General features: G+C 41.3%; 3 protein-coding genes across 3 annotated transcripts; 1 reads left to right on the top strand and 2 right to left on the bottom strand.

Moving 5' to 3' along the window:
- Positions 1-644: 644 nt before the first annotated feature.
- On the bottom strand, positions 645-24,815 carry TBPL2 (TATA-box binding protein like 2). The gene is made up of 7 exons (XM_063294018.1): positions 24,765-24,815; positions 22,356-22,753; positions 13,408-13,495; positions 10,701-10,792; positions 6,688-6,855; positions 4,388-4,482; positions 645-724 (listed from the first exon to the last, which is right to left on the bottom strand). The coding sequence occupies exons 1-7, from the start codon at positions 24,813-24,815 to the stop codon at positions 645-647; spliced, it is 972 nt and encodes a 323-aa protein (XP_063150088.1).
- A 2,252-nt stretch (positions 24,816-27,067) lies between these two features.
- Positions 27,068-46,381, bottom strand: ACTR10 (actin related protein 10). Its single transcript, XM_063290502.1, has 13 exons — positions 46,197-46,381; positions 44,208-44,280; positions 39,915-39,997; positions 38,510-38,618; positions 36,601-36,708; positions 35,512-35,579; positions 34,584-34,663; positions 34,002-34,037; positions 33,470-33,549; positions 33,301-33,374; positions 32,494-32,575; positions 31,027-31,228; positions 27,068-28,574 (listed from the first exon to the last, which is right to left on the bottom strand). Exons 1-13 carry the CDS (start codon positions 46,271-46,273, stop codon positions 28,393-28,395), a joined length of 1,254 nt encoding a protein of 417 aa, XP_063146572.1. The 5' UTR covers positions 46,274-46,381; the 3' UTR covers positions 27,068-28,392.
- Positions 46,382-57,423: 11,042 nt separating this feature from the next.
- ARMH4 (armadillo like helical domain containing 4) lies at positions 57,424-112,098 on the top strand. The gene is made up of 8 exons (XM_063290504.1): positions 57,424-57,537; positions 64,589-65,945; positions 76,733-76,966; positions 78,645-78,863; positions 83,327-83,596; positions 104,001-104,032; positions 109,374-109,508; positions 110,693-112,098. The coding sequence occupies exons 1-8, from the start codon at positions 57,523-57,525 to the stop codon at positions 110,759-110,761; spliced, it is 2,331 nt and encodes a 776-aa protein (XP_063146574.1). The 5' UTR covers positions 57,424-57,522; the 3' UTR covers positions 110,762-112,098.
- Positions 112,099-122,063: the final 9,965 nt, after the last annotated feature.

Raw genomic sequence — 122,063 nt, 5'->3', positions numbered from 1 at the left:
TCACCCTCCTTTAACCTGCAGGGGTCTCCAAATAAACGACTCCCTCGTTCAGTGTGATTTTTGGCTTACGCACACCGAGCACACAAACCAGACCCTGATTCCAGGGACAATAACATGGCTAGTGTTAAACAAAATTAAATGGCCTGATTTACACATTGCGATCTCATTAATCAAGGTTTGTTGAAGTCAAAAGCCAAATAAACCACATAATGACTTAATGTATTGTGTGAACTCCAAAATTGCCTCCATGAGAGAAAGCAATATGCTTAGCCAATTATATATTTATTTAGCACTAAATAATCATCACAGTATAGTTTATTTTATGCAAAATAAATTATTAAATGGAGGACACGCAACACTGAATTCCAATTTAAATAATCTCTTCAGTATGCTAATGAAACCCTAGAAGTATTTTATGTAACTTTTTGTTTCCTTATAAATTTTATGTATTTGAATGATTATGTTCAAATGTGTTCTGGGCTATATTCACAAATATCTGATAAACATAGTAAATGAGACAAAACTGAAAGTCAAGAACTATGTTCCGTCAATTATTATTATTTATAGGTTTGAAATACAAGAATGTCTGCTAGAAAATATACAAACTTTTTTATTCTTTATAATTTGTCACAACAATAAATAACTTAAGTTACTTTCTTGAAACCTTTCAGAATTGGATATATGTTTTCAAATGCTTCATATATTTCAGAACGGTCTTTGGCACCTAAAAAATAATTTTAGAATTAGTTTTAACTACATTTAATTTCATTCCACTATGAAAAAGTGTTCTTAACCTGCAGTTCTGTACCACTTAACTTGGGGAATAATTGAATTCATTTGGATTTCTATATAAAAATATATAGGTGTGCATGGTCAGTTACATGAAAATGCTTTTAATAAAATTAAAGTTCCTAATATTCAATGGGAAACTGCTTTCCTAAATTGAAAACTATTGTTCTGTATCCTGCTATCAATAGAGTGTGCACTATTCATGGTGGGTGTGCCGATTCCCTATATAAATGGGGTAAGATACCATCCCCACGGTGTGACTGCGGGGCTGACAGGCAAACTGTTAAACACATAATACAAGAATGTAAGACTAGAGCCTACAAGAGAAATTTTGCTGATTTCCTGATGGCAACTGATGCTGCAAAAGACTATTTGTAATCTTAATGTTTGTTTTTAGCTATAATTGCCTTATGACCAATGTATACTTTTTATATACCTTTTTATATTCCCAATTCTTTAATATAATGTATTAGTAATATGTATGATGTGCTGCCATATGATAAATAAATGTATCCTGCATTCTGGGACTACAGACAGAAGACTGTGACTTGTTTATTTGTTAGGATTTTATTTATTTTATTAAGTTTAGAGGCTGCCTGCCTGATTCCAGACAACTCTGGGTAGTCTACATTATAAAATAAAAGACAAAAACAGAAAGAAAAAATCATGAAAACTCCTGAACTTCCAGAAGGACAAACACAATGCCCCCAAAAACACCTGGAAAAAAAACAAAACGGGCTCAGCAGCCGTCCTACCCCCAGGCCTGGGAGCAAAGCCATATTTTAAATGATTTTCAAAACTTTGGGATGGGAGCTGTACAGATCTTCAGGGGGATGCTATTGCAGAGGGCAGGCACCACGACACAGAAGTCACACTTCCTACTTCCCAATAGATGACATTGTTTAATTGAAGGGACCTGGAGCGCACCCACTCTGCCCCATCTTAGTGGGTAGGTAGATGCTATTGGAGATAGGCAGTTCCTCAGATAATCAGGCCTTACGCCAATGCTTTGAATTGTTCTTTGATGTGTTCAGATGATAGAGACTGTCTTCCATCTTCAGGTGTCTTTTTTTCAAACTAAATATATGGAGTTTCCTCAATCTTCTTTTGTACGACTTAAAAGTCATCTAACCATCCCCATTACTCTTCTGTGCACTTGTTCCAGTGCAGTGTCCAGAACTGATGAAGCACTTGGTGGAGATGGATTAATGCAGAATAGAATAGAAATACTACTTCCTTGATTTGGAAATTATACTTATACTGATGCAACCTAAAATTATGTTTTCCTGTTCAACTGACACATTGTACTGCTGACTCATATTCAGCTTCTGATCAACTACAATTACAAGGTTCTTTTTGCATATACTCTAAACAACCTGTTTATTTACCATCTTATTATTGCTTTCTTTTTCCTACATGAAGAACTTTATATTCATCTCTATTACATTTCATTATGAATTCATTATGAAGTAGGAAGTTGTCAGGATGGAGGCTGAGTCTGAGGAGGAGGAGGATCAGCCGATCGCGGAAAAAGTGAGAGAGGGGCTTGAGCAGCAAGATCCAGAGCCTCCGATTGAAGACAGGAGGCAGATTCACCGCCACCTATTGGTGTGCGAGAAAGGAGGCTGGAAAGGCGGGCTGGGCAGTGAGAGAAGTGATTGGCTCCCACGTGTAAAAGGCGGGAAAGCGGAAGATATAAAAAGCGCCAGAAGCCAGAGCTGGTTGTTGGAGACAACCATTCACAATACCCAACACGAACGCCGTCCGCCGGAGTGGATCAAGACTCAAAGCCTGGCCTTGCTGCCGCCCCAAATCTTGCCTCAGAGCCTGGCCTTGCCACCATGCATTCATGAGTTATCAACCACTTAACCTTTCTTGTATCTTTATTGTTAAATAATGTTACCATCACTTCATGTGTCAAGTCTTAGTCTGAACAGAAGTACATCCGTCCTAGGCCTTTTAGACCTCTCAGTGGCCTTTGAAACCAACTATGGTATCCTTGTAGACCACCTGCATGGGTTGGGGATTGGGGGCACTGTGTTACAGTGTTTCTTGGTGGATGGTTCCAGTTGGGGTGGGGCAGGAGAGATCAGCACAATGGCTACTCCCCTGTGGGGTGCCACAAGGATCAGTTCTCTCCCCCTCCAATTTAACATTCATATGAAGCCATTGGGAGAGATCATCCAAAGGTTTGGAGTTCAGTATCATCAGGATAGTGATGATAGCCAACTTTACATTGCTACCCCAGGCTAAACTGGTGAGTGTCTGGATGGGAAAGAATAGGCTTAAACTGAATCCTAGCAAGATTGAGTTACTATTTTCCATCAGGATTTACTGGCTGCTCCAGTGGTGTCTCTTGATGAGATGCCTCTACCCTGAAGGAGGTAGTGTGACTTGGGGGTTCTTTTGGACTCACAGCTCCTGCTAGAACTGAAGGGGGAGGCTGTGGCCAGGATGGGCTTTTCCCAGCTTTGGCTGGTGCGCCAGTTGTCAACACACTGGAGTGGGAGGATCTTCCTACAGTGACTCATGCCCTCATCACCACCTTCTTAGACTACTGCAATGTGCTCCACATGGGCTACCTTTCAAGATCACTTATAAGCTGCAGTTGATTCAGAGTGCAGCAGCTTATGTGCTGTGTTTGTCAATGGGAGCACATTGCACCAATACTGTAGGACCTGTACTGGTTGCCAACAATCTTAAAGTGGTAATTTAAAGTGCTGATAGTAACCTATAAAACCCTGTATGACTTGGTTCCTTGTTCTCTACAGGACTGCATCCTTTGATTGGAATTGGCCTAGCCAGTTCAAGTACCCAGGGGAAACAATTAGTGGTGCCCCACATTAGGGAGGTGAAGGGCTGAGGCTCAGCAATGTCGCCTTTCAGTGGCTACACCACTTCTTTAGAATGGCTTCCCAGTTGACATCTGGTTAGCTGCTACCCTGACTACCTTCCAGAGGCAGAGCTCTTTGGAAGGACACAGGGGTTTTGATTCTATCTTGATTTGGTTTGCTTAATTTAATTTTATTCTATGTTTTCACTAGCTGATAGACCTTATTTACATAGTTTTTGTTTATTTTATATTGTTTCATATGCATTTTATCTGCAAATGTAGGATTTGGTGGGTTATAAATGTAATTAATAATATTTATTTATGCATGCATGCATGCATGCCTTTGGGTCAGTGTCGACTCCTGGTGACTGCCTCGATTAGTCCTTGCGGTTTCCTTGGCAAGATTTTGGAAGTGGTTTGCCATTGCCTGCTTCCCAGGGCTGAGAGAGTGATTGGCCCAAGGCCACCCTGCTGAATTTGTGCCTAAGGTGGGACTGGAACTTGTGGTCTCCTTGTTTCCAGCCTGGTGCCTTAAGCACTACACCACACTGGATGATGATAATGATAATGATAATGATAATAGTAGCAGCAACAACAACTTGAAGTGCTCACATCTTAAAAGTTGCTGAGGTTGAAAAAAGTTGATCTACAAGAATAGCTCCATCCGGCTCCGACTGATGTAAGCAAGATGGATATGCCCTACAATGTGTATGTATATGTCAGTGATGCAGAAGCACACTGCTTTTATAAAACGTAATAACTTACCAGTTAACACAACTTTTCCAGACACAAAGATAAGCAGTACAATTCTTGGTTTGACCATTCTGTATATAAGCCCAGGAAACAGCTCTGGTTCATAACTACAATAAAAAAAGTCATTTCAGAAAAAAATTAAAATAGGCAAAATTTACTGGCTATCAACCACAATGTCTTTCAGAGATTTCTTCATTTTTTAAAATACTGTAGCTTTTGGATTTCCAGTGCTTAAAAAAATGCAGTCTGTTCTTCCCTGCTATTAGCTTCTTTTTGTTTAACTCTTTATCCCACCCCACCCCTTTTATCTAAAATATTCTAATTCCTTAGTCCGCTCTTTGGTAAGCAAAACTTACATTTAAAAATATTTTGTATCTCAAATTTTACAGTTACAATCAAGTAAGGCACCTCAGTAGTATAATCACAATAGGAGGGCTGCATTTTTAATTAACTGTATGTCTCAATCTCAAAAACACATGATTAAAAAAATTGCCAGCTGACAGCCACTTTTCTTATATTCTAAAATATGGTCCAGAGTCACTTCAGTACATGGCACATAAACTGTAGTAAATACATTTTTAAAATACAGGAGAATATTTTATCTTAGCTTGACTTCATCTGAACACCAAAAGTCCTATTTTTTCCCTGCAGAACAGCCTCTCTATATGACAAATTCCTTACATACTGGGATAGCTGCAGGTTTACATTCTATACCACAGCCTACTCTGGTCATGCTGGCTCACATTCCTTGGTGCCACCCATATTTCCTGCCCTATCTGATTTTAATATGGTTTGAAAACTGGTAACTGGACACTGAAAACAAAGTAACAGCCTCAGATATAATTTATATTTCAAGTAATTTTTTTTAGATTTTTTTTTATCCTGCCTTTATTATTTTTATAAATAACTCAAGGCGGCAAACATACCTAATACTCCTTCCACCTCCTGTTTTCCCCACAACAACCACCCTGTGAGGTGAGTTGGGCTGAGAGAGACTGGCCCAAAGTCACCCAGCCGGCTTTCATGCCTAAGGTGGGATTTGAACTCACAGTGTCCTAGTTTCTAGCCTGGTGCCTTAACCACTAGACCAAACTGGAGGAGGAGGAGGAGGAGGAGGAGGAGAGCAAGAACAACTTGAAGTGTACACATCTTAAGGTGAGATGCTTTAGAATGCACAGGAGTGCAAATGCAGCCCCTGTCTGTAACTCATTAAAGCGACTGCATCCGTTTCCAGGATTGGAGACACAACCCTAGAAAAAGATGTGGCTGCTTTAATAAGTTACAGTCAGGGGCTACACTTGCACTTCTGAATGTTCTGAAGCACCTCTTCCAATACAATCCAAAGCATTGCAAAACCCTAGTAACAGTATGTCCACTTGCCCATTAAATAAAAAGACAAAGGTAAGCAGAGGTTGTTAAAAATGTCTTGGAAAGCTAGAGGGATGATCAGGAACTCCCTCACTAGTTGCCTTCTGGTAATAGATGTTTTGTGACTGCAAATTGGGCTTGGCCAATCTTGTTTTAGAATGCTGATAGCCCACATCCCAGTTTCCAGATGTGCCCCCTGCCCAAAATGTGGACACCTTTCCAGTGTGCAGCCTTGAGTGTTCAAACTGAATAGAAAAGAGGGATATAAATCAAAATAAGTGTCCAAGTAACTAATGCAAGTTGGTTAAATCCTATCTGGTTTTACATGGTTGTCTTGGAACAAACCTAAATGGGGTGGAGAGAAAAGTGCAAAATGTAACAAGAGGATTACAGAATCTTTCAGAAAAGCACCATCCAACATGAGCATTTGCACTTAGATTGGTAAGACAACCCAGGATTCTTAGGCACCAAGTCCTGATTTTTGTAAGAGACAACAAACAAGAGCTGCTCCCACAAATAATCTAGTGAGATCTTTCAGATCCTGAAAAATAATTCAGGAGTTTCCAAACTGATTGTTAAAGGGGAAACTGGGCAACAGTTTTGCATGGATAACTATAACTGCTTTCTCTTAGAAGGCAGCCATAAGCATTTTCATTATATGCAGCACAGAACAGCAGAAGATTCAAATGCCAGTATTTAGCTCTGAAGCAAAAGGCAGAGTGTTCCAGAATTCAGCAGCCTCCCAAGACTATTTAGCCAACCTATCCAAACCATCAGTAGAAATACTACTTTGATATTCATCTCCCTTTCCCAGCCTTAGGTCCCAAGCGCTGTTGGACTACAATTCCCACCAACCTCAACCAGCGAGTGAATGATCAGGCGTGATGAAAGCCGTAGTCTTCCTGGTACCTTTTCCCCTTGTACACATATGGGGAGAGACATACCTGCTGAATTGTTGGTGAGTTAGAACTAATCCTTCTAAGCGGATGGGAAATCTCACATCACAACTGCCCACCATGTTCTGTATTTTGAAATCCAGGAATTTTGCAGGAAACCCAAGCTTCTGTACCACACGAGCATACTTTCTGGCTGCCAGTCGTGACTGTTCTTCACTGCAAATTTACATCAAGCAAAAAAAAAAAAAGCCAGTAAAGCTTTAAGTCAAGCTTTAGAGTGAGAGTAACTACTCACTGTCACTCATGCCATCTTGACCTCCTGTTTGGACTACTGCAATGCGTTCTACATGGGGCTGCCCTTCAGGAGCATTTGAAAGCTTCAGCTGGTGCAAAATGTGGCTGCCCAGGTTGTGAATGGCATCGGCTACTCGGCATACGTAACATCTCTGCTTTGGGAGCTGCTTTGGTTGCTGGTGTGTTTCCGGGTGCAATTCAAGGTGCTGGTTGTCACCTTTAAAGCCCTTCATGGCTTGGGACCGGGTTACCTGAGGGACTGTCTTTTCCCAGTTCTGCCTGTCCAATCCGGTCCAGCAGGATGGCATGCTCTGGGTCCCATCCGCCAAGGAATGTCGGCTGGCAGGGACCAGGAAGTGTGCCTTTTCTGCTGTGGCGCCGGCCCTCTGGAACATCCTCCCTCCTGATACTAGGATGGCCCTGACCCTGTTGGCTTTTTGGAAGGCCTTGAAGACCTGGCTTTGTGCCCGGGCTTGGGGCCCTGAGTGTGGGAAGGGCCCCCTTTCATGGTTATGTTAACACCATGGCTTTTAAGATTGCTCAGCTGTATTTATATTTATATTTAATTTCTGTTATTGTTTTTGTTTTATATTATGACTGTTTTTATTGTTGTTAGCCACCCAGAGTCACTAGTTTGAGATGGGCAGCAATATAAATTGAATGAATGAATGAATAAATAAATAAATAAAACTTCAATTCTCTTAGTCACCTTCATTCCCCAACTCACTAATGTGGCTTCTGAAGCCCTCTCCTACCACAGTTGCTTGAAATCTGTGTCATAGTTCCCTGCAACTGAACTGGGAAACATGCAAAAATTGGGGGAGATGGGCAGTGACAGAAATTTGAAATATAAATAAATAAATACATACATACATACATAACATAAATATCAAAGTAAAGCCAGCAAAAGCTTGACTGCCATGCTATGGGACAGTCCTGCCCATATTGCATCCCCCTTCCGCCAATGAAAAGGGTAGCCATCTTAGACTATGCTCAATATTTATGTGTTCCTATCCTACTTATCTTGGTACTTCTTGGTACTTCTCTCCCATAGATCACGGTTGTCACTGTGTTGTTTGTTCTTTAGGGTTTCTGTCACTTAAGAATTAGGTAAAGGTGAGACTTCCAGGGAAGGTATGGCAAACTGAAGACAGCTCAGTGAAAGCGGAGCCGACGACCATGGCAAAGACCAAGGAACCAGGGATAGACTGCTTCCTTGGAACCTCTCCAGATAAGGAGATGACAGGAGATTGTCCACATGTGCTCATGAGTGTTGGAGATGTTAACAAATCAGCATGCCTCATTTTTGCATATGTATGAGTTGCTCTGGGATGCAGACTCTATGTGTGAGGAAGCTGTTTGTTGTCATTCCCACTTCCTCTCTCTCTCTTCCTCCTTCCTGGATTGGAGTAGGCAGCATGGTTTCTGCTGCTCTCCCTCCATTTTGGGCCTAAAGCCATGTGCTTTCCCATTTTCTGCATGCAGCTCTTAGCAGCTATGAGGGCTAAGAGTTCATTAAGTTTAGTAAAGGTAAAGGTTTCCCTTGACATCAAGTCCAGTTGTGTCCGACAAGGGGGTGCTGCTCATCTCCGTTTCAAAGCAGAAGAGCCGGCATTTGTCCGTAGACACTTCTGTGGTCATGTGGCCGGCATGACTAAATGGAACGCTGTTACCTGCCCACCGAAGCGGTACCTATTAATCTACTCACATTTGCGTGCTTTCGAACTGCTAGGTTGGCAGGAGCTGGGACTAGCAATGGGAGCTCACCCCGTCACGCAGATTCGAACCGCTGACCTTCCGATTGGCAAGCTCAGCAGCTCAGCAGTTTAACCCGCAGCGCCACCACATCCCTCTCATTAAGTTTAGGGAACAGAAAAAACAAAGAATCTTCATTTTTCCACTGAAGATGGATGTAACTGAACCAAGAATAAAATCAGGAAGACTTTTTTTACTTTTCATCCTACTTTGTCTAAGCATGTGATTCTTTATGTTTGGGAGGGCTGAGTGTGTAAGATCAATAACCTGTATTTCTCTGATGTGCTCATTAAAGCTATTTAATATTCTTTTTCTGTGCACAGCTTCTCTGCTGTGTTAAGCTCTGCTCCATTCAGTGGTCCTAGCTGTCCACTAATGGCTTCAATGAGGAGACTGCAGGACAGTGGTTTTCTGTGAGTTTGAGCACTGGGACAATTTGTTGTCTGGTCTACAACCTTGATCTTTCCTGGTGGTCTCCTATCCAAATAGTAAACAAACATGATGCTGTTTAACTTTTTTCAAGTTCAACCAAGTGTACACTTTCTCTAGGGGAAGTATATCTTCTGCTAAGGCAATAATGCAGAATTTGCCAGCCTTCTACAACCTGGTGCTCTCTGGATGTGTTGGAATTCACTGAGGTCCCAAATCAAGTGACTGGAAGTGCTAGCAGAGAGACTTCCCCTGGCACTTACCAAGCTCCCTGCCTCATTTAGCTTTATACTTTTTTTTACAAAAAGAATTTAATTAACAGATGAGAAGATGATGCACTGTGGAACAATGTTTACATCATCTTCCTTTCCAAGAGAGGCCTTTGGACTTCGACTAAACTGAAATCTTTCTTCAACAATGAAAATGATAGTAGGCAGCCCAATGTTTTCTTTGGAAGCTTGTCCACTGTCCACCTGCTTACAAAAGGTAAGTGCAAAGCGGTAGTATGCAGCTGGAGGGCGGGGGAAGCTACCCCTTCCACAAAATCAGTTAGAAAGTACCAGTTTAGCAGGTAGTTTCTAACAGAAGTTGTCAAAGGGCTCATTCTGTCACCACTGCATTCATTTTGTGAGAGAGCTCAACAGGTCTTCAAAACTTGTAATGTGCTCATCAGCCAAAACCCCTGGGAAGAACAGGTGGTCCTCATTTAGCAGCTGACTCATTAAGCGACCATTCGCAAATAGGATGGTAATAATCTTTAATAGTAAGCGGTAGTAAATACGATCGTGGTAATATTTAATAGTAAGCAGTAGTAAAAAAATCATCTTCTGAACAACGTGCTCACTTACACTCGCATTTCTGCACCTGACAACAACACACACTAAGTGAGGGTAATGCTGGCATTGCTGTATGAGAGGACTTTATCTGAATGAGACAGCAGCAACCATGATCTTTGCAGTCTCTCTCTCTCTCACATGGTTTGCTTAGCGACCATGTTGCTTAGCAACCATTTCTCCAGAACCAATTGCAGTGGCTAAATGAGGACTACCTTTACAAGTCCGTTCATACTCAGTCAGCCATGTCCCTGGCCCAGCTAGCTGGTGGTCCATGGGAACTGTTGTTCAACACACCTGGTAAGTGTTTTGGAAAGATTTGGAAAGATTAACGTTGGTAGTATGCAATAGAGTGGTGGAATGTTACAAGAATAAGGAATTCCCAAGGGGCCTACATTTTACAATGCATTAGTTTGTCTTGTGGCAGTAAATAAGTAAATACATAAATAAATAAAATGCATTAGTATTCTCGAACTAGCAAATGTCCATGTATTCACTTTTGGAAAAAAAAAATCTATTTCAAAGACTTTGGCTGCTCCTTGGGAGGGGCACAGTGTTGTCTGATGCCCGAACTGAACTGGCTGGAGTGTTAATAGTCTGAATCAATCACCTTAGCCTTATATCACAGAAATCCCACCAGTCTCCAACTGTCCCCTTCCAAGAAAATGGATTTTGAGTATGTAAATGCAAGCAGCCCCTGAGAACTCTCATCCCTTAGATGAGGAATCTTGTAAAGCTCAGCAGTCCTACCTTTTTGCTCCTGTGCACACCATTTTACCAGAACTAAATATAAGGGCGGTTGTTCTTGGTTCTCTAATTCTCATAATCACAGCAGCAAATCTCTAAAATTCAGAAAAATCCAGATTTAAAATCACTTTTAAACTACATCAGTCACTGTGTGAGTATACTCTCCACTTATTTATTGACAACCCATTCTATCCTTACTCGGAGCTAACTTCAATAGGTTCCAAGTGACTTTCCAGCATGGGAAAATATAAACCCTTATATAAATAGGTCTCTCCTTGTGAAAGAGAGCTTATAAACATTTTAAGATGGAACTTATTTTTCAAGAACAAAGTATGTTATTCTGTTGTAAATAAGGATGACATCAATTTTTACACTAGATGTGAGGAAATTGTAGGCTGTTATGATGAGAATTTCCCCAGATTATCTAATTAAATTGATCTATGGAGGGTGTTCTAGCTACAGTACCTAAATGGAACCAAAAGGTTGAGAGGCAGTTCTCTGAATACAGTGAAAGCCCTACCTGTGAGACTCACGAAGATCAATTGCGTATCTGCTGAAGGAAACAGAATGAACATCTAGCAATGGTATACCAGATGTCTGTCTGAAGATCCCTGCGATATATGTTGGTGTATTATTATTCTTAAGGAGTAAGTGACCAAGGCACCAGATAATTAGCACTGGCGGAGTCAAAAGGTCAGGCATCAATTGCTCTCAGGTTAAAATGTAACAAAGGTCAAAAAGGTTAAGTATCAAGTGACCTAGATAAAAATATATATCTATAAAGGAAGTTGTCTTTGTTTTGCCCCTGCTCTTCTTCCTCGCTTACTCTGCTTGCTTTTTGAAACTATGCTGTTTGTAAATAGAAGATTTTTGAGCACTTCCAGGGGTCTGGAAGAGAAAACTGTTTATATTCTCTGTTTGCATGAATACAACTTTATGTTGCTGTAATGCCTAGTGTCATTACTGATCTCGTGCCAAACGCTTTCCAGCACTCTGCACACGCACCACCAATATATCGCTAAAGGACAGCCATGGTGAGAGAGGAATCCAGGAATTTCAGACACGTTTTTTCTGGTATAATCAGTTTCCTCAGTTCCATATGTGTTGCAGTACAGCACATCTGGGATACAGCAGGGAGGTTTACACAGAGAGGTGAGGTGGTTATGGGCAGAGACCATTCATACATCTGTGGTGCTATTGTAGGTAGCTGCAGCAAGGACTGATGGCTAGTAGCATGGAGATACCAAACAAGAGTATTGGTTTGCTGGACCGTCTGTAACAACATTTGCATAGGTCTATGTGCAAGACATTCAACACTGTGAATGAAGTCCATAGTAAAAAATGTTGTGAACGTACCCTCTTTTTTATTTATCTGTTCAAATGATTTATATGGCCTGATATGTTTGGACTTACCAGGCCTGTGGGGAATGTCTAGCTAATTGAGACTGAGGGATTATCTGTTTTCAAGAGAAGTCTAGTTCTAAATAGGTATCAAGTCTAGCCAAAAATCTACATTGGGATTGATTTCTTTCTCTTTTGTCTGACATCCTATTTAGACAAAAATCTGACATTATTCTTCTCTATGCAAAATTAGGAAATTAAATGCATAACCTCAAGCTTGCTTGTTATTCTTCAGACGGGCAGGAAATTACTTTTATTTATAATCTTCTGGTAATCTGTTAACTTAATCTGCAACATCTCCTGTGAGAGAGCATTCATTTGTAGCAGACCATCACCATCTTGTGGTCTGCCTGGAACACTGTATTTTCTTTTGTAATTTTCAGGGCTTTTATTATTATTTTTTTTCAAAAAATAAAGTTTGACTTTGTTAATCTCTGGTGTGCTTGAAACCTCTAGTCAGACACCTCTGTACTACCTGGCCAAAGGGTAGTATTATTTACTTTTTGACTTTCAATTACCAGAAAACAATTAAAAAATCTCTCAAAGTCTGAGGTTAAAGGGATGATGCCAGGTGTGGTGTTTCCTGGAAGGTAGGTAGTTCCAGCAAGAACTTCCAAGCTACTACCCCAAAGCAGGAGGCAGGACCAATGTGGGAAGAAAGGGCTTCTGGGAGAGGAGGTTGGAGACCCACAGCTCAGTCAGGTCCACTAAAATATGGAAATTGTATAGGCTACATAAGGCAGACTTGGAACATGCAGGGCAGGAATTGATTTTCCAACAGAAGCAGGGAACAACATGTCAGATAACAGAGGGAGTGGGATAATATAGACTAGCATAACAGTTGCTGTTTGGTTATAAAATATAAGTGGAATTGGCGTTGACTTTCCAGACTCTCAGATATACTGTTTTGGGGAACTATATCTTTTGAGCTCAGTGAGGTACGCCAGCCGAGGCTTGGAGATGACATTATAGGGTTGTCAGGTGTATTTATTTATTTATCAAATTTTATCATTGCCCATCTCCCCCAACGGATGTATGTCCTGCGTTCAACATGCAGCCTTCTATAACAGAAGAATAGCACAGTGTGAATATGCAGAAGAAGTGAGCAAAGCATGGCAATTCAACAGTAAAACTTCCCTGGCCAGGGTATTACTATGAAGCCAGTTCGGAAAAAGCAAACGTAAACAGAGTCAATTTGGGCCAAGCAGCAGCCTGGAGCATCTTTACAGAAGTCAGGTCTTGAAGAGAACCAGGCTGGGAGGTGGAAAAAAATTCCTAGAGGAGAGAGAGATATTAAACTAGTGCTTACCTTTGGATTATATTCTGCATTTCTGGCGTGAAGGGCTATATTCTTTAAGTCCAATTTGCAAGCCAAATTTACAGTGGCTACTATGTTCCTGGGAGAACAAGAGGGGGAAAAAAAGCCTTTAGGAACTTTACATAAAAGGGGTGTAATAATATAAGTAAAAAACAGCTTCTTTTTCATGCTGAACTTTGTTCCAGGAGTCACTGCAGGCTACTGGATTCTTTTTTTTTTAATTATTATTTTATTGTATTATTATAAAACACAAGTAGTACATTATATTATTTGGGTACAGTAGTATTTGTACAGTGTTGACTAGAGATTATTAACACTCTGATGATTTAGGGCTATTTAGGCTTTCCCTACTTGTGCCTAAACATAGTACAAACATGGCCTGGAAACATCTTTTTTTTTTTTTGCCATGTACTAATGACGATGTCTTCAGCTCATCTCCAGCCCTTGGCCTTGATCATCCTTAGCTGTACAATCGGGTTTTCCACCTTATCCTCACTCTGTCAAAGAACAGCCTAAAATCTGTTCAAGATGTATCACCCATTACCTTGAGGGATGTCAATGACTACTAGGTAGTCCCCAGTTTAAGAACGAGTTCCATTCCCAAGGTCTGTCCTAAAGTTGAATTTTTATGTAAGCCAGAACAATATTATTGTATAATACTGTGTAAGTAGTATTGTGTAATTAACTCAAACCATGGTGTATTTAACTCAAATTGTTGTGTATTTAACTTGAATTTTGCTACAATAGGCTCCATTCTTAACTATGGGTCATCCGTAAACTGAGCATTCTTAACTCGGGGGCTACCATAGGGATCTGCAATTAAGACAAAACAGGGACCAGCAACAGGAAGAGCAAATTTCTTGCTGGTATGTTTTTCTGCCAGCTCCAAGATTGGTAGCTAGCAATGGGGCAAGACCCTGAAGATATTCTAGTATCTATAGCATATACCATGCAATATGAGACTCTTATTAGTAGTTTTGCTAAGATGTTATCAAAGTAAAAAACTCTGTATATTGCTGATGTCACCAGGTCATGACCACTAACAGAAAAGATGAGGCCAAACTTAATCTTTTAAAGAAGTCTGTTTGCTAATCCTAAAGTTATGATAACAGTGTCTGGTGCCCAGCAGAATTATTGTTGGTAGCTGTAACCCCAAATTTGACTCTACTGGACTGCCTTTTTGCCTTTTGATAACCTATATTTCTTGTGGTGGTATTAAAAGATAATCCTTAAATGAATATAGAAAGCAACCCCTATTTTGAGTATTTCTGAAGTAAATAAAGCCCTAGTGAAGATTTTGTAAAAAGTCTTTTGCTAGTGAGTGTAGAAAAAAAGAACATTTAAAGCGAAAGTATGCTTTTTTACCTTTTACAAACCCCCCCACATATTTTAAAAAGACACAGATTTTAAAAAACCCTAGATCTATTGTATAGAAGATTTATGAAAATTTAACTAGAGAAAAACCCAGGCCTATTTAATAACAGTAACAATCTAGTCAAAGGGGTGAGGTACAGGAAGAAAAAGAGAGAACTTTTTAAAGTACATTGTGCCTTTTAAAAATTAAAGACCTCTGTTTTTGCAAGATTTAACTGCTGACCCTGTAAGCCAACACGGATGCAGTGCGGTTAGTTTATGCAAACAGCAAGAACAAAAAGTAACAGGTGCAAAAGTGTAATTGAACAGACTGGGTTGTGGTCATAGAGTAAGAATTCACACAGTACAGAACATATTCTGCAGGATAACTGTTTGTTATACAGTGATAGAGTGCTGGTTACATGTCTGGACATGTCCAACCTTACTACTCCAAGAAAACACAGAGCATATTATGTGTGATTTAATTGTCATCTATGCTTGTCCCATGGCAAAAGGGCCTGGTTATATGTCTGGGCACATCTATGCAAAAACAGAGGGCTTATTTTCAAGGAGAGAGATGAAGGAAAAAGAGAATTTTTTAATAGTCCTGTATGCTTTTTTTTTTTTTTTTGAAAATGAAATACCTGTAGTATTAAGATAGCAACTTTAAATATCACGGATTTTTTAATATCAGGGAATTTTTAAAGATTTTACAAACTGTTTCATGTCACTGGAAATGGCCTTCTGCACACGGCCTTCTGCACACTGGGCAATTCAATGCCGTGTTTACCTATGCATAGGTTTGCTGATAGTCCTTTTCAAATATATGGAAATTCATTAAGCAGAACTTAATGAGAGAGAGCAGTATTCACTGATCAGGAAGGCAATCTCAGAGCCAAAATTAGATTTGTATAACCCCCCACCCTGACAGTCAAAATGCTACATCTCCTTCACTTTTTCTCTGGCAATACCAAATTTATAAGAGTCTATCCCTTTGGCCTGTCACCCAAGAAGAAATCTCTAAAAGAATCTTTGGTTTAATTGTAAACACCCACCCTCAAACTACGTCTGGTGAACACTCTACTTCCCTCCATGCTGAACGTGGAGAACCTTTGGATCTTACAGAAGATTCCTGGACAGCACTTTTCTAAAGCCCCAATGAAGTTTTTAGAAGAGTAGATAGATAGGAGAATGCGCACTTCACCAGCACCAGTTGCAATACCCCCATCGCAGTGACCTGCGGCCAGAATTGTGTGCTTTTTCTACATTCATAACATTTTCCTATTTCCTATTTTCCTACAAGCAGATTTAAAGTTGTGTTCTGAGGATGATATTACACCTGGCCAAATGGTAAGACAGTTTGTAAAAATTGTAAAGGACACATGGGGATACGTATCCCCACTGGAGTTGGATGGCCAATCAATTTGAATGAATGAATGAATGAATGAATGAATGAATGAATGAATGTATATATATCAGTTTAGGCAGGGCTGCATGTCTTACTGCAAAATAAAGAGAAGGGTTTGGTCTCATTTCACTGTTCTTTTTTATTTCTTTTTACAAGCTCAACCATTCACCAAACTGGAACAACCTTCTGGAATTTGATGTCTGGTGACTGCATGGGTGTCATTAAATGGGTCAGAGTGCCATAGATAGTTTTCATTTTTCCAGCTAGTCTTTAACTGATGCCAAACCCACTACAGTTGTTGGAACATTCACCTCAACCATAGTACTCATAAATTCATTCCAACTTTTAGATTTCTTGTTCTTAGCAAGTGTGCTGTTTTCATAGAATATTTGGCTTGAAAGGAACCTTGGAGATCTTCTGGTCCAACTCCCTGCCCAGGGCAGGAATCCTCAGATTGTCCCAGACAAATGGCTGTCCAATTTTTGAAAACCTCCGGTGACAGAGCCCCCATAACCCCAGGCTGTTCCATTGTTTAATAGCTTTCACAGTGAAGAAATTCCTCCTTATCTGAGGTTTGGATCTCTGTTAAACTTCCACCCACTGGTTCTTATTCTACCCTCGTACACCATGGAGAAGAAACTGATACGCAATTCTCTGTAACAACCCTCAGGTATTGGAAGACTGCTGGGATGTCTCCCCTTAGCCTTCTCTGCTTTAGGCTAAATTTACCCAGTTCTTTTAGTCATTCTTCAAAGGATTTAGTCTCTAAACCCTTCACCATCTTTACTGCTCTTCTCTAAACCTTTTCCAGTTCCTCAGCATCCTTCCTGTATTGTGGTAACCAAAACTGGATACAGTATTCCAGCTGAGCTCTGGCCAATGCAGTGTAGGACAGAAGTGTCACTTTTGTTGATCTGAACATTACACCTCTGTGGATGCATCCCAAGAAATGTTGGTTCTTTTGTCAGCTGCAGCACACTGTTGGCTCATACTTCTTGTACTGCCCCTTTCACCAAGTCCAGAATAAAATGATGCTGGATATAGGCACACTCTCTTATTGCAATCACCACCAGTTCAGATGCTTTGTTGTTGCTTCAGAGTTTCTCCTGCAACAAATGTCTATGCTACTTAGGACCTCTTGGATTGCCATGTCTTGTGTCAGTGGTGGTGATGGAGGGCTGGTTGAGGAGGCTGTGGCTCCTTTGAGTGGCAACAGCAACTCAGTTTGCTTTTTTGAGACTCATTTCGTCTGGTGAATCATAGGAATTTCGGCAGCACAGAATTATAGAATCTTGCCATCCTCAGACAGATCTGATCCTTGAAGAATGGAACACATCTATCCAAATCAACTTGTAATTCTAGTAGGTGTTCCACTTTATTACATTATATCTGATAACATAGCACAAGATACGTTTTCTCATTATAGTCCATTTTTTCTCAGCAGTGGAACCACAGCACCTAATAAGGGTCCAATAAAGCCTTCTGACTGCTTGATTGGCTGCTTCTTTTTGAGATCTTTCTCTTGCTCAACTTTTTAACACCACTTGGCTTTTCTCTTATGAAATTATGAAGCTTTGGGAGGAAGACTTCATTTTGATATGTTAGGGCTATTTCTGCTATTGCTTCTACCAGGTCATTCTTAGCACTGTGTAAGATAGCTTTCCTCTGTTTACACTTGGCCTTTATGAGCACCTTTAATACCCACCACCAACCAGCTTCTCTTCAAAATTCTGGTGGAACTAGTGTTAGGTGGCCAAGCAACTGCTTTTTGTTCATGATTCTTATAGTGTAAACCAGTGTTTCTCAATCTTGGCAACTTGAAGATGTGTGGACTTCAACTCTTAGAATTCCCCAGCATGCTGGCTGGGGAGTTTCGGGAATTTTGTTATTTTTATAAATAACTCAAGGCAGAGAACATACCTAATACTCCTTCCTCCTATTTTCCCCACAACCACCACCCTGTGAGGTGGGTTGGACTGTGTGTGTGTGACTGGCCCAAGGTCACCCAGCCAGCTTTCATGCCTAAGGCAGGACTAGAACTCACAGCCTCCTGGTTTCTAGCCCAGCACCTTAACCACTAGACATCTTCAAGCTGCCAAGGTTGAGAAACACTGGTGTAAACAACAATCTGGAAGAAAGATCCCAGTTTTCAATCTATAGACTCTGAAGGAGAGGGTGGGGGGCTGCCAAATTGGAAAACTTCTAAAAAGTATAAGTAGGACACATCCATTAAGCCAATATGACAATCTGCATCTACTTACAGAGGCAACAAAATAAAACTACGAACTTGGAATTGAGAACAATTGTTCTCATTTCTTGCTTTGGGAAAACCCATTTTGAAGAATGAAAATAACATTCAGATTTTTGTGATACACATATTGGGTAAAAGTTCTATTTGATTACTGTCATTGGCTGTGGGCATCAAATTATCTATTGCTGCTAAATTCTCTGAATCTGATGGAAACCAATCATTTTCAAAAGACAACAGGGGACTTTCTATAAGTTAAGATATGGAAATTTATTAAGCAGCTTCGTATACAAAAATTGCCAACAACTGTAAAACCATACAATATTTTGAGGCATTTGAAATAACACAGCATCACCATGTCCAATGTTTGATAAAAAACCAATTTTCCAGAACTGGATGGCCAATTCTCATAATACAAGGTAACAGACATACAGTACATAAAACAAAAGTGTCTTTTATATTAAACTACCTTTTGAGTTTTTCAAAGAAGCCATGTTTCTAGTGCCCACTGTCTCTTACTCCTAACAATCCTGGGCTGTTCCACCACTGTTTCTTCCCCTCTTCTTCAAGCAGTCAGCAAATGTCTACCAAATCTTTCAGCCTCTTAATGTTATTTTTTTCATAGCATGGTTCAGTGTTACACCCTTCATCTTTAAGTCTGTTTCTCCATTTGATAAAGCATAGCCATGTTTATAGGCCTTCTGACACACACTTGGTAATTGTGGTATCGAGAGGGGGGGAATCTTGCTCAACAGCTGGCCTAAACAATCACCTAGTGTCCACACTCCTTCCCTGCTGATAAAGATGACTGAGTCAGTATCATGATACAAGCACCTTTCAGTTTAGCCCTCCAGGACACCGTATAATTCCTTTTAAAAATATTTTAATTAGAATTTTTAAATACAATCAAAGTAAAAAGAACCAAAGATAAGAAAAATAGAATTATGACTTCTGCCCTTCTATCAAGTAGTTACCATCTTACTCTCCCCCCCCCCACTTTGTAATTCTCTTCCCCTTCCCTTTTAACCCTTTTTAGTCCCCAAATCCGTAAATCATCAGTTCAGTTTTTTCTTCTTTCAACAAAAAGTCTATATAAGGTTTTCAGTCTTTCAAAAAGGTCTTTATCGTTCCCTGACCAAACTGGCCAGCTTTGCCATTTCCGCAAGCTCCATCAATCTTATAATTCAATCTTCCACTGTGGGTATTTCATTATTCTTCCATCTTTGTGCATACAATAATCATGCCTCAGTTACCATATACAGTATTAATTTTCTATGTTTCTTTTCTAGTTCAATGTCCATAAAACCCAATAGAAACAATTCTGGTTTTATTGTAATGTTAATCTGTAATATCTTTTTCATCCTTATATGGATTTGCACCCAAAATTTCTTTGCTTTTTCACAGGTCCACCATGCATGATAGAAGGTCCCCTCTGCCTTCTCACAGGACCCTGTATAATTCCAAACATGCATAAGCCATAGTAAAATAGGCAATGAACACATTAGTACATGTAACAATTTTTCATCTCACGGCTATCTCTATGTCAATAAACTCACACGAAGAAACTACATAGTAGGGCACAGACATCTGAACAATTCCACAGGTTTTGTCACTACAGATGTGGTGAGGTTGTGAGGTTGGTGCTCTGCCCAAATGTTTCCAACTGAGAGTTTAAAAAGAGCTTAGCAACCTGCCTTTTGGCACGGTTGACTTTGATATATTCATATCTTCTTTTTGTAACCCTGAATGTATCGTTCATTATCCTATTCCATCTTGTACCAGTCAAGGTATATTTGCCAGGTCTCTAAGAAGATCTGGCTTAGAGACCAGGCTTTGAAAGACAAATCAAAACTAAGCACAGATGGGAGGGTAGAGGGACTGCATAGTGCAGCAGAAGGTAGACTCCTTCACAGTCCATGGCTGCCAGCCCATCAGGTGTCAAGCAAGACATTTTAGAGAAATGTTAAACCTGCATTTAAGATTATCCTACCTGACTGGTGACAGGCATGGGGAAGGGCTGCACAGCACAACAGGAGGGACATTCCCACTTCTTAGTGCAGTCTCACCATCCTGTACCTGTGCAACCCACTCCCCATGCCTATGAGCTGGTCCAGTGGGTTGTGCTGGAAGTCTTCCTTCAGCCACAGTGCACAACTTCCCCTACCCTGTGTCCCTTTCAGCTACACTGTACATCTTGAATCTCAAACCCAGGGAAGTGGGGATCCTAATTGTGTATCTAAATCAAAGTATCTCCAATAGAAGAGAATGAATGTAGCTTAGGATTGAACCATGGAATTCTTGGTGCTCTCTGAACTTGGTTATTTGCTTGCAAACCTTTCATTACCCAACTAGGTAACATCATCAGTGCAAGTCAATGTGGGGTTTGCTGCCTGTTTGTATATTGCAGCTTGCCCTGTCAGTTTTGGTGGGGGTGTGGTTTCCTCCTTGGTGGTACCTTCATTGTTTTCTTCATTGTCTGGTATTGATCCCTGCTCATCTGAGTGTTGGCTGATGAAGGGGATGTTTTCCCCTGGGAAACAAAAAGAGTAGACAGCCTCTCCAGTGGCCAACATTATGTAGTTGAGTAATGAAACATCTGCAAGTAAACAACCAAGCACGGCCAGCACCAAGAACTCCACAGTATCACCTCCTTCTGTTCTCACTACTGGATGTATTGCTGAACTCCATCTCTTCACGTTTGCAAATTCATTTGCTTCTGGCCCATTTTGCTACCTTAATAAGAGGGAGAGGCCATGTTCCTGCCTGCTATGAGATGGCTCAGAAGTTTATTTTTTTGATTGCTAAAAACATTTTACAACTTCTTTAACTCTCAGAACGTAGTATGAAGATCCATCATATGCTAAACTCCAGTTGGTAGGTCACCAAAATATGCTCAGCCAATAAAATGCCTGACTGAGCCCTCACAATTGTGGCACACCTGTGGCATGGATACCACCTGACAACTTGCTACCTTTGGAAGAGTCTTTTGGATTCTGATGTTTCCTTCCTTTTAGTAAAACCTGCCTCTTCGAGACCATGTTGTCTTCCAGAATCTTTTTTTCCACTTCCCAGCCTAGTTTACAGCACAAGGTTGACAAGATGCTGCCACTGAGCTGATAGATAGCAGGCCATGGTCTACTACTTTCAGTTGAAAGTCAGCGAGGCAAAAAAACAGAAGAGTTTCCTAAGCATGTGTCAGCAAGTCTGGTTTCACACATTACTCTAAAGCATAATGTGGTTTGTTTAACTTAGCTTAGATACCATTTTAAACCAGCCAAGAGTGGTTTATTCTATACAGTATATTATAGTTAAACAAAAACATTGCTTACTCATGATATGTGAACACAATCTAGAAGTGACTTGTACTGGAAATGAAATGCAAACACATGGAAGTGGGATGATGGGAAATTCAGGTCTCTCTCTGAGTTACATTAGGTTTTAAATTCAACCCCCATCTACTCATTCAGGTATTAATATGGCTGCAACCCTGCTTTATACATGGATTTTCTTATCACTTACGCTTGATTACTTGCTGAAAAAATATTACTCTTAAGCTCTAAGTCTGTTTCCAGTAATATGATAGAAAATGTATTGCACTTAAATAGAGAGGGTATATTTGTATTTGGACAGGAGACCGCCAGGGAATATCAGAGCCATAAGCTAGACTGGGAAGTCAAAAAACATTCGTGGAAAAATGGTAATGGTAAGTCACTTCTGTACTGTTACCTAGGAAACTTACGATTGCATCTTTGCCTTTTTCTAAATATCATATGCTTAACTTAACCATAGCTTACTCAATGATTCAATTTTCTGGGCTTGAATATCCCACTGAGTCATTAACTATTCCCACTAATTGGGTTTTCACAACATGCTTGAATAAATGTGGCAACTGCCAATGTGCCATATCAACCAGCTTTTGAGTCAACTTACTGTAACTGTGGGACAATGCCAGAAGCTTCTGAAGTAGGGGTCATAGGGGTCATAGGAGTCATTGGAGTCATGGAGGGACACGTCCCAGATAAATCAGACAATGGCTGAATTGCATTTTCATCCCGCTGTTGGGACACCCCGCTGTCATCCAAGAAGATTCCACGGCCTTGTATTCCTAGCTGGGGGCCTTGATATTCTTCCAGCATGTTGTTGTTATTGCCATCTTTGCTATCTTGTCCAAAATCATCTGGCAGGAAGCTGAGATCTACTGAAGAGAAGTCTTTGCCTTGGTCAGGCTGAGGACTAAACAGTGTGCCGGGAATAACAGAAATAGGCAAGTCTGATCCAAAGGGACTCATGGGAGAATACATTTGAGGGCTACTTGATGGAAGATCATCCTTCAAAGGTAGAGGAGCAGAAAACATTTCAGACACTTTGATTTTACGGATCCCAAAAGTACTACGCAAAGTCCTCCAGACCTACAGTGTACACAATCTTAGTAACACAATTTCCTTATAGGACTACATTTATTGTACAGTATCAACCACTCTTCTACAGTGTTATATAATGGCTTGGCTTTGATTGTTGCACTAGAAAAGGAGGTAGATGAAAGAACTAGTTTAAAAAATGTGCTGTAGTAAAACTCATAAAGTAAGGCTCACAAACCACAAGCAGAAGCTCAGCGGACAACCTCAGGTCTTGGATATGTGGAGAAATTTTACAATAGCAAATTATTTTCAATTTTTATTTATAAGACTTATAAACAGCTTTATGCCCTCTCAGGATGGAAAAGGCATTATTTTTAAAATGACTTGAACCAGGATACTCCTGGACTCTGCTGACTTTTAGAAGATACTGTTTTTTCCCCTTGAATAATCTCTCTACAATATTAGTTATAATTCTAAGCACATTTATTAGGAAGCAAATTCCATTAATCTCACTGATCTTTACTTCTAAGCCAAAGGGCTGAGGAAATCAAGCTGATTATTGTCCCCATGAACTCAGAAGCTATCAATGTGGAGTGTCCCCCCAGAGATATTTCTCCTTGTTTATCTTACTGAATGTTTGACATCCATACATTGTGATTAAAAAAAATCGGAATTCTGGTACACTTCTTCTGATTAACACTACTTAAAAGGCATGAGATTTTTTGAGTTGTTACTTACTTCATCAGTTGTAGAGTATGGTTATACATCTGATAGAATGATAGAACTAGCCATTCAGAAAAATCACTACCAGACTCCTTCTGATTCCTCACCACCATAAAGACAACTCTCTTCCTACACTGTGATCTGGAAACCATGATTTATGGTTTAGCAAGTTATGTGTTCCAAATCAATTCTGTATTATTTAGCAGTCCTGAGCGAAGCAATTCATAACCTAGCATGCTGTGTAAATTTAAAAACTGGTTCTAATTAAACAAAGCTTGTTTACTTTTGAGGAAGAGAATTTCCTCAAAATCTATTGTTCAGGAAAGAGGTCAGCTAGGAAGTTCCTTTGGTGGTTTGAGATCAGTCACCATCTTTTTTGTCTGGTTATAACTCATGACCTCAGATAAATACGGTGCCAACTGGAACAATGGGGAGTGTTAATGACTCAGCAAATCCCCAATTTAAATCTATCTGGAGGTTAATTTTAATAGTGAATCCACCATTCCTCAATGTGCAGTCTGTCATTTGAAAACATGCAGAATTATCTTATCTTCAGAACACAAGTATATCATTTTATAAATAATACAAGCAGAATCTAGTAGATAAGATAAAACAGGCACATTGTCCTTCTCACAGGCTGCCTGCCAGTACAATAGGCTGAGAATGTCACATAAATAAGATACTTGCTAAACTTATTCAAGGAGAATATTTGTACCTTCAGTGAATTTCACAGCAAGAGACAAATAAGCATTAACAATCAAAAGATAAAGATTTCTTTCAGCCAAGCTGAACTCTTGGTTACTTCAAGGATATATCCTTGCAGATCTTGCCAATAATACCAAAATGGTTTATTACTGTCACCTTCCAGATTGGTATTTCAGCTTCCCAGTCCAGCCTACAACCCTAGTATTCCACAATAGTCTCTTATCCTAACCAGGTCCAACTCTGCTTAGTTTCTCAATGTAACTCTAGGATTTCCTAGCTATAGAAAAATATGCAATTATTTGCCAACAATGACTGACTATATTAGGGAAAGGTTATATACATACAACACACTTATACAGGGTTAATATAACTTTGTTTCTTCAATTATGATTTTTACAGCTTCTCAAAATATACTAAACAATAAACTAGTAATACAGTTTAGAGTAGCACAACAAAATACATTAAAATGTAATCAATAAGTTCACAGTTCACATGAAAACAAAAACCTCAGAATCACTCTTACACTAAGCTAAACCAACATCCTTGACTTTACCTGGCTTGCACACTCATCTAGGTAGCTTTCCAATGAGAACTCCCCATCCATGGCTTCTAATAGTACTGAGTAAATTAACAAAAACCCAAACCTACTCTGCTTCTTGTTCAGTTACTGAGCTAAAATCCCTTTCAGAGCAGAGAGAAGTTGAAAATTGCTGTTCCAGAAGAAAATCAACCTCAACCATCATCTTTCTATCTTCAAGCCTGAATAACTACATGCAGCTGAGTGAAGTAGGATCACCTTATCAGAGAAGAGAATCAAGTGTTCTTTCATAAAAATTGGGGCATTAGAATCACCTGCATGCTACTTCAGTAAGTCTTGTGGATCCCTTAAGCAGGTAGGCAATATTTTGAAGGCTGAGAGCTGCATTTAATATGTTGTAAATGTCTAAGGTATACAATAGATAGAACCACAAGTTTAGTGGCTGTTTCTTTGCTTTATAGATGATTAAGCCTACTGTAAGGGTATATAGCACTTTTTTCTCTTTTCCCCACCTCAAAAATCTTAACACCAATTTCTGGCAACTGTGGTCAATAGTGGCTTGTGGGCTACAAGAAAGGAGTTCTAGGCCTCCATACAGCCCTGAGGGCTCAAGTTGTTGACTCCTGCCTTGAATGAACAAAAAGATAAAATTAATTCCATAGGATTTTCCCAGAAACGCCTAGATATATCTATCCAACAGGCTGACTATAATTAACTTAATCAGGATTTTGGGTATGTATGACACAATGTTTCTTAGACTAACTACACAACGCAGTAAGGTAAATTACAGTTGGGAGCTTGGAGGTTGGTACCTGTGAAAACACAAGGTCTGCACAGTGATCCATGTCCAAAGGACACAGTGTGATTTGTATCATGTAGAACACCTGTCAGGAACACCTTAAACCAGGGCATCCCAAACTCTGAGGTGAACCTCCCTTGCGGAGGTGCAGACAGAATCCAGGAGAGGTGTGAAGAATGTTTTAGTTACTGTGTTACAATATGTCCACCTTTCCCAAAGTTTCATTGTATTTTCATTGTTAATTTGGCTGTTTGGATTTTTAGGGGAGGTGTGTATATACACTAAAGGGAGGTATGATGGCCAAAAGCTTAGGAACCCCTGCCTTACACCAAATGCACCTTTTACAGGGATTATGCATCTTAGTATTATGTATGAAACTAGACAATTGTGGTTAAGTCATAGCTTAACACTATATTTAAGTCTGCTCTGCCTTCAGATCCAGTCACTCTATGATACTGAATGGCTTTGAACTGAGAGGATTCTGTGGTTACCGAGTCTTGCTGAAACAAGGCCTTCCAGAGAGAGGGCAGTATGTACAACGTACAATGTTGGTAACTCAAGTGGGGTGTGAGGCTGTACCTTCACCTGCGCTGAGATTACTGGGAAAGGGAGCAGCATTGTAAATGGGCATGCCCGGGTGTGCCTGCAGGCTACCACAAATGAATATCTACATGAGGGTTTGGTTTTCAACTTCCTTCCACATGTAGCAGCCCTAAAAGTTGTCCATTCCTATTATAGAAAACAGTTTGACTGTTGTATATCAATAAAGGGAGCTTAACATTTGGTAAAGTGAATCCTTATGTACCCAGTAGTGGACCTTGCAGATTTTCTAATGCTGTGAGGAGCCCAAAAATTTTCTGAGGGTACCTACCCACATCAACAGCCATCTCTCTGTCCTCTAAGCTGTAATCCCTCTTGAAATCACAACAGCTCGGAAAGGCCATCTCATAGGATGCTATTGTTCCCCATCTCTCTCAAAGCTTTTCCAGAAGAGAAGATCGATAGGAGAGCCATCTCTGTAGCAGCACAGACTCCTTATGCCCTAGCAACCTGCTTAGGTCTCACGCTGTTTTGATGCCATCTAAAGTTTTGTATTTTGGAAGCTGTAGCATCTGCCTGATTTGTACAGCCCATTTGTATAATTATTTTATCATGGAAAAATGTGAAAAGGAAACTTTTTGTGAAGGTGCTTCAGTGTGAACACTTCCTAGTTTTGTTGAATATTTTAATATTTCCATCTCAAGAAGAAATGGTGGCATAAAACTCCATCTTCCAAGTTTACTCCAACAACGAGGGGTAGAACCTGGTATATCTAAGGTTGATTAAGAAAACCACAATAAATTCTAGAGGATGTTGCTTGGACCAGGAGAATGAAACATTTTATTGAGCTTGACTCCCCCCAAAAGACCCTTTATAGAAGAACCAGAGTAAAGTAATAAGAAAAATGTTTCTGTAGGCTTAACTCTACAGTGAAAGCAGAGATATAAATGTATTTTGAACATATCACATTTTGCACACATTGATTTGGGAGATTTTAATTTTTTAAATTTGACAGGCCATATCATTTCTACATGAGAGTACCATAATGAAATGTGTTGGATGACTTGATCTTTCGTAGAAAAATCAGCATAACCAAAGCCATTGATGGCTCTACTTCCAAGTAGGATAAAATGGAGGTGGAAATTTCTGAAAATGTGGGATTTTCCTAAATGTTTAATTATGTATGCAAGATGCTGTGGGAATATTTATTTATTATCCCACCGTTGTTATTTATATATGTATGCATTTTGTTTATATCCTACCTTTATTATTTTTATAAATAACACAAGGTGGCAAACATGCCTAATACTCCTTCCTCCTCCTGTTTTCCCCACAACAACAACCCTGTGAGGTGGGCTGAGAGAGAGGGACTGGCTCAAGATCACCCAGCTGGCTTTCACACCTAGAACTCACAGCCTCCTGGTTTCTAGCCCAGCACCTTAACCACTAGCCCAAAGGGAGAGAATGTTTCAAGTAAATTACATAATTAAAGCAGCTGAAATTGAAAAAAAACAAGAAATAGAGTAGACAATTTGTATTGATTGGGTATGTAACTGTTTAATATGTGTATCAGTTTTTACCCACTCTGACTCCACTACAAGTAAAAGATGATATTGTGGTTGGCTCTTCACAAGGGGCAGCTTCCTTCCTTTCCCTTCAGGAACAGGGAACATGCCAGCCCCCAGATGTCACTAAGCTGCTATTCCCAGGAGCCCCGGCCAATGGTGAGGGATGCTGGGAATTGTGGCTCTCCTAATGTTTCTGAACTACAAGTTCTGATTTTAAGTGTATAATAACTATCAGGGGGTGGGAGGTTTGTCAGTCACCCAAGACAACACTTGGTATTGATAACCATCAAGAAGGCACCTACTTCCGTTCCTTACTCTTAACATAAGCAGGGGCCAGGATTGTTTGCTAAAGTTCCAAGAAAACCCTCAAATGGTTAAGGAGAGTTCAAAAACATTTTAACAGCCTACAAATTTCATATTAAACACAGCACTGAATTTGGCAGAGGAACTTGTATGTTCAGCTTCCAAGCAAGTGAGTTTTAAAAAACGTTATCTATATACTTTAAATACCAGTAAAGGCTTGAGCATTTATGTTGATATTACTTGTGCATATAAACAAACATCGTTGGGGCATCTTCTTAAGCCAATGTAACTGACAGAAAGGAATCAGCCAAAATTGTGGCCAGTGCCCCAGATTTAACTTGCAGATTCATCCAACATATTCCACTGAGTTCCGTAACAGTCTATCTTCAGGTAGAGGAGGAAAGAAGGCAGTGCCGCAGTGTGAACAGAACTCCTATTTTTCTGTGGAAAATGCCCTTTTCATCAACGGTGGAGGCGTTTTTCCTACATCAAACATCATTTCCAAAGGAGGGTTATTGAGGCAGCACCAATCAGGGATGCGTCCCGTTTGGTTGTAATATTCCTTTGATACTGAACGGCTGCCAAGGATGTCCTGAAGGGCTCCAAAAATGGCTCCTGTAATACAGAGTAAGACACAGGGTTTAAAACTTGGGACAGCAAATAGGATGGTGGGAAGAGGGAAAAGTGCAATCAAAATTTTATTTTCATGTGTTTACTATTAGGTACAACCGAAGTAAGATTTTACTGTTTCCCTAGTCAACCTCGTCTGAGAATCTTTCATTACGTTCCAAAGTTATAATAATTCCTCCAATAGTGATTCTGAGAAAGCTGAGTACCAAGCAGAAATTAAACAGGGCTACACGGCCACATAATGAGAAGACAGGACACCCTGGAGAAGATGCTGATGCTAGGGAGAGTGGAGGGCAAAAGGAAGAGGGGCCGACCAAGGGCAAGGTGGATGGATGACATTCTAGAGGTGACGGACTCGTCCCTGGGGGAGCTGGGGGTGTTGACGACCGACAGGAAGCTCTGGAGTGGGCTGGTCCATGAAGTCACGAAGAGTTGGAAGCGACTGAACGAATAAACAACAACAAAAATCTGTCTCAAGGATACATGTAAACGAAACATTCAAGAAAAACTCAGTCCTGAAAAAGCCGACTGATCTTCCAGAACAGATGGAATTGTGCAAATGTCAGGGAAGACAAGGAACTGGGAGGTGCTGGCAGGAAGTAGTAATGCTCACTCAGATTTTAAACATCTTATAAGAAGGAGATGAAAGTTAAGGAGACATGTACCATATTTTTTTTAAAATATCCTATGCAGAACTATTTCAAAGTGGAAAGGAAACAAGATGCCTTTTCTTATTGCCCATAATGTCAGATCCTCCTCCCACACGCTCCTATTCTTATGGTTGCAGTAGAGGAAGATAACGAAACAAACACCCATTAAAACCTGTTTTCATTCAGTTCCTCCTCAAAATGTGGATATTGACTCCCATAGATCCCTGTACTACAATATAAAGTTAAGGACAGGTGACCAAATGTCCTTGTCCTTTTATGCAGACATCCTCACTATTTTTGTTTCTGCCTTGCTCCCTTTTACCTTACTGATTCTATCTAAGTCACTCTGGAAATTACTTCAGTTGGAGAATGGGATAAATACACTTTAAATATGTAGCTATAAAATGCTGTATTTGGGGCTGGTAATCTACCCGTTCCTAAGCTTACTACTATACAGCACAACAGGGGAAAACTGCGGGGAAAAAAAGAAAAAAATCAGTTTCAAAACCAAGATGGAATGAAGGAGAAAAATCAAGATTCAGAAGACTGAAATATAAAAAACTATAGGCACTATGGAGATTAGATAATGCCATACTAGGAATTGTTGGGCAGTTTCACTACAGACCAATCCAAAATTAAATGGAAGCTTGGTGCTTACAATTCAGTCTTCAAAGGAATGGACTGAACAGGCTGACGTTCCTTCCTGGACTTTGATGTTCCTAGGCCACTAGGCAGCTTCCCAGCATAATCTCTAGCACCTCAAAGGAGAAAAAGGTAGCAGTGATGTTCAGTCTAGGCATTCAGATTTCATAGGGTCTGGGACCATCTTTAACTTGCCTCAGTTTTTCCTTTATAGGAATCCAATAATAAATATTGATGCTGTGATTAAAGCAGTGGATGTAGGCTAAAGAGACTTGGGTTTAAAACTCTCCACCTATTATACAGAGTATTGAATGGCCATCACCATCTCTCAACATAACTGTCTCATATGTGGACCAAGCTCAATGTTAGCATCCTCTAGTGTTCGCAAGACTGCACAATAACCAATTACTGATTTTTCACAATGTGATTATTCGTTTAAGCAGCAGTTTTCAAACATTCCTTTATTCAGATCACTATGTAAACAACCTTTGTGGACCACCATATATGCCTTGAATTAGCAGTTTGATGCTTGCAGACCCTATGGCATATATATTACCAACCCTAATTCCTCTACCCACCCTGGTTATGATAGCAAGATCCCCAAATTTCATTTAAAATGTTTGGGTGATGGCCACATTTTCTCAAAATTTTTGAGAACGCTACATCTTGTAAGATTTTGGCCATTTAAATATATATACACATTTCTTTTGGTACCTGCACCAAGAACTATCTGCGGTACCCCTAACAGTCGTATGTTTGGAAACTACGGTAGGGTAAGGTTCAAAGAGGCGCATTAAGTCTTCGCGTATTACATCAGCCTCTGCAAAATAAAAATAAAGGCACAAATGCAGCTCCTCCTCCTCCTCTGGAAATGTCATTGTATCAAGGCCAGGTATCCTGACAGTCTCAGGAATCTGTCCCTTCACTCACTTGCAGAGTTGTTGCTGGTCACAGTTCTATATCTCTTCAAGCCCTTTGGTGAAAGAGTGAGGAAAAGATTCTATCAAAATGAATTAATAAGTTCTGCATCAGAGCCTCTGTGCCCAAGCTTTCCAGTCACTCCCAGGAATGGTATTGCGAGAGTTGTATACTATGCACAGGCTCCACATAATCTCTGCATCAGTTCACAGCTCTTTCAGACTAACCTCCTAACCATGCCACACAGTTGGGCTTGGCTGGTGGCATGTGCACTCGGAAGGTCTTTGAAGCCAGGATCTCCTTGTACTTGGGCTTCTCCACCAGGGACCTTATTTCAGCCATTAACCTGTGCAGGAATCCTGGTAACATAGCGGTACCCCCAATTACTACCAAGTTCTCAGTCAGTTGCTTCCTGGTATCTATTGGGCACTAAAAAGAGAAAACATTTCGATTAGGCTATTGATTAAGCATGATCCAGTGTACAGCAAATTAGGAAGGCAGGTAGTTTTACAAAAATAATCTATACTTGGCTTCCTACTTTAACTGCCCACTTTCCCATGAGATTGCCCTTGCCTACCAAGGCTTCTGACACTTCCTTTTAATTAGCCTGTGGCATATGGTTTTTAGTGGCCTGGTATGACTGCTGTGGTGGTGGTGTGGGTCAGCAGAAGGAGAGAAGAAAAGATGGGGAGAGGAAGCTCAAGTCTAGCCTTGAAGGGCAGGTGTACTGTCACGAGGACAGATGAGCTGCCCTGGCTGCTAGCCAGGACTTGTGGGGCAGAGGGAGGCAGCATTCCCATTGGTCCAGCCTTGTACATAGGCGTTGAGGACTAGAGCCCTGGGGGAAGACACCCACCTCCTCAGTTTCTGGGGACTTCCTGCCATTCTAACCCAAAATTGGAGAGAGAGGGGGGGAGGAGAGAAAATTACAAAGACTATTGTATGGGGAGTGGCTGGAGAGAAAAGTTGGAGGGTAAAGTTGGTGTGAGGGAGCAGAGCAGTTGTTAGTTCCTGAAGTCAGAGAGGGAGAAGAAAAGTCAAGGCCCAAGATGGGAAGGAGAGAGGCAGCTGTCTCTGGCAAAGCCCTGGTTGCTGGAGAAGGACTGGGCAGAAGACTCCTGAGAGAGGTTCTTCCCCCAACGGTGAGGTGATCTGCCGAGGGCCGTGTTTCTCAACCTTAGCAACTTTAAGGTGTGTGGACTTCAACTCCCAGAATTCCCTAGCCAGCAGGAAGTTGCTGGGGGTTGCTAAGGTTGAGAAACACTGGCTGAGGGGATCCAAAAAAGGAGACGAGGTGCTGAGCACACTCATTTGTAAATGCAGCACATTCCTTCTTTTTACTCTCTCTTGATAATCCCAGAAACAAGGGAGGGAGACAGAGTAAAGGGGGAAGAAGTTAAGCATTTAGGAACAGAATTAGAGGGGAACAGTATCTAGGAGAGAGACTTAAGAGGAAACCCGACACCAAGTAGAAGCTGGGATCTTGTTATAAATAACTATTGTAAATAGTTTTACTGTATATAGTGAAGAAGCATAAAAGCCTCCACTGCCTTGGTTTCTCTGTGTCAATTGCCATTGTTTTGTATCCCTGTGTTACCCATGTCAGGGTGTCTGGGTATGAGAATGTGTTGCTAACAGAGCTTGATGTGCACCAAAAAAACAACAACCCCACAATATTAACCAAATTGTGCTACCTCCATAAGAGAGTCCAGTATTAAAGTAGCCACAGATTTCTCTTCATTGTCTTGCACAAAGAGTAATTCAACAACAGAATCTCTGTGAGAAAAAAAATAGGAGGCACTGAGTCATATATGCAGAGAATGAGGCTTGTTTCTGTTCAGGAATCCAAAGGATATCACTCGTTCCATCCTAGCCATCCAACTGATTTGAAAAGGATTAAATTGACTTTAGGCAGAAGTACACACTCCTTGCTTCAGGCTGTATGCGGCCCACCATGGGTTCAGACTTAGCCCACAACAAGCCTCCAGATTTTGCTATCAAATTTGGCGGCCCAAATCCAGTTTGCCCTCATCATTTCTCACTTCCCCACCCCACTCTGACTCAATGCTGTCTCTCCTACCCCTAACAACTGCTGCCGCATCATTGCATATTCCTACTCAAGCTCCTTGATCTTTCTCTCTACTTGCCTTCCATCCCAAGCAGCAACACTCTCTGGATAATATTTACTTAATTTTTATACTATCACTACTTTTTAAACTTTTTGATGTGGTCCCACTCTTTTGCAGTGTGGTTTCCAAATGCCATTCAAAGGTTGGTATGGCTTGATGAAATATGTCTCAGCATTACTGTAGGTTTAGAGCCAGGTATTTAATTCTTCCACCAACCTTTTTCTCTAGTACAACACTGTACACATTCTGGATAAGAGTAGCTTAATCCTCTGCATATCCTGCTCTTGCCTAGCAAGTCAAATCCTGTGAGAAGGACTAAGGAATACAATTGTCACTGCAAAAGTAATGCCAAAAAGTGATGGTACTGCTAACCTGATTGCTCCATTGATATGCAAAATCTTCTCTCCGTCCAGTGGATAGTCTACATCCGGTGGTGGAGTTGGACGCTACAAGGAATGAACACTCTCAGAAAGCGAAGCGTTAAATTTAAATAATTAAATTTGTTCTACTGAATGGGAATTTCTGTTTATTCCCAACTTACCTCAGCACTACCATCCATATCAAACTTCGCTGCCTGAATTTTCAGCCCCCGCTGGAGGTCACTCACAAAACAAGTGCGAACTTCAGAGAGATATATAAATAGCCTTTAGATTATTCTCCTTCAATATGTATAAATCTCTTGTGAGATTTCTCCAAAAGAAACATTTTTTCTACTGATGTCATCCACCTTTTTGAATCATTCCCTTTCTCAAAAACTGGTAAGCCTACTAGTGAAATGCATATCATGTTAGCGAGATTTGGAGCAAAACTTTGGTGAAATGGATACAGCTGGCAGATTGTACATTATGTCCTCTAAATAAGGATCTGGCATGAAGCAGCTGGTTTGCAAGATGGCAAGGAAAATTACACCTCAAAATGTCTCAGACTGCATCATTAGCTGTTGCTGTTCAGATATATTTATGGAAGAGGGGGACTGAAAGATATCCCACCATTTTGTGAAAGTGTACTTCCATGCATTCAAAGAATTCTGAACAAAAACTAAACAAAGGTGTGTAAAAAGAAATGTATTTTACCCTTTATGTCTTCTACAATATCTTCTGGAACGGAACCTAAAATACAAGAAATGCAATACATCTGTAATTAGCACCAACAGATGACACAGAATTCACATACAGACCATGCTGAGAATTTAGTGCAAATAAGCTAGAAAACCCTGCTTCAACATGAATTAAACTCACATACTGTTAAGTCTAACAGATCAACGATAAGGTTAGGGGTTGCAAAAGAGATCTTTGAGGGTTCAGAATGGAATACATTGAGATCAAGCATAATGAAAATTTTCCAACCTTTCCTGAATTAACAATTATTATTAGAAATAAGGGGATTCAGTATTGAAATCAATGCTTCTTACAACCAGACTTTAATATTTTACATATACACTCTGAAGATGGGGGGGTACAATTACAGTTTTTTGTAATTTTACCTCTTAGAAGGTACTTCTAATTGTCTAAACTGACAAATTAGGTAAAATTTATAATTTTGAAGAGATTTTCTAAGAGGCAGATTGAAAAGACAGAGGGAGAAAAGATTTTACCCATCCTCCCCCAGAACCCCTGAGATAAAAAGAAGTCTCCCTCTCCCAGCAGAGACATTACCCATCACCGAGGGAAGGCTTTGTCCTTTGATGGCTCCTGTATCTACCGTACTTTGCTCCAGCAACTGGTACTCCAGTTCTCTAAAGAGTATTAAGGAGAATAGGAGTATTTAGGAAATATCTGTCATTGATTCTCCGGCATCCATCCCACATGATGCATCTATACAAGAGGCTATTTTCAGCTTTGTGCCCTCATCAGATATGCAATGCTTAACATACATTATGGTAGTGAAAGCACTACCACTTGCCCATTCATATTCTCTAGCAACTGGTAAATAGAATAGATGAATAAAGAACTATGGTGATTAGTAGCCATTAATAGCTTTATCCTCCTTATATTAGCTAGATCATGTACATGCTGTCTACATTTACGCCATCTTTACAACTTCTGAAAATAAATCCCATAGTTAAACTATCTGCTGCATGAAAAAGCACTTTTGTTGATTTGTTCTAAGCCTCTCCAATGTCACTGGATGATCCCAGGTTCTAGTATTATTCAGGAGAGATTTTCCTTATATAATATCTAACTGGTATGCCTGGCTGTAAACAAAGGTAGGCTACCAAGTGTCCTCCCAATGTCATGGACTACAACTACCACAATTCCTTGCCACTGTCCATGTAGCCAGGGCTGATCAGAGCTGAAACCCCAAAAGTCTGGAAGCATGAGGTAGTCTGCTTCTCCTCCAAACACTGGCTTGTAGGATTGACAAAAACTCAGTCTATCCTGATTCCCACCTATAGCTAAATCATATTACTCTAAAGCAGTGTTTCTCAACCTCAGCCACTTTAAGATGTGTGGACTTCAGTTCCCTGAATTCTGGGAGCTGAAGTCTTCCTATCTTAAAGTGGCTGAGGTTGAGAAACACTGCTCTAAACCAAAGTAGTTGGTCTCTGCTCCATGAGTGCTTTGACATTTGCTATCAGCTTACTTGTGAATGGCTTTTCCTCCCAAAGGAAGAGCACCCCAGCAGTTCAGAACAGGAATTCCTTCATAAATCTTCAAACAGCTAAGGATGTTTTATTTTAAAGTATTTCTTATTTAAAGGATGAGATACAAGCACCAAATACAAATACACAATTGCAGATGACGTTACCAGAAAAGAAAAACAATTTTTATTTCAATCTTTTTCAATGAATTTATATGGCTGTCCGTCTCGCAATAGCGACTCTAGGAAGCTAAGATAGGAATAAAAGCACAGTAATAAAACACAATTTTGGAACAATGGTTATATTTTTATTCTCAATATTCTTTTTTTAAAAAACATTTTACTTCTTTTAATTTCATAATTTTAAATGCTTTTGGAGATATGTATGCTTTTTCTGCATTAAGAATTACTCTAAGACTTACATGAAGAAACTTTGCATGTATTTTATTTATAAATAGGTAAAATTAGCTTCAAATGCCTCCAATCCCCAGAGCCTTCATAATTTTCGCTGAACTGAAATAAAGCTGATTTTTATCTCATGCTTCATTAACGAAATCTTAGGCATGGTTTGAAGATACATCAAACAACCAATTTGTGGAAGCTAAGCTAGCCTGGATCTGGTCATTACTTTGACAGGAGACCATGGAGGAATAATGGGACCTCTGAATGCAGTAATAAAGCTTGTTTTGCTTTTTCTGCTCTGAACACCTTGTAACAGGCAGCTTATGGAATACCATGTAAGACAGCTGGAGAAACACCTACATGGTTCTCTTTTCAGTACCAGCCGAAGAGCTCTTTGTTCTTCTGGCATCCAATCTTCCCACCAGTTATTTGTGCTTGGTTTATTTTGTTGCCTTTACTGTTGTTTTATTACCATTGTATTTCGTTTTCCTTTTGTACTGTAGAATGCCCTGGGAATATTTTAATTTTAAAGTGTAAATTGGCTCAATAGGCTTAAGCTGAAGTAGGATATGCGACAAGAAAAATCTTTTGCCCAGAATTCAACTTAGTAAATTCCGGGGAGTCAGTTTTGTCTTGATTAATCTATTTGCTTCCCGAATGATAGGATTAAAAGGTTTTTTAAAAAGATACAGGTAACACCAGGCTTTCTGTATAACCACAATCCAAAACCATTGCAGAATTAATTCCAAGTGTCAGAAGAGACATCAGATGACCTGGTGCAAACAACACTGAAGGAACCTAGAAGGAATACAGAAGTACAAACTTTAATATTCTGCAACAGTGTCTGTGATAATTTGGAAACTCTGCCATTATAATCTTCATGCAAGAAATCCCACATTCAATATGCTCTGAACTCCTGCCTGTAGAAATTCTGTTCCTTTGAACTGGACCAGTTGAACCTTTGACCCACGATGTTAAGACCTTTAGGCCGTGCTCTGACAATGCTTCTGTTGGCTACTGGAAACTCCTTCCAGGCAAGCTTCCAAGAGATTTGGGACTACTCAAAACTCCACATGTGACTGCATACACACCTTGCCTGCTACTGCTTGTAACTGTACAAACCAGAGTAAAGCCTTTTGCAGCTGAACTCCTCTGTGTGTATGTGTGTGTGGGACAGGAAAAAATCTAAATTAAAGCATCCCTGATAGAAGGCTATGCATTTTGTAACTGAATGCTTCCACTGAAGGAAAGTGCACCATAGTACATGTCAATTGGGACCGGAATTTCCATCATTAAGCGATGCAGTCATACAACGCGGCTGCATCACTTAGCGATGGCAATCCCTGCGGTCCTGGCTGCCGTCATTAACTGAATCGCAGAGTTGTTAAGCAAGGCAACTTCTTGCTGGCTTCCCACAACCAAGTCAGCGGGGAAGCCAGCAGGAAGCTGCAAGTCCCAGGCAGCCTGCAAGCAGGCTGGCAGGCAAGTAAATGGCTGCTGCTGGGTGGGGGAAGTTGTGAGGGGATGCATGAGGATGGCGCAGCAAGGCTTGGGGAGGGTGCGTGAGGGTGGCATGGTGAGGCTTGGGGAGGGTACATGAGGGTGAGAGGGAGGTGTGAGGGTGCACGAGGAAGGCATGGCGAGGGTCAGGGGGGTCGCATGTGGGTGCATGGCTCATGGAGGGTGCACAGGGGTGCATGAGGGAGTTGTGGCAAGACTTGGGGAGGGTGCATGGGGGTGCACGAGTGGTGAAGAATGCACAAACGCAGAGGGGCTGGGGAAGAGTGTGCGAGTGGGGGAGACTTACCCCAGTGACTTGCGACCTTCCCTGCCAGCTTCCCCACTGACTTTCTGGGAAAGCCAGCAGGGAAGGTTGCAAATGGTGATCATGTGATCACAGGGTGCTGCAACCGGTCATAAGTGCGAGCCACTTGCCAAGCACCCAGATCGAGATCACGTGACCCCTGGGGTGCTGGGACGGCCAGAACTCCAAGGAGTGGTCGTACCCGCTGTTTGTTCAGCGCTGTCATAACTTTGAATGGTCACTGAACAAATTGTCGTAAGTGGAGGACTAACTGCATTTAGATACAGATACAGACTTTATTTTATTTTATTTATCTAATTTGTCCCTGCCCATCTCCTCCCGTCAGGGGACTCTGGGCGGTTTACAACAATAGATTAAAAACAATAACCATAAAATACACAGAATAAAATACAATAATAAATAATATAAATAAAGGTAAAAATAAAGAATCCAAGTGGTGAAGAATCTAAAACAGTCCAAGTGTGGGAGGAGTGGTCTATAGCAGCCATCCCCATGTAGATCTATTCCCCTCTCCACCCCAAGCGAGGCGGCAGAACCAGGTCTTCAGACTCCTCCGAAAGGCCAGGAGCGATGGGGCCAATCTCACCTCCGGGGGCAGCATGTTCCACAGGGCGGGAGCTACTGCAGAGAAGGCCCAAAAGACTTTAATGACTCCTTAGTGACTGGAAAGTTATTAAAAAACTGGGGTCATGGTTGCTTTAATCACAGGTGAGTGAAGAAAATCTGACAACTGTTAAAACTGTCAGCTACAGCAAGCATTTTGGCATACGTTACCTCAAAATACTTGAATAGAACCTTTGTGAGCGTCTCTCTGAAATGAGAAGGGCAGAGTACAGATTCCACAATCACAACACGACGGTCTCGGGGGTTTACCAGCAAATGCCTGAAAAATTCATGAATGTGGTCAGAAAGATCAAATAAAATTACTTGATCTTCCATGCCTTTGTGAACAAATGTATTACTCAATTTTCAAGCAGACTGCAATCCTAGGCAGAATTGCTTAGTTTAGGCTGGATTGTTGTCTATGCTTTTTATTAATGATTATAACTGTAAATTGCCTCAAGGCCTTGTGATATGAGCAGTCTATAAATCATTGAATGAATAAAATAAATTACATGGGAATAACTTCACCTAAGTACAAGGAGGCTTAACTTTTGAGTAGATATACAAACAGATGGGAACCAAAAGAAGTGAGCAATGCCACATATTTGGAATATTGCCTCCTGGCACACAAAGAGATCTAGTGTCCCCTCATTTTGACTGGCGTTTAGACTCTTAGGTATTCTATACTGAGGAAATTAACACATGTCTGGGCTTCAGAGAAGCAAGTGTATTGAGGTTAATGCTTCATTCCAGTTATATTTGTCTATATTCATTTTTACAGAACTAAGTAGAAATCCAGATTCAAAGGAAAAAAGATTCAGAGCAAGCATGTGTCAACAATTCCTTAAAAAAGCATTACCTTGGCTAGAAAGCAGCTGTACAATCCTAGGAAAATATGTTTTTGATGCCTATATAAATGTATGAATTTATATTACAAAATGATATTTATATTCACATTTTTACTTTTAGTTATATTGCAAACTGCATCTTGCCTCTTTTTATTCTTACAAATATTTTAAAAGAGAAAGGCATTCTCTCTTCTTTAAGTCAGGTTGATCAACTGATAGATGATAATCTAAAAAAGAAGTCTTGAAAAAATAATGTTATGACTGTGACCTATAAGCCATAACGGTGGAGTGAGCAGTTGGGGTCACTAATCATACTTAGCCATAGTTTGTTAAATAAGTTACAAGAGCTAGACTTGCACATCATGCTAGCTTATATGCAAATAAAGTATATTACAGCTTGAACCTAACAGTGATGCCTGGGTTTCAGGATATGTCAGATCTGAGTACTGCAAATCAAGATGCTTTATACACTCAAAATACTGATTTGGGTTGGTCTTTAAGAAGGTGAGCAAGCTTCGGCCTACTAGCCATCAAAAAGTCTGATACAATTCTAAGAGCAAACACTATGAATTCTGGATAGTGGCTATAATTTCAAATCCCAGGATAGAAAATGGAAGCTTTGTAATGCGTAACGCAACCATAACGATATCTTACATAAGCCAATATCTAAGCAATCTCTTTCCAATGTAATCTCCCATCACAGAAACATTTACTGCAGTATCTCCTACCTGAAATAAAGCATGTGAATGAATTCCTTCAGGTATGAATACAATTCTTCTGTATTGATGTTATACTGAACAACTTTGATAGGCTGTGAATTAAAAACAAATCCACTGAAGTGTTTTTAAATTTGTTTAGTATTTGTTAATTATACACACAGAGCAAGAACCAATTTGGTGTAGTGGTGAAGGCACCAGGCTAGGAACCAGGACACTGTGAGTTCTAGTCCCACCTTAGGCACAAAGCCAGCTGGGTGACCTTGGGCCAGTCACTCTGTCTCAGCCTAGGAAGGAGGCAATGGCAAACCACTTCTGAAAAACCTTGCCAAGAAAACTGCAGGGACTTGTCCAGGCAGTCTCTGAGAATCAGACATGATTGAACAGAAAAAAACCCACATATAATTCATTTAAATAGTGATAGATTTATGAATTTTGTGATCTTTTCTTTGTGTAAGTCTCACATATTCACGTATTAATAATCCAATACTATCATATAGCCAACAAGGATTCTTTACCAATCGAAGTGAATATTTGTAGCTCAGGGTTGAACTGTGGAGTCCCTGGTGCTCTCTGAGCCTTGTTGTTTTCTTGCAGATGTTTCATTGCCAGACTAGGCAACATCTTCAGTGCAAACAGGGAGAGGGCCTTGCTCTCTGTTTATATATAGTGGCTTCCAGGCTAATTCCTGGAAGCCTGCCACTCAGACAAAGCAACCATCAACAGTCACATAGAGGTAAACAACATTTACATACCATTCAAAAGAGACAATAGAAAAGCCAAAAGACCAGTACACTCCCTTGCCAGCAATCAACACTCAGATATGCAAAAATCAACACTAGGATTAACACCAGATGAACCATCAAACAGCACAATACACCCTAAGCAAGGAACTATTAACTCAGGCAATCAACCAAGTAGCAAACAACAGCCCAATCAAAGAACTCCCAAGGAGAGAACAACACCCCCACAACACAAGCAGGGCAAGCCAAGAACTCCCAAGGAGAGAACAACACCCCTACCAACACAAGCAGGGCAAGCCACTATATATAAACAAAGAGCAAGGCCCACTCCCTCTTTGTACTGAAGATGTTGCCTAGTCTGGCAATGAAATGTCTGCAAGAAAACAACAAGGCTCAGAGAGCACCAAGGACTCCAAAGGATTCTTTATCTCAGCTTCTACCTATGCACACTAGTTGTTATATTATCTCTATCCCTGTCTAGTTTTGGATAGGATGCTGTGTAATATTATGATTGCCACTGCACAACCTGGAAGGTTGCTTGTAAGGCCGACGTGCTTTAAATGTTTCCTGAATTTTATTAAATTGTTGGTAACAGTGTTAGAAATTGCAAACGGATAATATTTTAAAGAGAATTTCAATAACTTACAGAATATCACTTTTTCCAATACTTCTATACTGTAGCAATTTGTTAATCAACTGATAATTTTGGTTATCCATGGTATTCTCAGGAGCCATTTCCAATACCAAAGTTCAAAAGTGTCAATACTCTTTCCAACCTCCTTCTTCAAAGTCCAACTTTCTCTTCCATAGAATGTTACAGGGAAAACTATTGCCTGCATTGTTCTGATCTTTGTAGATATACAGTAGACACATCACGGCATTTGAATATATTTTCCAAGACCTTCATAGCTACTCTGCCAAGTGCTAGTTTATAGCATATTTCTTCATACTGGTTCTTTTACTGTTGATAGCTGATCCTACAAGGCAGAATTTATCCACAACTTCAGTATCTTCATTGTCAGTTCTAAGGCTGGTTGCTGTACCTGTTGTCATTAGTTTGGTCGTCTTTATATTTAACCTTAGTCCCATTTTTTCACTACGCTTCTTGACTTTCATTACTAGACCTTGCAGATCATTTGCATTTTCAGCTATCAGAGTAGTGTCAATGGCATAGCACAGGATATTGATGTTTCTTCTTCCAATTTTAAAACGATGCCCTTTCACTCTAGCTACCCTCAATATATATTCAACGTACAAGGGAAGAATATACAGCCTTAAATAATCAGCGCTGGATCCTTTGCTCATATGGCGCCAGTCTGTTTTGTCATGTTCTGTCCAGACTATGGCTTCCTGACCTGTATATATTTTTCACATAAGAACAATGAGATGTTCTGGGATTCCTATTTTCTTTAGTACATTCCATAGCTTAACATGGTCAAAACAATCAAAACAAATGACTTACTTATTGACTTATTATTACTTTGGTATCTTTGTTTTTTTTCAATGTGAAAGAAATTTCTAATGTTTAAAAAAGTTCCACTTGCAGTAAAATGTAACCTGAGAGAAAACCTTTGAACATAATGAAAACTTGCTTTCTTAGGACGTTTTAGTTTCAAAGCAACCATAAATAGAGTACTATAAGTAGTGGTAAAGAGGGCAAGGATGCCCCTTCTGATCTAGGAGGAAATACCAGGTTACAAATGAGTCCTGATACTTCAAGGACAAGTAAGACTCCTAGCACACTACTAGCACAGTTCCTACCATAACAAAGAAGTCAGATGATTACTTTTTGTTGTAATGTCTAGTCTCCCTAATTTGCCTTTCTTGCAAAATAACTACCTATACAAATGTCTTCTGAACTATACTGCACATGTATCAAAATTGTTTCTAACCCATATATGCTCCTGAAACCTTTACTGTGGTCTCTTGGCCCCCAAGGCTTAGGGTCCAGTGACTCACTGTATTAACAACTATTACACTTACACAATTGTTTGGATCCTATCCCGTTGTTCTGGTAAGTTCATTTGGTGCTGTTGCTACCACATCAATTATCCAGTGTGCATCATGTCTCATGTTCCTCAGCCTTTTCTAAAGCCATTTTGAAAATCTGGGATCTCCCTCTCCATAATCGGCTCTAATCTGCATTGGATGATCCTAAGCATTATTTTGCTAGCAGGTGAAATTAAGGATAGTGTATGATAATTTGCATACATTGTTAAAATTTGGTCTAGTGGTTAAGGCAACGGGCTAGAAACCAGGAGACCGAGAGTTCTAGTCCCACCTTAGGCATGAAAGCTGGCTGGGTGACCTTGGGCCAGTCACTCTCTCTCAGCCCAACTCACCTCACAGGGTTGTTGTTGTGGAAAAAAAAGGAGGAGGAAGGAGTATAAGGTATGTTCGCTACCTTGAGTTATTTATAAAATAATAAAGGCGGGAAATTAAAAAAAAATCTCTTTTCTGTGGTTTTGGTAGAGAGAACTCTTCCAATCTGTTGGCATAGTTTAGTTAGAATATTTACTGATTCTTCTTCTCTTGCTTGTATATTTTTGTATATATTCCATCAATTCCTGTGGCCTTCCATCTTGGTGATGACTGGGGTCCTGATCTTCACCTTCATCAGGTACTATAGATGAAATATATTATCCTTTAGCATACCAATTGGAGGTTGGAACCTCCTTCTGAAATTTTTTGGAAGACTTCCCTTTTTTCCATGTCTGTTTCCATCTTCAATGTCTTTACAGATGTCATTGGAGTACTGCTTCTTGTCTCTTCTAACAGCTCTCTAAAATTCTTTGTTAGGTTCCTTCCCAAAACCTTTGCCTTTCATGGCTTTGGCAATTTCCACCTTATATCCAGCTTGCTTTCTTCTGTTTCTTGGTCTTTGCCAGTCCCTTTTCACATTCATCCTTAACAACTTATTTAATTTCATTCCGCAGTTCCTGTCCTTCAATATTCTGTGAAGTATTAATGCCAGCACTGTCCTCTAGGAGCAACTTGCGCCCTCATCAGCACTATTTCCACCCTGATGATCAAGCATCTTGTCCAATTGTGCCAATTGTGCTACATTTAATGACCCTGCTGTCCAGAAGTGCTTACTTTGTAATTTCAGCGACACTGTAAATTAACAATGAAACCACTAATGAATTTCTGTCAATGTTGTTACAGATTGGGGAACTACAATGGCAAATATCTTTAATGGATTAGAACCAACTGCTAATTTAGCTCCTGTCAACAGCACTGCCTACAAGCTAAGCATGTAAGAGGATAAATCAGGACAGCACCACTATGCAGGGAATGTAATACAAGTGATACTACTAGGTAGTGATATAATAGGGATTCAGGAAGAGAGGTATCGTCCCCAGTGGGCTTTGCTGCCATGCTTGGGCCAAAAGTGTTGCCTCAGTATTATGGGTGCTAATGCTAGAACTATATAAAGCACCATGAAAAATACAGATACATTGTTAGAAGAATTAGCATATAAAACAATCTTTTAGCCTTCAGATAAGCACTTCTTATTAAAATGTGAACCACACAACTATATTATATTTTCTTAAAAGATTACCTTTGAAATGCCAGGTTTCTTTATTTCACTAGGTATAACACATCTGGGTCCTGTTTCTCCTGCAAAGCCACATCTGAAAAATTAAAAAATATTAAAATACATACATATTCAAAACAACAAAATGGCAGCACAGAACTGTTAGTCCTACTAAGAACCAATTTCAAATACTTCATGCCAGAAGCAAACTAAAACTAAAATTTTCTGAATCCGAAGTACTATTAGAAACAGCCTAAAGACTTGTACTACCCAGGAGCATTTGGGGCATTTTTCCCTTTCTATTTTGCACTGCAGCACATATTCTACAATTACACATTTAAGGGAAGAGCATAACATCTTAAATTTAAAATATCATCACAGGCATGGTTTAAAAAAAACACTCTGTGCTAATTCCTGGCATTAAAAATAGGTAATACTAGTTAAAGAATTGATGGGGTTAACTCAATGAGCACACTTAACACAACAAATTAAGCTACTCTGGTAAGTTAATAGGACTCTATGCCTCATGTCATTATCAATTTTGCTCCTGATTCATGGCTCTTCTAAGGCTAAACCTAAGCATCCATCCTTTGCAGCTAGCAATAACTAGCTGGAATCTTAAAGCAACAATTAACCATAATTTCAAATTCTGAACAGTGATAATCAGAAACACTGCTTATAATGGTGTGATGCATTATAAAAGCTAGGGCTTAGTGTTCTGTTAACATGGTAAGTGGCTGGGTTTACATATCATACTAACCAAAACCAAACAATCACATTAGAGTTGGTGTGATGTATGACTCCAGTCAGTTTTTATGCCAAGATTTATAGCTTGAAATTGTGTGAATCTGCAATTCTGTATTTTTCCACAAACCATACCTTCTGTGATTCAGTCACAATAAGACTGCTTTACATGACAAATTATAAATAGCATTTTAAACTATGATTCTTTACAAGCAACTTGCTCAGATAACAGGAACTCAATTCTTTTTTCTCTCTCCCTTCGCTTTTATAACAGAGTGTGTGCATTTTATAGTGGACTACTAAATAAGTAGCGAGAGCCAGTTTGGTGTAGTGGTTAAGGCATCAGGCTAGAAACTGGGAGACTGTGAGTTCTAGTCCTGTCTTAGGCACAAAGCCAGCTGGGTGACCTTGAGCCAGTCGCGCGCGCTCAGCCCTAGGAAGGAGGCAATGACGAACCATTTCTGAAAAAGCTTGCCAAGAAAACTGCAGGGACTTGTCCAGGCAGTCTCCAAGAATTGGACATGACTGAACAGATTTTTTTTAAAAGGTAGCATAAGCAATGTTTCTCGATCTGGAACATTTCTTTTCTGAGCAAAGTCAGGCTGGAGTCCTCCCTGACCATTCAATAGGTACAACTAGCTTCAACAACATTAGGACTCTGTTGCTGGGTTTGACTGCAGACTATATGTAGTTAGGTAGCTAGCTAGCTAGCAACTCAGTGCACTGTAGCTTAAAGTACCCAACCATTATGATTATTTATAGCTATGCTTTATGGAAATTCGGCAATTAAATTAATTCAGTAAGCTATGATTCAGTTAACTATAAACACATTGTACAAAGACAGCCCCAGCCAGTCTTAGACTTGAGCTCTCAAGCTGGGTTCTTGCACTGCAGTTAGCAGTAACGTGATTCATTAGGTTTTGGGTTAACATATGCAAAAACAGCCATTATGGATTGAAAGGAGTGGTTCATGGTCAACGATTGTGGCAATCCAGCCAGCGCTTATTTAGTCAATGAAGAACGGTTAAGAAACCAGATCATCATCACGAAACCTATCCTTTCATTCAATGGCTTGGGATAAAGTGAGGTGATGGTAGCGGCGGAATTAAATTGCAACGCGCAATAGGAGCAAAAAGCAGTGCGTAGCAATATGGTATAAAAGCAATTGAAAACGGACAAAATACGAGGGCGAGAGAGGAAACAGGTCCACAGTCACAAAAAGCAGGATTAAGGCGATTCGGCAGAAAAACAGGAAGGGACCTTTCTTACTTGGTGAAGGCCGCACCCAGATCGATCACCACGGCGGTTTTTTCCCCGCCGCTCCCGAGACCCTCGTAAAGTGGCATTGCACGACTCCCCCGCCGAGAGGGAAAAGGATGAGCAAACAAAGAGCCAAAAGCTGTGGGATAGGAAAAATAAGAACGGCGAGGGCTTTCTTTCACGGCCGGCGCACGACGCTGAATGGCCGAGAGGAACAGACGGGGACCTTCTGTCACAAGCGGCGCGCAAATCTCTCCTCATATAGGCTGTCTCTTTTCGCGCCTGGCCCCAGAAATTATTTGGTCGCTCTTTGGAGTGCTCGCGCAGCTGTTTTTGCTTTCATTGCTACTCTGTCTCGACCCCAGCGCTCCTCGCCTGCCTCCCCTTCCGAGGGCGTAAGATGGCTAAAGATGGAGGACAAGCAATTGGTACCCCAGGTCGCTTTCGGCTTGCACCCCGTGATTCCCTCCCATACCTTAGGGGTTGATTCTTTTGGCGTTATAAAATAGTGTTTTCTTCATTATTGAAATTTATTTATTTATCCAATTTATATAGCCGCCCACCTCACTTTTACAAGCGACTCTGGGTGGCTTACAACAAAGTTGAAACAGTAATGAATACCAAAAAAATCACTAAAATTATTAACAATTAAAAGCATCAAAAACTAATCTGTAGCCCACACTGAACTTTCCATTAGAGATGGAAAGGAAAGGAGCTGTAAGTGTATTGTGAGACAGGTTTGGGAAAAGGGAGGAATGGAACATGATGGAGAACTTTGCTGAAAATAAAAGATGTGAGCTTCACAGACAAAATGTTTTTCTTACACAAGAGCTCATGAGAGTTTTCTTTCACATCTCAAATTTTCTTAGGATTGGCATGCTTGTTGGGGAATTCTGGGAGTTGAAGTCCACACATTTTAAATTTGCCGAGTTGGAAAAACACTGGCCTAGATAGACAGGACACCCTGGAGAAGATGCTGATGCTAGGGAGAGTAGAAGGCAAAAGGAAGAGGGGCCGACCAAGGGCAAGATGGGTGGATGATATTCTAGAGGTGACGGATTCGTCCCTGGGGGAGCTGGGGGTGTTGACGACCGACAGGAAGCTCTGGCGTGGGCTGGTCCATGAAGTCACGAAGAGTCGGAAGCGACTAAATGAATAAACAACAACGGATAGACTAAGCATCCCATTATAGCAGTCTGTAACAAGAATGTATATTCAGTACCTACAGCAGTTCAAGAAAGGTGACATGAAGTTTATAAGCTATAAGGTGGTTTCTTTATGATGTAGTGTATTGTGTGCACTTAGCCATTGTAGTTTGTAAACCATTATGGCTTAGTGCATTGTGCAAATCTATTCATTTATTTGTACAATCAATGACTTCTGTCTACATTTTGGGGCCTGAATTACCTGTAGAATAGCCTTTCTCAACCTTTTGACCCTGGAGGAACCCTTGAAATATTTCTCAGGCCTCAGGGAACCTCTGCACATTCAGGCTCAAATATAGGCCAGAAGTTACAAAAGTATTATATTTGTTTCATGTGTAGGCCTGTATATACGCATTAACAGTGTTCGTAAACTAAAAATAAAGAATGGAACTTACCTCTTTAATGTGAAGTTGCCCAAATTTGAAATAATTTTTTAAATAAATTGTGATCTCCCAGGGAACCCCTAGAGACCTCTCATGGAACCTTAGGGTTCCATGGAACCCTGGTTGAGAAACCCTGCTGTATTCAGAGCAGAAATTAATGTCTGCAACTGACTTGGGAACTACAGTTGGAAGATTGGAGCCAAATATTCATGAGAAAAAAATGAAATATAGATTTAATGAAAGCAGTTGAAAACAACCAATTGCCAATTCCAGTTGCTACCCATCTAAGAGTTATTTTTTAAGATGCAAAATAGCTAATCTTCTATACAAAGAATCAGCATTCATATCATGTCCAATTTTTAAAAATAGACTTAGAGGAAATCTAGGGAAATTATGATCCAGAATAATTCAGCAACAGTTGTTCATGACATTAAATTATAATGTCAAAAACAAAAAGGGATTTTGAAGAACTTTTAAAATGACTTTACAAACCTGGTTTGCAATAAAATGACAAATGTGCTTTGCTCTAAGTATGCTCAATTAAAATACTGTCACAGTACCAATTACAAGAGCAAATTTCATGCTTGGGATCATTAGAAAAGGGATAACAACCTATGAATATATTCATTAGTGGCTATGTTTGGATAGCACATTTGACTGAGTCCTTGGTGGATCTAGGGTGTCATGTGAACACAAATCCCTCCAGCTTTCTGGAGTCCTCAGGGTTAGATGTTGTGTAATTCACTTTGCTAGGGCTCCTCATGTTATTCAATTTCCTGTTCTGGCCTCTGGATACAGAGAGGCATAAGGAAGAGAGGATGTTCCAGCTGTGCCTGTCATTTTTCTTTACATCCCCTCTGCAAGTTTCAGTGGGAATAAAATAGAGACAGAAGGTAGTAGGGGAGGCTAAGTCTCATCTCACTTGTCTTCAGTGGTTCCAATACTGATTGGATCACATTTTTTTTTAAAAAGCAAACCAAGGGGTAGGGGAGGGGAACAAGATGCCAATCCCAGTAAAGGTAAAGGTAAAGGTTTCCCTCGACGTAAAGTCCAGTCGTGTCCGACTCTAGGGGGCGGTGCTCATCTCCGTTTCAAAGCCTTGGAGCCGGCGTTGTCATAGACACTTCCGGGTCATGTGGCCAGCATGACGACACGGAACGCCGTTACCTTCCCGCCGAAGCGGTACCTATTGATCTACTCACATTTGCATGTTTTCGAACTGCTAGGTGAGCAGGAGCTGGGACGAGCAACGGGAGCTCACCCCGCCGCGCGGTTTCAAACCGCCGACCTTCCGATCGGCAGCTCAGCGGTTTAACCCGCAGCGCCACCGCGTCCCAATCCCAAAGTGGCAGGATATTAAACAATAATACTGTTTCCAGACCTCATTTAACTGTGCCACATGAGCAGGGCCGGTGAATAGCTTCATTTGAAAGACAGAAGCTATTTACAGAGAACAAATGAGTGAGAGTTATCTATATACTACTAAAACTGTTGTGTCTGTTTGATACTCTGTAACCTTTAACTGGGGAACTGGTGCATTGTAGGGCAACAATGTTTGAACCAAGGTACCTCAAATGGCTGTATGGTATCTTCATATTCAGGGTCAGCATGACTTTGAATACCAGTTGCTGGGGAATAATAGCCCCTATTTTGGTGCTCAGCTAGATGGCCGGATCTAACTGATAATGGATGATGTTGGAAATCTAGGCAGGGATGGACCTGGCTAATATTTGGGTTGGAGACCACCAGAAATATCTGGGCTGTAGGTTAGATTGGGATGTTGAAAACAGCAATAGCAAAGCACTTGTTTTGTAATGAATCTACATGGACATGTCCATGAACCCACCAGAGTTGAACTCCTTGTTTGAATATAGCCTATTGCCTATGAGTGATAGCATTCACGCAGTACATAAAGCTGTGCTTCTTTTAACCTTGTTTTACAGAATTAACCACAAGTGATTCTGTTCACACAATATCTTAAATTAGAATGGGGAACCAATGGGACATATGTGATCTCCAGAATACCCTGAGTGCGTGGGGGCTCAAAATGCTCAGCTCATTTTTGATGTGGATTATGGAGTGAAATTAGTATCTTAAACTTTTAAGGTTAAGTGTGAGCAAATGGGAACAGGGAAGTTTTGTGAGGGAGCTGATGTGTTTGTAGGACTGATTTGCTGCATTTAAGAAGTCTTGTTTGGTAATTGGGTGAGGCTGTGTGGTTTTCATGTGGTTGAGTGAAGGATGCCTTTGCTTGCTTTGTGAGCTCATGGCCTGACAGGGAGAGGCTGATGGCAGCAGTTGACTGATTGATCAGGTGATTAGCTGTGGCTAGTGTTCCATTCCTTAGTCAACAGCTTGATCCCAGCCAGTATTCTCTGAAAAGAGAAGTAATCTGGAACTCATGACCAGAGTGAAGAGCAGGAGAGAAGCTGCTAACTTCCTACCCAGAGAGGCTAAGTGACAAGGTATGTTTTGCAACTGTGTGAGGGAGTCAGGACACCAAACTTTGTAGAAGAGTTACATAGGAGCTATCTTTTAGGCCCAACAGTTCTGAAAGCAAAGAAAACTAATTATGAAAGCCAGCTGAGGAGACAGTGTTTTCCTGTTTATTACACAGAGCGCCAATGTACAATTGGCTATTGTTCTCCTGTTCCAAATCCAGGTCAATTAGTGAGACATTAGTCAGGGAATCTTAATGCATGGATAAAATGGTGGTGCCAGGTAGAAGAGTTTAGATTTATTAGGTTTTGGAAAATGTTTTGCAGCAACCTGATTCTCTGTGTGAGAGAGGAGCTTCATTTGAACTGAAATCGAATTAGGCTTTTAAAAGGGCAGAGCAGCTTTGCTGGACCACATGCAGTTCAGAAGGGCGTAAATATTTCAGAGAATAGTGTAAGTTATCTGGTGGAGATAATAAATGTAGCAAATAAAATGGAGGCTGCACCCCTTTCCTCCCCTTTTTTTTAGACGTGACCAGGGTCAGACCCAGCTCCTCTCTTTGCCTAATCCCATCAGACCCAAATTGACCCTCCCTGCCCCAGACAAAGCACCCCCCCCGCCATCCCACCTAAACCAAAGAAGAGAAGCCTCGTCACCAGCTCACAGCCCAGCCCAAGGGCAGCCCTGCTAAGGGAACTGCAACCCAGAGAAACCCCAACTTTCCATCCTCAATCAGCTGAAGACCTCAGCACTCCACCTCCTTTCACAAGGGCTTCCCCAGCTCTGCTGCCCTCCTAAAGGGCCTGTTTTGCCTAACAACAGAAATAACCCACACACACTGACAAGAACTTGCCAGGCTTCCCCAAAAGTTGCCAGCAAGTCAGATCCCTCGGATTGCCTGTCTTGTAGTCCCCAACCTCTACAAAAATCTTTGCTTTTCCATTGTTCATTGTTTCTTGTAAAGCAGGCACCCAATGATCATTGCAATAACCATGGTTCCTTCTCCTCTGTGTTATGCTTTGTACTTCTGAATTTTCCATGACAAGGTATATTGTAATGTTGGAAGTGGATCATTGAGTGGGCACGATAATCAGGAGACAAAGAGCCTCACACCAGCAACATTTAGAAAATAATGTATAGTAGTTTCTAGGACAATGTTAGCAGTTGGAGGAATTAGACTACTTAGTTGCAAACAAATGCATTGGTAAATATATGGCCCTGTATGGCCCCAGCACTATTGCCCTTTAGGAGGACTTAAACATTTGATTGTTCTTGCAGGCACTGGGCCAGGAATATGCACAAACCTGCTAGAATGTTGTTGTGATATCAAGAAGATATCTTAGAGCCACTTGGATTTTATATTTATTTACATTGTATTTTATATTGGTAATTTGTTTATTTTTATCGGACTTTAATGTTTATTGTTGTATGAATGTTATTGTAAACCGCCCAGAGTCCCTCTTGGGGGAGATGGGTGGTAACCAAATTTGAATAATAAATAAAGAATAATAAATAAGAGTCAGAGGTCTTCCTATACACAAAAACATTCTCTCTCCCTCTCCCTCTCTCCCTCTTTTACTTACATACTATTTTGGTGTTTTAATGTAAGTTGCCCAGAGTCACTTGTCAAGTGGGGAAGGCTTAGAAGTTCAATTAATATATGGAGTGAATGAATAAATAGTGATATAATAGAAATCTGGTAGAATGGAGAGAATTGGGATGCTGTCAGTGCTGGATACAAATTTTATAGAAAAGGTAGGGAAGGATGCATTGGTGAAGTCTGGCTTTTTATATCAAGAAGAGTATAAAAGCTAACATACTAGTATGCAAATATGTGTTAATCTAATTCTGCAGTCCAATATTTAGGACACATCATGGAGGAAAGAACCAAGTGTTACATGGAGCTGACAACCCTAAGCCAAGATATTCATTCTGTCTTCAATTTCCTGGAAGTTTATTTCTGGAACTGTTCTTTTTATCAAGTCACTTATGTATTCCACTGATTTTATAAGCCTATTAAAAGAGATGCTAATTAGCAGCATTTGGCCCTGGAAGTCAGAACTCTTACTTTAGGTTTCTCTCCCAGAATTGCAACTGATTTGTGTGACCTTGGGCAGTGAAATGTCTGTGTATTTCTACTCAGCAGTTCTGCTTCCTAGATCACAACTGCTGACTTGATTTAGAAAATATTTTCTTCTCCCATCGTCAGCAGTTTAGGATCCACTGTAAGCAAAGGATCAAACTGAGAGTTTGTTCTCTTGTGCTCAGCCACAAACAACAAAAAGGAAATGTTAAGAACATCAGCTGTTGGGTCACAGATAGTTAACAGAGGTGGAAGCAAGATATAATTTTGTCTTGCAGGTTATGCTTTGCCTATCAGGATGACCCTGTGGAAATAAATCCAGGGAACCAAAGAAAAAAAAGATGATGTTGCTTTTTATAGATGGAGGGAAGAGGATGACATAACATGAAAGTCAAGGGAAGAAGCAAAAATTCGTTCTAGAACTCCAGCATAGTGTAGTGGTCAGTGCTGCAATAAGACTGGGATGGCCCAGGTTCAAATCCATGTGTATTCATAAAGCTCACAGAGTGACTTTGCCAGTATCTCTCAGCCTAATCTACTTCACAGAGATGTTGTGGAAATAACAACATAGAGGGTAGGCAGCAAAGCATTCTATGTTGAACAAAAATGGAATATAACTGTAATAAATTAATAGGAACTGTGACATTTGAGCTGTGGGCAATCTCTGGTTCATACCTCAGCTACAAAATCAGTGTGCTAAGCCACAACAAACCAACCTAATTTATAGTTTACAGCAATGTATGAACCAGCCAATGCCTAATTTTTGCACCACATGCTAATTGTAACACTAGGTTTACAAGCATCATATCACCTACTCCTCCTGTCATGCAGAGCTTTTTAGGTAAGTTTTCAATTTGCTTAATCATACTGTAGTTCTCTGGAAACTACACCTTGTAACATAAACTTGTAGATTATAAAGTCCAGCTTCTGAAGACTCAGGATGGCAGTCATTTCAGGTTTGCACAGTCAACGTGAAGTCAAGACCCAGTGCAACAGGAATAATACAGCAGGGTGAATATGTTAAGGAACTGAGCTTTATACTTAGCATGTTATAGACAATAAGTGGTGTTTGGCAAATCCTGACCATTCTTCTGCCCTGCAGAGTAGAGATAACAATATTGGTTTAAGAATTACTGCAGAAATACAGAGGGTTTAGTGCCTATTAAGGCTCTATATCAGAACAGGGAATGTATAAATACTCTTCCAGCATAATATTTGATGCCCAACTGCACTCTTAAAATCTGCAGATCTTTATGAATAAAAGCCGGGGCAAATAAAGAATAGTAGCAGAGCCCTGACTCAGCCTGCAGAGCTCCTGCTTCGCTGTTAGACTAATTAAGTCCAGTTGTGCCTACACAGAAGATCTGAGGTTGCACTGAAGGCCTGCTGGGACAAAGAAGCAATGCCTGCTTTCCTTTGAAAATACAAAAGGTGACAGTTATATCTGAAGCTGGCCCTGGTGTAGATTTGAACATCTTAGTCCCTCTTGGACAAAATAAAGAACAGAACTAAATGAAAAACCTTGAGTGTTCTTGAATTTATAACCTGTTAGTTAAAATTAATACATTTAAATCAGGCTAGCCTAATGGTCATAGTAATCTTCTCCCCACTCCACCCCTGCCAACACAGTGAATTGTCCCATTTTTCTTCAGGTACATTCTTGAGAAACTCAAATAAATTTGAGGATCATGAAGAAGAGGAATTTTTGATAAACTCAGCTTATCATGCAGGAGTTAGAAAAACGGCTAAAATATAGAGATGGTTTTTATACAGGGTAGTCTCACTGAATCCTCCCAAGTCCTGCTGTCTTTGTGTTCCTGGGAGGGATGAATGAAGAATGGCAGGAGTGTGTTCCAAGAGCATACACTTGTCACCCAAGGCTTGATGGTCATCCCAGCTGCCCAGCTAAAGCAAGGAGATGCTTCTATTGGGTCACAACAATATAGAAAGAGCCAGTGTGGAGTAGTGGTTAAGGCACTGGGCTAGAAACTGGGAGACCAGGAGTTCTAGTCCTGCCTTAGGCATAAAGCCATCTGGGTGACCTTGGGCCAGTCACTCTGTCTCAGCCCTAGGAAGGAGGCAATGGCAAACCAATTCCAAAAATCTTGCCAAGAAAACTGCAGGAAGTTGTCCAGGCAGTGTCTGAGAATTGGACACAATTGAACGTACATACATACATACATACATACATATTCTAGAAGTGGATGGTCACTTTAGTGCAGTGTTTCTCAACCTTGGCAACTGGAAGATGTGAGCTGAAGTCTTCCAGTTGTCAAGGTTGAGAAACATTGCTTTAGTCAGAACAGCAAAGGCATCAATTCATACTGCAGGGGAGAAGGCAACAGTAAACCACTCCTGTATTTTACCAAGGAAACCACAGGGACAGACAATATAAAATGATTGATAATATAGTGCTAGATAGTGGCTTCTCAGTTTGGGTGGCATTCAACATGCTACTGAGGAAGAGCTGAAGATTTTTCTGAGTGCTCGTGTTTATGATGTGGCTAGATTAGAGCCTTTAGGACATCTAGTTGCTGATGGCATGCAGGAAAGGAAAATTAAAAGCGGCAAACCCAGAATTATAGTGGAAACATGGAATGTAAGAAGCATCAACATAGGAAAACTCAAGACAGTGGAAGATGGAGTGAATTGATCATGCATTGAAATCTTAGGCATCAGTGAGTTGAGATAAACTGGAATTTAAAACTTTCAGCCAGAAGATTACACTCCTTACTACACAGGACATGAGAAACAAAGAAGGAATGGTGTTGCTTTTATAGGTAGGAAGGGTATAGCAAGAGTAGTACTTGGCTACAATGCAATCAGTGCCCGAATAATATCAGTTAGACATCATGCACAGTCCTTTAATATGACGACTATCACGGCTTATGCTCCAACCACTGATGCAGGAGAAGAGGAGGTTGATGAGTTTTATATTCAAGTTCAGAATGAAATCAGGAGAATATACCAGTAAAATTTGCTGTTTGTGGTTGGAGACTGGAATGAGAATCACCCATCAATTTCTGCCAATCCAATGATTTTTTTCATTGCTAACAGCTCTTCAAACAAACCAAAGAAGGCTATATACATAGACATCACCAGATGGAGTACCCCAAAATCAAATTATTGTTATTTATTTAAATTTATTATAGCTGCCAACTCCAATGGACTCTGGGTGGCATACAAAACAAAACAAAAAGTTACCTAAACCTAAACCTAAACCACCCAGGGCCCTGGAAATACAAAAATACATTATCCCCAGTCTGGAACCAAAGGCAGGTTTTAAGAGTTTTCTGGAAAGAGTGCTGTCCTTATCGCAGGGGGGTGCTGTTCCAGAGGGTGGGGGCCACAACAGAGAAGGCACACTTCCTTGTCCCCTCAAGATGACAACATTTAATAGAGGGACCTGGAGCGCACCGACCCTTAAATTGACTATATAATTGGTAGAAGGAGGTGGAAGAGCTCAGTTACAACAGTAAAGAAGCTAGGGGCTCATCGTGAGAAAGATCACAAACCACTCATGTGCAGGTTCCAAGTTAAGCTAAAGTGGAAGAAGAAAGCTAACTAATTTCTATGATATGATCTTCAGCATATATCCACCATTTTCAAGGAGAACATCTGGAATTGCTTTGAAGTTCTGATCCTCATTGATAGAGAACCGGAAGAACTGTGGAATGAGCTTAAGTCATTAAGGATGACTGTGAAAAGAGACTGCCAAAGATCAGGAAAGAGAAGAAAGCAAACTGGATGTCAGAACAAACCGTGGAAAGAAGAGAAGCCAAAGCCAAGACAGGCCAAGATCTCAGGAAAGAACCTAACGAAGAATTTCAGAGAGCTGTTAGAAGAAACAAGAAGCACTATTACAACATTTGTAAAGACACTGAAGAGAGAAGCAGACATGGAAAACAAGAAAAGTCTTCCAAAGACCTCTGAATTCTGAAAAAAACTTCTAATCTCATAATTGGAATGCTAAAAGATGCCAGTGGACAAATAGTAACTGATTTTGAGAAGATCAAAGATGGAAGGACTATATTGACATTCTGCACAACAGAGAAGTCAGCAACCAAGATATCTTAGAAGATATTCTCTATTTACAAGAAACTTTAGTATGAGAAAATGAAGTTAGATCAGCACTTTGGTCATTACCAAGTTGGAAGACTACAGGAATTGATGGAATACCTACAGAAATATGTAGAATGTATACTGAGGAAAGCTGGATTGGAGGAAGATGATTGTGGTTTAAAAATTGGAGGAAGAAATACCAATAACCTGCACTATGCTGATAACATTACCCTGATAGCTGAAAGTGCGACTCATCTGCAAATTCTAGTAATGAAAGACAGGGAGCACAGTGAAAAATGGGACTAAGAAACCATGGCTAAAATGTGATGTGAAGAACAGGTCAATGTGTTCATATTACTAGTAGCATTTTATACTCGTACTGCCTTCTAAACTTTGCTAAATCAGTAATTCCTGATGTGAGTTATGGAACCATAGTCTTGATTTGGCCTTGCTCTTCTAAAAGGACACTAGTTTAGGAATTTAGGAAGATGCCCTACAAAAGCCAGATAATTTGTTATCTAGCCCAGAAATTATATATTACCAGCAGCAATTCTCAGTCTCTAGCAGAGGTTTTTACTGGAGATGCTGGGGATTAAACCTGGATCTGTTTTATTAAGTTACTTATTTAGATTTTGTTTCTCCATCCTCCATCTCAATGGAAACCGGACAGCATATCTGGAATCCCCAGGGGTCCTCTGGTCCAATTGTTGGCAGGCTGCAAAGTGGCTATACCATCTGTGCTCAGGCCCTGTTCAGCTTGTCTGGAAGGCATGTGCTCTACTCAGAAATATGGTCTCTGCATATTGCAAGTCGAGTGCTTTGTATCCTTGAAATGCTCTACTGTACCAATTATTGCTCCTCCTATTATCTCCCACTGTTTTCTTCCTACCAGCTCCAGTGGGCATAAGGTAGAGCTAGAAATGGGCGGCTTTAAAGAGGACTTCTGGGAGGCAGGGTGTATCTTGCTATTGTCTCTGCCCAATCCCTGAGCCAGGGAAGAGGAGGGTCTCATGAATATGAAAAGCATCTGCGCTCCCTCCCCTTTCTTCTCTCCTCCTAGTCTCCTGGCCATGAAGGCAGCAGCAGAGCAGCTGAGAGCAGGATGCTGAAAACCCACAGGAAGCTCTTCCTGAGGACCTTAAAGATGCTGCCCAGTTAAAGGGATGGCAGGCATTCAGGTAAGGCAGAATTTGAGATAACTTGGCTATTTGTGGCTCACGGGGAAGAGGAGCCAGGGAGAACTTGCCATCGTTGGAGGGACTGGTCAGAAATCGCTTTGCCCCAGGCTCAGTTAGGATCCTAGACAATGGATGTACGCTGTGCTTGGCTTGTCTGGAGGAGGGAGGGTTAGGGAAGCAAGTGGGCCTTGCTGGGGGATGCAGGAATCTTTTCCTCTCTACCTTTCCACATCGGATGCATTAAGGACTGGATTTGGGAAGAAAGGGCAGCTGCAGCCGAGCCGCCTTCTTTGTAGCCGAGCCTTCTTCTTTGTATTGCTACTGGAGGAAATGGATGTTGCCGCTAGCTAGCTGCTGCCACCGCTGCTTCAGTCTGCCTTTTGTTTGGGGATTTGTCTCTCTTCTCCCTCCACAGCAACTCGCCCCCCTTTCCCTCTTGTGCAAAGATCAAATTTCCCTCAATTCATGGCTTTGATTTCATTCATTTCTCTTTCCTCTTGGCTCTGGGTCAACAGCCTTGTGGAATTTGGAGGCTAAACAGGGTCGCATGGCTCTGAAACAGCAGCATACAGATTGAAACTGATGGTTGAATTTTTAAAAAGCACAACTTTTTGTTTGCTGCAAAAGTCAAATAGGAGGAGTGCTGCCCTCCTATGCTGTTAGATATGCATAGTTCCCTTTTGCTGGGATGGGGGTAGTAGAATGAAGAGAGCTATTCTTTTTCTCGTTTATCAGTGTCCTAGGAATGGTTGAGCCAGAGATCTGGATGAAGCAGGGGAGGGAGCCAACTTTGTGCCATTTGTTGTGCAGAGCTTGCCTGGGTTGCTGCTACCCTCCCAATGAGATGCAACACAAGATGCACAATCATTTGTGCTGCGAGACACACGTTGTGTTCTCTGGAGATGTGATGCCTTGGAACAAAAAGTTACCCTTTGTTTTGTTTTTGATCTGTATATGAGAGATTAAAAGTGCATTTCATTGCACTTTTCCACTTAAAATGGGTTTCCAGCTTTTGGGAAAGAAAAGAGAGTGGGAAAACATAACCATCAACCTCCATAGCCTTTCTCACAGGCTGCGTTTAGCTTGGTGGGGCCAAAGTTATGCAAAACTGCTCTATAGTCTTTTCTCTTTCTACCCTCCACTCGAAACCATGTGCTACAATTCATAACTGTGTATTTGTTGATCTCATTGGGATCCCACCTTTTGTCTTATTCAACAAACCATGATTAGGCAAACCATGACTTAATATGATATGTGAATCCACTCACTTTCTCTTTTGAAAGAAATGCTGCTTCTTGAAGAGCACACATTAAATTCGTGTAAGATTCTTCGTGCTCATTCGTTAGCGTCATCAGGTAGGACTGAGAATGGTTCTAGGCTGAATCCCCAGAAAGTTATTGTTTGTCCATGTAGAGAAAACATCTAATACCTTCTCCACATATGCTAGTCTACAGCTAATGCTGTCGGAGGGTGATGGGAGTTTTAATGAGCACATGTGGAAGACATCAAGTTGGAGAAGGTACTGCAGCTAATACTAAGTGGACCAGGGATCTGATCTGATCTAAGGCAGCTTATTGTTTTGATATGAACACAGTATACTTCCTTATATCAAGAAAAGGAAGCATAAAATAATTTAATATGATTCTCCTCATCTCCATTCTAGCCCAGAGTTGATGGCTGATTCACTGGAGGCATCTTTCATTCAATGCTCTATCACTGATCCCCTCACTCAGCTATTCAGAAGAATTTAACAGATAACCCATGTAACGTGCTTCTCTAGAATCTGGGTATTATAGAATAAACATTGTGTTTGGAACTGAATTGAGTCTGGTGATTCATTTATTAATATGCATTGCCTCCTCTACCACCTCATTGCAGTTTTGCTCTAAACATCATTAAAACATTAAATAGGGCAGGTGAGCATGGAAATAATCTGTTCTCTGTGAGGAAAGATAGATACAGTATGCATCTTTGAATATTATTGGTCTAATTTATACAATATTTAAATATATAATATACTTATCTTTGTCAAATTAGAAATTGCTAAGAGAGTCAGTTTGGTGTAGTGGTGAAGGCATCAGGCTAGAAACTGGGAGACTAGTCCCGCCTTAGACACAAAGCCAGTTGGGTGATCTTTGGCCAGTCACTCTCTCTCAGCCCTAGGAAGCAGGCAATGGCAAACTACTCCTGAAATCTTGCCAAGAAAACTGCAGGGACTTGACCAGGAGCCAACACTGACTCAAGGGCACCAAAAAAAAAAAAGAAAGGAAGAAATTTGCTCTATAAGCTAATAGTTAAGAACTTCTATTTATTAGTGACCTGAAGTTTTAAAAATTTCATGTGGGGAATCCAACCTTCTTTTAATTTTTCTGCATTTTTCCCAAAATAAAGTTTGTCCCATTCCATTTATGATCCTTGCTTAAGGATTGTGTCATGTTATTCACATTCAATCTCCTCTCCCATTTCTCATGTACAGTACATGGTCTTTACTGCATCTTTGCAAGGTACCATCTTCCCTGGAGCTTCATACAAATTCTGCATCTCCCTTCCATTAACTGAATCTACTTTTCACTTCCTTCAGACTTTAATAGACAATATTGCAATCCTGATCTATGACCTGAGCAGTTAAAATAGATATGAATACTCTGTGATATCACAGCACTTTAGCTAGTGTCGTAGGAGATGCCTACTGGATCTTGGTTTATCACAGAAATCAGGGTTGGATCTAGTGGTTAGTGCTTGGATGGGAAACCACCACTGAAGGCCAGACTTTATGATATAATGGGAAATAAACACACACACATACACATACAAAAGAGTAAATTGCAAGCCAATTTTGTATTGTTGCCATGGACACATCCATATAAAGACACCAGGAATTGAACTCAACTCGCAAACCTGACTTTTGGCAACTGATTTGTTATGATTAGAATCACATAGTATAGCTCTCTTCACTCTGTGCTAATTCACAATGCAAGAGGACTGAAACCTTCTACCAGCAGAAAACAATTAGGTTGGCTAGCTATTTCTTGGTGCAGTCTTCTCTTTCAAATGCCCTTGCTTGCTCAATGTCCTTTTTTAGAGATGTTTTAGTCCTTTTTTAGAGATGTTTAAGTTCATTTAAAGTTTATTTTTTCTATTTGTTCCCCCCATTATCCACTTTCCTTAGACTGATTCCTCCAACATTAACAGTTGAAAGTGCCCTCTCAAGACACTGTATTGGATGTATTTGGTTACCTGCATTGATTGGGCTTTCTGACTAAACCTGGCTGCAAGCGGGAACATATTGAAAAATGGCAACTGGCAGCTGCAAGCAGTTCTCTGTATTAGGTGACGCCAACAGGGTGCCATCTTTCTCAAGCTGCTAGGACTGAGTTATCTGCACTGAATGTATCTAGTGGCTTTGTTGCTTTGGAACAATTTGGGTGCCACTCACGGTTGCCCTCTCTAAACCAGTCCGAGCCTTATTCAAACTTCTACCTTCAGTTCCATAGTTGACTTGTATGCAACTCCGTGTGCTGATGTATTTCTTCCTGGTCCAGCCATGCTGGGACCTTTCATGATGCCAAAAAGCCAATTTCCCTCCCTCTCTCCCTTAAGGTAACCGAGTTTCCATAGCTCAATCATTCCTTGCTGTTTTAGGTTTCTAGAAGAAGGTCGTTGCCCTTTAAGGATGAGATTGCTGCATTTGATTTTTTTTGTTTGATATATGGAGGATAAGGACTAACAGCTTCTTTCTGTCTATCAAATGCCCTTACTTGCTCTATGTCCTTTTTTAGAGATGTCTCCTCTATGTTCATTTAAAGTTTATTTATTTATTTTATTTGTTCCCCCCGTTATCCACTTTCCTTAGATTGACAAACCTAAGTCATGGTAGCTAAATGAAGGCTCCGTGTCCGGAGATATTATATCTCTGATTATTCATTATTTATTCTTGGGTATTAACCATCAGTGGAAATCTAGCATCTTCCTGTCTTGTTCAGGAAATTCCAGGCAGCTGCTTTGGAAATGGAATATTGGGCTAGATCTCATCCTACAAGATGCCCTAGCAGAAATGTTTTAAACCTTGGAGCCTAATTTCTGGTTCTGTTAGAATATATACATATTTCAGGGTTGAATTTCAATTGTTTGCTTGTTTCTACTCTATAGGAATGAAAGATTTATGGGAATCAGAAGGGGGTAGAAGTTAGGTGCTAATATCACAACAGAGAAAGATTTGTGAGGAGGCAAGATACATTGTCCAAAAAAGCATTTTTGAAATGCTCCAACCTGCCTTCTTGAGTTTATTTTATTGATTTCAAATACTTGTAAACCACTTTACCTTTTGCAACTTTAGAGGACTCTGGAGAAAGCAGATTATTTAGCCCCCTTTCAGTGTGGTTCAGACCTGGGCACAGGACCAAATGGATGGGTGTAGTATACCCATCCTTGGTTCTCTTGATCTCTCAGCGGCCTTTAACACCATCAATCATGGTACCCTTCTGGACTGGCTTTGGGGGTTGGGAGTGGGGTGTACAGCGTTACTCTGGTTCTCCTCCTTCCTCCAGAGTCAGTTTCAGTCAGTGTTGATGGGGCAGGGCTTTGCAGGGTGCCTCAGAGCTTGGTGCTTTCCCCATTCCTATTTAACATCTACCTGAAGCTGCTGTCTGTGAAGGTTTTATCTCAGTGTCTGGAGGTTATAGGGGTCTGGAAAGGGAAAAACAGGCTTCAACTCAACCCTAGTAAGACTAAGTGGCTTTGCGTTTTAGGGGCCCCTGCATCCAAGCATTTGCTATCTCTTCTTCTGGATGGGGTTGCACTGCCTCAAGCAGAACTGATGTGCAACCTGGGGGTCCTTCTGGACTTGGAGCTCCTATTCAAGGAACAGGCGGCAGCCAGGGCCAGGAGGGTTTTTGTACAACTTCATCTTACACTTCGGTTGTTCCCTTTCCTGGACCAGGAGGCTCTGCTCACAGTCACTCACACCTTAGTCACTTCCTGGGTGGATAACTGCAATGAGCTGTACATGGGGCTTCCTTTGAAGAGCATCTGGAAGCTGTGGCTGGTGCAGAATGCAGTGGTGCAGGCAGTTATGAATACATATTGGTGTGTGCATGTTACACTTCTGTCAATGAGTTGCATTGATTGGAAATGTGCTTCCAGGTGCAACTCAGGATGTTGGTTGTCAACTAGAAAGTTGTTCATGGCATAGGGCCAGGTTATTTGTGGGACCTCTTCTCCCCAGTTCTTTCTAGCTATCGTATTAGATCCAGCAGGAGAGGCATGCTACAGGTCCCATCAAGCAAAGTAAGTCATCTTGCAGGTCTCAAAAAGTGGGCCTTTTTGGTTGCTGCCACTGCTCTGTGGAACGCAGTTCCCTCTGAGTGTAGATTGGCCCAACCCTGCTGGCCCTTGGAAGGCTCTTAAGGCATGGTTATGTTCTGGTCATGGTTATGACAGCCTCATGTGGCTCAGAGTGGTAGGTGGCAGTATTGCAACCTAAACTCTCCCCACAACCCAAGTTCGATCCCAGCAGAAGCTGGATTCTCAGGTAGCCGACTCAGGTCGACTCAGCCTTCCATCCTTCCAAGGTCGGTAAAATGAGTACCCAGCTTGCTGTGGAAGGCAATGTCTGGGGAAGGCAATGGCAAACCACCCCACTCTATAGTCTGCCAAGAAAACATCACAAAAGCGGCGCCCCCCCAAAGGGTCAGACATGAGTCGGTGCTTGCACAGGGGACCTTTCATCTTTTTTTCATGTTCTGGGCATGGGGGTCAGAGCGTAAGTGAGAGTTTGTGATGTGTTGTTATTTGGATTAGTTTGGTTTTTCAGCTGCTGTGTGTGTTGCTGCATTTTATACTATGTTTTATATTGTTTTTACCCACTGTATGCCACCCAGAGTCACTATATGAAATGGGTGGCTCTATCAATAGAATAAATTGATAAATCAATAAATTCAAAAGCAGTATGTGCAAAATATATTTTGTACATTTTATGTTTTATAAAAAACCCATAAAAGCACAAGTAGAAGATAGTTGGAACCGTATTATTAGAACTATACGGTTTAGCAAGTGTTAAAAGCTTTCAACCAGCAGATTTCAATTTGTCTCCCAAGAAATAGAAAGCATAAGAGGCTTCCTTGTACTATGTTAGGTCATGGTTCATCTCCCTCACTTACTTCAGCCTGGAGTTTTCTTAATCCTGCCTGGAGGTGCTGCAGATTGAATTTAGGACCTCTTGCATGTAAAGTATGGCTTTGTTCAGGAGCTTTCTTTGTTATTAGTCAAAGATGAGTGATCCATCAGTTGGGTTCTATCACAAGGAAGTGTGAGAGCCAGTTTGGTCTAGTGGCTAAGGTTCTGGGCTAGAAACCAGGAGTCTGTGAGTTCTAGTCCTGCCTTAGGCATGAAAGCCGGCTGGGTGACCTTGGGCCAGTCACTCTCTCTCAGCCCAGCTCGGTGCAATGTAGACTAGCCTCCTCGTGGTGCGCCCCAGCAACGTGACTTGTCATGGCTAAATAGTCTACACATCTGGCTGCTAGACCTCACAAGGATTTCCCAGCAAGAAAAGCAGCATGAACACTGATCTGCTATGCCATACAACTAAAATAAAAACCAAGAAAGTGTCTCTATTTGCTGACACTCAGAAAAATTTCTAATGTATGGCTTACACATTGGAGACGCTCGTATAAGCAGACAAACTTTAAGTACCCTGGTGTCAAGATGTTTAGGATTAAGACGATCATAATCATTGGGTTCATACATTACACCAAGCAATGGTTTTCTTAGCCATGGTTTATTGAATAAATCACAATTGGCTTGGTTCAAAAAGTCTTGAGGTTCAGCTTCTGTAAAATGCATCTTGTTTATCCAATGAGGAAATGCTTTGGATGAGTCTGAAAAAGCAAAAATAGTTTCTTTATAAATTGCACAAATAAATAAAATAATGTGCCTATATGATAGTAAGGTAACTGTAAATACAAGGGTTTTATATGACATTTCAATTTAATTTAAAAATACTAATTGAAAGGAATGGAAATCTATTTTGCTCTATTTTGCTTCACTCTCACAGGACTTGATTACTGAAATAATTTGTTCTGCTCACTTCCACGTAAACTTTTCCTTGAACATGAGCAGTTTGAGGGGGTTTCACATGTTCGTCGCCTTCTGTCTTATTCTGCTCGACTTCAGCAGCCTGCAATGTCTTGCTTTAAGACAAGTGGAGAAAAGGCATGTAAGAGAACTGCATCTGGCATTACCAGCAGGGAACAGTTTAGCAAATACAAATGTATCAAATCCAGAAGGTAACTTAAGCTCATCCATGGATACAGCCAGCACTTCTGCATCTGAAAGCCTTTATGGAGCCTCAGTAGAGCCATCCGGGAGGTCATTAAACAGAGCCACAACTGTAAAAACAACCCTACCAACCATTCTGCATGTTCACAATCCCTTGGAACGCTCAGATATGGATGTTTTTGCCAGCACAGGTCTGGAGATTGCTGTGGAAAGTGAAAGGCAAATCGGTCTCAAGGGGCCCAATGAAAAACTGGATAAATATGGGACACAGGAAGCTTTGCTTGCCACTGTTGTGACAATTCCAGATCCTGTTGTTGAAGATGGTATGCTTAGTAGCTCTGCAAAAGAGACAGTGGATGGAGGTTGGGGAGAAGGAAATCTGGATGGGGATCTGTTTACACCAGGCAGTCTAGAAGGAGGAGCCCATGTTGACCCTTCAGACAACCCCAAGTCAACTATCCAAAAAACGATAAATAGTTTTGCTGCTACAATATCACCAAGCAACCTCCTCAAAAATCCGTTTCTTCCAACGGGCCAACCAGTTGACTTGGCAAAAGGATCAGATGGAAATAGCTTCCCAACAATTGGGATGGGCACAGATACTGCTACAGAGCCCAGATTGCTGCTGGCAGATGCCCCCTTAAGTTTGGAAGGGGAAATCCCAGAGAACCAAGGGCACTTGAAAGATATCCTAAGCACTACCATGATGGCTGCTGCAGGCTTGCTGCTAAGTGATGAATGGGATGATACAAAATTAGAGCCTTCCAGCCAGATGAAAGCTATGCACCTTGTGAAGATGAATCAACCTCAAACAGTGCAACCAACAGGACAGGAGGAGGAGGATGTGAAAAAGGTCCTGTCACCAAGTTTATTGGCAACCACAGCAAAAGGAAGCAAAGATAATCAGAGTGGATCAGGCCAGATACCTGGTCAGGTGGAGGAGTCAACCAATACAAGCCTGAATCTCGCCCATACCACTGATCTATCTGAGAAGGTTGGAGCCCAATCTGGAAGTCCAGTGGAAAACATAGATCCAACAGTGATCAGCCAGTCTAGACTGTTTCCTGAGACCATAACTACAACAGATGTGACCAAATCAGATGTCTTCCAAACCTTAAGAAGCCAATTAAGAGGTAATTCTTTTTTTTCTACTTTCACTCATCAGTGCTTCTTGTTTTAAAATAATTTAAGAGGATGAATCACTATTTGATTTATGGTGCATAATGTGATGGTGCTTTATATAATCCTTCCTTTTTCCAGGTCCCTGATCTACCCAAAATATTCAGCAGGGATTTAATCTACAAAAGTCAAATCTTCTGTAATATAGTTTTCCTGGCTTTGTTTCAGATGGGTAGCAGAGGCTTGGCCCTGGCAGTTGAGACATTGCTTAGAGTTACCTTCTTTCTGCCCATAATAAGCTCTTCCCCCAGGCTTCCAAATGCGGGCACAGCAGAGTCTTGGAGTGGCTGAGTGGGTGAGCATGGCTTCACCCTGAACCAGTTGCCCTTTTGATTTTTACTCTTCCTTTGGCCACCCATATGATCCACTCTTGATTGGTTTTGCCTGATAGGTTATATTCAAGAAGGCCTCTCTTCCCCTTCAGCATACTTCTCTTTTCTACTTTATAGCGAAAGCGAAACCACTACTTTAGTTTTCCTTAACCTACTGCCCTCCAGATGACATGAGACTGCAACCCCCAGAATTCTCAGCCAGCAGCCCCAAAACTGGGGAAGATAACTTTGGTGACCTTTGGAATCCTTTTCCCACCAGGAGAAGGCATGCGATGTGTATAGATATTGAGCTATGACAGAATAAACACACAAGACAGAAGGAGAGAAGAGACTTCCTTTGTTTATACTTCTTAAAGCTGGGGGCTGAGAAATAGAGTGTTATTTTATGTATATGTTGAGCTTGGCAAGTCCCAGGGTTCTATCTGACTGAATGCTTAATTTGCCTTGTTGATCATAACTCCTTAAAATGCAAGTTAAAAGTATTCATTTATTATTGCCTTTGACTTCATCTTTGTTTACCTAAGGACTCTCTGCTGTTCCCTTGCAAGAAGAGTCCTGTGCTTTGATTCAATGCTGCACTTTTAATCATAAGTTGGAACTAAATTAGGTCCAACTAATTCAGATCCTGCCTAGATAGGAAACTGTTTTATTTTTCTCTGGATAGGGTTTCTGTTAGACAGGACAGCCTGGAGAAGATGCTGATGCTAGGGAGAGTGGAAGGCAAAAGGAAGAGGGGCCGACCAAGGGCAAGATGGATGGATGATATTCTAGAGGTGACGGACTCGTCCCTGGGGGAGCTGGGGGTGTTGACGACCGACAGGAAGCTCTGGCGTGGGCTGGTCCATGAAGTCACGAAGAGTCGGAAGCGACTAAACGAATAAACAACAAAGGGTTTCTGTTGTTTTATTCCTTTTTTTTTCTGTGGGAGGGTAGAATCCCTGGGCTGCTTGTGGTTCCAACTATTTTTTTCCTCATCTTGGACAACACCACCAAATTAAGTTTTATGGCTTTCTTCAAAGCTGCCCTTTCTGAAATGATACCTCCTAATGCATGGAAGTCTAACTTCCATCATTCCCAACCAGTTCAGTAGTCCAGTATTTCTGGAAGGCACCAGAATACGAGTACTATGCTAGAGGAGTATCAAAGTTCTTAGCATGTTCTCAAAAGAGCTTAAAAGAAGCTTCAGCAGCTGCAGAGGATTCCACTAACTGAATAACCATTGCAGGCTGCTTTGCAGTGCAATCTTGTGCATGCCTATTCAGAAGAAATCTCCATGAAGTATTTGCTTATGTCTGAGATAAATTGCATCTGTCCTCCCATTCAATTTTGTTCATTGTAGCATAGCTTTTTCCAAATTAGCCTTCTCCAACCCTGTTAGGATTGCAGTTCCTTGAGTTCCCAGCTAGCATGCTGAAGGAACTCCTGAATTCTGAGCTGTAGTTCTAACCCACTGGAGGATGTCAGAATGGAATGGCTGATCTTATGATGCTGCCTGGAAAGCAGTCACAAATCACAGCAATAATATCTGAACATTCTAAAACGCAAAGAAAAAGACAAAGCTTGTAATGCTGCAGTTACAGTACTTCAGTTAAGAGAAAGCTTCAGTTCTCCCTTTCAAAAAGGCAGTGATGCCATTAGAACATTATGCTAAAGCTTAAATACCTGAAATATCATATATTGAAGAGGTGGACAATTTCTGAAGGGTCAGGGACAATGACCCAGCCAGGATTTCCCCCCAGGTTTTTAAGAATGGGAATGGGAGCAGATCTCTATGAGGCAAACTGCTGCTATTCCCATCCTTGACTGCCTCTCTACGCCAAAAATATAGCCTAGATTTGCTATTTTTGCTCTTCAGTTTTGGCAGCATGTTCTTGGAATGCTGAGGGACTCTCTATGGAGGATGGATCACATGCTGGTTGCAGTGATTAACTTTTGATTTACTGAAAAACCCACAACTGGCTCGTTTTACACAACACTAACCCAAACCAAACAAACCACATTATGTCTTAGTGTGATGTATAAACCTAGCCAGTGAGGGTATATGAGGTTAGGGTTGGGGGAACTGAATCTATTTTCCTATTATTTGAAATGTTTGTTTTCAAAATGTTTTTTCAAATTATTTTCAAAAATTTGGAAATGTTTTAGATCTGCGTTGTAAAAATAATAGCTTGGCAAGGATGGGGAGCAGACATTGACCTTCACTCTCTACGTTCTGGAGCAGTTCCTGTTGCTGCTCTGCTGCTACCTGGGAATTTTGGCAGTATCATCTGCAGCCTAGCTTCAGTGTTTTGATTCACTTGGATTTTTTGGCTGTTTCTGTGCTGCTGCAGTGAGCTGTGGATATTCCAAGCTGGAACCACTTGAACAAAAATAATCCTAAATGAATGAACCATTGGGGCAGGATGATTGCCTGAGCCATTTAGGGCCCTGATGGGACATAACGATAGATATCCTGTGAATGTCCCTTTGTGCTCAATACTAGAGAAAAGAGAGTGTCATCATTTGGATCATAAGCTATGTAGGCCTACAAAGGGAATGACCTTGTGCGCTCTAATTCGACTTTTTCAGCAATCCGATACAGAGGTAAGAATCTTGTTTAGCTACATTTTTTGCAAAAGTGCAGAAGAACTTGAGAAAAGTCCTCCTAAGTCTTTGAGAAGTAAAGCAAAATTTTCTTATGCACTTTTTCTTTAAAAGATATTTATGGTGATGAGACGGCCTCATTTATTTTATCAGAAGCAATAAGGAGTCTTGGGCCACTTTAAAAATTAACACGTTTATTACAACATTAGCTTTTCTGAACCGCATGCATTCCATCAGATGTATGAAGTTTTATCCTGTGATAGAATTGTTCAACGAGAGGAAAAGTTATCTAAAACAGTGAGGTTATGATAAAATGATAAAATTAAACGCAGAACGATATTTAGAGCTATGGAGTCAGGCCCAGTCCATGGTGACTGTCTGGACAAACGTCTGCCATCCAAATCCATTCCCAGTGAAAATCCGTAACTCAGAAGGACCCCTGATCCCATCCATTTGCCTCATCTGTTGTCTCTTCCTTCTTCTACTTCCCTAAACCTTGGCCAACAAAGCCATTTTTTCTAGTACATCTTCTCTTGCATCACATACCCAAGATATGTGAGTTCCTGCTTGCTTCCGGGAGAGTTGGTTTTTACTTTTTCTAGGCTTGATTGCTTTTTTCTTAGGGTCCATGGTGCTCTTGATAATCATCTCCAAAATCAGAAGATGCCAGTCTTCTTTCTCTTGCTCCTTCCATAATGCAGCTTCCATAGTGATGTTTTAGCACTGGAAAAAACACTGCTTTAACTACTCACGTAAAGATGTCTTCATCCTTCAGGATCTTGTCTGTCATCTCTTTCCTTTATAGGATTAATATCTTCCCTTCTCAAGCACACAGTCCATTTTTATTCTTCTTCTCCATGAGCTGTCCTTTTTCTAAGTAAGGTTGATATTCTTTATATTTTAATGTTTAACATTAATCCCAGTTTTTCGCTTTCTGTTTTCACTTTTCCAGTGAACTCCCCTAAATCTTCTTTTACTTTCAGCTAACAAAGTGATGTGGTCTGAATATCTTAAACTGTTAGTGTTTCAACATCCAATTTTTGTTTCTTCTTTTTCCATGTAACGACATTAAGCTTCATTCAGGATAAAGCAATTTAATCCAATCTCAAATCTATACTTTGAAGTACAGTTTCTAAATTTGTAGAATGTCTATTTATATCATTTTTTCTCAATCTCTTATCCTTTTTACTAAATATGAGACTTTTAATAACATTAGTATTCAAGTACTATCCTTCAATGCTAGATTTTCTTTTAAAAAATGCTAATGTAATTGGAATATGATCAGAAGTTACAACTGAACCCATATTGCAATTTTTCATCTGATCAACAGAAAATTGAGAAAACTAAAAAGTAATCCAATCAGGGGCAATTCTTATAAGGAACAAAAAAAGAAGTATATTCTCTGAAGTAGATTCAGAAGTTGCCATATTTATCAAATTAAATTCCAGCAAATAGACTTGTAGCACTTTCACAAGTAAGAACTCAATTCTTGCCTTTCCATTCCATTTGAAAGAACCAACTGGACTGGACAGAAGTAAAACAGTATGGACCTTAGAAAATAATTTGCCACTGAGCTGGGACTTTAGTCTAGATCAGTGTTTCTCAACTGTGACAACTTGAAGAGGTGTGGACTTCAACTCCCAAAATTCCCCAGCCAGCACTGGTCTAGTGGAAGGCAGCTTGTATCTCTAGCCGGTATTGAGACTGTAATAGGGAAAAAATCTTATGCAGGAGTTTTTATAGAGAGAGCACCAAAGACTGGCTTACCGTATAAAGAATATTCACAATATAAAAATAGAGGTTATTTCACTGTACCAAATCCTGTAAAGAAGTAATTTCATCTTGAACTTCTTTATTTCCTTTCAACAGGAAATCTTTAACACTTTATCAATGCATTCAGGTTGATTTCTGCCTTCTTTTGAGAGGCAATAGCTATCTCACATTCTTTCCAAGAGACTCAAGCCCCAGAGTTATTCTTTCAACTGATGTTTTTAGAGCTTCTGCAGTACTTTTGAATTGCCAAAACTCTGTAGCTCTATAATTGTATAAGTCACAAGAAAGTGTTTTTAAAGTTATAAGCAATTCAAGATTAAACACCTTCTCTGGAATCTCAGAAGAGTTAGGAGTTAATATAACTTTTTGGAGCTCCTCAGAGTTAGGAAGGGCTGCGCCAACATCTCTATTTATATCCTGTTTTCCTTCATTAAACAAGGGTAATGTTTGGAAAGTGGGAGGTGATTTCTTTTTCAGACAATGCACTTTACAACTCATAATTCACTCACAAACACCTGAAAGAAAGAGAAAAACAAAATTATTTGCCTACCAGTTCAATTATAGAGCTGTCCAAAATTAAGAGATAATCTTCAAAGTCAATAGGAAAACTGAGATTGTAGAACACACCGTTGCCATTGAAAACCCACAGTCTCCATGGTAGCTTGTTCTGAAATCTACTGTGATCTTTGACATTTTGAGAATATTTTTTCTGCTTTAGCCAACGTCTCTTATCTCTTTCCATAGCTTCTCAGATTCTGTTTCACATAAATTAAACATACATTTGCTCCTTATACGGAATGCACACATTTCCTATAGGATTTACACATTTCCAAGAACACCTAATAATATTTTTTGCAATAATTCATGTATGATAAAACCAAAATTTTAATAAATAGTTGAATTCAATTTTAGGAATATAGTTTAACAACACATTAACATCTTTAATTCTTATCTCCATTATTAAAAACTTGTTAACAGTATTAAGAACATTCATCCAATACAGAGCAACAAGAAAACATGAGTAAATCATATGTGTTAACAACAACATCATCATCATCATCATCATCATCATCATGTTCATATCCCATCAAGATGGCATACATAATGCTCTTGCCTTCTATTTTCTCCACAACAATAACCCTGTAAAGCGAATTGGGCTGAGAGAGGGTGATTGGCCCAAAGTCCCCCAGCTGGATTTCATGCCTAAGGGAGGACATGCCTTCAGATTTATTGTATCTGTGAATAGAAGACAGTAACCCCTTTTTAAACATCCACTGAACAGTCCAATAAACCTGAAAAAGATGTTTTTGATGAACTAGCCTCATCATAATAAGAAATACATTTAATGTTTTTGAAAATTTGAAACCATTGACTCCATTCCTCTCTACTAAATTATCATTATTTATGTTTGTAAGATTTCTCAGTTGTTGATAAAACTGGATTGTTTGTTTTGCTTCTAAATAAAATTTTATTTAATCTACAGTACTCAAAATCCTAGATATTTATGAGGCTGATAATACATCAGGTTCAAACTGAGAATTTAACAGATGTTTTAATTGAATGCATTGCCATTCAAATACATATTGCCATTCAACAAATTAAATATAAGAGTAGATAAAGGACGCGGTGGCGCTGCGGGTTAAACCGCTGAGCTGCTGAGCTTGCCGATCGGAAGGTCGGTGGTTCGAATCCGCATGACGGGGTGAGCTCCCGTTGCTAGTCCCAGCTCCTGCCCACCTAGCAGTTCGAAAACATGCAAATGTGAGTAGATCAATAGGTACCGCTTCGGCGGGAAGGTAACGGCGTTCCGAGTCGTCATGCTGGCCACATGACCCGGAAGTGTCTATGACAACGCCGGCTCCAAGGCTTAGAAACGGAGATGAGCACCGCCCCCTAGAGTCGGACACGACTGGACTTTACGTCAAGGGAAACCTTTACCTTTACCTAGATAAAGGATGACCTCATATATTTCTAACAATATTGGTGCCAAACTTTCTGTTTTTTAGTACATTCTGTTGGAAATCCATCTGGCCCAGGATTCTTCCTGGATTTCATAAAATAAATTATAGCTTGGATCTGGGATCTGCAGTTTGGCTGAATGGCAATTCTTTTTCCCCTGTTAACACAGCTCTAATATGTAGGCAACTTATTTATTTATTTAACATTGTCTTCAACAGCAAATAAATTAACCAGAAAATACAAATACAAGCAACATTACAAATATTCTGTAATACCTAACACTTTTGTTCTCAGTTTTTAAACCCTAACCATCTCACTTCCATGTAATGTTATAATAGACACATATTCTTATAAACAGCTGTTTTTACTTCTTTCAACAATCACTCTTTAACAAAGACTGCATGCTTCCTATTACATTTCTACCAGCATTTGTACTTCTTAAATGTTTCTTATCTTTAATAAACATTTTACCACAAAATACAGAATATAGAACAGATAGAATGTTAGTATTTTGTGTTTTAATCATATCTTGAAAATTAATAAAGCTTTACAAAAAAAGAAAGTAAACATTTTGCAAAGGTAGGCAAATTTGTGTACATGCTCTAGTTTTTCCCATTTATGTATACTTTGTGATAATTTCTCCATTTTCCCTTCCAAACATTATTAATATGTCTGTGATACATTACATTTAAGATTTATTTATTTATTTATTTATTAAATTTCTCTGCTGCCCATCTTGCACACAATGACTCTGGGTGGCTTACAAATACTGAAAATAGTCACTAAAACAATTCAATATAAATATATAAAAAATACAAATACAAAGTCTAAAATATATAATATAGCATATAAAATATAAAATATACAATTCAAGATGGGAAGCTCTTAATCTTGGCACCCTTATGGGGCCAACCACCCCCATGAATGTCTGTCCTCTGTCCTATCCCAGGCCAGGTGGCATAACCAAGTTTTTACTCTCTTCTGAAAGGCTGGGAGAGTAGGGGCCTGTCTTAGCCCTGGGGGTAGCTTGTTCCAAAGGGCGGGTGCTATGGCAGAGAAGGCCCACCTCCTGGACACTGCCAATTGGCAATCCCTCATGGACAGAGTCCATAACATGCCCTCTCTGCCTGACCGGGTGGGACAGGTTGATGTAATGGAGGTGAGGTGGTCCCTCAGGTAACCTGGACCCATGCCATGTAGGGCTTTAAAGGTGATAACCAACACCTTGATTTGGACCCGGAAGCAAACTGGTACCCAATGCAGCTCGCGCAGCAACAGTGTTATATGTGCCCTTCTAAGGCCTCCCAAAACTGCTCGCGTGGCTGCATTTTGCACCAGCCGTAGCTTCCGGATACTCTTCAAGGGTAGCCCCATGTAGAGCGCATTGCAGTAGTCTATGCAGGAGATGACCAGGGCATGAGTGACTGTTTGGAGGGACTCCCAATCCAGGAAGGGGCATAGCTGGTCCACAACATGAAGTTGTGCAAAGGCTCCCCTGGCCACAACTGCCACCTGTTCTTCAAGCAGGAGTCGTGAGTCCAGGAGAACCCCCAGGTTCCACACTGGGTCTCTCTGGGGCAGTGCAACCCCATCCAGAGTCAAAGATGGAAAATTCCCAGATACCTGGGAGCCCCCAACCTGCAGCCACTCCATGTTGCCAGGGTTCAGCTGAAGCCTGTTGTTCCCCATCCAAACCCTTACAGCCTCCAGGCACTGCAAAAGGGTGGCAACAGCATCACAGCGTCACAAAGATTCATACTCTTTGTTGTTGATCTAACATTTGCTGCAAAGGATTTGGATTCCATGGATTTTTTTATTTATACATCAGATTTATAAGGCCATCCAACTCATAATGGCTCTGGGTGACAGTCAAGTTAAAAACATATCCAGTACTGTACAATAAAAGCAACAAGAACCTGGTTAGCACACAGTACAATATTTTCCTAACCCAGCAGCTGGGGAAAGAACCAGGTCTTCAAGGCCCACTTAAAGGATGGCAGGGTTCGGGCATCTTGAACCTCTGGGGGGATACTATTCCAGAGGATGGGCGCTGCGGCGGAGGTGGTGTGCATTTAGTTCTATCACGTTCTGCTCTTACTGTATTCAGCAACCAACTTTCAGCTCCATACTCTGAGAGCAGCATCTGCCAAAATGATGACATACAGTACATGTAGTGATGTCATCACATAAATGTTGCAGTCAAGTACTTGATCTGAATGTCTTTCATCATTTGTCTCCCTTGCTGTGTATTTATGCAAAATATTCCAATTCAGGCCCATTTTTTAAATCTCATGCTGTTTTGAAATCAACAAATAAGCAATAAACTTTCTCCCATTCAGATGTTTTTCAGTAACCCGTTGAAGGCCCTTGCAGCATTCCTTCACTTCAGTTTCACCCCAAATCTTTCAGCACTTTTAGTGTTAATTCCATTTGTTCTGCTGGAAGCTCCTTGTTTAGCTCTCTCACTTCCAGAAAAAACATTTGTTTCCATCACAGTCCAGCTCTGCATTTTTTCTGCCTCTTTTAATTTTTACTATTCTTCACTTTCTTTGACTACATTCTTTGTCTTTTTTACTTCAGTCACATTATACAATATCTTTCTCTTATCCTCACTTTTTGCAGCACTCATTCTGTCATATGTATTTTTTCTCATCCACAACTTCTTTCACTTTGACATTTCACCAACATCTTTTTTATGTTCCCCATTAATGTTAACTCCATCCACTTCTATGGCATTCTGTAATGTAGTAATTCTTTTTGCTCTTCTCCAAGCAGCTTCTGCAACCTCTTTTCTTTCACCCACTTTCCATTAATTCTGTTGGGAGATGAAGTTGTTTCAATCCTTTTTCACACAGGATGCATATGTTCTCTTTCAGTTGCCATTCTTTCTTTCTAGTTTTTTTCACACCTTTCCTTTCCCCAAGGTTCACTCCTGATGTTACCAAAAACTAGTCTATCCCACAGTGAAAAGATTTCCTTGTGCCTTTGCTTTGGTTCTGTCATCACCATCAGATGTACCCTTGAACATCTGATGTTTTCCCCTATTAGCTAAAGAAATGCCTTCTGACCTGGGCATCTCATATTCTGGCACCCAAGCTTGTCTACATGTTTGAGCCATATCCATACAGTTTTCTTGGGCATAATACAGATGTGGCTTGCCACTACCTACCTTCTTCTAGGTTTGGTTTTGGCATTCTTTCTCCAGTAACAATTTCCAGGGGGAATTATATAGCAGAGATATTAACACATTAAAAAGGATAGATTTCTTGGAGATGAGCTCAACTCCTGGTGGCTGTGTGGACAACCCATGGAGTTTTCTTGGCAGCAGTTATAGATATGGCCTGCCATTGCCTTCTTCAGAGTTATTTGTAACTCTGTAATCCCAGAGCTTACAGTCCTGGGATTTCTTGGGCTCTCTCATAGTACTAATTAGGTCTGACCTGACTTCACTTTGAGGGGATAAGTCCAGAGTTGCTGCCACCTGCTGTTCATGATTAACAAAGTGTGGTAAAACCCTTTATTTCTATTTGTTGTTGTTACTATTATTGTTATTATTGTTGTTGTTGTTATTATAGCTGACTACTCCAAAATACTCCTTTTATTATTATTGTTCAGAGATAACATGAAGTCATATGCAGTGGTGAGAACCTTCAACTCTCACTGTTGAGCTACAACTCATATCAGCTCCAATCAACATAGCTAATATGAAGGATGCCCAGAGTTGGTTCAGTGACATCTGGAGGGCCACAGGTTCTCTATATCTGAGTTGTGAGAACAAGCTTAGGTGACCTACAGGGTTATGCATCCCCTTTTCCTTGTGCAAAGTAGGAACTTCAAAGCTTTGGCTTCTGTTTTTTTCACATTTTAAATGCTGCTCTCTTAAATGTCATATATTCCATATTTTAAATTTCTTTTGTGATTATTAACTGTGATGATGATATATGTGCATTTATATGGTTCAATTATAATGTAAGGTACGTTGGGAAGACCATTTCCTTTGAAAAACCGAATGTAAACAAATGAAATAAATAAGATAGTAATGCTCTTTGAAAAACCATAGTTTTCATTCTCTTCGTATCCCCTTATTATTGAAGGAACAGCCACAGCCTTGCATGATTCTGGCACCATGCCACCACCTGTGATCTCAGGAGGCCTACCTACCCAGAAGATTACAGGGTCGCAAAATGTGATGGAGGAAGAAATAGAATTGGCAACTCAAATACCAACAGTTTCCAGCGTGTCTCAATTGTTGAGGCTATTAGACAATGTTGCTGCTACGGTGTCTCCTCATTCTACTCATCTCCCAGTGAAAATGGTTGAAGCTGAAGGTTGGTTGGATTTTTCCCCCTTAATTTAATTCTGAGACAAAGCTTTGCATATAGAAGACCTCAAATCAATCTCTGACCTCTCAGTTGAATGGTTGATGGGACAGATCCTACTTTGTGAGACTTTGGAAAGTTGCTCCTAGTTCTGATAGACAGTGACGGACTCAGTCTGGCACTTCATACATAGCTGAATTACTGCTCATGGTATCCCTCACCATTGGCCAAGCTGGCTGGAGCGTCTGGGAGTTTTAATTTTAGTTCAGTCACAATCCAAGGGCCATAGGTTGCCCAGCCTGGGCTATGCCATGCATGGACATCCTATAGTCCTAAGCTTCATATAGCTCTTAGTCAAATTTCATTTCAGTCCTCTTGTAAGAGCTATATTTATTTATTTATCAAATTTGTATGGCCACCCATCTCACAAAAAAGTGACTCTGGGTGGCATACAACACTTAATTAAAAAAACCAATAAATATATAAAAAACATTCATTATTAAAAACTATAAAAAGCACATGAACAAGAGGGGATGATGTTAGCCGCAGTAAGGGAGTCATTGGAAGATCTCCCCAGTCCTCTGGGACCCCTAGGCCTGATGGCCTAGCCAGGTCTTGGGACCTGCGGAATGTTAAGAGGGATGGAGCTAACCTCACTTCTGGGGGGAGAGGACTCCATAAGGCAGGCGCCATGGCAGGCCTGCCTCCTGGGACCTGCCAAGTATAATTCCCTGGCAGACGGGACCCGCAGCATGCCTTCTCTGTCAGACCTGATGGGACGGGTGGATATAATCAGGGAGAGGCGGTCCCTCAGATAACCCGGCCCCATGCCATGAAGGGCTTTGAGGTGAAAACCAGCACCTTGAATTGCACCCAGAAGCAACCTGGCAGCCAATGCAACTCACAGAGCAGAGATGTAACATGGGCCATTCTAGGGGCACACAACTGCCCGTGCTGCTGCATTTTGCACTAGCTGAAGCTTCTGGATACTGTTCAAGGGCAGTCCCATGTAGAGTGCATTTATTTATTTTTATTTCTCACATTTCTTCGCTGCCCATCTCGCCAAGTGACTCTGGGCAGTTTACAATTCAGTTAAAATAACAAGAGATTAAAATTGTAAAAACAAGTTCATCATAAAAATATAAATATAAAATATAGCATTACGGAAGTCCAGATGGGAGGTGATTGTGGATGAGTGACAGTGAGCAGAGCCCCCTGATCCAGGAACTGTCGCACAACACAAGGCTGTACAAAGGCCCTTCATGCCACGGCTGCCACCTGCTCTTTGAGCAGGAGTCGTGAGTCTAGGAGAACCCCCAAGTTGCACACCAGGTCCATCTGGGGCAGTGCCATCCCATCCAGCACCAAAGATGGCAGGGGGCTCCTGTCCCATTCACACCCCACCAGGTCCACCTCTGGCTCTTGCCCAGAGGAAGGAGAAAGCGGAAGGAGTCAATACTCAGTTCACAGTGGGAAACCCACATCCAGCTCTCAAGCGTTTCACCATTAGATGGAAGCCGCAGCATTTCTTCCTCCTCGGGGCTACAGGAGGGAAGGCAAGAAGGCCTCTGTGGGGGAGGGGGATCCACAGTGGTGATTGCAGTATGAGACATCTTTCTTAGTCACAGTGTACAATCTTATAGGTCTCACTTGTGATCACAATCTGTGTTTCTTGTTTGGCTTCCAGGACCTGTCACCGTCCTAGAGAATAAAGAGATCATTTCTGTCACCTACATTCCTGCAACTCTGGCTGATCTGAGAGTGCCAACCAAAATGACTGATGGCACAACTGACACTATGACAGCTCTGCCTTCTTTGGCATCTTCTACAAGGCAAACCACAGTTCCGGCTGCCCACCGAATTACCACAGCTTCAACTTATGGTCTGGAGAGGTTGGAATCAGAAGGTACTTAAGTAAGATGATTTGGACAGGGCTCTTTTGTCCCATCCTCCATTAGGGATTGAATGTGAGAGTGTAATGGTCCAAGTATTCTTTTATATATTTTACAGTGAAGCTTAGAGTATAGAATTGCCCACCAGAACCACCAAATTTTTATTGCTCACCAGAACTACCAAATTTACCAAATTTGACCTCAAGGTTTCCTAGGAATACCACTACCAAGCTATCACAAGAACGTGTCATATTCAAAATATTCAGATATTCTCTGTCCAGCATAACCATGCCACAAACAGAACAAATCCTATTATGTTATTTGAGTAAACTGAAGACATGGATTAAGAATTAGACCGGATTTCACATTACATTGTTTCTTTACCCAGGGCTAGTAGATGGTTACAAGATTCAGCATCCTAAGCTCAAGAAGAAGGAAAAAAGGGAAGCAGTGGAAGAAAAGAGGGGAGCCGGGCATGGGGAAATGCCTCTCAAGATGTTTCTACAGTAGAGTAGCTTCATTTCTGTACTCTGAGGTTAAACTCTCACCATCTCTTGCAAAGTCTTTTCAGAATCAAGGGACTCTGCACTTTGCCATTCTCTCTCAAGCAAGGTCAGGCAGAGCGGGGCTGCTGGGAGAAAACAGGACACTTCAGCTGAGTCTATCCTAGGAGGTGATAAGCCTCACGCACAGTTTTAGAATATAAAAAAGAGGGGTGGTGGTAGCCTAGTGAGGACTTTAAAAATGTTTCTGCCAGCCTAAAATAAAAGTAAACTGTAGTAGTAGAAGAAATTAGGGAAGGGGACTGATGGGAAGAGCAGAGAGCAGCCATATCAGTTAACCTTCCAGTAAATGGAAGTCCCCTGTTGGGGGAGATGGGTGGTGATATACATTTAATAAATAAATAAATAAATAAAATGGGTCTCAGCAACTTTTATTAAAAAAGCAGCTTGTATTAATTACAAATTTTCTTAGTCCACCTAGTGCCTGGGTTTGAACATCTATCTATCTACCTACCTACCTATGCCTAGTATGGCATTCCTGAGCATAGTAAGAGTTTAAACTGTAGGAGCAAATATTGAGCAAGCACTAGAAGCAAACAGGTAGGTAAGAATAGTTTCTATATTTTATTTATTTTCTATCCTGCCTTTATTATTTTTATAAATAACTCAAGGCGGCTAACATACCTATTACTCCTCCCTCCTCCTATTTTCCCCACAACAACAACAACCCTGTGAGGTGGGTTGGGCTGAGAGAGAGGGACTGGCCCAAGGTGACCCAGCTGGCTTTCTTGCCTAGGGCAGAACTAGAACTCTCAGTCTCCTGGTTTCTAGCCCGGTGCCTTAACCACTAGACCAAACTGGCTCCTATATTGTAGATATATTCTATATTGTGGTTAAGCTTCAAGAAGAAGTTGATCAGGGCAGCTAGAGCTAGCAGAAGTGTGGTTTGACATTTAGCAGGTACAGCATAGTGACTCAGGTCAATTTTAAGCTTTGTCTTTTTATAATTCATTTGTAACCAATCACATTTGTAACCCTGTACTTTCTTGCTGCTTAACTGTTAATGCTCCTTATTTCTTTGTATCAGGGTCTTACCCATGGAATGCTACTGAATGTGTCCGTGTGTGCTTGACTTGGCTTTGCAAACTCATAATAAATTTTGGAGACTCTTACAGATACTTCTCCAGCAGTACAGGGATATATCCATTGAAGTTGTTGTTTTGTCAAGGCTCTAGAAGTGACCAGCTGATGTAAAGAATTCTTTTGGTTAGAGCAGTGTTTCTCAGCCTTGGCAACTTGGAGATGTGTGGACTTCAACTCCCAGAATTCCCCAGCCAGTGCTGGCTAGGGAATTCTGGGAGTTGCAGTCCACACATCTTCAAGTTGCCAAGTTTGAGAAACAGTGGGTTAGAGATTCTGGGAGCTGTAATCCCAACACATTTGGAAGGCACCTTGTGCAGATGAGGGTACCAGAATGTTTTGTATTAAAAGGAAAAATAAAGGAATACTGTAGGGCATCAGGGATCTGTGAGATCCCACAGGAGCAAACTTCTTGAGGTGGGGTTACACTTGCCAGCTGCCATCCAGATACAATTGGACATCTGTACCATAAACAGTCACAATTTTCTGTTCTTTCATTAAATTGGTGTAATTGTCAGACATAGTTGATTTTTTTTTAATCAGCTCTTTTAAAATGAATATCCTTCATCTGTGGGGAGTGGGTGGAGTGGTTCTATTTTGCAACAACTGTGCCTTTTTTTCTCTTTCTCTCTCTCTCTGGCTGGAGGTCAGAAGGGGATGTTCAGCCTGTGATTTGGTTAATTAATCATGGGAGAAACCACTTAACACCTTATCCAGGTCTGGACTTCAGGTACTGTACTGTGAATCAGGTCAGAGAAGGTGCAGATGAGTAGAAGTTACAGGGCTGAACACACTTTTGAATCTACTGCCCTACAGGCTTAATTTTTCTCCCCACCCCCACCCCCATCTGTGTCCTTAAGTTTGTTTTTCTGCCATTAATTATACTCCATGCTTCTCAATGATGCATTTCTACTGTGAGAGACGAAGCAGACTTTTTCTATTTTGGAAATATTTGTAGCGCCTTTGCAAAATTGTTCATCAAACCAAATACTTTTGTTATAGAGCAATAACTTTTTCATTAGTGGAGGGGGCTGGATGGGGTGCATGGCTGGGTTCATACATTGTTCTTCACTGTGCCATGTTTTTTTTAACTAGTTGGTTGAATAAAGCCAGGTCGGCTGGGGTCCTACACTGCCCTTAGCCAAAACCTAAGATGCCTTTGGTTTATTGATGGGATCCACATTTTTTTTTTTGAGCCAGTAGGAACATTTTATTTGAGAGGATATCCTGGGCCCTCAAAGAAAATAGCTGTTTGTAGTGCTTGCCCACTCACAAAATGGCTGCCACAGGGGGCATGACCAATCATAGAACAGCAGTTCAGCAGAAGGCAAACTATGAGTTTCTTTGCAGCCATCCAGAGCAACCCCCTATCTGCCCCCAGTTTATCTCTTGTGTTCTCTTCTTGGCAGGTGAGCATACTTTTACAACAAAGTGTTAAGGGGCAGCCACTCACCATTTTTAGTTTACAAAGATATTTCTGAAAGCTGGTGGTTTCCTTTGCACCATGCCACCTTTTTTCTTAGTTTTATTCAAAGTTAAAATAATGTTTTTGTGCAGAGAGTTGGAAGGTACCAACACAAGCGTCTGTGTACACATTGGTGCTCATGGATGTCATGTGGAGATCCTAAGCATAGATCAGTGTGGGAATCCAGCTTGTGTTTGTCTGCATTCTCAAGACAAAGGTATCACAATAGGCATTATTCTTAATTTGTCTGCCATCCGTTTTTATTCTATTTATCTGAGTGACAGAGATCTATAGTCAACTCCAACCTTAATCCCATCAAATTTAACTCTGTAACTTTATTATTTTTAGTTTATGTATCTATTTTAATAGACACTTAAAAGCACTATCAAGAGGAAACACACAAAAAATGGAAGTTCTGTAATTTTATTTGCTGATTGATTGCTGGCATTTTCTCTTACGAAGTCCTCCCTCTTCTTCGCTAGATTTTCTTTTTGTTCTGAACTTTCTTGAAGGTTGCAGTGCCTCCTTATGACCAACTGATGGCAATGTTTCGTTTTGTTCCTAATCCTGAGGAATGTACTATAACTGGTAATGCAGTGTTAGAGAAAAATATTTTAGAAATAGGCAAGAACCTTCAACTTGTTCCCATTGCATCTAGAAGTGTGAAAATTGATCAGCCAATTATCTACTGAGTTGACTTGGGATATTTAATTATTTTCTGTTGAAATAAAGTGGACGGGAAAGTACTAAAATTCATTGGATGGCATTCCTATTTCATTTTTTAAAAAAAAAATATGGATTCCAATACAGCCTGATTTTATGCATGAAAAGGCTTACTTTTCTTGAAAGAAGAATGAAATGTACATAATAATGATAAATAAATACTAATATTGGGCAAGAATCCAATTAGGGGTAAAATGAAATGGAGAAAAAAATCATCTCAATGAAGTTAAATGCTTTCACTTCTAGTGGTCTGAGTAACAACCATTGGTCCAATCAACATTAGGATTGTAATGTATCCCTACTGAAAGGCCCTCCTCTTAAGATATTCTTCATTCCACGAACAGGTGGAAGTTTTCATCAGGATTGTGAGACAAGAGGAAAAGAAGGATCTAGCTTGTACTTGATGAGTGTCTGTATCTTTGGAACTTTCCAAATACTGGCATTAGGTGCCCAGAGAGGAACTGACTTTAATTATAAAAAAAAATAAAACCCAGACAACAGCTTCTACTTCAAGCATCTTCCAACATTATTGTAGTTCATAAAAAAAGGGTACAAATCAATTCATGCCCTGGATGTCATCCATGAACATCATATTAGGTTTTTCTCAATATCACCTTTCTTTTAATTCCTATTTCTCTAGAGGAAGAGGAGGAGGAGGAGGAGGAGGAGGAGGAAGAAGAGGAAGAGGAAGAGGAAGAGGAAGAAGAAATGGATGAGGATGAAGAAGAGAATGATGATGACAGAGAGCCCAACTCAATAGATGAAAGCTTAGATGCTGATCTCTCCAGTTTTACTGTTCCAGGGGAAACCTCACAGGAACCCTTGGAAAGGCTGGAAGGCCCTGCAGGAGAGCTCTCCGGAATATCCTATCATGTGCCAAATGCAATTGAATGGGAACAGCAGAACCAAGGGCTCGGTAAGTGAAATGTGTTCTCTGCAACATGGGGAAGGTTTGGACAGCAATGCCTGCATGCTTGCAAGGGAAGTTCTTATTTTCCTTGTGGTATCAGTTCTTTAGTGGCCTCGCTGGTGATCAAGAGCCTCTCCCATATCAGTGATATAGTGGTGTAGTGTGGGTAGCGATTAAGCTATTGGGCTGGAGTCGAAGAAACGTGGGTTCTCCTTTCCGTCCTTGATGTATTAGCCCTATTTATTTATTTGCATTTTTATCCCATCTTCCATTGAAGAGTTCAACAACCCCTCATCCTGTTTTCCCCACACCAATAACCTGGGCCTTTGCACAGGATCGTCTTGTGTATAGTTGTGCCCATTTCCGGACTGAGACGCCTTGTTCAAGGTAATTCATGCCTTAGCCATCTCCTTTCTGGGTTACTGTAACACACTCTACATGAGGCTGCCCTTGAAAAGCATTCGTAAGCTGGTCTGGAATGCAGTGATGCGGTCAGTTTTGGGCATTTCTCACTACACTCATATCATATTGGCTCCCAGTAGGCTTCTGGGTGCAATTCAACATGCCGATTGTCACCTTTTGTCCCTACAAGGCATAGGGCCAGGCTACTTGCACTTCTCTCATTGCTTCTGCTTCCTCCCACCAGATCTAGTAGGGAGGGCATGCCTCCTCCTGTATTAAACAATGTCATCTTGTTGGATCAGGAGTTCTGCCTTCTCTGTGACATCGCTGCCTTGTGGAACAGCATCCCCCTGGAGATCCAGATGGGCCCAGCCCTGTTACCCTTTCCTAAGGCTTTGAAGGCCTGGCTGTTTCCCCAGGCATTTGGGCTTGGGGATTAGGCAAGCTCTGTTGTTGATGTGATTTTATGATTGGGAGGCATTGTTTACCTTGGGTATCGTAAGTTATTGTTTGTAACTGTTGGTCCCACTCCTAGTCCAACACACCTTTACTACTACTCTACACTGGCTGTTGTTGATGTGAGAAAACAGAATAATCACATGATCCCCAAGTTTGCCACCTTAACATCTCAAGGTTAAAATAGGAAATAAATGTAATAAATAAATGTAAATAAATATGTATCCTACCAGTTTGGGGAAGTGGAATTTCAATGTTTTACGGCTGTTAAGGGTATTTGAGGGAAGGCAGTATGTATGTGCTCCAGAATTCTCCTTACCTAGTTGAATGTTCATTGTCTGAGTAAAAGGCTGCTGGATTCACCATGAGGTGGAGCAAGGCCTGGTCAATGCTTACAAGAGTTTAGAGCAGTGTTTCTCAAGAAGTCTGGACTTCAACTCCCAGAATTCCCCAGCTAGCTATGCTGGCTGGGGAATTCTGGGAGCTGAAGTTCAGTCTTCTTAAAGTTGCTAAGGTTGAGAAACACTGGTTTAGAGAGTGAAAACCTTGTCAAAGGAGAAATCTTGAGATTTTATCATGGTCCAGGCAGGATAGTTTTGTACTCGCTTATGTCTTTTCTCCACTGTTTTTGTTTTCCACTACAAACAGCACTTGGGCCTGCAAATTTAAACAAAGTTATTGTAGTTGGAAAAGTGGGCTGGGAGACTCATCCATTTGTATTTTTTTTGTTTTGACTATTTTTGTAGCAGGTGTGGAGAAGGACAGATGAATTTTGAATGGAAAAGATAACAGAAAGGGAAAGGATAGGCAGAAATACTGCCCCCTTCCTGAATCTTCTTTAAACTTGTAATCTGCTAGGAGTTTGGAGTTTAAGCAGATTTTTAGGAAGGCAAAAACAAACAGTGGATTCCATGTTCATACCAATTTGAGATGAATATTCATCGACTGATCTGGGAACTTACTTTGCATATGCCTCTGTGTGATGCGTTTGATAAATTACATTGGCTAGCCCAGAAGCAGCAGATGGCAGCACCTAGCTGACCTTGGCTGATCTTGAAAAAACAGCTAAGCAGGGTTGAAACTGGTTAGTATTTAGATAGGAGGTCATCCAAATATACAGGGCTTTAGGGTAGATTAAGAGGTTAAAAGCAAACAAACAAAAACAGAAAAAGGCAATGTCAAACCATGTATGTATTGTTGCCAAGAAAACTATACTGAATCTGTATCCCTCTAGAACAGTGTTTCTCAACCTTGGCAACTTTAAGATGGGTGGACTTCAACTCCCAGAATGTCCCAGCCAGCCATGCTGGCTGGGGAATTCTGGGAGTTGAAGTCCATCCATCTTAAAGTTGCTAAGGTTGAGAAACACTGTTCTAGATATTGCTTCAAATGCCAGAGATCCTTGTCTAGATAGTAAGTAATGAAGGATACTGGGAGTTCAATGATCCCTCATCCTGTTTTCTCCAAACAATGGGAAGCTTGGGGAGGGGAAAGGCTCCATGAGGACAAAGCAACTACTGGGAGTTGTAGTTCAGTAATATCTGGGGGCCACATGAGACCTACACTCCTATAAGACATGCATCCTCCAAGCTTCATTTTATATTATTTATAACATGAAACTCCAATTAGATTCTCAGGGTTTCCACTTTCAATTCTATTCTTACGAGTCTTTGCAAAAAGAACCAAAATATTTTTTAAAATGCAGAAAGAATGCTTGGTGAGGGAGCAAAGCTTACTGCACTTTCTTCTGATCTTCCTCTTCATGGAGTTGCCTTTGTTGAGCATCTCCCGGATTTCGCTGATGATGTTGTTGGAGGAGGAAGAGGCAGGACAGTGCTCAGTTCAGTAGGAATGAAAGCACAGTTATAGGACTCAGGGTGATGAGGGCAGGAGAATGACATTGCTCTGGGAAGGGAGGAGGATAATGGCTACACCAACACTCAATTAATCAATAGGCACTTTGCTCCTTTCAGCTGAAAAGCCAGAAAGGATGGAATGGAGTGTCTGATTTCATTGGATAACTGTGGAGTCTCAATTTTAATTAAAAAGGAAAAAAAGAAAGTGCTCATAGCCATTGAGAAGAGTTGGAACCTGTGCAGATGGAGTGATCTGAGTAGAGAACTGATTAGGATGCTGTGATGCAATCTGTCCCTGAAGAGGGGGGTGATGTGGTGGAGCTTGGAGATAAGGGAGTAGAGAGCATTCCAGGCAGATAAGCATTCCCACAGCTTGCATAGTTTGAAGAGTGCAGGGGGGACGAGGAAGAAAGTTAGACTAGCACCACCCTAGATTCCCAAGAGTATTTTTCCCTTTAGCTCAGTTAAGGAAACTTTAGTCTGGCAAGATTCTGTGTATGGTAGAAACAATAAAGAACTAGAGTTGGCATTTTGACTCAGCGTTGTTTCTTCACCAATTAACCTGAAAGATGCTACCTCTATGCCTTGGAATATTTCATAGTGAAATGAGTATATAAGTCTTTAAAATGAATTTTTAAAAATCATAAGTGTAAGGTCAGCTCGATAGTGGAACCGGTGACCCAGAAAGATGGTGGACTCTTATTCACTGGGTATGTTCAACTGTCTTATCTGAGATGATTCAATCAGTTTTCTTGCACTGAGCAAGGGGGTTAAACTTGGCTTAAATGGCCTCTTCCAGCTCTGTGAATGTGTGAGAGCTTTTATTTGAATTCCTGTATGGAGCAGGGGGCTCAGTTTGATGGGTGACATGGCCCCCACCAACTCTATGATACAAATAAATAAATAACATTGTTAATGTCATAGAAGTATTTCTAGTAAAGAAGGGGTTACTCTGTGCCTTATGGCAGCCATCACTGCTAGTCTCCAGAGGACAACAGAAAATCATAGGGATGGTGTGTATGATATAAATGTCTTTTGGGAAGGTGCATTATGAAAGTCCCATACATCTGGCATCCAGATGCCTTCCTCTCATCTCTTGAGTTTTTGCAATTGTTTTGTGGAAGCTTGAGGAGGGGAAAGGCTACATGAGGACAAAGCAAATCAAAGCTCCTGCAGAAATGCTACCTTTTAGTAAACAAATAAATCACCTCCCCACCCCCCCACAGGATCTAGATAGTAGAGCATCCATTTAGACTTTATATATTTGATGTGTAGGGGTGGGGGTGTATCTGTAGCTATTTTCAGTTTCCAATGACAGCACAACTGCATTTGACCCAAGGAACGATTTTTCTCTGCCACTCTGAAAATGGCATTAATCTGCAAAAAGAATTAATAGGTAAGAATTAGAGAAAATGCTTTTCTGACATTTCCTCTTGCAAAATAAACATGTAAACCCATCCAGAATCTTTCAGAGGTACAATGAAAAATCCCAGCCCATTGAAAAAGGTAAAAATGCCTTTTCTTAACTTCTTGGGACATTGCCATGCAGTTTTCATGGCAGTGATTTGCCACAGCCTTCTTTTGGGCTGTTTTATTTTTTAAATTTGTTTTCTAATGTAATCAACAGCCCCAGAATCCTTAGATCAGTGTTTCTCAACCTGGGCAACTTTAAGATGTGTGGACTTCAACTCCCAGCATGCTGGCTGGGGAATTCTGGGAGTCCACACATCTTAAAGTTGCCCAGGTTGAGAAACACTGCCCTAGAGATCCCCTTGTGTGGTTTAGAAGTTTGAATTTTATTCTCAGCTAGCACAGAAAGAAAATAAGAAATGGATCCTTTTAGTTTTAATATTACGAGACCCAGTTTGGTGTAATGGCTAAGGCACCAGGCTAGAAACAGGGAGACCAGAAGTAGTCCCACCTTAGGCACAAAGCCAGCTGGGTGACCTTGGGCCCGTCATTCTTTCTCAGCCGTAGAAAGCAGGCAATGGCAAACCACTTCCAAAAACCTTTCCTAGAAAACTGCAGGGACTTCTCCAGGCAGTCTCTGAAAATCGGACATGATTGAATGATTTAAAAAAAAGTTTTAATATTGGGTTTCTTGCTGCAGAAGACTCAGATGCAAACTGATTGGTAAAAATTGTCTAGCCTGTTTGATACTCAGAAATCACTGAGTGAAGGTTTTTTATTCATGCTTTGGAAAGGTTCATTAATTTATAGTTCAAGAAGCCTCTCCTGTACTATAGGAGACACACAAAACTGAAGCAGGTATATTATTGGCAGAATTAATTATTGCTTGAATGTTTTTTTTGTTGTTTATTCGTTTAGTCGCTTCCGACTCTTCGTGACTTCATGGACCAGCCCACGCCAGAGCTTCCTGTCGGTCGTCAACACCCCCAGCTCCCCCAGGGACGAGTCCGTCACCTCTAGAATATCATCCATCCATCTTGCCCTTGGTCGGCCCCTCTTCCTTTTGCCTTCCACTCTCCCTAGCATCAGCATCTTCTCCAGGGTGTCCTGTCTTCTCATGATGTGGCCAAAGTATTTCAGTTTTGCCTTTAATATCATTCCCTCAAGTGAGCAGTCTGGCTTTATTTCCTGGAGGATGGACTGGTTCGATCTTCTTGCAGTCCAAGGCACTCTCAGAATTTTCCTCCAACACCACAGTTCAAAAGCATCGATCTTCCTTCTCTCAGCCTTCCTTATGGTCCAGCTCTCGCAGCCATATGTTACTACGGGGAACACCATTGCTTTAACTATGCGGGCCTTTGTTGTCAGTGTGATGTCTCTGCTCTTAACTATTTTATCGAGATTTGTCATTGCTCTTCTTCCAAGGATTAAGCGTCTTCTGATTTCCTGACTGCAGTCAGCATCTGCAGTAATCTTTGCACCTAGGAATACAAAGTCTTTCACTGCTTCTACATTTTCTCCCTCTATTTGCCAGTTATCAATCAAGCTGGTTGCCATCATCTTGGTTTTTTTGAGGTTTAGCTGCAAACCAGCTTTTGCACTTTCTTCTTTCACCTTCATCATAAGGCTCCTCAGTTCCTCTTCACTTTCAGCCATCAAAGTGGTATCATCTGCATATCTGAGATTGTTAATGTTTCTTCCAGAGATTTTGACTCCAGCCTTGGATTCCTCAAGGCCAGCTTGTCGCATGATGTGTTCTGCATACAAGTTGAATAGGTAGGGTGAGAGTATACAGCCCTGCCGTACTCCTTTCCCAATCTTAAACCAGTCTGTTGTTCCGTGGTCTGTTCTTACTGTTGCTACTTGGTCGTTATACAGATTCTTCAGGAGGCATACAAGATGACTTGGTATCCCCATACCACTAAGAACTTGCCACAATTTGTTATGGTCCACACAGTCAAAGGCTTTAGAATAGTCAATAAAACAGAAATAGATGTTTTTCTGAAACTCCCTGGCTTTTTCCATTATCCAGCGGATATTGGCAATTTGGTCTCTAGTTCCTCTGCCTTTTCTAAACCCAGCTTGTACGTCTGGCAATTCTCGCTCCATGAACTGCTGAAGTCTACCTTGCAGGATCTTGAGCATTACCTTACTGGCATGTGAAATGAGTGCCACTGTTCGATAGTTTGAACATTCTTTAGTGTTTCCCTTTTTTGGTATGGGGATATAAGTTGATTTTTTCCAGTCTGATGGCCATTCTTGTGTTTTCCAAATTTGCTGGCATATAGCATGCATTACCTTGACAGCATCATCTTGCAAGATTTTGAACAGTTCAGCTGGGATGCCGTCGTCTCCTGTTGCCTTGTTATTAGCAATGCTTCTTAAGGCCCACTCAACCTCACTCTTCAGGATGTCTGGCTCTAGCTCACCGACCACACTGTCAAAGCTATCCCCGATATTGTTATCCTTCCTATACAGGTCTTCTGTATATTCTTGCCACCTTTTCTTGATCTCTTCTTCTTCTGTTAGGTCCTTGCCATCTTTGTTTTTGATCATACCCATTTTTGCCTGGAATTTACCTCCAATGTTTCTAATTTTCTGGAAGAGGTCTCTTGTCCTTCCTATTCTATTGTCTTCTTCCACTTCCGCGCATTGCTTGTTTAAAAATAATTCCTTATCTCTTCTGGCTAACCTCTGGAATTTTGCATTTAATTGGGCATATCTCCCCCTATCACTGTTGCCTTTTGCTTTCCTTCTTTCTTGGGCTACTTCTAGTGTCTCAGCAGACAGCCATTTTGCCTTCTTGGTTTTCTCTTTCTTTGGGATGTATTTTGTTGCCGCCTCCTGAACAATGCTGCCAACTTCTGTCCAGAGTTCTTCCGGGACCCTATCTACTAAGTCCAGTCCCTTAAATCTATTCTTCACCTCCACTGCATATTCCTTAGGAATATTAGTGAGCTCATATCTAGCTGATCTGTGGGTCTTCCCTAATCTCTTGAGTCTGATCCTAAATTGTGCAAGAAGAAGTTCGTGATCTGAACTACAGTCAGCTCCAGGCCTTGTTTTTACCGACTGTACAGATGTCCGCCACCTTTGGCTGCAAAGGATGTAATCAATCTGATTTCGGTGTTGTCCATCTGGTGAAGTCCATGTATAAAGCCGTCTCTTAGGTTGTTGGAAGAGAGTGTTTGTTATGCAGAGTGAATTGTCTTGGCAAAATTCTATCAGCCTGTGTCCTGCTTCGTTTTGTTCTCCCAGGCCATACTTACCTGTAATTCGAGGTGTCATTTGACTGCCCACCTTAGCATTCCAGTCTCCTGTGATGAAAATAACATCTCTTTTAGGCGTGTTGTCCAGTAGGTGCTGCAGATCCTCATAGAACTGCTCTACTTCAGCTTCTTCAGCATTTGTGGTTGGGGCGTATATTTGGATCACTGTGATGTTAGATGGCTTGCCCTGAATTCGAATTGAGATCATTCTATCATTTTTTGGGTTGTATCCAAGCACTGCTTTAGCCACTTTACTATTAATTATGAAGGCTACTCCATTTCTTCTGTGGTCCTCTTGTCCGCAGTAGTAGATCTGGTGGTCATTTGATGTGAAGTGGCCCATTCCAGTCCATTTCAGTTCACTGACGCCCAGAATGTCTATCTTTAATCTTGACATCTCACCAATAACCACATCCAATTTACCCTGGCTCATAGATCTTACATTCCAGGTTCCGATGGTGTGTTGATCCTTAGAACATCGGATTCGCCGTTCACCACCAGCACCGTCGGCCGCTAGCCGTCCTTTTGGCTTTGAGCTAGCTGCGTCATCACGTCTGGGGCTAGTTGAGCTCATCCTCTGTTCCTCCCCAGTAGCATTTTGACCATCTTCCGACCTGGGGGTCTCATCTTCCGATGGTATACCGACATATCTCTGGTTGTACTGATCCATTTAGTTTTCACGGCAAGAATACTGAGGTGGGTTGCCATTACCTTCCCCAGGGATCGCATTTAGTCTGACCTCTCTGTCATGACCTTCCCGTCTTGGGTGGCCCTTCACGGTTTAGCTCATGGCATCATTGAGGTGCTCAAGCTCCAGCACCACGACAAGGTAACGATCCTTTGCTGAAGTGCTTGAATGTTACTTTGCAAATAAATCCCAGCCATTGGTAGTACCCATCTAAACTGGGGCTAGAATGGCAGGATTTAGCACTTCACCCTCTTTATTCACATCTGGGTCTTTTCCAGGTACAACTGTTATAATCACTGAGAGGAAACTTCGTTTTGGTTCCAGAAAAAGCTTTCATTGTAATGCCAGCAACTATCAGCAGGATTGGCTTAATGCTAAGACCAAGTAGGGACTGGCCTAGAGTGCCAAAGCATGGGGGGCACCAATGCCGCCCCTCCTTCCGAAACATTCTAAAAATGCAAATCTTCATCTTGACTGGAGGTGGTACCATCAGTCAATGTGGCCTGGGGCGCCATATACCTTGGACAGTACTGGCTGTTGGGAGAAGGCCTGAGACTGGATCCACCCAGGGTTACAGGGCTAAATCCATTCTTTCCCCTCCGTTGTCATAATACAGATTGGCCCCTTACCTGCAACTGCTATTATTTAGTTAAAACTAGTGTGTAGGTAAGGTAAAGGTTTCCCTTGACATTAAGTCCAGTCGTGTCCGACTCTAGGGGGCGGTGCTCATCTCCGTTTCAAAGCCAAAGAGCTGGCGTTTGTCCGTAGACACTTCCGTGGTCATGTGGCCGGCATGACTAAATGGAACGCCGTTATCTGCCCGCCGAAGCGGTACCTATTAATCTACTCACATTGGCATGTTTTCGAACTGCTAGGTTGGCAGGAGCTGGGACTAGCAACGGGAGCTCACCCCGTCATGCGGATTTGAACCGCCGACCTTCCGATCGGCAAGCTCAGCAGCTCAGCGGTTTTGTTGGCAGATGCTGGGAAAGCCTTTAGCCCAGGAGAGGTCAAAAAAGTCACACACCAAGCATTTCTATAAAAATAATTTATTTACAGAAAGCAAAAACAAAACATTTAAAGGACTTAGCTCCCTTTGGAGCAAGCCTTGCTCAGCTACATTGCCGGCAGAGAGAAAAAAGAGGAAGTAAGAAACAAGTCCGGGCAGGTTTCCTCCCCCCAGGCTATTTTGCATGAAGCACGTGAGGGGAGACAATCAAATACAACCCCTTCACCTGGCCAAATGATTAGGTATAATAGCAGCTTAATCTGTTAGTAGGAAAAACTCAACACTCCTTTTTATACTACAGATTAAGATGCATAACCAATCTTCTCTGACAACTTTATATGTCTTTCCATTCACAATACTTTACCATTATCTCCCCTTTGGTTTAACAGAAAGTTACCATTCTTCTTCCTGTGTTTTTTCAAACCTAGGTTGTTATAATTCCAAGGCTTTTTAATGTGAAATGGCTTTTCATGCAGGCTTCAAAATCAAGCCTTTGTTTTTCTGTTGATGTGAACAGCAGCAAATCATCAACATAAATGCAGAGATACATACAGCCTTGTTTGTCCTTCTTCATATATACACAGGGATCTGCTTTTCCTTTTTCAAAACCAAAATTCTGCAGTTTTTCATCTACTTTTTGGTTCCAGGATCTAGCAGCTTGTTTTAACCCATAGATTGACTTCTGCAGTTCACAGACTAGATTCTTCCCTTTTTCATAGCCAGGGGGTTGCTGCATGTATAATTTGTGGTCTAAATCACCATAGAGAAATGCAATTTGAATGTCATAGTGGTTAACTGACATTCCCTTTTAGTGCAGCAACTTTTAACAGTAATCTAATTGATTCACCTTTAGTAACTGGTGCAAAAGTCTTGTCAAAGTCTAAATCTTTCCTTTGAGTGAACCCTTTTGCAACCAACCTTGCTTTATATTTTTGGATTTTGCCATCAGCATCCCTTTTCAGTTTGAAAACCCACCTACAACCCAGACAGCGTTCATTGGGAGGTAGATTTACCAGTTTCCATGTTTTATTTTCTTTCAAGGATGCTAATTCCTGTTGCATGGCAGAATGCCAATTTTGTGCAATCTCAGGTGGTAAAGCATTCACTTGTTCTAAAGACTCAGGTTCTGTGAATATGTGAAAAGCCTTTACTGTTTCAGCCTGAAAACGTGATGGAGGAACGCCTTTATTACTCCTCTGAGATCTGCGAGGTAATAGAGGACTTAAATTTTGACTATCACTTTCCTGAGAAGCATCTATCTCATCAGACAGATCTTCAGTTTGCTTTTCTGGTTTAATGTCCTCATCAGGCAAAAGATCACCATCAGCAAGTCCTTGCTGTTCTCTTGTGGTGGTCAGATCAACTGGAGAGCTAGAATTTAATCTCCCCCAGTTTTGTTCAGCAAAAGAAGCGCTTTTGCTAATTATTAATTTATCTCCCATTATGAACCTGTAGCTCCTCTGGCTTTGTTCATAGCCAACAAAGATAGCTTTCTTTGTTGTGGGGCCGCCTTTCCTTCTCTGCTGTTTTGGAATGTGAACCCATGCAGTGCTACCAAACACTCTAAGATGGTTTACCTTTGGTTTCACACCATAAAACAAATGGAATGGAGTGTCCTGAATCACAGAGTTATAGAACCTGTTCTGTACATACGTGGCAGTAGATATTGCCTCTCCCCAGTACTTAAAACATAATCGTGAATCTTTTAACATGCATTCCATCGCATTTTGCAAGGTTCTGCCCTTTCTTTCAGCAACACCATTTTGCTGAGGGGTGTACAGGTTAGAAAGAATTTGTTCTATCCCCTTTTCCACTAGGAACCTTCTGAATTTGTGAGAAAGGTATTCTCCTCCTCTATCACATTGGAGTGCAGATACAGGCCTAGGGAATTTTCCATTTGCCCATGTCACAAAACTTTTAAATTTCTCAAATGCCTCATCTTTATGTTTTAAGATGTAGATAAATGTGTATCTTGAGAAATCATCAATGATGGTCATTGCATACCTTGCTTGTCCAAGACTTGGAGCAAAAGGACCAATAATGTCAGAGTGTACAATTTCCAAAGGTCTAGTTGTAACTCTGTCACTGTGCTTACTCACAGGAGCTTTTAGTGTTTTGCATTCTTTGCAAACTACACAGTCTAAGTATTTATCACAGGGTTTTATCTTTAGGTCAGCACACAGCTGTGGCATTTGTGCTATATACTTGAAATTAGCATGACCAAATCTCCTGTGCATCAGGTGTACACATTGGTCATGATATGGTGTGTTGCCAACTGCAGCCTTGCAGCTTGGCTTCCTTGCATTTTGCACAATGTACAAGGAGTCTTTTAACATACCAGTAGCACACAATTTCCCATTTTTACGTATCTCACAACCATTTTTCTTAAATGTTATGACATACCCTGTTGCAGCCAATAGTGCCACAGATAAAAGGTTTGATTGTAAATTTGGCACATACAACACACCTTTTACAGTTTCTCCTAAGCAGGATAAATACAAGTCACCTTGTCCCATAATTTTGGTCACAGACCCATCAGCCAAAGATACACTTTGCCTTTCAGTTTTAGACAGTGACACAAAAGAGCTTTTACAATTACATAAATGACAGCTGGCCCCAGAATCTAACACCCATACATCAGAATTACCCTTCTCAGCAACCTGTGCAATCTGGGTTGTCTGAAGAGCCTTCTTCTGTGTTGCCCTTGTGTTTTTCTTCTCTGTCTTTCTACTCTTGGGTCTCATGGCACAGTCTCTTTGCAAATGTCCAGCTGAACCACCAGTGAAGCATCGCTGGCTTGCTAGCGCTGTGGCCTCAGGTTCTTTTCCCTTCTTTTCCCTCATTTTCTGGTCTTGCAGCTTTCCAGAAGAGATGGGGGGGGGATCTTTCCTCTCTCTTCTCCCATTCAGCGAGTAAGCGCTGTGTAACATACGTTGGGGTGAGGTCTGCTTCAGGCATAGCCTCCAGGGTACAAATCAGTGTGTCCCACGTTTCATTCAGTGAGGACAGGAGGATATAAGATTTTGTGAGAGGTGTAAATTCCATTCCTCTCTCCTGCAACTCAACAAACAGCTGCTGAATATAATGCAGGTGCTCAGGAAGGCTTTCTCCTTCTGCAAGGTAGGCTCTGTACAGCTTTTTTGTCAGAGTAACTTTACTCCCTGCTGTTGCCTTTACATATAAGTCTCTCAAAGCGTCCCAAAGTTGCTTTGCAGACTGCATGCCTCGCACGTGGACTAGCTGATTGTCCTCAACTCCCAAGATAATGGTGGCTCTAGCCCGCTCATCCTGTCTCAGACATTCAGCACTGGGATTTTGGGGGGTTTGCTCACCAATTGGCAGCCAAAGATTCTCTCTGCAAAGATACATCTCCATCTTCAGGGCCCAATTCAAATAGTTGGTCTCTGATAGGCGCTCCAGAGGCATCGCTGAGGGCTGGGAGGTAGCTATGGCTTCTTCCTTCTTTTGCAAGTCACCTCAGCTGGCTTCTTTGTCCTGTAGACTGGCAGTTGCTGGAAAATCTCCAGGCGGCTCCAAAGAAAATCTTCACAGGTCTTTGCTACCTGCCTTTAAATTGTGCATGAGGTGTGGAGCTGATCTCTCTTTTCTCTCTGGGTTTTACTGGGCTTACTGGGCACATAACCTGTTGGCAGATGCTGGGAAAGCCTTTAGCCCAGGAGAGGTCAAAAAAGTCACACACCAAGCATTTCTATAAAAATAATTTATTTACAGAAAGCAAAAACAAAAACAAAACATTTAAAGGACTTAGCTCCCTTTGGAGCAAGCCTTGCTCGGCTACATTGCCGGCAGAGAGAAAAAAGAGGAAGTAAGAAACAAGTCCGGGCAGGTTTCCTCCCCCCAGGCTATTTTGCATGAAGCACGTGAGAGGAGACAATCAAATACAACCCCTTCACCTGGCCAAATGATTAGGTATAATAGCAGCTTAATCTGTTAGTAGGAAAAACTCAACAGGTTTAACCCGCAGCACCACCGCGTCCCCTAAAACTAGTGTGTACCCAACAGCAAATCGAGTAAACAATACCTTATCTGTTGATCCTAGCAAGTGAGAACCCAATCATAGATTTTGGATTTTTTTAAAAAGAAACAGGCAGAATTAGTTTAGTACACAGCTATTATATAATGATGATGAAAGCATACTCTCACAAAATCTTTAATAAGAATCCCATGTTCAGTATTTGGAATCTTGCTATTATATGCATGATAACATAAATGTAATTAATAGTGCCTTTGTACTATCAGATATTTAGTTACTTCTGGCTTCCTCTTAAGCAATTACTGCAACAAAGTTAGTTTATTCTCGGGTTTATTCTAGTCAGACCTGGAAAAACAGTGTCTAATTCTGATCTTTGCCATTATGACAAAGTGTAGATGAATTGGAACAGGTTCAAAGGACATAACAAAACTTGTCAACCCACTTCTCTTTCTTTCCACCTTTTCCAGCATTACAGATCTCTCCAGAGAACTAGGCTTTTGCACAATGTGTCCAAAGCCTGATCATTTGAGCCTGGTCATTTTTGCCTTGAATGAGAACTCTGGGTTGATTTGTTTGATGATTAATTTGCTTGTTTTCTTGGCTTGATGGCCTAAATGGCCCCTATTGATACTGAGATTGTAGAAATCCAGACAGAAGTATCCTCAACAAATGTCTATCCAGACTTAGTTTGAGGACATCTGAGAAAGGGTGGCCCACTTCCTTTCTATGTCTTCAGTTCCACTATCACACTACTGATACCAAGTTTTTCCTAACACGCAGCAGTCATCCTCTATCTCAAGACCATTCTTCTGTGTTCTGCAAAATATTCACTTGTCAGGACTCTGTTGCAAAGCACAGAGCTGTCAAAAAGAATTAGTAGTCTCCCTAAATAATGACATGGGCATCCTTTGCCCAAATTATTTTTCAATTTAGGAATCTTAGCCTTAGAACCTTTTCAGCCATAAACCTCAGTTTCACCCAAGAGTTAATAAGTCGTTTCCCTTTCCTTGAATCTTTCCTTTCTTCACTGGAATAAGCACAATTGTAGTTCATTATCTGCCATTATCCCTTTGCATGTTAATGAATAGCTTCCATTGTAATTACAGCATTGCTGGGAAATAGCCCATTAACACCATTCCTTGTTTACAAAGCACTTGGGTTTCTCTAAACTAAGATGTGGCATCATTATGGCTTTTTTGCACTTTTGTGATAAATATTAGAAAAGCTGGTGCTCCTGAGTGAATAACAATTCTGGGGTAAGGATAGCTGGTCAGCAATCTAATACAGGCAGATAGCTTAGCAAGGTGGTAGTAAATGGCACCTATGGCCAGGGTGATTGAGTTGGGTCAGAGTTAGGGAATAATGTTCCTCTAGCATGCCAGTTGTTGTTTTTTACTCCAGTTCCCATCATTAGTATGGCAATGTCAAAGGATTATGGTACCTGTATTTCCAAATACCACAAGGGCATGAGGTTACCCGGGGACAGCAAGCTGGCTGGTGGGTTCTGGAAGTTAAAGTCTACGTTATCTTAAAGTTGCCCAGTTTGAAAAACACTGGTGTAGAGGCTGAGGTGCAAGGTTAGAAACCAGGAGACAGGGAGTTCTAGTCCTTCCTTAGGCATGAAAGCCAGCTGGGTGACTTTGGGCCAATCACACTCTCTCAGCCCAATTCACCTCACAGGGTGGTTGTTGTGGGGAAGATAGGAGGCAGGGACATTAGTTATGTATGCTGCCTTCAGCTGACCAAAAATAATGGTGGGGTGAAAATCTAATAAATAAATAGAGAAAGGAGCAAGGGTCTGTCAGAACACTGACAAGCTGAGTGCTGTATGCATGGCATAGATGAGGTGAGTAGGATGTGATGTATAAGTTACTCTGAATAAAAGGGGATGTGTACTAAAGGGTGTCTGTGGAGTGAGACAATGACATACAGTATCTGTAATTTTGGAAATGCTGCCATTTGCTCTAAATAGATAGTATCCTCTTAGGTTTGGCTACTGAATTACTCATCCTTGATACTCAGCGAGTCAAGGGTGTAATATACCCAGTTTAGACTGCTGCTCACCTCTGCACTTGCACTGTCTGCATCCCTTTCCTTTGATGTGCACCACGCTGCAGTTCAGGAGTAATGTTAGTCCGGTTCCCCACTAAGCAAGATCCAGGCTGAGTGTCCATAGGGCCGGTCAAGCTGGAGAAGGATGAGGATCTGGGACAGGACCAGTTGTTGCCTGATTTAGATAATACCTCTGCAGTAAGTCAGTCATAAGTGAATATAAGCATGTTTTCCTATACAAGTCCTTAGGCCTCCTCCTCCTCCTGTTCATATAAAAACAAGCTTTGCATCCTTGTAGTTCCTGACAGCTCTGGCCACCTCAGTTTCAGAAAGGCTTTGTGAGTTGAAGGGAAATCATACAGTTAGCTGGAACAACCAATGGACCGAATAATCTTAAAAAATATAATTGTTTGTTTCACTTCACCTGTCACAGTAAGAACCCAAGTGCCTCTACTTCAAAATAGAAGGACTACAAAACTTAACATAAGGCCAACTGGGGACATCATAGCACAGCTGTGCTTCTTTCCTGCAAAGCATCATGTGGAGCAAATAATATGCATGGAAAAGTGTGTTTACCCCTTATCATTGGCCCAGGGTGTGAAGGCTGTGGCAGCTTGCCTCTGTTGCTCTGCCCCGAGAAAGTGCCCCCTATTCATCCCAGGCCAACAGGTTCTCAGAAGGGGAGGTCTACCCATTGGCTAATGCAGCTCCATGTTAGCTAACTGGGAAATTGGCCTGAAGGATGTGTGTGTGTGTGACAGGTCCACCACAGGCTCCGTGTTAGCTAGTGGGTAAGTTGGGTCAATAAGGTCGTTCTCCCAAACAGTGTTTTACAGCATGGTAAATGGCACTGTTCTGTGCCAAATAATTTTGCCTGCACAGAAAGTTTATTTCTTCTAAAGCACACTGTTTCTTCCTCTTTTTCTTATTCCACCACTTCCATGTGCGGTGATAATCTAGAACTGTGTGTAGGGGAGCTTCCAGATTTGAACTCCCAAATTCCTTAAAGTAGCTCTTCCTCTCAGATGCTTTTAAAAATATTAGCTACTTCCAAAGTAATTGGGATTTGCCATGCTTGGGTATACAGCAGGTCCCTCCCTAGGAATCTTTGGAATAGGGATAGGAGACCATTGGAACACATGTTTCTGGGTCTGTCTGCTGCCATCTACTGGTCATTTATATTTGTGCAGCTGAAATACAGTAGCTCTACTTGGATATTAAGCCCTGGAGTTACTTGAGTGGAGGCATCTCATTTTTGTGGAGAGCACATGTTGGAAACAAAGACACAAGGCTATTTTGTCCAAGCTAGATGCTGTTGTTTGATCAGAATCATTTATGTACAAATGAGTGAATATATACCGTACGTTTACTTCAACTCCATTCAGGCTCAAAGAACGCATCTTCCTTCTCTTCAACCATTCAGATATATTCCATGTACCTTCCATCTCCTCAAACATCCAGGCTCACAGAATGCAGTTATAAATACCTGTAGATTAACCTCCACCCCATTTTGTGGCAAATAAAACCTAGATTGGGAAGCCTTTGAGGGAGGAAACAGTTGAATCTCATCCTCATTATTATTCCTACAATCCAAGTAATAGCCTTATGGGACTGCTTGGAAATAAAAAAAGCAACAAAAACAGAATTTTGCATGTTCTGCATCATGTGTTAGTTGAACTTCACAGTCCCATGGTGGTTACTCTACTTAATGTTTCCTGTCCTACACCTGCTGATTTTTTATTTTTGAATATATACGTGGAACATGGTGGTGTATGGTCAGTCAAATATCTTTAAAACTTCTGTGGCCAAAGGCCCCTCCCACATCTTTTCTTGTGATGCAATGGAGACATTTTTACTTGGGCATGGTATCTATGAGGTACAGGGAAGCATTCAACAACAGCAGTAGCAGTGGCCATGAGAACCTGGAAACCAAAACAGGGGAAAGAGTATTTCAACGGCCACAAAGAAATTATTATGAGGAAGACCAATGTCTTTTGAACAGTTCCTTTATCAGGGGCAGTGTTACCAGTTCAAATATTTCAATTACAGGATTAGAAGAATTCCCTGTGAGTATGTGGGTAGAGGTCCTTCAGAAAAGCAGAGGAATATTATACCCAGGACATTTTTCTGTGCTGTTGTTGTTAAGTGTATATAGCACCAAATCCTGACATACAGTGATGATTTTGGTGGATTTACTAGAATGTTGGCTAAGAAACCTAAGTTCAGGTTTGTAGCGGTGCACCAATGAAATTCCAGCAGTGTGATGGTTGTGGAGTTTATGGAGATGGGAGTTGTAATCTAACAGATCTGGAAGTAAGAAAATTGGGGAAAATTGGTGTAAGAGCTAGTTTGGTCTAGTGGTTAAGGCTCCAGGCTAGAAACCAGGAGTCTGTGAGTTCTAGTCCCACCTTAGGCATGAAAGCTGGCTGGGTGACCTTGGGCCAGTCACCCTCTCTCAGCCCAACTCACCTCACAGGGCTGTTGTTGTGGGGCAAATAGGAGGAGGAAGGAGTATTAGGTATGTTCCCCTCCTTGAGTTATTTATAAAAATAATAAAGGCGGGATAATAAACCTAAAAAAAAAAATCTGTTCCATGCTAATAATAGCTAAATTGCTGGTTGCATAATGGAAGTGCATGCCTGTGGCTCAGGCACCTTGAAAGATTACAGTCTCTTTTAGCTGCCAGATTCCAAGCCAATTATAAAATAGAGAACTTCCACTCAAAAGGTGAAGGACTTAGGCTGGGAAGGGAAGGGGCTGCAGAATGCCATTAAGAATGCTTTAACCCTGCTGGAGTGGCTAATTAGGCAATTAGCAATATGCAGAATTGACAAAGCACAAGGCAGTTGGAAAATTACTCTCCTCCAACTTTCTCAAATGATCAGTTGGAGAAAGCAGGAAAATGCCCCCAGGGAACCAGGCCGCCAAGCTGCTTTAGGAAAGGGGCAATATTGTGGGCTACAGACCTGGCTTCCTGGAGTTTAGAGAATAATACTAAATTGAGGGCACTATGAAAAATGCAACCTTATTTAAAGGTAGAATGCACTAGAAGTAGCAAGAAAGAAAGGGGTTGGAGGGATGGAATAGGAGATGCTCTGAAATAAGTCTGGTGCCTTTTTTTTTCCAGAGCTCCTGCATCTTTAAATGAGAGACGGGGAATGTTAGGTATCAAGGGCTATATTCCTGGAGACTGGGGTAGGGTAAATATATTAGGGATTGTGCAACAAAAAACAGGCAAAGTTGAAAGGATTACTTTTTTTGTCTTCTGTGGTTTTCTCCTTCTGTCTGATTTCCCCTGCCTCCTGCTCTCTTCTTCTTCCTTCCCTCCCAATGGGCTGCTGTGAAAGGGACAGATTAATTCTGCAGAGAGCCAGTCACTTGGGAACCAGAATGAGGCTGCGGGATGGCTGCTCTCTGGTCTGCAGGTCCGTACACCCCATTTTAGTAAATGATATGCAAAAATCAATCAGATGTAGCCTTCTCAGCCCTAAGGATGCTGTTAGTGGGGAAAACATCACCTCCAGGAGTTCAGCCCTTTAAAGTTGCTGAGGCCCTATTCATCTTATTTCATAAAAAAAAAAAAGGCAGCCTTCTTCATGGAACAGAAACTGGGACATGAAGCATTAGCTTCTGTTTTTCTTCCAGGCTAAATTAAGTTTTCAGGCTCTCTGATGTAAAATCATACAGTCGTGAGGTTAGAAGGGATTATTAAACCATCGAGACTAACCCTTTGCTTAGTGCAGGAATGCAGATTAAAGCCTCCCAAATACATGTCTATGCAGCCTCTTTTGGAACACCATCATCAGTTACCTGATTGGTTTCGCTGTTGAAAAGATCTTAGCATTAGGAAGCTTTTTCTAAAATTCAGTTGGAATCTATTTCCTATAACTTAAGTCCATTATTCTGTATCCTCCATTCAGACAGTGGAGAACAAACTGTGGCACCCCTTCGGATATTTGAATAGCGCTATCGCACACCCTGTCACACATCCTATTGGAATAGTGCTATCACACACCCTTTTCTGAAGACTAAACATACCCACTTCCCTCAGTTCTTCGTAATTTCCAGTCCCCTGATTACCTGTACCCCCCTTCTCTGAAACGACTCCAAGTATCAGAATCTTAGTTAAGGAAGGGTCTAACTAATGTAGAATAGAGTGGAAAACAGTTATGTGCCATGATTTACACTGTACACATAATGTATTAGATCTAATACACTGAAAGTCAGGGGCACCTTGCTGATGTCAGCAAGAGGGATTTTTTGTAAATACACGCACACACAAAATCAGTTGTAGGTTTACAGATTAAGGCATTTTGTTACCTGCTTCCAGAGATTTGGTTAGGGAGAGTCCATATATGTTTGCTTAAGTAACTCGGAATACTTCTTTGCAGCAAAAAATACATCAGCTATCAACCCTGAACTTTGATGGAGAACTCTTGCTTTCGCTTATATTCTGGATCTTGGCCCTGTGTCAATGAAGGCTGTGCATTCATGGACACTTGCAACTGCAGTTAGTGAGGACAACTCTAATATTCCATCACTAGGGCCAAGTCTCTTGGCATCAGTAGGTATAATGAAGTCATTTCTGCTGATTCATCATACTGAGGATTCTTTTTTGTGAGTGCTTATAGAAAGTAGTGTCAGTGTAGTTTGCTAGCTGGCAACTGAGATCTGAACTGGATTGGCCTTGGTTCAAGTCCCGAATTGTTATTACTGTTTTAATTTTGCTTACAAAATGGTTCTCTATTTACAGATTCCAAGTGTTACATCGCAAAACCCCATTTTAAACATAAATGTAGCATAATGATCACTCACATTCTAGCAGGAAAGCCGCTAGTCAACTTTGGGCACAATTCTAAAAGGACTGCAAGTATAAAGCAAATTATATTTTACATTGTTATAATATTATATGTTGTGATATTTACACTGATTTGTTCAGGTGCTTGTTCAGGCATTTAAAGAAGATATGATGGGGCTGTGGGTGAGAGCTATCCACATTGTCGCTGCTGCTAGCCTGGTGGTCATCCAATCCACCATCTGGAGATTTAGGGGTGTCAGAAACGATCTTGTCCGCAGACTGAAATACCTGGTGGGGCTGCTGAGTCCACTGCCTGTGGGGCCATTGTATGCAGTCTGCCATGGAGGAGGATATTTACATGTTGGGGAACTTCTAACCCTCTACAAAACTGCATTGCTGGGTTAATGTTGGCCTTATGCTACTACAATGTTTGGTGACTTTTGATTGCAATTAATTTTATGTTGTTGATTTTCTAGTGAGAAGCTGGATGGAAAAACTAAAAGACAAGGTAGGGAGCTCTTCTCAGTATGATTCGTTTTAAAATGCATTATTTTTGACTTTTAGAAATCCACTATGGAGTGGTGCCCTTTTAATCCATGGCTTTTGATAAGACTCAGAGACTTTTTCTGGATGGGTAGCAGAGAGGACAATAATTATTTTATGAGTTTGAATGATGACCATGGGGGTCCACAAGTGGCATCACGTCTGTCATGGTGATGTCATTGCACATCATTGTGCGATGGCATCAAGATGTGTGCGCTATTGTTGTGGCTTCTACTGGTTCCCTGTGATCATTTGTGGTTCCCTTGAGTCCAATTTTTACAGTCTGGCATCTTCCAGATTTCTGAGTGCTATAGAATTCTGAGATTTGTAGTCCCAGCACAACTGGAAGGGATCAGTTGACAAGGACTGCTGTTGTCTATCATACCCTGACTTGCTCTCTCTACCGGCTACCTAGAGTAACCTTTCCTGGGGGTCCTGGATTCAACCCCCCTCTCTAAGAATTTGTGCAGGCAGACTAGTGTGTGGAAATACTGTGAATGCCCCAATTCATCTAACCACCCTGAGGATTTACTGCTTGTATAACTGGAGCTCTGCCATTCCAGTCTTCTCAATATGCACTGTATACCTAAGCATTGTGTAGCTGTCACTTTTATTTTGAGTAGATCTCCCGTGCTAGAATCCACAGGGGAAGAGAGCTCCGAGGCATCAGGAGAAGTCCTCACTTGCGTTTTTCAATTCCTTTGTGGGGAGGTGAAGCTAAGTGATTTGAGCACTTTGCATGTTGCTGCTCCATATTGCCAGAAACAAGGGCAGGACAATACACGTTCCTTCCAGGAAGGAAGAAGCCAGGAAGGAAGAAGAGCCTGTTTCTCAAGTCATGACTAGGAACTGGAATTTGGGTGTGTTATAGTGCTCTAGCAGTGCTTTGCTGCATGCATTATCTAGAGTGAGGATGTGTTCTGCAGCAGATGCAGGGCATTCCCACATATGATAAACTTTTAGGCCAGTGTTCCTCAGCCTTAGCAATGTTAAGATGCATGGACGTCAACTCCCAGAATTCCCCAGTTGAAGTCCATGCATCTTAAAGTTGCTAAGGTTGAGAAACACTGGTCTAGACTAAAGCAGACTTCTCTGACCTGGTCTCTTCTAGATCATTCTCGTTAGACTTTGGCTATGCAGGCTGTCTCATGGGATTGTAGTCTCATACATAAGAATGGCACCAAGCTGGGGACAAAAGCTTACACATTTCCAAGCACCTCATGTCATTGACTGTGGTTATTTCCATATGAATCTAAAAGGACCAAGGTTCCAGGTGTGGCTACGTCCCTGTGGAGAATGCTCAATGGCCAGGATGTCACTTGCAAAAAGGCCCTTCTGCATGCAGAACCTCCTACCCATAGTGGGCCAGAATATCTGAAGAAGACTGCACATCAGCATATATGCAAATACATCAGCATAAACCTGCTCAGTATAGTGTCCTATCATGTTTTAATGGAGAAAATGCAACCCAGCTTTTCCCAGCTTGGTGTATTCCTGTATATGCTGGTATGTCACCTTTGGGGATTTTCTGCCAGCATGGTTAGAAAGCAATGGAAATTGTCAGCCTGTAGACCTGACACACCTTGTGGATCCTAGGTTGATGAGGGCTGATGTTATCCATAAAGAGACCTTGCTGGTTGTTCAGTATTGGGCTGGATCCATCAGCATACACATCCTCACCTATTTGTTTCTCATTTATTCTCTTTCCTTTCCTTTCCTCCCCTGCTGTCTTCTGCTTCGTGAATCCATGAAACTCCACTGTCAGCCCTATAAGGTAGACTAGACTAAGAAATCAATGCCCTATAGATCAGGACTGTTTTTTTCTGTAACAGTTGTAGTAATAGAATCTTTTGAGTCTGAATGTGCTTCTCCCGCCCCCCCCCCCCCCCTTTATCTTTGTGTGGATTTGGGAAGGGTTTGTCTGAGACGTTTTCTCAAATTTGTGTTTTGGACAGGACCAAAGTCCCACTTGCCTGATTGTTGCCTTGGTAGCAGCTCTTCCTCCTGTCCTTCAAGGCCATTCCCTATGCCCTCTGCTTCCACACAGGGTTATCCTGGTGCAGAGCCTTGTTCAATTTTTTCTGCTTTAGGCTGGGCAACCTGCAGGCCATATTCAGCTGCCAGAGCATCCCCCAGATCACATACCACCAAGATTTGGAAGCAAAATCAGCATTGCACTTTTTAAAAAATTGGTTGTCGTAAAAATAAATGACAGAGTTACCCTCAAACGTCAGCCTTATGTCTCCTTTTCTGAGTGGAGGAGAATAAGGAGCATGTTTTTGAGAATCTCATTTCACCCAATCAAGGTCTCCAAAACACCCCTCAAAATTGGGCACACCAACTAGTGATATGATCACATTTAGGGGTGTCTGCGGAGTATGGTCAAAAAGTCAAGATGGCGGCTGCAACGATTTCATTGAGGGTTTGCCTATTTTAATGCGCATTGCATGTTTGCGGTGCATATAAAAAACAGGCAAAGCTTCAGTGACACCGTTGAAGCTGCCATTGACTTTTTGACCCTACCCTGTGAACATACCTGATCACATTGCTGGCCAGGGCCCTTGCCCCAGAGGTAATGATACAATATGAAATACCCTGTCCTATCTGTCCCTGGCTAGAAAGAAGCTGGTCTATTCCTGCCCTAAGTGAAGGTCTGGCTACAATAGTTCCCAACAAATTGAAAGCACGTTGCATTAAGTCTGACACATTTAGGAATGTGGTGGTGTCATTCTTACTTACATGGTGTCTACAGGGTATGGTCAAAAAAGGCAAGCTAGCAGCTGTGATGGTGTAATGGAAGCTCCACTGTTTTTATGTACATCGCATGTGATGGAGTTTTTAAAGGTTAATAAAAGAACTCCAAGCAGCTAACAACAACCTTGCAAAGTAGAAGTGTGAACCAAAACTTGCACATTAAGCTTAATTACGTTCAGAAAACGTAATTCTTCAGTCTTCACGCAGTAGTTAGATTAAGAGAAAAAAATGATAGCTTACATTTATTCAGTAGATCTGGATACAAGTAGATTCATAGTAGAAAGCACTTATCCATCACTTTCTATGGAAATAGAAAGTCTGTGTGCAAGTGAGATGAGAGGACGAGAGCTGCATTCTGCAGCACCTCCTGCTTGCAGGTGTGCCCATGAGGTAAAAATGGAGATTGTTAATCCCCAAACCCAAGAAGAAGGAGGAAGTGGAAATCAGGTGTTCCATGTGACATCCCACAAGCACAATAGAGATGCGTTTACTAGAAAGCCCCCCTTATGCTTATGAGACAATGCTGAGTTGACCCCTGATAATTCCAACAGCATGTTTATGCCATCTTTATGTTTTTTTAACCATACCCTGCAGGCCCCATGGCTAGTTAGGCTTAAGCACTGTTCCCTTTATTGATAAACATACTTATCTCCTACTCCTGCCCTAAAGAGTGAGGGTGAGAGTAAATAGTAGGGCAAAACCTACAGCCTAGACCAGCATTTGCTTTACTGGTACCTTTATCTACCAGTCCGACAGACTAGCAATATAGCAAGAGTATGCCTTAGGAAGACCCATTTTTTATATTCACATTGTTCTTCTATTCATAAATATTATCCACAACAAATGTACCTTCTAGTGTGGATGAATTGGCCCTGAGAAAAAAAAGCATAAAATAAGACATTAAAGCAGAGAATACTTGTTTGCAAATGGAATCAGACAGACATGTTGCTCTGGGAATATGCAGAGCATTTCTGCCTTTATTTTATGCTTTGGATTTCTTCTTTATCAGCAAAATTCATTTAAATGCTTTTCATAAACTGAGACATTGATCCACAAGTATATTGCTGTTATTCTTTTGTTTTAATATTATTCTACTGTTAATTCTATTTTGCTTTATGGTACAAGATCAAAATTCATGTTTATCCTTAACTTTCTGTTTTGTATGCTGAAAGCTGCTCTATCTAGTGTCATCCTAAAAGAAACCTAAACGAGCTTGAATGCTTAAAAGATTAAGTCATTTTGCCTTGGGAAACAAAGCAACTTGCAAAGAATCAGAATTTTTCTAAAATTATTCCAGCTGTGGAGCAAACGATAGAGAGGTGATATTCTCCCTCTCCCTCTTATAATGTTAGAACTTGGGATCATAAAATGGAAATTATCAAAAGATTAACTATAATTCACAGTAATACCTTCTGGCCCATTGCTGCTCTTGTGAAAGAGCTGCATTTTTTGAGATGGAATGGAGTCAGAATTTTTTACAGCCAATTTATAAAAGTTAGTTGTATTTAACCTGTGTGTGTTGCTTCAGTTCTTTGCCTTGTAACACAGCAATGGCCACTAATTTATACAGCATTGTATTGGTGTGGTTTAAAAACCTTAAAAGGGAACTACTGTAATTTACTCATCTAAAGCTTTTTTCCACCATGTTTAATTTTCTTCCAAGTAAGGCCTCCCCTCTGGGCCTCGGCAGCCTCTTGCTGCAGCCTTGCACCATGAGCACTGCTCCTTTTGGGTGTGATGTCATGACTCACTAGGAAAAGAGGCAGGGCTTGCACTATGACTGTCCTAACAAGCAGGAACCACGCCGAGATGAGGAATAGGTCTCTAGTGTTTTATTACTGCTACATTAGACAGAAAATCCTAACAAACTGAAGAAGCGTGGGAAAAACCCAGACAGATAAACCCCAAAAGTCAAGGCGGGTCTGTTCTGTGTCTCTTTGAATGACAGCTCGAAGTCTCTAAACTACGCATGCATTTTCCCCCCTGGATAGGGGCCCCCTCCTGCTCACCATCAGTGCTCATGACAATGGCCCTGTGATGCCGCTGGCATCACTCTGCCCAACCTCCCTTGGACTCCTCTGCGGATGCTGCTGGCTTTCATAGTTTGGGGATAGCCCTGTGCATCACATTTTTGCTTCATCAGGGGTTCCAAGCAATGCATTCAATTAATGTAAAGAGCTCTAGATCAATTTTAATAGTGTAAGTAAGTAAGTTTATTGTTGTAACCACAGGTTATAACATATAAGGTACCATAAAATGCAAAACAATAACAGTGGAATAGTAAGATTGTAAAATGAAGTAATAAAAAGAGTATTAGATGTAAGAAGGTTAAAACAAGATGAAGCCAGAGCTACAATTAAGAACTTTAGCCTTTCTTTCTATGTTTAAATGACAGCAACTTGGTTGCTAAGAGTTGGAGACATGTCTCCAAGGAGATAGTTCAAGTGTTCGAGGTCTGCCATTTTAATAGTGGCCAAATAATTAGAAGAAAAAAAAAATCAAGCTTGACCTGATGGTTACTTGGCATTCTTCTCCCATCCTTCCTTCCTTAGGCAGGATACATGTCTGGGATGCTGGTCCCTGTGGGCGTAGGCATTGCTGGAGCCCTTTTCATCTTGGGAGCGCTCTATAGCATCAAGATCATGAGCCGCCGTCGCAGGAATGGCTTTAAAAGGCACAAGCGAAAGGTTGGTATCCTTCTTCCAATGCTATGAAAGTGCTTGGCTGCTCTCCTCACCCCAAATTATGCTTTGCTCCTAAAAAGTGCCACCTTATCTTTCAAATCAACAGGCAATGGTCTAAAGCAAGGGTTCGTTTATTATGTTTGTATTGCACCTTTCCTTTAAGGCTATTGAAGACTATTCCTCTGGCTACATAGTCTGTGTTTCGGCTAAAAAGTTAATACATTGCCTTTATTTTGGGGGTGATAGAAATTAGATTTGTAAGATGCATTATTAGAACAGAGCCAGTTTGGTGTAGTGGGTAAGGCACCAGGCTAGAAACCAGGAGACTGTGAGGCCTTGTCCCCACTTAGGCACAAAGCCAGCTGGGTGGCCTTGGGGCAGTCCCTCTCTCTCAGCCATGGCAAACCACTTCTGAAAATCCTCGCCAAGAAAACTGCAGGGACTAGTCCAGGCAGTCACCTGGAGCCAAGACTGACTCAAAGGCACAAAAGAAGGAGAAGGAGAAGAAGGAGAAGGAAGCATTATTAAATGCAGACTTTCCAATCAGGTGTGCTCCAGAAGTGTTTAACTACAATTTCTATCATCTCGGCATACTAGTTCAGTATATCTGAAACACACTAGGTTGGGGAAGGCTGCATGAAAGAATGCACACCGGAAATCCAATCTCAGTCCAAAAATTTGTAAGAATTGGTAATACAACATGCATGTTATCCCTAAACCAAATCCAGCTGTACTAAGCAGGCTTACAGCCTTATAAGTTGTTTAAAGTTGCAGGGTAAATCTTATTATCCAATTATCTTAGCGTGATAAGAATGAACTTATTGTTTGATCTGTTATTTCTCACCTAGTCTGTGTTTGCTAGCTTTGGAGATGGGACGAGCTATCCCAAACATCCGCAAGTCACCTGCTTTGGTCTTAATAACCCCACCCTTGACCTGCTCCAAGTTTGTAAAGGTGAAAAATACCTGTAACAAACGCAGCCTTCTTCCAGCTGGTGTTTTCCAGATGTATTGGACTTCAGCTCTTTGGATATGCCAAAGTCCAGCATATATGGAAGAAAGTAGGTTAAAGAAAGCTGCAGTGGGTGAACATTTCTAGGCAGGGAAGAAATAAACAACGGGGAAGTGAGGTTGTCTTCCTGGTAGTTGATGTTTCTCTCTCTCTCTCTCTCCCTCCACCCCAACCAGCAGAGAGAATTCAACAGCATGCAAGACCGGGTGATGCTTTTAGCAGATAGCTCTGAAGATGAATTTTGAATCGGGCTGCAAAGCCACATCATGTTCTCCAGTGACTTACTTTATTTGCAAAGGGAGGTTTGCAAGTAAAAAAAAAAGTCTTTCTGCTGCATCCCAGTGGCCTGCCATGTTGTGCATTCACATGGCAGTGTTGCTTTACACAACTGGTCCCCAAAAGGAGATACGCACACAGCCAAATACATCCCAATCACAGCATGTTGCAGTCTACTTTTTAAAAACCATGCATTAGTGCAACTTCATTTCCATTGCACTGCATGTTCAAGGATGAAACTAACAATGACGCCATGAAGAGTGGGGGACAAGACAGGCTGAATGACAATAATGGTCCTAAGCTTTTAATTTTCATTTTGATGCTAGCAATCAAGCTGTCATCCTTTCCCATACAGTCTTTGGGGAGGATGATTTCTAGCCCAGATGACTTCCGTCAGTCTCTCCCTGGGAAGCCTCTTCTAAGATATGGCATTTCCTGAGCTGAAGTTCATGGTTTTGAAAATGACTGGATCTTTTTAATTAATGAAGTCTCACCTTGAAGCAGACCACCTCATAAGCAGGACAGTAACTATGTAGGTAGAGTAAAATGAACAGGCACACCATGTATATATAGTATATTACGCTTAGGGCCAAACTAGATAGTTACATACAGAAGAGACATGTGCTTTGTTTTGTTCATTGTGAAACAAATGGGAGTGGAAGAGCATCAGGGGGGTGGGAGAGGGCTTTCATCAGCTCAGTGAGGGGCCCATAAGGATCAAAGTACTAAGGAAGAGTCACATATGCATGGCATACTTCACATGACTGTTACTTAGCTCCCACAGCTAAACACCTCTCTACTCTCTCCATTGTTCCCAAGGTGATATGGAAATTTGCAGTGCACATTTGATCTGCAAGAGATAATTACTTGGTGCTGTGGTCATCTAATGATGGCAGTGAACCAGCGGTAAATGTATGAGAGTGGCACCCAAACTCTTGATACCCTGAGGCAAAGCACTTTTTTCTGGATTAAATTTTACAGTACACTTCTTTTTTCACACTCAGACAAAAGGCAGGCTTGTATTTGGCCAACCAGCTGCCAGACCAAGAGCAAGGGGCATCTTCCTTTGCAGTGGCAGTACGTTCTGCTTCGTGATTGAGCAAAGTGAGGGCTGGTAGTTCTGCATTCACCTTTGCATCCACAAAGTTCCCTGCCCCATTTCACTTCTTTTTAAATCTGTGCTTCTGGTGAAAGCTGGCATTCTGCAAACTAAACACCACCCGCTAACATCCTAATTGTTTACAAAAATATCTCTAGGTTCAATACACATTCCATTTCTATTCCTGGAAAATAAACATGGTGGCCACATGTACTTTTAAAAAAAATCTATCTATTGCCTTACCAAAAAAAAGAAGAAGAAGAATCAATTGGGCACCACTGTGGGGCATAGCAGGAGTCATCCTTATTGGACATGCCAACTGCAGAAGCTGTTTTACAAATAGGCAAGTCTCTAGCAGCTATTTTATGAGAGCTCCCCCAAGATGTTCACAATTCCAAATGTGCAAACCAGCCAACACATTGCTTAGCCCAGACTGATTCCCCCTTCTCTCCAATTGAGTTGGACAGTCATTCTCATTCTTCCCAGCCAACAGGGATGATGGGAATATTTCTACACATCTGGAGAGTGCCAGGTGGGGAAGGCTGGTTCATCTTCCTTGGGAATAAAAATGCCCTTCTGGCTTTGGGCTTTTCTCACCCTAGTTAACTAAACTAGTAAGAGCTCTTGTCTTGCTTTCCACAAAGAAGACAAGAGACATGGATCAAGCTGCATCTTTGGTTGCTTCTCCTGATTATTATCCACACTGAGCCACTGTAACTGCTAAGGGTTTCAGGAAGAGGTCACACCCAGCAGTATTGGATAAAGCCAGGAACTGAACTTGGGATTTCTACATACCAGACAAGTTTTCTCCTACTGAGTTTCGCCCCTTTTCTTTTTCACAACGGGGGGGGGGGGAATCAAAACTGTAAGAAGAGGTCTTTGGTTTATTAGAATTAAGTGATTGCTGCTTCTGATATGGTAGCTTAATTTTACCAAGGATGATTTGCCTCTTTGGCTCACATGTTTTGGGAATCATTGTCCCATCACTTTGCCTGGTGGAAGTATGTGTACATGTATTCTCTAGGGCTGTGTAGGGCTTCCTAATTTGATCTTCCAAAACTGTATGGGAACATGAACCATAGTACCTCTCATTGCAAATGGTGCTACAGTTCATGCTTCCTGAGCAACAAAGCAGTTTTTAGAGATCAAATCAGTGTTGCCTCCCTGTAGTAGTCACAATCAGTCAGTCAGTCTATTTTGGAGGATATTTTTCATTTTTTTAATGACCCTCTTTAGGGCCATGTGGAGGTGAGAGAGGAGGACAGTTCTGGTCAATGACTTCAGAGTAGCAGTACACAGCAAAGTAAATAGGCAAGCAGGGATGGGTTGAGAAGTGTGAAAGCAGTTGAAACGTCTCTAGTTTCAGGCTTCTGGTTCATAGAGAGCAATTGGTTATTTTGATAATGGCACTGAACACTATTTTTGTTGTGTATTTGTGTGTAGAACACATTCACATATATGCACACGTTATATAAGCAAGCAATGTGTTAGTAAGAGTGGCTTCCTAGCATAGCGTCCCAGGATTATAGACAGTGTGGCTCAGGACTTCCAGCCAAGTGTAAACAAAGCAATATGGCTGCAGGGAATAGTGCACTGGGACCATGGACGCCTAAACCAGAAGCTCCCGAGGTCAGCGACTTCCAGTAAGTGTTAGAGGGTGAAGTGTAGCGCACAATATATTCAGGTGGCTTTTTTTAATCTGGCAAGAGCTGAGGGCCAGCCGTGCACCCAGTGATTGCGTGAAGTTGAGATGATAAAGTTCAGAAGCAACAGAATGGACTTGAGCTGCTCTAGACTAAAGATGAAAGATATTTTGGATGCTTCCAATTCCCCCCCCCCAAACCCCACAATTTAATAAAGCCATAAATTGGCTGAATTCGAACTCTTATCCCCGATATGCCAAGGTACCTTTTTTTCAAGAATGTTAAAAAAAAAAATAGAGATACCTTTCCCCCCTTCTTCCCCCTGCCCGCCAGCTCAGCAGTATGGAATAGCAAAGCCCTCTCTGTCACTTTCTGCTCCATGTTCCCCTCCCACCCAGTGGCTCACTACAACACGTTCACCAAAGCAGCAGGTCCAAGCAGAGCAGTCCTGCCCCTTGCAATTTCTCCAATGGCTCTTTTTGCTGGCTTGGATACTGCAGGCCCCAAAATGTCATAGGCCTGGCAGAGAACAGATCAGGGCTTGAAACTGATCCCCCTCTCTCCCAGAAGGGACAGAATGCATCAAAATACATGGCATTCGAATAGGAACGGGAGTGGTGCTTGAGGCCAGGTGTAAGAGTTTGGGTGTCTAGCTCAGCTTTGTCTGCCCTAGCCAGCAAGAGGTCTCTTGTGGGGAAAGGCCTTTCCTTCCTGAGCCAAGCCCTGTTGCATGCAAAGTGGGTTCCTCTCCCATGGGGGTTCAGTCTTCCTGCAGCTCAGAACACAAGAAGCTGGCTAACATTGGAATTGGTCCTGAATTTGGAAAAGGTACTTCTAAAGATTGCGGGGCTAGAAGAGAAATGTTTTGAGTTGTCTTATTAGCATTCTAATCTGTGTAGAACTGAATTCCAAAAAAGCAACTAGGAAAAGGAATAAATGTTTCAGTGGATAGAGGGTAGAGTTCTAGCAGAGAAGAGGTGGGTCTCAGGACTCCTAGTCCTGTCAGCTGGCTGTAGACCAACCTTCTACAACCTGGAGACCTCCAGATGTGTCAGCTGTGTTGGTTGGGATGATGAGCGGTTATCCAAAAGCCTGGGTGTCCAGTGGAAGCTACAGTGATGTCATGATGTGCCCCAAACAGTTGGAGTGCACCAGGTTGGGGAATGCTGCTTAGGGCCTTTGGTGAGTCACTTTCATCAACCCAATTCTCCACCTTTTTGCCAGGAATAAGTGACCTACCTCACAAGGTTGTTGTGAGGGCAAGCCAATAAAGTTATGAAGCACTTGGCCATTAAATGTGTCCTGTCAGAAATATGTGCAAATAAAGAAAACAAAATAGTGTTGCTTGTAAAAAAAAATAATCATAAGGAATTTTGGCTTAAGAAATACAGTTTTAGCATATCCAGCAGCCAATGAGCAGAAATGATTAGCAGCATGTAAGAACAGAAGTGTAGGAAAGAAAGAAATGGGCTTCTTTTCCTGGAGACATTTGATTTACCATGGCCTTGTCTGGGAAACACACTAATTAACAACTGGTTCTGGGAAATTTGCTAATTTTCTCCACTTCTGGTTTGCAGATACCCAAACAGTTCTCCTAAGTGGAAGGAGGGACATCTGGAAATACCTTTTTTTTTTTATGACTGAAAGGGAATCAAGTTCCTTCTGGCTACTCCCAAAGGACTGTTGTGCCACTTTTCGGTCCCTCTGGATGATGGACAGATTGGGAGCTGCTGCCATCCAGGCAAAGTCAAACGCTTTCATAATGGCAACAGCTGGACCGCTGGGGGAAGGGGCAACCCCATTGGGGCCCAAGTTTCCTTCTGCTAGATGCTGCTGGCAGAGCAAAGCTGAAAGAAGCAGCCTTCCCTGTTTTGATCCTGCCTGAAAAACTAATCTGAAATTGCTGCTTGCATAAGCAGAGGTTACTCTTTCGCACTAATGATTTTTTCTCCCCAGTGCAGTTAGAACAATGTTTCTCAAACTTGGCAGCTTTAAGATGTGTGGACTTCAACTCCCAGAATTCCCCAGCCAGAATTCTGGGAGTTGAAGTCCACACATCTTAAAGTTGCCAAGTTTGAGAAATACTGGAAAGCAATTGTTCAGCAGGTGAAGAAAAAATTAAACTCTCTCTTCTGCTCCAACCTCAAATTACCACCATTCTCCCTTCCAGCAGGTGCTACTTGCATTTGCAAAAGGATGCAGTTTAAATGCAAGAAATCAAACTTGGCCTTTTTCTTCTTTGAACCTGGCATTTATGCTCAGTGATGTACAGTGACCATAGTTTCTTGGAAAAAATAAAGGACAAATCTGAAAAAAGGGGCAAATCTGAAAGAGATTCGTAAGGATTAAAAAAAAGATTATTTATGTTTATAACTTTGCTTTACAAAGGAAAATTCGAGAGCAAAACCAAGAAAATAAATAACTAAATTAAGTAAATCTAAAGTACAGCTTTCTGAAATAAAGGACTCTCTTTTATAACACAGGTAGTCCTCACTTAACAACCACAATTGGGACTGGAATTTTGGTTGCTAAGCAAAGTGGTAATTAAGTGAATCCAACCCGATTTTACAACCTTTTTTGCAGCAGTCATTAAGTGAATCACTGCAGGCATTAAGGCAACCACATGGTCATTAAGCAAATCATGCAGTTTGCCATTGATTTTGCTTGCCAGAAGCCAGCCGGGAAGCTCAAAAATGGCAGTCATGTGACCACAGAATGCTGCGACAGTCATAAATGCGAACTGGTTGCCAAGTGCCCAAATTGTGATTGCATGACCTTGGGGATGCTGAGATGGTTGTAAGTGTGAGTTCCGGTTGTATGTCGGTTTTTCAAGCACTGATGTAAGTCCAAACCTAAATGAATGGTTGTTAAACAAGGACTATCTGTAAAGAATGTGTGGTCACTGTAGCTGTTGCATGGAGTTAGGGCCATGTGCTCCATGGCTTCAATAATACAGTAGATGCAAAATCCTGCTTTAATTTAATCTGGAAAAGGGAAAGCAAAGCAACAGAGTAGGACAAAGGACGACATTATCTGATGACATTATTTAACGTGAAGCTGCCGGCTGTCTAAGACTTAAGTAGAATGGCATTTACAGTGTGTCTTTAGTCCAAGAAACTCAGGACAGGAATGCAAAATTGGTCCATTTAAAAAACTGCATACTCATAGCACCCCTATCAAGTAGATATTGTAGGAGAGTAACTATCCTGGGAGCATCCAGTGTTTCCTATGGCTCAGTGGAAATTTCACTCTGTTTTATTCTCAGTCCTCATAAATTAATAACCCCAATAAAACACTGGTTTTTCTGCAAAGCGTGCTCCTGCTTTATTGTGCTCTTGCAGAGAAATCAAAGGCTGCTAGTAGTTTGGCAAGGCTGGGTCTAATCAAATAAAGTGAGGCTGATAATTAACTAAACTAAATTCTCCTGAATCTTGGGTGGTGTGTGTCATGGGATAAAAAAGATCTGCTGGGAGAGGCATTAATTCTTCCAAAAGTGAAAAGGGCTGGCCACTTGCCAAGGAATAGCATAGAAAAAGACTCTGCAATGCAGGAAACATGAAATCCAAAACCCCACCAATCAATTGGAAGAAGATATTCCATATTTTTTTAAGGTGCAATGAAGGCATGCTCAGAATATTGCCATCCACAGTACCTGCCCCTTTCTTGCCTCTGAGAAGCAAGTTTTGTAGATGATGGTGACAATTACAAGGTTTCGAGCCTTGCTCAGTCACCATGAGCACAGAGGCTGGAGAAATGTCTATTGACTCACAAATGGTGGTAGAGTCTTTTTTTCAATGCTTCTTAATGTTCATCTCTTTGTACTAAAGGCAGGAGATGTTTTTGATAAGAATGCTTTTATACCTTCAAGGCTTAAGAGGAAATGGAAGGAAGAGGCATTTATAATGTGAATTACCGTTCTGTCCCATTACATCTGGATAGCAGTGCAGCCAGGGTCAAGGGTCCCTCTCTAAGAATTCTCCTTCATAACTGCTCTAGCCCAGTGTTTCTCAACCTCAGCAACTTTAAGATGTGTGGTGGCTGGCTGGGAATTCTGGGAGTCGAAGTCTACACGTATTAAAGCTGCTGAGGTTGAGAAACACTGCTCTAGCTTCAGTTTCTTTCCTCCTCACTTCCCTTCCTGGTTCTCTTTCACACATACACCCTCTCCTGTACACCTTGAGTCTGTCTATCCCAAATCTTGCAACTATTACATGACATCACTTACCCCTTTTATTTCATATCCCTTAACTTTAAAAAAAATGGGCTTAAAGAGAAGGAACAGGCCAAGACAGGACCTCTGCTGATTTTTTTAGTGTGTTGAACTGAAGGAGTCCATTTGTAGGCCTTTCCCCCTGCTGAATTAAAGTGTTTTTCCCCCATCCTTGAGTCAGAGAAAAAACAATGGAGTTTGCTGTCCCCATGGCCAGTCCTGCTGCTGCCTCTATGTCCTCTGTTCCAGGCATTGCCAATTACTCAACTCCCCTCCAAGCATAATGAGCTGGACACCCTTCGACGCATGGAGTCAGAATAAGGGGGAAAATACTGCTTTAACACCAGTGGAACTAAGGATGATTTATCATCACTTATGGAGTGAGGATGATATGAAGCAAAAGGAGGAAAAAGTGTTTCCAGGACATGATTGTGATGTGGATAGATCCAAGTGGGGACATGTCCTCTGCTTTTGAGGAGCATCATTTAAGGCAGGAGCTCATACAAGCGAACATTCATCCAATACACATAAAAAACTTTGCATGCACTCTTTTCAAAGTATCTGTCCATATAGAGGAACTACTTAATGAGGTAAGCTTTGCAGTCATACCAATTTCTAAATTTGAGTGGTGCAGCCTAACACGTGGATCCATGAGAACAAGGCCTCCTGCATTAGAACAAGAACCCAATCTGAAGGTTCACCAAAACTACCTTCAGTTTTAAGTGATGGAACTTTCTTCTAAGAAGAAATTAAGTACTTTCAAGTTTAGTTTCAGTTGACTTTTTGCTTGTGATGTTTTGGTAGAATACTTAGCTATTTCCTAGGGTTCAATCATATAGTGGGGCGGGGTGGGCAAAGGGAAGAAGAACTCTTATGCAAGACTGGAAGACACTGGAGCATGGTCCAGATTGCAATTTCAGGATATTTACGGAAATTTACTTTAAGAGAAAATTTATGTCCCATTTGACATGCTCTGGCAAGAACTATAGGCTCAACCCTTTTTGTGTGCAAGAAAGGAGGGAAGGAGAAATATTGCGGTGATAAAAGCATTATATTAAAAGATTGGTTTATCAGAAGTTTTACAAAATCACACAATACTTTTTAGATTATACTTTTATTAGGATCAAACAGACAAAAAATGTACAAAATAATTCATAAGCTTTGTAGGACTCCTTTTTGGACTGTTTGTTATAGTAAATTAAAAAAGCAAAATGAGCAGGCTTTTAGTTTAGGGACATTGTACAAAACCTCAGTGAATGCCATGCTGCAATTTCAGAATCAGAGAATTAAAGAGTTTTTTTCCCCTTTCCTAAGTAATGAGACTGAAAATTAGAAGACGGTATATGGCAGGGGCATCTGCAAGGGAGGGTCAAAAAAGTCAAGATGGTGGCCAGAGCCATGTGACTGAAGCCCTGCTCCTTTTTTAGGTGTGCCACAGGGCTTTGATCACACAGTCATGGCCATTATCTTGATATTTCCTGATCCCCCAACCCCAATCCGGAAGCCCTGCTTCACCTGAGGTTTCCAGAAATCATGCATGAGTTTTCCCTTCTTCATTCTTTGCTTTGAAAAACTACGTCATGTATCAAGTCCTGCATTTGCTTCAGATCATGGTCTCCTGCGCTTTAGGAAACAACAGTGAGGCGTTGGGTGGGAAAGGCCAGTGTGTCCCCTAACCTGCCATGCACCCCAAAAGTTAGCCTGTTGCCAGACTGAAGGGCCATCTCCAGCCCCGAAGAATGATTCTGCTGCCAAACCAGTTACTCTGCTTTTGAGTATGTGAAACAAGATGGAGGGCGAGGGATGTCACCTTGCCCTTCTTTTCAGGCAGCAAAATGCATCCACTTCCTCTGTGTGGGTTGAAAGAACCAGTCAGCGGGATCAGAGCCATGATGGAGGGCAGCGGCCAAAGGACTCTGAGGGCTGAACACACAGGCTGAGGTTGGTGCTCCTTCCCCATAGCCTGTCCTTCCTTCCTTCCTTCCTTCCTTCCTTCCTTCCTTTTCTATGTAAACTGCCCAGAGTCATTTTAGAGTTAGGTGACCTTCTAAATTAAAAACAAAAATAATAAAAAATAAAAAAATAAAAAAAATAAAAAAAATAAAAAAATAAAAAAAATAAAAAATAAAAAAATAAAAATAATAAAATAAAATAAAATAAAATAAAATGTCTGTCCTTCAGGAAGCCCTCATTCCCTCATGGCCCCCTCGATGTATAATGGGCTTCTGCTTAAGAGCTGTGTAAGAAAGGCAGGCCCCACCACCCCCTCCCTTCCCCTCCCCCTGGCAGGGCAGTTTGGACTGGGAACTGAGGTTACTTTGATGCACTCCTGGGGAGATCCTCTCATTCCACTCTGTTGGTGAAAGCGCCATTTGGAAAACGCCTAACCTGGCTGATGCTAGGCCAAAATCCCAGGCCTGAAAACGCAATTAAACTTCATAAGAGATTGAAAGACAAGCTGCATGTTATTGGAAGGGGTCACCTGCCTTTGCCTCTCTTTCTGGTCTTCTTGGCAAAAGCTGGCCATGCTTAAAGGGAATCATGGGAGTTGGTGCAATTCCACTGTATCTAAACATGCCAGATTGGGGCAGGTTGGTTTAAGAAATTCTTGCTTCATCATTTAAAAAGTTGTCAGCAAGGAAAACCAATCCATCCACCACCCAGATATGTATTTCTCCCTCTCCCACAGCAGTGTGTCCATAGCACAATAAAAACAAAGAGTTCATTTTTTGCTGATGCTCTTTTATCTTAAAATAAGTCAATAGAAATAATAATACAAGAATTCAGGCAGCACTCATTTTAAAGAGGCAATCTAAAATCTGAATCTAAAAGTTCCACTTTATTTTGCATTCCCCAGACAGCCCAACTCAAGTACCGCGTCCGGTTCAGGGAATCAGAGAAACTGGAACAGGCTCAGGGAAGGCAAAAAGGACAATTGGGGAACTAGGAACTCCGTCCTATGAAGAGAGAGATTCAAGTTGTTGGAGATGTTCAGCCTGGGGATAAGGAAAATGAGCGAGTAGGGGCACAAAAGCCCTCTTCAAATGCCAGAAAGGATCTCACTCAGCAGTGTGTCAAGACGACTTATCTTCCACCATTCCAGAGGGCAGGATGCAGATTAATCAATTGAAGTTACAGGAAGGCTGATTCCAAGGGAGAGTTTGATAAAGGAACCAATTATGCAAAAAGTGGTTGGCTGCCGTTGAATGGGAGTGTTCAGGCAGAGGTTGGCCAGCCATCTCTTGGGGATGCTTTCACTTGGATTCCACACTGAGTAGGGCATTGGACTTGGTACCCTAAATGGCCCCTCGCCAGCGCTAGGATTCGAGAATTCTGTAATTTAATAGTTGTCTAAAAGCCAAAGGAAAAAAGGCTCAGTGGATTTGCACGGGGAGGTTATTCTGCTCTCCAAGAGCCCCCATCGAATCAATCCTGCTTAGGCTTAAAAACAGCCTCTCATAGTCATCCTGATTCCACCTCTGCTTTTCAGGGCATAGCAGTTGGTGGCATCTCACATTTGGTCATATCAAAACTTCTCACAGACCCAGCCAATGGGAAGGGATGCTGCTTCAGCAACTTCTGCCAAGCAAGCTGTCTATCTTGATCAACCTACTGGTGCTTTTTCCACCTCCCTGCCAGCAATGCAGTATACTTGGAGCCTCGGTTGCTACAGTAGGCAAGAAAGTGGAGGATTTACAGTAGTGGGAAGTAAGCACTGGATTTAAAGGGGTACCCTCATTGCTTCGTTATGGGCGAATAAAGGAGAGCCTTTGGAAGGATGCTGCTCACTTGCATTCCAGAGGCCCCATTTCTACCTTCTGCATGATCAGACCTTCAAGCCAGGAGAACCCAGAGGGGAGAGAAGCTGCTTGGATGACACCCTTGACATGGCACAGTGTCTTCAGAATGGGCTCTTCTCTGATTCTGCAAAAACTGCAGTGCAGGAAGCAGAGCAACTGAGGTCACAGAATTAATTTTCTGAGATGGGGATCACTGGAATGCATGTGTCAGCAAGAAGCTTTGCCAAGAGAATGATCGCCCCCCCCCAAATCCCTGAAAAAAAGTTTAAATACAGAAGTATAGCTATTTGGGGCTTATTTCTTTTGCCCAGCCTCTTCCTGTAATTCTGAGGCTCTCGGGAGGTGCCCTCCAGATGTTTTGGACATAAATTCCCAGGCTCCCTAGCCAACACAACTGAAGAGCACTAGTTTAGGGAAGGTTGTAACAGAAGTCCTACTGAATGATCTATGGCTACAATTATTTATTTTTATTTATTTATCAAATTTTTATCACCGCCCATCTCCCCCCACAAGGAGGGA

Source organism: Candoia aspera, chromosome 1, assembly GCF_035149785.1.
Source record: "Candoia aspera isolate rCanAsp1 chromosome 1, rCanAsp1.hap2, whole genome shotgun sequence".
NCBI classification, from domain to species: Eukaryota; Metazoa; Chordata; class Lepidosauria; order Squamata; family Boidae; genus Candoia; species Candoia aspera.
The sequence above is the reverse complement of the archived record's forward strand: the minus strand, read 5'-3'. Positions and strand labels throughout refer to the sequence as shown.

What these genes read in the sequence shown, in the direction of transcription:
- TBPL2 (XM_063294018.1), bottom strand. Translation starts at nt 24,815, where the DNA reads ATGGATGGGGAGTTCTCATTGGAAAGCTACCTAGATGAGTGTGCAAGC. An exon ending in GGCATTGTCCCACAGTTACA is followed by an intron (nt 13,496 to 22,355) that starts GTAAGTTGACTC and finishes TTGTTCTCCCAG; the next exon opens with GAACATAGTAGCCACTGTAA. An exon ending in ACTCACCAACAATTCAGCAG is followed by an intron (nt 4,483 to 6,687) that starts GTATGTCTCTCC and finishes TTTTTATTGTAG; the next exon opens with TTATGAACCAGAGCTGTTTC.
- ARMH4 (XM_063290504.1), top strand. An exon ending in ACAGCAGAACCAAGGGCTCG is followed by an intron (nt 83,597 to 104,000) that starts GTAAGTGAAATG and finishes TTGATTTTCTAG; the next exon opens with TGAGAAGCTGGATGGAAAAA. An exon ending in TGGAAAAACTAAAAGACAAG is followed by an intron (nt 104,033 to 109,373) that starts GTAGGGAGCTCT and finishes TTCCTTCCTTAG; the next exon opens with GCAGGATACATGTCTGGGAT.
- ACTR10 (XM_063290502.1), bottom strand. Translation starts at nt 46,273, where the DNA reads ATGCCACTTTACGAGGGTCTCGGGAGCGGCGGGGAAAAAACCGCCGTG. An exon ending in TTCTATTCAAGTATTTTGAG is followed by an intron (nt 36,709 to 38,509) that starts GTAACGTATGCC and finishes TATTCCTTCTAG; the next exon opens with GTTCCTTCAGTGTTGTTTGC. An exon ending in TACTGGACTCTCTTATGGAG is followed by an intron (nt 31,229 to 32,493) that starts GTAGCACAATTT and finishes TTCTCTTTTTAG; the next exon opens with TGCCCAATAGATACCAGGAA.